Source organism: Lithobates pipiens, unplaced genomic scaffold (assembly GCF_037356315.1).
Source record: "Lithobates pipiens isolate NorthernLeopardFrog02 unplaced genomic scaffold, aLitPip1_a1.2 Scaffold_25, whole genome shotgun sequence".
NCBI classification, from domain to species: Eukaryota; Metazoa; Chordata; class Amphibia; order Anura; family Ranidae; genus Lithobates; species Lithobates pipiens.
Genome location: NW_027507787.1, coordinates 204,926,010 through 205,070,188, shown reverse-complemented (window position 1 = coordinate 205,070,188; position 144,179 = coordinate 204,926,010). Strand labels below are relative to the sequence as shown.

Genomic DNA, 144,179 nt, shown 5'->3' with positions numbered 1-144,179 from the left:
GGCCGACCCGTCCCTCGGCTCTCGGGTCCCGGCGCCGCCATTCCCTCTAAGGGAAACAGGCAGTGGAGCCTTATGGCTTCACTGCCCGTTTCCTACTGCGCATGCGCGAGTCCCGCAGCGCTTTCTGAATGGGACGCGCTGTGTTCTGGAACACACAGTTCCCAGAACACAGTGCGACCCATTACCCAGAAGACGCCGCGATGAAGAGAGAAGACAGAAGATCTCCGCAGAGGAGGAAGAGGAAGATTAGGATTATGTGCCTAGCAACAGGCAATTTTTTTAAAAAAAAAATTGTTTTCAGGGTGGCCCTCCACTTTAATATCCATACCAGACCCGAAGGGACTGGTATGGAATTTCGGGGGACCCTCACGCTTTTGTTTTTCTTAATTTTTTTTTTATTAATGCTAATGCTAACATGACCTGTGTGCAATGCAAAAAGCTTTTAAAAAATCCATAGAAGACATACAACATTAGAATCCTACTATAGCTTGTAGTCAAAATATTCGACCAGGAATGTATGATTGAAGCATCATACAGTGAGTTTCGCTGCTCCGTCAAATCTTCTTTAAACATTCGACAGACACCATAAGCCTTCAATGACAGATTCGACCTTAATTCATTTGGATTTTCAGCCGAATGCATTTTTTTTTACGAAAAACTAAATAAATAAAAACAAATTTCGGGAGCAACTAAATAAAAAAAATTTCGGACGAAAACCAAATTCCGAAACAAAATATTTCAGTCTGCACATGTCTAGTAACGGCAAATATGTTAAAGCAATGGGAGATAAAAAGGTCGTGTAGAGATTGTTACAGACAGTGGGCATTTCAGAGGGCACATGAGATCGTAGGGCAGGTTTTTGGAAGCAGAGGGATTAAAATTAAACTGAGTGGATTTGGATTGTTGTCAGAGGTTAAAGGGTGCTGGATATGGGGTTTGCAGGGCCAGGATTGGGGGAAACATCCCCAGAGATTAGGAGAAGAAAGAAGGGTGAGGTAAGTAAGGTGGGAGGTATATGAACGCACATATCTCACTGTCCTGATGTTTAGAATGTGTGGTCAGTATTTGCAGGAGGTGATGGGTGCAGTAATAGGGAGGGGGCAGGAGCGAGGGTGATATGTATAAGCTGTGGGGTAGAGCGGAGGGGTGGAGTAAGGACAATTTGAGGGCAGAGAACTCTGAGAAGTAAGAGTAGAGGGAGCATATTATAGGGAAGAGAGAGGAAATGAGATTTAATAAAAAATTAAATATCAAAAGTTGGTTTACTTGCCATCTTTCCAGAGTGGAGCAAAGTTCTTGTATCTTCATACTGCTTTAGTTAAACTGCTGTGTTGAAACTGCTACAGCATTTGTTCAAGGAATAATTGGGCAAGAAGCATAGGGTTTTATTTTACTAAAGCTAGAGAGGGCTAAATTAGTCACAATTCTGCAGAGAAGCCAATCAGCTTCTAAACTCAGCTTATTTAATTCAACTTTAGCAATAAAACCTGGAAGCGGATTGGTTTCTCTGCAGAATTGTGACAAATGTTGCCTCTCTAGCTTTAGTAAATAAACCCCATAGTGTCTGCAGTTCCACAACAGATCCCTATCTGCACCGTCTATCACCAGTAGACATGGACGCTGGTTTCTATCAATCTCTCCTCTAGGCTGCATTCACACTTTTTGTAGCTTGAAACTTGAAGCTTGAAGCTCAAAAACGCTGCAGGGGAAAAAAAAAAAAAAAAAAAAATCAATGATTCTCTAAGGAGATGGTTCATATATCCACTCCAAAATGCCTGAAGCTCAAACAAGTTCTGGAGCTTTTTTTATGCAGATTACAGGCATTTTTCTGCTTTTTAAATTTGTGACCTTTTGACCTGTACAAAATCGCGGCAAAATTGTGGTAGAATCACGTCACTTTCAACCTGAAAACGATATGCACAGGTGTAAATGCAGCCTTAGGCCCTTTTCATAATTGTGCGAATTGGGACTGCAAAGTTGCATGACAAGTCGTACTCCATGATTTTCAATGAGTACCATTCATATCTGTGCGACTTCAAAGTAGTCCCTGCACTAGTGTGATCCGACTTTGAGGTGACTTGAGGTCCCTAGACCTCAATATTATAGTTATATAGTAGGTAAGGTTGAAACAAGACACAAGTCCAACCTATGTGTGTGATTATATGTCAGTATTATATTGTATATCCCTGTATGTTGTGCTTATCTAATAGTTTTTTGAAAATATCGATGCTCTCTGCTAAAACACCGCCTGTGGAAGGGAATTCCACATCCGTGCCGCACTTACATTAAAGAACCCTCTACGCAGTCTAAGGTTAAACCTCTTTTCTTCTAATTTTAATGAGTTGCCACATGTCTTAATAAACTCCCTCCCATGGAAAAGTTTTATCCCTATTGCGGGGTCACCAGTATGGTATTTGTAAATTGAAATCATATCCCCTCTCAAGCATCTCTTCTACAGAGAGAATAAGTTCAGTACTCACAACTTTTCTTCATAACTAACATCCTCCAGACCCTTTATTAGCTTTGCCCTTCTTTGTACTCTCTCCATTTCCAGTACATCCTTCCTGAGGACTGGTGTCCAGAACTGGACAGCATACTCTAGGTGAGGCCCGACCAGTATACGGGCATTGCTTCAAGTTGCGTCAAAATCGCGTGACTTTCAGGTCACCCAAGTGTGAAAGGGGCCTTAGAGAGTCTGGGTTTCCAAGCTCATACACAGCATATAACAACTTTACAGGAAAAACTTTGTAAAATAGAGGCAGGTGAAATTACGTATTAAAAAACAATGTAAGCTCTTGCACCTCAGGAGTAGAAATATGTGTGCAAGTTACTCATTAGGAGGAAGTCCTTGTAGACCAATGATTTAGCATGCAATCCCAAGGTGCAGCAAACAAGGTAAGCAGACTAATCTTATGAATTAAAAAAAAATTAAATCAAGAGATACAACTAAAACTCTACCCCTTTCCAGAATTCTGATTTGCCCAAACCTTGAGAATACAGTCCAGCTCTGGTCACAATTCCCCTGAAAGAATGTTCTTAAACTAGAGAGAGTTCAGAGAAGAGTGACACGACTAAAAAGGGGGCTGGAGGACCTCTGCTATAAGACAAGAAAGGTTATATTTTATATATATATATATATATATATACATATACACCACACTTACTCACCCGGAGAAGAGGAGCTTAAAAAGGGGGACATGATCACAATATACAAATGATCGACCAACTTGGGTACAAAGAGATTTTAAATGCAATTATTGCTAGTGGCTGGTATCAGCAATAATCGTCTCCATTTGTGGTTGCAGGAAAAAAAATGTGCTCAGTGTATGTCCTGCTTAAGAATGGATAAAAAAAGGTTAAATCTTAATATGATTAGCGCAGTGGTCTCCAAACTGTGGCCCGGGGACCAGATGTGGCCCTTTGCTTGCCTTTATTTGGCCCTTGGAGCACTGTTCCGCTCGCTGACACTGACTATTCTTCCCGTTGATATCAACAATAGGGCACTATTTCTCCCATTAAAACCAATGATGGAGCACTGATGCCAGAGCATTTTCTACTCCCACTGGCCACAGTCTGGCCCCACTAAAGCCTAAAGAATGACAGTAAACTGGCCCTCTGCTTAGCAATTTTGGTAACCAATGGTGTAGAGCAGTGGTTGTCAACCCTGTCCTCAAGTACCTCCAACAGGCCATGTTTGCAGGTTTTTCTTTATCTTGTACAGGTGCTTTAAATCAGGGTCTATGGCTTAGTATTTTGAATAGATATTTTTTCCAAGAGAAATTCCCAAAACATGGCCTGTTGGGGATACTTGAGGATGTGGAACTCCCTTCCCTAGGTAGTGGTATCAGCTAGGAGTATAAAAAAAGGAGGAAAAAAAAACCCAAACCTTTTATATGTCTTCCTTGGGGAACACAATATACAGGAGTATTGCATGGAATAGAAAGATATTGGTGACACATACGTGCCCATAAGAAGCCCCAGTGCCAGGCTAAGGCACCATATATACTTCATCCTTGCGAAGGAGGGATTTTTGCCTAATCAAATCTCCTACATTGAGCAAGTTTATCTTGCTAAAAGCACTACTTGACCTTCTATTTAATTAAAGAGGTCACTTCTATCTGGTTAGCTGAAACCACATATAGAGCACTTTGGGTGTATTAATTCCAGTTGGTGATGGACTGTTCACTATTGATGCCATATAGAAGATAATCATCACTGAAGAATCATATGCACCAGGACTTCTAGAATTTTTTTAATTTTTTCTTGTTCACATTTATTTTGTATTTCAATATGCATATTGATCGCTTATATTGTATATTAGAGCACATTGCACTTTATTATGGATATAGAGGTAATGTTATACTGAAATATTCAGCTATTATTGCACATTTCATTGGACCTATGGTCTTCATATGAGCTCCCCCTTACACCCTATTCATTACTATATAAAGTAGACTCACCTACTTTAGTCAGGGGAGCAGCTGTTAATTTATTCACCTATTTTAGTTTTTGCCACGAGGTACAAACTTTTTCAAACATATGTGCCTATAGCATGTCTCTTTTGCAATAATTCACCTATCTACTCCCAGTTTTTCAAAACTAGATTTTACTTCAGTTTTAAATGTTTTATCTCATCCCTCTAAGTGCCACGTTTGCTGAATAGCATGGTCTGTAAAAGGAAGCTGAAAAATGATAGGCTTACTGGCAGGATCACCATGTGACAAAAAAAAAAGAAGCCTAAAAGGAAAATCAATGCAGTCACTGCCTCACCCTATACTGCAGGGGCTATCATGTTCAGAGTCTGTATGGATGATAGAAAAACCCAAGTTTGTTGCGCTGGGAGAATATAATATCTTGAATTAAAATTAGTATTAAACAGCAGCTATCACAATATGCATGGTCAAAACACAAACAAAATATATGGAAAATGGTGAAGCTCTTGAAAAAAGTCCATCATGAACCCAAAATATACAGCTGGCACAACTGGCAAAAAACATATGAATGTAATCCACTTTTAAAAAGTCCAAAGTAAGCCAAAGGGATGTATCTTGAGGTATCAGATAGGTGAAGAGACCGCCACCATCACCCAAACACACTGCCTCATACCCTTAGGTAGATGATAACAAGCATGGATATAAATCGCTGACAGCTCCTCAGTAGCACGAGGATGACTCTGTATCTCCTCCACAGTCCCATTACCCAGTTAAGAGAGAAAAAGAGACTCCTCATAGTGCAGACATCCAAATGATAGTTTATTAATAAAAGGCTAAAAAGTTTTGCACTCACATTTCAGCAGGTTAATATAAGCATTATAGGAAATGTCTAGCGTTTCCAACCCACAAAATGGCCGCCGCATCCCAACATGCAAGTTGCGTCACGCATCTCCAAAATGGCCGTCGCTTCCCAACATGCAAGTTGCGTCACACGCCTCAAACCTATGCGTTTCTTCCTCTATGACATTGTCAGGGGCATGGCTTGACGTGTTCAATATATATAGGGGACAGCATGAAAGAAGGATTTGGGACTTTATATGAGACTCATATTTACACTCATACACATGTGCCTCCATCCCTAGTGGTATGGAATGGAGGAGAGATTGGGACTTTAAATGAGGCAAATTATTGGATAATGAATAATTGTTAAACATATATTTATTTGTTCCTTCTATAATAGTGGTTTTACAAGTCTATGACAGTAAGTACATACATAATTACAAATTTTTAATAAAACGTGTTTATGACACAAATTACATGACACATAGCATAACATGATGTGGAAGAATAATCTCCATGAAAAAACTCCCTATAGGACTATATAACATGTATGGTCTAAAATATATCTCATTAAAAGCATAGTAGACCGTCAGTAGGACATGGTGCATCTGTGTAAGTCCGACGCGTTTCATGGGACAATGCCGACTCTTCAGGTGCTGATGCAAGAAAAGGTCAAGGACCACGGTGCATGAAAGTGTATGGAGTGCACCGTATGGGGGGCGGCTTATTAGTGGGCGGGCATTAACTGTGTTCCAACAATAGGAAGCAAAAAAAAAAAGAGCAGAATGTCATTGTGGTGCGACCCGCTGACAAGGGTGGAGGAATTGTGATTTTAGATAGGGCATCCTATCAGACAGAGATGCGTAGATTATTATCGGATGATGAGACTTATAGTCCAGGTTTCCAGGTAGCTTTCCCAGCTACCTGGATCGTGCATTGAGCCTATGGGATGCAGTAGAACTGCCAGGACTACATACTTATGATGAGCATGACTCCTGCTTATATCTTCTAAATGACTATGGTGGAACGGGAGACGCTTTGAGAAGGGGGTACAGGAGTTGGAGACACCAGCAGAGCCTATTAAAGGGACCAGGAGTGATTGTTCTATTTGCAAGCTTGTACGACCTCCCTAAAAAGAGATCTTGGCAGCTGGTAAGCCTCACTGAATCTGGTGGTGGATAAACCTCTTCTCTCTGGGTGCACCTGCTATATACCTGAAGGGTGTTTTATGAAGTCACTGGAGTGGACTGTAATTCGTCATCCTGTCTTTCTCCCCCTTTTTTTGGACTGTTCATGTTTTTTAAACTAACTTTATATAAATTTTTGCACTATTTTGCAGTTTTCATTAATTTTGTGTAAACAGGATATATTATGTCACATTATGCTTCTGGCACTTTATAAGTTCTAGCGCAGCTTTTTCTTTTGGATTATTGTATATTGTGCGTGTCTCACATTGGGTTGCGGCAAGAATTTATTACCGTTATTATTATCATTTAATCATTTGTCTTACTAGCACTGGATTTTTTGATTTTTTGAGTACTTTTTGGACAGCGCTGTTTTTCAACGTTTTTTTTATGCGTGCTACATAATCTGGGAGAGACGGCGTTAATTTTGAGGACATATTGGCACACAATTTAGAACCCGCTGAGTTTGTTCATGTACGTGGTCCGAGAGTTGGTTTCACAATAAGGGATCATTTGGCTGACTATTTTATGAGCCCTGCTGGTGAACTTAGTTGGCAAGGTGATATGATATAACCCTTTCCCAAATCCACAATTGAAACTAATAAGTTCTTCAATGCTAAGATACTGAGTTAAAGTGGGGTGCCCCCTAAAAAAAAAAAAAATACTTTAAAAGTCAGCAGCTACAAATACTGCAGCTGCTGACTTTTAATAATCGGACACTTACCTGTCCCAGGGTCCAGCGATGCGGGGGAATGAAGCCCCCCCTCCCCCCTCGTTCCCCGCTCCACTCACGGCGCCGGCATTCTTACTGTGGGCACCCAGCCCACTGAGCATGCACGAGCGGTACAGGGCGCCGTACGGTTATCTGGGACACGTGACAGGTCCCAGATGACTGTGGGGCACAAGGGGAAGTGATGTCACCAGCCCGGGCATTGAAGAAGGCAGACTACAAGGGACCCCCTAGCAACAGGCATTTAGAGGTGAGTAAAACATTTTTATTTCCAATTATTTTTTTTACATTTTTTTGTATGAATTTTCAGCTATTTTTTTTTGGTGGCAACACCACTTTAAGGTCTGTGGTAATATTTTGAATGAGTTGTTTTTGTTTAACGTTAGTATTAAAAAAAAAAAAAAGATAAAACTAAGACGGTCACATTGATGTGACCATGTTTATGTAATTTGTATAATATGTATTTTAGCTTCTTTTAATAAATGTTTTGTATTATTATATGGTTTGTACCTAGCATTGAACCAAGTTAGTAAACTGCGTGTCAAATTTTCTTCACATTATGTTATTTTGTGGTGACATACACAAAAAAAATCTATATATTTGTTTATTATAATGTGTCATGTAATAAACATAATCAAATATGAGTGGCATTTGCCTTTCATCTATGTAACATTAATCATTATAACATGAATACAAAATAGGAATATTGACTATAGTGGGAGTGCGATTAGGGTTAGGGATTTGGGACTAATGGGAGCAGGGTTAGGGTTGGGAATTTGGGACAAGTGGGAGCGGGATTAGGGTTATGGTTGGGGATTTGGGACTAGTGGGTGTGGGATTAGGGATTAATGGGAGCGAGATTAGGGTTATGGTTGGGGATTTGGGACTAGTGGGAGCGGGATTAGGATTAGGGATTTGGGACTAGTGGGTTTGGGATTAGGGATTTGGGACTAGTAGGCACATGGTTAGGGTTGGGGTTTTGGGACTAGTGGGAGCAGGATTATGGTTAGGGTTAGGTATTTGGGACTAGTGGGAGATTTGGATTAGGGTTAGGGATTTGGGACTAGTAGGAGTGGGGTTAGGGATTTAGGACTAGTGGGAGTGGGATTAGGGTTGGGGATTTGGGACTAGTGGGAGAGGGATTAGGGTTAGGGATTGGGGACTAATAGGAGTGGGATCAGGGTTAGGGATTTGGGACTAGTGGGAACACGATTAGGGTTAAGAATTGGGTTTTGGGACTAGTGGGAGTGGGGTTAGAGTTGAGAATTTGGGACTAGTGGGAGCGGGGTTAGGGTTGGGGATTTGGGACTAGTGGGAGCCGGGTTAGAGATTTGGTACTAGTGGGTGTTAGGAAGCCCATGCCAGCAACCAAAATGGTGATGCCAGAACTTCAGTTCCTGTCGTGAGATTGCAGAGGGTGTGCTTGCGCGCACCTTTGCATGCGTCCGTGCACGTTTTTGCACTGTAGAGCAGACAGCCCTGATTAAATTTTGGCGCCTTGACTGTCACAATGAGCGCTCGCGTGACCCTGTTTAAATAGCCATTTTGGTGCCATAACTGTCACAATGAGTGAGCGTTGATGACCCGGCCTGTATTCTGACTCCGCTCCTGCCTCTGACATGCCCACTTGTTTATGACTCGGCCTGCCTTCTCTTCAGTCTTGGAGGTGCCACCATCCCTCCTGCTGCTGTATCCACACTTCTGCCTGTGGAGTCCCGGCGCCAGCTTGTTCCAGCACCCTGCCTGCCTACAACCACTCCACAGTCTGGCCAGGAGTTCCAGTTCAGCTCCAGGTTTAGCGATCCTGCCAGGCACTCGTGTGACTCTGCATCTCGGCGCTCCCTACCAGTTCTATCAGGGGCTCCAAGTCAGAGCTGTAAGAGAGGCCATCCTCTGCGTATCAGGCTCTACCATCAGGTACGTGACAGTGGGAGGGTTATGGATTTGGGACTATTGGGAGCGGAATTAGGGTTAAGAGTTAGGGTTTTGGGACTTGTGGGAGTGGGATTAGAGTTGGGTTGTGGATTTGGGACTAGTGGGAGCAGGGTTAGGGTTAAGGTTAGAGATTTGGGACTAATGGGAGCAGAATTAGGGTTAAGAGTTGTGGGACTAGTGGTAGCAGGATTAGGGTTGGGGATTTGGGGACTAGTGGGATTAGGGTTAGGAATTTGGGACTAGTTGGAACAGGATTAGGGTTAAGAGTTTGGGTTTTGCTACTAGTGAGAGCGGGGTTAGGGTTGGCGATCTGGGACTAGTGGGAGTGGGATTAGGATTTGGGACTAGTGGGAGCAGGATTAGGGTTAATAGTTGGGGTTTTGGAACTAGTGAGAGCAGGATTAGGGTTAAGAGTTGGGGTTTTGGGACTAGTGGGAGTGGGATTAGGGTTAGGGATTTGGGACTAGTGGGAGTGATATTAGGGATTTGGAACTAGTGGGAGCAAGATTAGGGTTAAGAGTTGGGGTTTTGGGGACTAGTGGGAGTGAGATTAGGGTTAGGAATTTGGGACTTCTGATACTCACTTTTTTTCTGGCTTTCTGCTTCCTGTTGAGGTTTTCCCACCCTGAGATGTGTTTTTCAGCTATCTCGTTCCATGTAATTGTTTGTTTTCTGCAGTTGGCATAATAAGTATTCTGCAGATCCCATAATTCAGGGTAGCCCCTCATTGCTCTGGCCACATTTTTGGATCTGGCCTGCTGTTGTGGCTGCTCTCTTTCTGCTTCCATGTTGTCTCTTCTCCTATACACCTCTACAAACCGAATTTACTGATATCCCAGCATCCTACACTTCAGTGCAACCATGTGATCTTCCCAGAGATTCAGGACAGTTTTCAGGTGCATTTCCAATTCATTTCAATGGAGAGGGGTGTTTTTGAAGCGCGTTTTTGATCGCCCCAAAGATGCTCCAAAATTGCTGCTTACAGGACTTTTCCCAACACCCCACCAGTGCAACGCCTCAGTGTGAAAGCATCCATTGAGATGCATTGGGAATGTTTTTATAGCGATTTTCAGATGCTTTTTTTTAGCGCTTAAACACCTGAAAAGTGGGTCTCAGTGAACATGTGGCCAATATAAAAAAGGGGTTTCTTAAGCAGTTTATCCAAGCATTATGACCTGTGTCATAATCGAGATCCTAGTGGTACTGTTTTTATAGGTATTGACAGATTCACTAGTAACTGGAGAGGTAGTAATGTGGTGCGAGAGGTATCACATCTAGAAACGAAAGTGGATTTATCAGGTTAGGTGCTATGCCCCACATGCTATGAACATCGAGTGAGATATTTATTCATTCATTAATAATAGCTAAGTAGTTTTATTTTTTTACCCCATTCTTTCCCCTTAGACGGTTTTAATTCAAACTTTTATTAATATATTTGTAATATATGTGGAATTGTGTATAAATGTTGTAATGTTACTAATTGTTTAATTTTGTTAATATATTTTTGTACCACAAGATGGCGGTGCTTCCTGACTTGGTTGCATAAGATTCACTATAAGTATTGATGCTTCCTGTCAATGGATTGCATAAGTATTTCCTGTAGTTGGAACTCAATAAATCTTCTATTGCTTCATGTTGTTGGAATGCAGGTAATGCCCGCCCATTAATAAGCCACCCCCTTTATATATTCAGCATAACGCAGTCAAGCTATGCCCCTGACAACGTTGTAGATGACGAAACGCGTAGGAGGAGTTGAAGACGTGTGACACGACTTGCATTCTGGGACGCGGCAGTCATTTTGTGGGTTGGAAATGCTGGATGTTTCCTATAAAGCTTCTATTAACCTGCTGAAATGCTGAACCTGCTTTTAGCCTTTTATTAATAAACTATCATTTGGATGTTTGCACCATGAGTAGTTTCTTTTTCTCTCTTAACTGGCTAATGAGACTGTGGAGGAGATACAGAGTCATCCCCGAGCTACTGAGGAGCTGTCAGCGATTTATATCCATGCTTGTTATCATCTACCTAAGGGTATGAGGCAGTGTGTTTGGGCGATGGTGGCAGTCTCTTCACCTATCTGATACCTCAAGATACATCCCTTTGGCTTCCTTTAGATTTTTTTAAAGTGGATTACATATGTTTTTTGCCAGTTGAGTCTGTGCCAGCAGTATATTTTGGGTTTATGTTGGACTTTTTTTCAAGCGCTTCACCATTTTCCATATAGTCTGTATGGATGAGCTAAATGTCTTTATATTCCAAGTCCTGTCCATTCAACATCACCACGTAGGGGCGGCACAGTGGTGTAGTGGTTAGCACTCTCACCTAGCAGTAAAAAGGGTTGCTGGTTCAAATCCCAACCACGACACTACCTGCCTGGAGTTTGCATGTTCTCCCTGTGCCTGCGTGGGTTTCCTCCGGGTACTCTGGTTTCCTCCCACACTCCAAAGACATGCAGGTAGGTTAATTGGCTTCTGTCCAAAAATTGGCCCTAGTATTGGAATAGGGAAATTGGATTGTGGGCTCCTTGAGGGTAGGGACCAATGTGAGTGTGCGATGTACAGGGATAGGGACAATTGTAGACACTCACTCAGGTTGAACTGGATGGACTGCTGTCTTTATTCAACCTTACTAACTATGTAATTATGTAACCACCCTACATATTGATGAATATATACACTGAATAAGGATTTGAACTGCCTCTGACCTGTATTGTGTACATGTCGCACCAATGATTTATACTTCAAACTCAATAAATTCTATGTATTTAAAAAAAAAAAAGGAAAAATTACAAAGCTGGTTTGTAAAAATGTTTTTAAATGCAAACAGTTACCATATAAGAAAACCACACTAATATGCTAGTTACACATCAAATAGAAACTGCACATTTGGCAGGTGGTTTTTATATATTTTTTGATTTATCTTGCTAATCTATGAGATCTCTTTGCAAAATTGAGACCACAAACATTTCTGCCTTGAGCAATTTACCGCAGCGACTGATGGGAAATACCCAATCATGAAAGCAAAGCAAACTTTAAAACGGGACCCCAGTCTGATATCTCAAAACCACATCAAGGTTAGATCAAAATAGTATACCTACACTAATGTGTCATCTTTCCTTTAAGGTGCAGTGCAGAGACCAGGCATGTCCTTATTGTGTCACTGGTTAGGGGGACCTGTGCGGGTCTACAAGAAGTGCAAGGAATGGATTAAAATAAACTAAAAAAATAAAAAAAACACTGAGTTTCAGTTCAAACCTTCGGATAGTGATTACAGATAGGAAAAGAATGTGTTTACTTTTGTTATGGAAGTATTTTGAGTAGAAAATGATGATTTTGGTTAGGAGGTCTACAGCCTAAACTCTGCATATTCGTGGATGATATCCTTCTTTCTCTGTCATCCCCACAAATTTCAGGCCCTAATCTTTTGCCCATTTTAAGTAGATTTGCGTCAATCTCGGGCCTGGCCATTAATTCTAAGAAATGCCTGACTCTTGATATCTCACTAACTGATCCGAAATCGGTTCCAGCAAAAACTGCACTCCCCTTTATATGGGCAGAAACGTCTATCCTATATTTAGGAATCCACCTAACAGCTTCTTATACAGATTTACTCACAGCCAATTACCCACCCTTATTAAAACAAATAACAACATTGTTAAAACAATGGTCTCAACTCCCATTATCCTGGATCGGAAGAACAAATGCAACTAAAATGACCATTTTGCCCAAGTTTATTATACCTATTTTGAGTATTACCAATTTCTATCCCATCTTATTATCTGGAGATTGGTGCAACAAAGAGTACCAAAATTTGTCTGGGGCCCTATCAAACCACGCATACCGGTATATACATTATTTGCCCCTAGAACTAATGGAGGGCTTGGTCTCCTCAATTTTGCCAGCTATTACAAAGTTGCCCATCTGGCCAGTATCACCAAGTACCATACAAAAAAGGAAATCCCATTATGGGTACTACTAAAAGTGTTAGAATGTGATCCACTTTCAATCACTAACTTAATATGGCTTCATCCTGAAGGTCGTTCTGCACTAAGAAACCCTATAACAAAATATTTTGTATCGCTTTGGGACAGCCTGAAAACAATATAACATCTACAATCAAAACATAATCCTCTATTATCCTTTCTCAAAAATCCTGCCTTCTACCCAGCCTGGATATATCCGAAATCTTTTAAATCCTGGTCAAATGCTAATCTCTTAAAGTGGTTTTAAACCCTCCCCCACAGCTTTGTCCCATGTAAATCAGCATAAAAGCCCTAATGAACACTGCTTTTAGATATCTCCTTACTTGCTTAGTATTGTTGTAATCCTTTTTGTTCTTTAGAAAAATGTCAGTGAGATCTCCCCTGATTTACGGCACACTCTCTGTCTTATCTATCTGTTATCAGGACTTCCTATGGCACAACACTGAACTCCCAGGAGGCTGCTAATCACTCAGAGCTTCCTCCTACACACCATGTGACCATGTGACATGATATACAGTGTAAACCAGGGAATGGAACCACATTACTGCAGACTTATCAGCTGAAACGGATAGGACTCATACAGGCAAACACTAGGTAATCAGCACAAGTAAATACTATGAAATAAAACAAATCAGCTATGAACAGTTAAGCGTGGTTGCCATAGAAACATTGGATTGAGAAGGAGGCATGGTTAACAGTACAGGAAGTGCTCAACGTAAGGGCGGAAATACACTCCACTGTGGACTCCGAAAAAAATTGTTTTTTAAAGTTTCTTTAAACAGTAAGTAATATGCAATTTGGGCTGGATTACAGTGGCTATACTTTGATAATTACTTATTATAATGAACTAAATGAAAAGAAGCATCAGAGTGGGAGAGTTTACTTCCTCTTTAAAACACCATGAATTTATTACTCCTAATTCCTTCCGATCATTTCCGGAACTTAGGGAAAGCTATGGTTTACCGCAGTCTGAACTGTGCTGAAACCTACAAATCAAAAACTTTTTTGCACCTCTCACAAATACTGAACCACCCCTACCTCACCTTTCCACTTATGAATCAATGTGCAAAAATGACCCACTTGCTAAAAGGTATGATATCATCTCTTTACATACAAATTTTGACTAATCCAAAATCCAATAAAGTAACCTATGTCCAAAAATGGGAGGAAGATTTGGGGCGAAAACTGGACGATGCAGAATGGTCCAAAATATGGTTAACTACTAAATCCTCTTTGTCCAATATTACTGCAATGGAAACAAATTATAAAGTCCTAACCTTGTACCTGCCAGAGTAGCTAAATACACTCCCAATTATTCAGCCCTCTGTTTCAGGGGTTGTACAGATCCAGTTACACATTTACATATATGGTGGACATGTCCAGTAGCGAAATCTTTTTGGGGGAAAATCTTTGAACTTGCCTCCAAAATGTTCCAAATGCCACCAATACCAGACTTTCATTGCATTACTTAATCTAAAATCTGACCATATAACACTCTCCCAGTTTAAGCTTTTTGTTCAACTTTCAGGAACTGCTAAACAAACAATGGCAAAAGCATGGAAATCACTAATACTGACATTGCAGAATTCATTCTGTTCTTAGTTTCAGCCAAAGTTTCATGCCAAAATGTCTGCTATTGAAGGTAAATGAATTCCAAAATTCAAGATGGAATCCATGGATTAAAACTCATTTACCCCCAAATTTCAACGACTCAGTCCTTCAGCCATGGTAACTGATTATTTAACTGATTAAATTATTAACCACTTGCCAACCGGGCCATAGCCGAAAGACGGCTACAGCGCAGTCATGTATTTCTGGGTGGACGGTCATGGACGTCCTCCAAGAATGTTGCTCTCGCGCGCCCCCTGCAAGCATCCCCCCCCACGCCTCCCGCAAACATCCGTGATGGCCAAATGACAGAGCGATCACATGTAAACAAACCGGCGTCATGATCGGTACAGTGCGAGGGGAGAGGCTGAGAGATGGCAGCAGAGCTGTGGGCTGGATGTGTAGTGCCCACAGTGCTGCTCAGTGCCAATACTCTCCCCATACTGTGCAATACTCTGCCAATATTCGCCAATACATTTTAACAGAAACAAAGATTATTTTTGTTTTGTTTTTTACCGAATTTTCAGTCTTTTTTGATTTATAGCGCAAAAAATAAAAAACCCAGCGGTGATTAAATACCATCAAAAGAAAGCTCTATTTGTGTGAAATAAAAGACAAACATTTCATATGGGTACAGTGTTGCATGCCTGAGTAATTGTCATTCAAAGTGTGACAGCACCGAAAGCTGAAAATTGGTCTGGTTAGGAAGGGGGTTTAAGTGCCCCGTGGTCAAATGGTTAATTAACGAAACCATATAGTCACGTCTTTTCATATATGGAATAACTAAACTGAACCATGCTGTGGTACCCGGACCAACCTTGTGAACTTGCTCTCTATCTGTTCTTCCCTTTCCCCCCTTTCTCCTACCTTTCTTTTTTTTCCTTTTTTATTACTGTACAAATTTTGATCATCCATATCAGCTCTTCAGTAATACATACTAGAACTATGTATATACTAAGACTTTTAGGATAACCTTTGTTAGATGTTTATAGTTTCAACATCCCTACTAACTTGTTAAAATAACAGAGCAGTTACTTACTTACATGTATGTGATGCAGTTTATTGCAAACAACATACTTTGTTACTTATATATGTAATTAGTTATTGTTTAACAAATAACTTATGTTTACACATCTTTGTACATGTAACTACTGTACTTTAATTTTATTGTGAAATCAATAAACCTTTTTGACAAGGAAAATTATGGTATTGGTAAAAAAAAAAAAAAAAAAAAAAAGGGTACCATCTTAGCATCAGTCCAGTTAGGGGCCCGGGGTTGCAGGCATCACCAACTCCTCCATTGATGGTATTCTTCCTGAATCCATCAGTGAGCCCATCAAAACCATTGTAACTCTTCAGGAGCGTACTCTAATAACGTTCAGTAATATCAGCCACCGTAATTCTCACTTCCTGTAACTCAATACAAATGTCATCAAATGCTCTGATGACTCACTACTCATAAAGCTCGGGCCATATTTGGCCACATTCCGGAAGCTGAACATCATTCTACAGTCGACTGCCTCCATGTCCTGCTCAGCGATCTGATCTGATACAGCTGTAATTACTCAGTGCAACTTATAACATCCAAGTGAAAGATATAACACCAACATGTTAGAAAAAAACAAAACAGAATCACTGAATTGGAAAAAGGATCACCCCCTCCTAAAAATGACTTGTAAACTCAATCAGCTGTAGCTAATCACCTTCTCAAATGGCACACAAAGCCATTCAACTGATCAGCTGTGGTCATTTTGACTAACTCAGCATGGAAAGAGCATTGCATTTCTGGAGCATTTCAGTCCCTGATAGTGCAACTGAAGCAATCAACTATGGGTAGCAAGGCACTGTCACCAAGATCTCTGGGATAAAGTTGTGGATGGGCACAAGTCAAGAGATGGATGCAAAAAAATAAAAATAAATCAAAGGCTTTATCAATGCCTAGAAGCACAGTGAGGTCTAGTATTAAGAAGTGGAAGGTTTTTGGTACAACACAGACCCGCTCTGGATCAGGACATCACTACAAACTGGATGAATGAACCAGGAGGAAACTGGTCAGAGAGGCTACCAAGAGGCCTACAGCAACTCTGGTGCAGTTGAAGGAATTTATGGACATAGAGTGGTTGAGTGCATGCGACAACAATATCACAAATTCTCCACAAACGTGGCTTGTATGGAAGGGTTTCAAGAAAAAAAGCCACTCCTGAAGAAAGGCCACATGCAGTCACAACTTAGCTTTGCCAAAATACACCTTGAAGATTCTGAGACGCGTGGAAAAAAGATATTATAATCAGATAAGACTAAAATTTAATTATTTGGCCTCAATACCAAACTATATGTCTGGCGTAAGTTCAATACAGCGCACCATCCAAATAACACCATTCCTACAGTAAAGCATGGCGGTGGTAATATCCTGTGTTATGGGGTGCTTCTTTGCAGGAGGGACTGGAGCACTGGTCGGGATAGAAGGCAAAATGGATGGGGCAAATTACCATTGAATTCTTGAGGAAAATCTGCTGCCCTCTGCCAGAAAGTTATAAACAGGGCCAATGATAAATCCAAGGAAAAAAAAAACCAAGCTTACATACCGACCGGCTCACAGACAACCAAATCAACCTAACAGTATGTGTTAAAAGCAGGCGTTTAGTCTGGATTTGCAAATGCATGCATAAGCCACAGAGCCTCGCCACAGCACCCTAGTATCTGTGGTCCCAAACACTAACTTATAAAAGTGTCTGCACGGTGGAAGCACATGCATTCTGATGGATAGGTGGAGGGCAGGTGGACTGAAGGGGAGCCCACCCCTTCTTAAAAAGGTACAGGCGCAGGGTACCTAGAGCGACCCTTTATACCCATAGGCTCCGGGGAGGCTTGGGGGTCCCCAATATCTCTAAATATTACACAGCAGCCCAGATCTCTCCGTTGACTATGCTCCATGCAACCACAGATGTCCCTCTGTGGGTGCTCCTGGAGGTGCCTGGCTGTGACCCTTGTGCACTTCAGGCACTCCTCTGGCTCCCCAGGAATCTGCGCCCTCCCTCCCTAAGCCCCATGCTGCTCCATGGTCTGTGGGTGTGGGACTCAGTTCGCTTTTCCAGTAATCTGATGTCCCCCTTTCTACCCCTACTCCCCATCACTCATAACCCTCTTTTCCCCCCGGGTCTGGAGGAGCCCCAGGCATTCTCCTGGTGGTCCTCACATGGCTACCCACGAGTCCAAAATTTTCTTTCCTCACGCTTACTCCCCTCCTGGGAGAGTATCCGGGAAACACATGGGGCGCCGGCTAACGAGCATTATCACTTTATCCAATTAAAGCACTGGATTGCAAAGTTGCGCCGCATGTCCACCTACCCCTTCCAAAAAACTTTTTTTGAACATTCATGCCAGCACGCCCCAGGGTCCCCAGGTCTTATTTCGGCCATTTATGCCTCTCTGAATGGTCGCCCGCCATCAGCACCCCTCTCTTATATGACTCAATGGGAAAAGGACCTTCAGGCCCCAGTAGACCCAGAGGACTGGAGCAGGGCCTGGAAAACAGTCGCCAAATGCTCGTTCAACACAAATACCCTAGAGGCTGCATATAAAGTAATGTTCCGATGGTATTGGGTACCTGCCCGCACAGCTCGGGCTTTCCCTGGGAGTACTGACAGATGCTTCCGCAACTGTGGACAGCGAGGTGATGTTCTGCACACATGGTGGGCTTGCCCAAGGCTGGTGGGATTCTGGTCTAGGATTTTTGGTTTGCTGCAGACACTCTTCCACCTTACGATCCGAAGGGACGCTAAGCTAGCTCTTCTACATTGCCCGCTACCTGGTTTGCGAGGCCCTCACCAGAAGCTGGCTACTTATTTATTTATAGCAGCCAAGTGGACCATTGCCCAAGCCTGGAAGTCCCAACGGGTAGATGTTCAAGGGGTAAAAAAAAGGTACAGGCGCACACTGAGCACCCAGCATGTAGTTCAATGGCTACGAAGGTGTCAGTGCGTTGCCTGACCAATATATAGTGATACAAAAAAATTACATGTGCTGCCACTGTGGAGACACTTATAAGTTAGTGTTGGTACCACAAATACCACAGATACTAGGGTGCTGTGGCAAGGCTCTGTGGCTCATGTATGCATTTTCAAATCCAGACTAAACCCCTGCTTTTAACATACATTACAGGTTGATGTGGTTGTCTGTGAGTTGGTTGGTAAGTACAGGGGATGCTTGAAAAATTTGAATATCATGCAAAAGTAAATTTATTTCACTAATGCAACTTAAAAGGTGAAACTAATATATGAGATAGACTCTACATGCAAAAGCAGGATAGTTCAAACCGTGATTTGTCATAATTGTGATGATTATGGCTTACAGCTCAGGAAAACCCCAAATCCACAATCTCAGAAAATTACAATATTCTAGGCTCAAAGTGTCCCACTCTAATCAGCTAATTAAGCCATAAGACCTGCAAAGGGTTCCTGAGCCTTTAACCACTTTCAGACTGGATCATTTTGCTGGCTTAAGACCAGACCACTTTTTGCGTTTCGGCACTGCGTCGCTTTAACTGACAACTGCGCGGCCATGCGACGTGGCTCCCAAACAAAATTGACGTCCTTTTTTTCCAACAAATAGAGATTTCTTTTGGTGGTATTTGATCACCCCTGTGGTTTTTATTTTTTGCGCTATAAACAAAAATAGAGCGACAATTTTGAAAAAAAAAAAAACGTATTATTTTTTACTTTTTGTTATAATAAATTTCCCTCAGTTTAGGCCGATACGTATTCTCCTACATATTTTTGTTAAAAAAAAAAAAAAAAAAATTGCAATAAGAGATTATTGATTGGTTTGAGCAAAAGTTTTAGCATTTACAAAATAGGGGATAGTTTTATGGCATTTTTTATAAAAAAATTTTTTTACTAGTAATGGCAGCGACATTATGGCAGACACATTGGACATTTTTGGGACCATTGTCATTTGTACAGCAATCAGTGCTATACAAATGCATTGATTTGTGTGTAAATGACACTGGCAGTGAATGGGGTTAACCAGGGAGTGGCAGTGTAGAGGTTAAGTGTTCCTAGGGGTGTGTTACTAACTATGGGGGGCTGGGCTGTGTTAGTGAACACTGATCTCTGCTCCAATCACATGGAGCAGAGATTAGCATCACTTGTTGCTAGGCAGATGCTGTTAGCATCTCCCCGTTCAGCCGCCCCCTGGCGATCGAGTCTGCGGAACCCACACCCAAACTCACGGGGGTCCCGACCGACACGCGAGCGCGCTGCCGGCATGCACGCGATGGCAGGGCGGCATATAAAAATGGACGTACCTGTACGCCAATATGACTGCCCGTGCCATTCTGCCGACGTACATCAGCGTGCGCTGGTCAGGAACTGGTTAAATGGTCTCTCAGTCTGGTTCAGGAGGAATCACAATCACTGGAAAGACTGCTGACCTGACAGTTGTACAGAAAACCATCATTGACACCCTTCCATAAAGGAATGAAGCTTCAAAAGGTAATTGCAAAAGAAGTTGGATGTTCCTGAAGTGCTGTATCAAAGCACATTAATAGAAAGTTATGTGGAAGGAAAAGGTGCACAAGCAGCAGGGATGACCGCAGGCTGGAGAGGATTGTCAGAAAAAAGCCATTCAAAAGCTTGTTTTTTTTTTCCTTGGATTTATCCTTGGCCCTGTTTATACCTTATGTCGCCCTCCAATGCTGCTTACTGTGATGGGCAACTATAGATGGGGGCAGTGGTGCTTTTTGTACCTCTGCCAGAAAGTTGTCAGTGTAAAAAAGGTTTACCTTCCAACATAATAACCCAAAGCACACGCCAAAAATTAGTACACAGTAGTTGAAGAAGAAAAAGGTGAATGTCCTTGCATGGCCTAGTCAAAGCCAAGACTTAAACCCCATTGAAAATCTGTGGAATGACTTGAAGACTGCAGTCCACAAAATAGTCACCATCAAATTTAACTGAACTTTAGCAGTTCTGCAAAGAAGAGTGGGCAAATATTGCAAAGTCTAGATAAAAAAAAAGGTGGTTCAATAAAATACTGGCACAAGGGGGTGATCCTTTTTCCAACTCTTTTTCAAACAGGGTGCATTCAGGTTTCTTCAGGGGTGCCTTAGCAAAATGCCTACACATGCCAGTGGGTACCAGTGTCCTCACAAGCAATGATGTCATCAGTTGATAAGGACGATATCTGTTGCTTGGACAGCGACCCTGCCCCACTCCATCAGCACTGGACCCCAATGTGACCCACATTAGCTAAATGATGGGGAGAACCTGGAATACTAGCCAGTACCAGTGTGCAAAGGTGAAGAATAATCACCTCTAACATTGTGTGTCCCATGTGTGTAGATGTTTCAGTTATGCAAAACTATAAGAATCGTTTTTTACATTTTAGAATGGGGCACCATAAGACCATCCATGTTTATGGGTGCCTTGACTGAAAATTGCATGAATCTATCCATGGCCGCTGCTGCCACCCCCCATTCAGGCGTACGGCCCCTTTTAAGACGCCGGGCGCCTGAATTACAGTGGCAGAGATATATTTTTTTAAGCATCCATAGGCTTCAAAAAAAGGTGGACGCATTGCGCTCAGAGTCCACCCAGATGTGTTAGAAAAGCAAATTAATATTTGATTTTCCAACACTGAACCGCCTCTCCGCCAATCAGGTGGCACGGGTTTGATACCCGTCACCTAATTGGCTAAAAGGACAGGCACTGCCTTTGGCCTAGCAGGAAGACAAGGCAAACGGAGGGCACAGTGGCTGCAATTGATGGGCACAGTGAGGCTGCATTTGATGATTTTTTTTTTTCAGTATTTATCAGAATTTTTCAGTTTGTTTGCCCCCCCCCCAAAATTTGGAGCACCAGCCGCCACTGGGCTTGAATGGCATTTCTAAAACAGAAATCATTCATTCTGAATGAGCAGCAAAAACTTTAACCCCTTTTACACCTGAGGGTTTTCCTGCACAATTTCTAAAGCGCAACAACACTCAAGTGTTGTCAGTGGGCCCATTCACTTGTCACCTATAGCTTGGAAAAACTTGTGCGCTTGTTTGAGGTAGAATCACAAATTTTTCAGACCCATAGACTTTAATGGGAGCACTTAAAAAAACACGTGTTTATGCACGTCAGGCATGCACAATTCTGCTCCTTTACAATTCCCATGTACCTATGTGTGATTGGGGTGTTAAGAAGCTTTCCTGAGGTCTATAACCACTTAAGGACCGAACCTCTTTCTGAGATTTGGTGTTTACAAGTTAAACATTTTTTTTGCTAGAAAATTACTTACAAAAAAAAAAAATATTTATGTTTGGGGGTTCTAACACTCTAGAGAATAAAATGGCGGTCGTTGCAATACTATGTCACACCATATTTGCGCAGCGATCTTACAAGCACGGTAAATGGTAAAGTTGGCCCAATATTTTTTTTTATATTGTCAAAGATAATGTTACGCTGAGTAAATTGGTACCCAAAATGTCACGCTTCAAAATTGTGCCAGCTAATGGAATGGTGACAAACTTTTACCCTTAAAAATCTCCATAGGCGACGTTTAAAAAAAATTCTAGAGGTTGCATGTTTTGAGTTACAGGGGTCTAGGGCTATAATTACTGCTCTCGCTCTAACGATCATGGCGATACCTCACATGTGAGGTTTGAACATGGTTTTCATATGAGTTCGCTTCTGCACGTGAGCTTGACGGGACGGACGCATTTAAAAAAAAAAAAATTTTTTTCCCTTATTTATTTTACAGTTTATTTTTAGACTGTTCTTTAAAAAAAAAAAAAAATGTGTCACTTTTATTCCTATTACAAGGAATGTAAACATCCCTTGTAATAGAAAAAAAAGCATGACATGACCTCTTAAAAGATCTGGGGTCAAAAAGACCTCAGATCTCATATTTATATTAAAAAAAAAATAATAATAATTAAATGTCATTTAAAAAAAAAAAAAAAAAAAAAAGAAGAGGGGGCCCTTTAAGAGCTATGGGCGGAACTGACTTTTTCGTCACTTCCACCCTGCAATGATATGGACATGAGTGGGGGCCATCGCCATTCGTCTCCATACCAAGCAAGGAAGCAGCCCCGATCGCCTCCGCTGCTACTGACGGCTCCGGTAAGCGGCAGAGGGCAGCAGGCCATGGAGGGAGGTGGCCCTCTCCCACCGTGGATAAAAGTGATCTCGCAGCGAATCCACCGCAGAGACCACTTTTAGCTGAGTGGACCGCCCGCTGAAGAGGATACCGGGGGTTATGGCAGCTAGCTGCTGCCATAACGATATTCCTCTTCAAATTGGCGATGTAAAATGATGGCGGGCGGTCCGCAAGTGGTTAACCACTTCAATATACTTTTAATCTATTCAGTGGGGGGAGAACCTCTGGGGGAATCTAAGGTGGAAAAGGACCTGGGGGTTGTAATAGATGATAGGCTCAGCAATGGCATGCAATGCCAAGCTGCTGCTAACAAAGCAAACAGAATATTGGCATGCATTAAAAAGGGGATCAACTCCAGAGTTAAAACAAGAATTCTCCCGCTCTACAAGACTCTGGTCCGGCCGCACCTGGAGTATGCTGTCCAGTTCTGGGCACCAGTCCTCAGAAAGGATGTACTGGAAATGGAGCGAGTACAAAGAAGGGCAATAAAGCTGATAAAGGGTCTGGAGGATATTAGTTATGAGGAAAGGTTGTGAGCACTGAACTTATTCTCTCTGGAGAAGAGACGCTTGAGAGGGGATATGACTTCAATATACAAATACCATACTGGTGACCCCACAATAGGGATAAAACTTTTTCGCAGAAGGGAGTTTAACAAGACTCGTGGCCACTCATTAAAATTAGAAGAAAAGAGATTTAACCTTAAAATACGTAGAGGGTTCCTTACTGTAAGAGCTGCAAGTACGTGGAAGCGAGGGGCATTGATAGTTTCAAGGAACTATAAAGCCTGATTCACACCTATGCATTTTTAGTGCTTTTTGCATTTTGCACCACAGAACATGTTCCATAGAAATCCATGTTAAATGGAAGGTAGTGCAAATCTGCAAAATGCAAAAGGCACGAAAAATGCATAGGTGTGAATCAGGCCTTAGATAAGCACCTGACCGAACGCAACATACAGGGATATACAATGCAATACTGACATATAATCACACACATTAGGTGGGACTTGATGGACTTGTGTCTTTTTCAACCTCACCTACTATGCAACTACCAGACACTTATACACCTTCCTGCCCAAGCCAATTTTCAGCTTTCAGTGCTGTCGCAAATTGAATGACAATTACACGGTCATGATACACAGTACCCAATTTTTTTTTTATCATTTTGTTCCCACAAATAGAGCTTTCTTATTTGATCACCTCTGCGATTTTTATTTTTGCGCAAACAAAAATAGACCGAAAATTTTGAAAAAAAAAAAGTTTCTTTATCTCTGTTAAAAATTTTTCTAAATAAGTAAATTTTCTTCTTCAACGACGGGCACTGTTATGGCTGCACTGATAAGGAGGTACTGATGGGCACAGATGAGGTGGCACCAATGAGGTAGCGCTGATGATTGGCACTGATATGCAGCACTGATGGGTGGCATTGCTGGGCATCACTAATTTTTACTGTGCCAGAGGTGCCAGTCACTGCCCATTTGTGGGCACTGGTTGGCATATGTTGACATTGATTTTTACATGTGGATGGCCATGGGGGATGTACCTGGCCATCCACGTTAGGAGCTTCCCTGGTGGTCATGGCGGCTTCCCTGGTGGTCCAGTGTGGGCACCTGAGGGGGGGGGGGGGCTGCGCTGATAATCTGTTAGAGAATTTAGATTCTTATTTTCTAATTGTTTATGTTTATTTGCAAAAGATTGCTTAAAAGTAGTAGAATGTCAAATTAACCAATATATGTTATTTCGTAGATATAGAAAATGTTGAACTTTAGCTGACCTCTCCTGCTTCTTTCTAATACTTTTTATAGTTTACTGGGTGAACGTTCATTAGAATAGATTCAAGTTATATAGAATTGTCTCAAGTCCCTGAAATGCATATAAATCAGAGAGATAAGATACAAGCATCTTATAACAGGCGGTTGAAATAATTATGTGGAATACAGGAAAGTTATGTACAGTACGTTAATTAAGCACTTGACAACTGGGCACTTAAACCTCCCTCGTGACCAGACCAATTTTCAGCTTTGAATGAATGAATGAATGAAATACTTATATAGCGCACAATGCGAACTGAATCGCCTCTAGGCGCTGTGGCGAGCTTTGATCATCTGCTAAAAGAGGAAGGTCTTGAGTTTTTTCCTAAAAGCCAGGTGATTTTCTTCCAGGCGGATGTTGATTGGTAGAGCATTCCATAGCAGAGGCCCTTGGACAGCGAATCTCCAATCACCCTTGGATTTATACCGGGCTTTGGGCACGAGGAGGAGGTTTTTGTTGGCTGATCGAAGACTGCGGTTTGGTGTGTAATGATTTATTTTCTCCATTAGGTATTGCGGAGCTTCTCTATGCACGCATTTGTGGGTGAGGCAAAGGGTCTTGAACGTGATCCGATTTTTTACGGTTAGCCAATGTAAGCTCCTCAGTGAAGGAGAAATGGATTCCCAGGGTTTTTTTCCTGTTATCAGCCTTGCCGCCGTGTTTTGGATCAGTTGTAATCGCGCAAGTTGATATTGTGGTAATCCTATGTAAAGAGAGTTTGCGTAGTCCAGTCCTGAATTAATGATTGTTCCAACTACCACTGCTTTGTCATTCTTTGGGATAAAAGGGATGAGTCTGCGAAGCATGCGCAGTAGATGGTGAGATCGACTGACTACAGATCCTATTTGCGCATCCATTGACATTTGTGCGTCTAAAATAACCCCGAGACTCTTCGCTTTGGTCTTTGGGGAGATAGTCTGCCCAAAGACGGTTGGTGGAGACCAGGAGGTTTTGGTTGCGGGCTTATGATTTGGGTGTAAGATAAGAAGCTCTGTCTTTGATTGGTTCAGCTGGAGGGAGTTGGTGGTCATCCAGTCCTCTATTGATTTGAGGCAGTTTTCAAGTTGTTGTTGGTGATCTTTTTTTCCATTGATCCGGAAATAAAGTTGTGTGTCGTCAGCGTAAGAGTGGAAGCAGAGATCTGAGCATCTGATGATTTGAAGGAGTGGGCGAATGTAAATGTTGAAGAGAACGGGTGACAATGGAGAGCCTTGAGGCACTCCGCAGGTGACTGCCCGAGTTTCGGAGAGGAATTTTCCTAGTTTCACTGTCTGTGACCGATTTCCTAGGAAGGACGCGAACCAATGGAGATCTATGTCTTGGACTCCGGCTACTTCTGTGAGGCGGACGAGTAGAGTATTGTGATCTACTGTATCAAACGCTGCACTTAGGTCTAGCAGTACGAGGAGACACGGCTCTCCGTCATCTGCTGCTTCGAGGGCGTCATCCCAAATCTTGAGGAGAGCTGTTTCTGTTCCATGACCCGGGCGGAAGCCTGATTGCAGCGGGTCCAGGAGTTTGTGAGTATCCAGGTGAAGTTGTAGCTGATGTACTACAGCTTTCTCCATGATCTTAGAAATGGTGTTAAGGCTTGTAATCGGCCTACGGTTGTTTGGATCCTGAGGGTCCAGGTTTGGTTTCTTGAGTAGAGGTTTGACAATGCCTTGTTTGAGGATGCTGGGAACAATCCCTTCATGGAATGATCGGTTTATGAGGTGGGTTATGGTTGGAGCCACGATGTCGGAGCATTCTTTCAGTAGTTTTGTGGGGATGATGTCAATAGGTGAGGTACTGTCACGCAGTTTATTAATGATGTTTTTAGCGGTGTCTACGGTAATTGGGGATAGTGAAAATTTTGGCGGTTGCGGTATGTTGGTGCGGACCTCCTCTTTATGTTTTTGCTGGCTGAGGTTGGATGTTTTCTTCTGACAAATTGTTTCCCTGATGGTTTTGACTTTATCGATGAAAAAAACCGACAGTTTGTCACAGTAATCCTGGGATTCGCTTTCTGGGGGTTCTAGACAAACCGGATTCATTGATTGATTAACCAGTTTAAACAGTTCCCGTGGTTGGTTTGCGGCCGTTGAGATTGTATATGAGAAGTGGTCCTTTTTGGCTTTGAAGATTGCTTTCCGATAATTCTCTGTCAGACCTTTGTAGTTAAATAGGTTTTCCTCGGTGGGATTTCTTCTCCATGTTCTTTCCGCTCTTCTGCGTTCTTGCTTTAGTACGGAGAGGGAGCTATTAAACCATCCAGCATTTTTCTTCCTGATGAGAGCCCTGCGTTTTGGTGCTACCGAGTCTGCTGATTGCAGTAATGTCTTGTTCAGGGAGTTGAGTGTTTCCTCCGTAGAGTGGTTTAAGGTTATTGTAGATATTTTTTTGGACAGAGTGGTTTTGAAGGCTTCGGAGTACAGTTTTTTATGCGATCTGGTCCAGTGCGTTGTTACAGGTTTCCGTTTTGCGTTGGTGATGTTGGTAGCGATTTTGAATTTGATGGCGTGGTGATCCGTCCATGGCAGAGTTATGTTGTCGAGTATGTTGACGTCGATGTTCTGTTTGAAAATGAGGTCCAGGGTGTGTCCTGACCCATGCGTGGGAGTCTTTATCAGTTGCTGTAGACCCAGTTCTTCTAGTTGATTGATGCAGGCAGTCGCGATGGGGTCTTTAGGCTCGTTTGCCCAAAGGTTGAAATCTCCGAGTGCCAGGAAATTTTTGAATTTTAGGGTGTGCATTGCAAAGGATTCCGTGAGGGGTGAAAGAAGATTGGACTTTGGTCCCGGTGGTCTGTAGCACAGTAGAATATGAGTGGTGTCATGGGGTGTTGGTTGAAAATGTAGCGTCAGGGTTTCCATAAAAGACACTGGGTTCTGAGCTGATGGTTTAGTGAGATCAAGGTGACCTTTAAAGATCACTGCTAGGCCTCCTCCTTTTTTCCCTATCCGGTGTTCGGTTATGATCCTGTAGTTTTCCGGCACCAATTCGGTGAGGATGGTGTTGCAGTCAGAGGTTAACCAGCTTTCGGTGATGAAGAGGCAGTCTACATTGTTCTCGATGATGAAGTCGTGTACTTCCAGTCTATGTTTGACTGCAGACCTGGCGTTAATCAAGGCGCAATCTAATTGTAGTGGTCTAGTAGATGTCTTCCTGTGGTTGGGAGCTGGTTGTCGTCCGGTTTTTAATAGTTGTTCTCTTTGAAGTATTTTTTGTATGGAAGATGGCAATGTGGTGTTGATGTTCCTTAGTCTGTGCAGAACTTCAGCTGAGTATTTGAAGTAGCACATGGTTTATGGATGCTGTTGATGGTACTATGGGCCTAAGATGATGATCCTGATCAGGGTATTGATCCTGAGGTGGGGCTAGGTATCAGACTTGCCGCCGTGCTTGAGGCTATTAGCGCGCAAGTTGATCAGGGGATGCCTATATGGATGCGGAAGGAGTTGTTGTATTCGGTTGCTGGCTGTATTCAGTTGCTGGCTGTTCCAGCTGCCTTTACTTAAGGTTGAGGTCTCCGCTTAGAAAAGAAGTCTGGCTGTGATCTGGAATAGTCGTCCTAGGATAGCGTAAAAAATGGAAAGGAGGCCGGAGGTAGGGGTATGCTAACCTATGGTTGTTCCAGAGGAAGGCGAAAAACCCCCTGACAGTAGCAGCCAAATGCACCAGTGGGGCAAAAATTCCTTCCTGACCCCCGTAGGCGGTCGGACGGAGTCCCTGGAACAATCACTGGGGGGGGGGGGGGAGTGGAGGTGCGAGCTTACCTGGCTGCGGTTGTCCCCTTTAAACACTCTGGTTCCGGTGAATCTGGCTTGCTGTCAGCCTGATGTTTCTGGAAAGCTGTCTGGTTGCCCCTTGCAGTGGGATCTTTAAAATGGAGGGGAGGATGGAGGTTAGAGACTCCTGTCTTAACTCCTGTTTTCAACTCCTGGTTATTAACTCTCCACTTAGTTCAAAAAATCCACTTGTGTTCAGAAAATCCACATGCAAGCCACAATCAGGGAGCAAGCTCAAGGGGGAGTTTGTATAACTACCTTTATACACCTGTGAACAATTAACCCCTCCCCTGTTTTGGCAGGAAGAAAGAGGGGAAAAAAAAAAAAAATGCTGTTTAAAAAGTGTCAGAAAAAAAAGGTCTTTTAAAAACTACTAGCAAATGTATCAAATAAAGGAGGGGAGAAAATAAAACACCCCCAAAAACAACACTTGCAAGCAGAAGCAGTCAAGCAGAAGCAGTCAAAGCACAACTCCTGGTTATTAACTCTCCACTTAGTTCAAAAAATCCACTTGTGTTCAGAAAATCCACATGCAAGCCACAATCAGGGAGCAAGCTCAAGGGGGAGTTTGTATAACTACCTTTATACACCTGTGAACAATTAACCCCTCCCCTGTTTTGGCAGGAAGAAAGAGGGGAAAAAAAAAAAAAAATGCTGTTTAAAAAGTGTCAGAAAAAAAAGGTCTTTTAAAAACTACTAGCAAATGTATCAAATAAAGGAGGGGAGAAAATAAAACACCCCCAAAAACAACACTTGCAAGCAGAAGCAGTCAAGCAGAAGCAGTCAAAGCACAACTCCTGGTTATTAACTCTCCACTTAGTTCAAAAAATCCACTTGTGTTCAGAAAATCCACATGCAAGCCACAATCAGGGAGCAAGCTTTCAGTGCTCTCACACTCTGAAGGACAAATTACTCAGCCATGTAATACTGTACCCAAATGATTTTTTTTGTCCTTTTTTTTTTCTCATACAAATAGAGCTTTCTTTTGGTGGTATTTGATCACTTCTGGAGTTTTTTATTTTTTACGCTATAAATGAAAAAAGACCGAAAATTTTTGAAAAAAAAAAATAAGCATTTTTCCCAGTTTGTGATAAAATTTAGCAAATTATAAAATGTTTCTTCATAAATTCTGGGCACAATTTATACTGCTACATATCTTTGGTAAAAATAACCCAAATTAATGGATATTATTTGGTCTTTGTGAAAGTTAGAGAGTCTACAATCTGTGGTGCAAATCATAAAAAATTGATCACACCTAATGTACTGGTGGCCTATCTCATTTCTTGTGACTCTAACAAGCCAGGAAAATACAAATACCCCCCAAATGACCCCTTTTTTGAAAGTAGACATTCCAAGGTATTTAGTAAGAGGCATGGTGAGGTTTTTGATGTGGTCACTTTTTCCCACAGTTCTTTGCAAAATTAAGATTTTTTTTTTCCCCACAAAATTGTCATTGTAATTTGTGTTATTTCTCTCTCGTGGCATGTGTATACCACAAATGACATCCCAAAACACATTCTGCTACTCCTCCTGAGTATTACGATACCACATGTGTGGGACTTTTTCACAGCCTGGCCACATAGAGAGGCCCAACATGCAGGGAGCACCATCACATGTTCTAGGAGCATAAAATTACACATCTAACTTATTGACTACCTATTACACTTTTGAAGGCCCTGGAGCACCAAGACAATGACACACGACACCGATGACACCGATATGTGGCACTGATGACAGATGGCACTGACAGCTGCTGTAGGCACTTTATTTTCCCCTTTTTTTTTATACTCACTGATGCTGCAGCCGTTCGCGCTCCCTCCTCACATGCTGTGTGAGGAGTGAGAGCCGGCGATGAGAGATGATCTCATATGTTTACATATGAGATCATCTCCCATTGGACACTAAAATCGAGTGCTAAATGACTGCTGTGATTGGCCATTTAGCACGATCTGTGATTGGCTGTGTCCAAGGGACATGGCCAACACAGACCTTCCCCAATGCGTGCCTGCAGTGGTGCACATTGGGGAAATAAACAGGACGACGTCCAGGGACACCCTCCCGGCAATTGGAGTATGCACTGTAGCAGTCTTTCGGTTATAGTGCGGACGCCGAGTGGTTAAGTTTGACAGGGTCAAACAAAGGTCTGCTTGTGCCCTCATTAAAACTGTTAAAATTCAGTTTTCAATGTATATATTAGACAATATTGAATAAAGTAATTGGCTGTGGTTGTGATAAGTGATACAGTACTTTTACACATAGGCTTATATAGTAACACATATAACACATCTGGTGGGGTTATTGAAAGTTCATTCGCCCCAAATCGTAAATCTGTCTTATCAAGATGAAGAGGATTTGATTTAACAAAGCTGGGTGCCATACTGTCTCTACACAGGTGTTTTTAATTGGACAAAACCAGTTATAAATCACTTTAATGAACATATAGGAATTCTTGAAATGAATAAGTTTGTTTGGTTGGAGAACAGGTGTCAAATTTCTGGATAGTCACATAGATACATAGATTTTAGCAACCAATCATATCTAGGAGAGATGCTAGATAAGGCTTATAAATGCAAGGTCTACAATTGTTAGGCAGAAAAGTCAGATAGGAGCTCATAAGGCTGAACTCTATGTATGCTGCCCTATTGCACGGGTCATAGAGGTCAGAACCAGTGGGCAATTATATGTTTAAATAGGTGTCTATCAGGCTGACTGTTTGACAGGCAGTCAAAACCAATAGGCAAATATCTGTCCTTTTCTTGTAACTTGTCTCCTTGTACGAGTCAAAGAAAACTTCTGAACTTGATCCAGAGTGTGGTCTCAGGCAAATTCGCTAACAATCAGCGCAGAGCCCCGATCGGCTCTCCTCTACTCGCGCCTGCCAGACGTGAGTGAGGAAAAGCCGATCACCAGCTCTTCCTGTTTACATCGTAATCAGCTGTGATTGGACACGGCTGATCACTAGGTAAAGAGCCTCCACCGGGAATAATGGTGCTTCCCACACTGCCCGCACCTGTGACACTCCCTCCCACCCTTTCCCGCTGCCCCCACCTATGACACTCCCTCCCACCCTGTCCCGCTGCCCCCAACCTTTAACACTGCCTCCCACCTGCCCCACGCACCCCCTCACACCTGTTCTGTTGCCCCACACCTGTGACACTCCCTCCCAACCTGTCCCATCTTTCTTTCTGCCACCCACCTGCCCCGCTGTCCCCCACCTGAGGCACTGCCTCTCACCTGCCCCGCTGTCCCCCACCTGAGGCACTGCCTCTCACCTGTCCCCCACCTGAGGCACTGCCTCTCACCTGTCCCGCTGTCCCCCACCTGAGGCACTGCCTCTCACCTGTCCCGCTGTCCGCCACCTGAGGCACTGCCTCTCACCTGTCCCGCTGTCCGCCACCTGAGGCACTGCCTCTCACCTGTCCCGCTGTCCGCCACCTGAGGCACTGCCTCTCACCTGTCCCGCACCTGAGGCACTGCCTCTCACCTGCCCCCCTCCTGAGACACTGCCTCTAATCTGTGGGCTGTCCCCCGACCTTTCCTGCTGCTGCCTCCCTTCCATGACACTTCTCCCTCCTGTCCCGCTGACCTTCTCCCATGACATTTCCCCTTCCAGTTCCGCTTCCTCCCTTTCATCCAGCTGCCCCCTCCTGTCATGCTGCTCTTCTCCTGCGACAATCCCCCCTCCTAACCCACTGCCCCCCTGCTCCCTTCCTGTTCCACTTCCCACCTTCTGTGGTAGGAGGAAATGGGATGGAGGGACTGGAGCAGGACATGGAATGGAGAAGGAGGGTGGCCAGTGGGTGGATTCGGTGGGACAGCCAGTGGGAGGGCCCTGGGGAATGTTGGCAGTCAGACCCAGGCCTAAAGCTGTGTAAGGGGCCTCATAATTTCTGATGGCTGCCCTGGGCTTACCTGTAGGTACAACTGAAAGAGCGGACTGTACTACCACTTTTAAGAACCTGTCACTTTGTTTGGGAAAGTTAAACAGATCTTGATACAAGTGCTGACTGTCGGTTTAAACAAGCTGCTAGCAGGGTTCAGTATTAATTGGAGCGTGTTAAAATCCTGCTAATAGGTTATAGAATATGATTCTGCACTCCCATAAGTTCTATGTATAACAGCCCCATATTGAACACACACAACTGCTCTTAAGCTTTCAACAAAGAAAATACTTCATACAAAGCTTACTGTAGATATTGCTGTCAGTATGTACAAATGTATTAATGAATAGCACCGATAATGTCACCTAGACTGCATGGAGCAGGGGTAGGCAACCTTAAAGAGGTGGAGATCTACCTGAACAACATGGAAGAAGTCAAAGATCACCTGGGCACAGTGTTGCCGCCTCACACCCGATATAAACTTCTAATTGCCGCACTACAGTATGGCAATTGCGTGCATTGCACAGCAATCATGGGTTTAAATCAGGTGGGGAGGAGGTAACATATCGCCTCCTCACCACCTGTCAAACACACTTGGATCATTTTTTAGAGGAGCAGTGCATGAACCCTTAGTTGCATTCTACAGAAGCATCCTTAGGGCTTGTTCATAAAAAGTTGGTGTGCAGCAAAACCCTGCGGCTGATTTGCGGATTTACTGCTCCCAATCCCTACCCCCTTTAGCTGCTGAGGCAGCAGCCAAAAAGGTATACACATGCCACATAAGGAATGCTGCTTTTGGTGGGTGCTACAGACTGCCAATTGCAACACATTCAAGTAAACGGGGCCTTTCTGTAAGCACCATATAACTGCATGCTTCTACAGGGTCCAAAGGGTTAAAGCAGGTGGTGAGAAAGCAACACAAAGCTGCCCGTTTTAACCTTGTTTTCTGTACTGCGCAAGGTAGCAGGGCACTTGCAAAGTGGCATCATTCACTTGAACAGGTCATGCTTGGCAGGTGCTACACCCAACCAACCATGACAGGGCGTATTACTCTTGCTGCGCCTGTGACACGTGCACACCCCTGGCCACTACAGCTAAATAGGGTGCGGCTGAGGCAGGAGTGGTAAACACCCCTTAAAGAGGAAGTAAACCCTAATGGGTTTACTTCCTCTTTGCCTCCCTGCAAAGGTAAAGCATAATGGACTACTATGCATTGCATAGTAGTCCATTATGTGTCACTTACCTGACACAGGAGCCAGCGAAGTCACCGCTGTCCCCTGTAGTCTGGAGCATCCATCTTCTCGGTGGGTCTCGCTGCTCCGCCCCTGTCATTTGACGAAGCCGCGATGAAGTCACTCCCGCACATGCGCACGGGAGCCGCCACTTGTGGCATATCGCCATTGACAGCGGTGCCTGTGTTTTGGCAAATATCTCCTAAACCGTGTAGGTTTAGGAGATATTTCTCGGACCTACAGGTAAGCCTTAATCTAGGCTTACCTGTAGGTCAAAGTGGTTTGTAAGGGTTTACAACCACTTTAACCCTTTCATGACTAAGCCTATTTTTGGCATTTGGTGTTTAAAAGTTAAAATCCATATTTTTTGCTAGAAAATTACTTGGAACCTCCAAACATTCTATATATATATATATATATTTTTTTTTTTTAGCAGAGACTCTAGAGAATAAAACGACGATTGTTGCAATATTTTATGTCACACGGTATTTGCGCAGCAGTGTTTTAAACGCAACTTTTTGGGAAAAAAGGGACACTTTCATGAATTTAAAAAAAGCAAAACAGTAAAATTAGCCCAATTTTTTGCATAATGTGAAAGATGTTACGCCGAGTAAATAGATCCCAAACATGTCACACTTTATAATTGCACGCACTTGTGGATTGTCACACTTTATAACTGCACGCACTTGTACGGTACCTAAAAATCTCAATAGGTGACGCTTTAATTTTTTTTACGGTTACCAGGTTAGCGTTGCAGAGGAGGTCTAGTGCTAGAATTATTGCTCTCGCTCCGACGATCGCGGCGATACCTCACATGTGTGATTTGAACACCGTTTACATACGTGGGCGCAACTTCCGTATACGTTTTCTTTGCTTCGCGAGCTCGCGGGGACGGCGGACGCTTTAAAAAAAGGATTTTTTTTATTTATTTTATTTTAAAATGAGTAAATTGTTTTAAAAAAAAAATAAAAAATTTGACCACTTTTATTGCCGTCACAAGGAATGTAAACATCCCTTGTGACAGTAATAGGTGGTGACAGGTACTCTTTATGGAGGGATCGGGCTCTAAAAGACCCCCCACCCCTCCTTTACACTTCAATGTATTCAGATCGCCGAAAACTGCGATTCTGAATACCGGATATATTTTTAAAACCGGCGCCATTGGCAGCCGAGTAAACGGGAAGGGACGTCATGACGTCGCTTCCGTGTTTACTATGAGGAGACTGGAATGAATCCGATTACGGCTTCGTTCCAGTTCCTCCCCAGCAGCCGGAGGCAGCGGACATGGAATCGGTGCTCCCGATCGAGCGGGAGCACCGGTAACAGCGGCGGGAGGGGGAGCGCGACATCCCCTCCCGCATAACAGCAGAGCGGCTTTTAGCCGCATCGGTTGTTATGGCTGGATAGCCTATCGCCTGCTGAAAAAAACGGTACCGGGATGATGCCTGCAGGTGCGGGCATCATCCCGGTATACCCCTCGGAAGCCGAGTACGCACATCTGCGTACGCTCGGCGGGAAGGAGTTAACTATGGAGTTTTACTAGCCCCCAAACTAAAAATGTAAATGGACCCTTACTGTTCAAAGCCCCCTATAAGGCTGCTTTCACACAGATGTGCTGTTTACCTGCACCGTGGGTGCAGCGCATTTGCGACTTTCCTGGGTTAGCTGCGCTTTGCCATAGACTTCTATTAGATCCTGCAGGTGTGGTGCACTTTCTGAAAGTGTACCAAAATGCCTGCATTCAGAAAGTGCACCAAAGCCACAGGATATAATAGAAGTCTATGGCTAAGAGCAGCTAACCTGCAAGAAAACTGCAGGTACACTGCACCGCGCCCACGGTGTGGTTAAACCGCAGCACATCATTGCTTCAAACTGATCTGAAAGATCTCTTCTTTCCTGCTGCTGGCACCACACTGGAGACCGCTAGCTGGGTAAGGGGTGGAGTGCAGTTGGCATCTGCATGGGACACGAGCCGGCATTACACAGAAGGCAACGGCTCCCTACTACAGCTCCAACTTTACAAGTAGTCCCTCTGCACTGCACTCAGTTTGATGCTCTGGGATGGTGGGTCAGCAAGGCCAGATGGTGATCTACCAGTCAACCGTCTGATCTACTGGTTGCTGATCCCCAGCGTAGAGAAAGCAGGACCTAGTGCTGGTACAGGACGACTAGTGTGGGAAACATCTGAGCCAAACTAGGTCTGTAAACAATTGCAATCAGATTCCACATTGGCTTTGAAACCTGGAATAATGACTGAAGGCAATAGCTTAACTTTTGTTTAATTCATGTACCAGCTCATCTGGATTCCTGGAATTCTGGCACACACTTCAGACCAGCAATCACTAAACCAGGCACCAGACATGGCATGGACATCCTGTACTCCATATTTGGTCTCTTACTTCTGCTATAAAATAATTGGCCTAAAATGGGAGAATCTGGTAGCCGAGTAAAGCAAAAAATATTTCCTAACACATATCTGACTGTAAACTGACCACCATTTATGATGTCACAATTGGACTGCATTAAAACCAGATAAAACCAGCAGTATACACAATGCTGCACACAGAGAACTCTCCAGACTGTAAGAGATTGAGCCTTTATTTCATGTAAAATAATATCTTCTATGCTCTGTACAAGATTGGGCTCCTTCACAATAGAATTTTGTTATATGATAAAAACTATGATCACAGTGCCGTTCATTCATAGATGGCCGGCTCCTTTCCAAAAAGAACCAGGAAAAAACACGTCGTCTTCAAAATCTCAGAAATGCAGCATGATCAGCAACCGCCACCTGCAACAAAAGTAATTCAATAATAAAAAGACAAAAAAACAGAGACTTTAATATTTAAAAATGTATTAGACTATATTATACATATACATACATACATACAGTGCCTTGCGAAAGTATTCGGCCCCCTTGAACTTTTCAACCTTTTGCCACATTTCAGGCTTCAAACATAAAGATATAAAATTTTTATTTTTTGTGAAGAGTCACCAACAAGTGGGACACAATTGTGAAGTGGAACGAAATCTATTGGATTTTTGAAACTTTTTTAACTAATAAAAAAATGAAAAGTGGGGCGTGCAAAATTATTCGGCCCCCTTGCGTTAATACTTTGTAGAGCCACCTTTTGCTGCGATTACAGCTGCAAGTCGCTTGGGGTATGTCTCTATCAGTTTTGCACATCGAGAGACTGAAATTCTTGCCCATTCTTCCTTGCAAAACAGCTCGAGCTTAGTGAGGTTGGATGGAGAGCGTTTGTGAACAGCAGTTTTCAGCTCTTTCCACAGATTCTCGATTGGATTCAGGTCTGGACTTTGACTTGGCCATTCTAACACCTGGATACGTTTATTTGTGAACCATTCCTTTGTAGATTTTGCTGTATGTTTGGGATCATTGTCTTGTTGGAAGATAAATCTCCGTCCCAGTTTCAGGTCTTTTGCAGGTTTTCATCCAGAATGGTCCTGTATTTGGCTGCATCCACCTTCCCCTCAATTTTAACCATCTTCCCTGTCCCTGCTGAAGAAAAGCAGGCCCAAACCATGATGCTGCCACCACCATGTTTGACAGTGGGGATGGTGTGTTATATCGTTTTGCATTGTGGGTAAAAAGTTGGATTTTGGTTTCATCTGACCAGAGCACCTTCTTCCACATGTTTGGTGTGTCTCCCAGGTGGCTTGTGGCAAACTTTAGACGAGACTTTTTATGGATATCTTTGAGAAATGGCTTTCTTCTTGCCACTCTTCCATAAAGGCCTGATTTCGCAGTGTACGACTGATTGTTGTCCTATGGACAGACTCTCCCACCTCAGCTGTAGTTCTCTGCAGTTCATCCAGAGTGATCATGGGCCTCTTGGCTGCATCTCTGATCAGTCTTCTCCTTGTCTGAGCTGAAAGTTTAGAGGGACGGCCAGGTCTTGGTAGATTTGCAGTGGTCTGATACTCCCATTTCAAAATGATCGCTTGCACAGTGCTCCTTGGGATGTTTAAAGCTTGGGAAATCTTTTTGTATCCAAATCCGGCTTTAAACTTCTCCACAACAGTATTACGGACCTGCCTGGTGTGTTCCTTGGTCTTCATGATGCTCTCTGCGCCTTCAACAGAACCCTGAGACTATCACAGAGCAGGTGCATTTATATAGAGACTTGATTACACACAGGTGGATTCTATTTATCACCATCAGTCATTTAGGACAACATTGGATCATTCAGAGATCCTGGCTGAACTTCTGGAGTGAGTTTGCTGCACTGAAAGTAAAGGGGCCGAATAATTTAGCACGCACCACTTTTCAGTTTTTAATTTGCTAAAAAAAGTTTAAAATATCCAATAGATTTTGTTCCACTTCACAATTGTGTCCCACTTGTTGGTGATTCTTCACAAAAAAAATTAAAATTTTATATCTTTATGTTTGAAGCCTGAAATGTGACAAAAGGTTAAAAAGTTCAAGGGGGCCGAATACTTTCGCAAGGCATTGTACACACACACACACACACACACACACCTCTATGCCTCTTGTTTAAAACCTTGGACTGTTTTCCAAAAAGGGGTCATTTGAGGGGTATTTGTACTTTCCTGGCATTTTCGGGCCTCAAGAAATTAGATAAGCCATCGGTATTGATCGATTTTCAGATATACACCATAGTTTTTGGACTCTAACTTTCCTACAGACTAAAAAATATACATCGATTTGGGTTATTTTCACCAGAAATGTAGCAGAATACATTTTGGCCTAAATTTAAGAATAACAATTTACTTACAACATGTTATCATAGAAAAGAAAAGATGATTTTCCAAACTTTTTTTTTTCTAAATGGGGAAAAAAAAAATAAAAAAAAAAAAAAAAAAAATATGAACACAGTGGTAATTAAATACCACCCATAAAAAAAAAAAAAAAAAAAAAAAAAAAAAAAAAAGCTCTAGGTCGCGTAAAAATTTTTTTATGAAAATTTCATATGGGCAAGTTGTTGCATGACCACGCAACTGTCATTCAAAATGTGACAGCGCTAAAGATTGGCCTGGGCAGGAAGGGAGTAAAAGTGCCCGGTACTGAAGTGGTTAAAAGCAGCATTAAACCCAGAACCATCTATTATATTGCAGCTTACTAGAGCTGTACAATCCTGGATAAAATGAGAAACGCATTCTTTTTTTTGCTTAGAATAAAGATCACGATTCTCTTACGATTCTTGTGGCGCCACATCATCTTTCACATTATACAAAATAAAAAAAAATAATTGGGCTAACTTTATGATTTTAATTATTTTTTTTGTTAAATTGAAGTGTATTTTTCCCCCAAAAAAATGCGTTTGAAAGACTGCTGTGCAAATACAGTATATCAGAAAATATTGCAAAGACCGCCATGTTATTCTCTAGGGTCTCTACTAAAAAAAAACAAAAAATAAATAAATAAAAATCTATGTTTGGGAGTTCCACGTAGTTTTCTAGCAAAAATATTGTCTTTAAGTGGTTAAACTGACATTTACATAACGAAGTTCATCCATTAATCTAAAGAGAACTAAAAAAAGATAGTTAGAGGGAGATTTACTAACTGGAGCACTCAGAATCTGATGTGGCAGTACATGGTAGCCAATCAGCTTTTGGCTTCAGCTTGTTCAATTAAAGCTTTGACAAAAACTGGAAGCCGATTTGGTTTCCACGCAGACTTGCAGCAAACTTTGCACCCTCCAGATTTAGTAAATAACCCCCATGTCTGTTCTCTTCTCGACCTCTCAGCGCTGAGGAATGTTAAACATTGGTCGGCTTTTTTTCTTTGACAGCTTGGCTCTGTTCATATAGAATAGTGGAAATGGCCGATTAGCATTGTGGGGGGGGGGTGGTTGAATCGAGATCATGATTTTGTTAAAGATTAATCGTGCAGCTCTACATCTTACCAATTCTTATGTGTAATGTCCTGAAAAGGAAAAAAAAAAAAAAACTGTTTGCTGCAACTGATTAAGTAATGTGTGAGCTGGAGTTTGGCTTCAAGGTGTTGATGTATTTATATTTGCTAATATAGGGATGCACCGAATGGGTTTTTTGGTGCCGAAACCGATACCGAAAATGAAAAATACACTAGGCCGAAAACCGAAACCGCACCGATACCGAAAATGACTGTTTTCAAAAAATATTTTTATACAGGAGGTGGTCAGAGGCTGGCGACGCGGTACAGGAGGTGGTCAGAGGCTGGCGACGCGGTACAGGAGGTGGTCAGAGGCTGGCGACGCGGTACAGGAGGTGGCCAGAGGCTGGCGACGCGGTACAGGAGGTGGCCAGAGGCTGGCGACGCGGTACAGGAGGTGGCCAGAGGCTGGCGACCTGATAAGAGATAAGTGCAGCCAGTGTTGCCCCCTGTGATGCAGCCAGTGTGTGTTGCCCCCTGTGATGCAGCCAGTGTGTGTTGCCCCCTGTGATGCAGCCAGTGTGTGTTGCCCCCTGTGATGCAGCCAGTGTGTGTTGCCCCCTGTGATGCAGACAGCAAAGCCCCTCCAAAGGGGGGAGGGGCTGTGTGTGACAGCGCGCGACGGAGAACACACAGCTATTGAAATTAAAGCTGTGATGTTCCCGGCGCTCTATTCAACCAGACGGCTCTCTTCACTGCAGAGGGGCATCGCTGGCTGCATCAGTCCTGCGCTATTCACCCCCATCATGGGAGGCACCAGGGGCGGGCGGGGCGGAGTTCCGCCCAGGCCACGCCCCATTTTCAGCTCAATTATCAGCTGTTTTTTCCTTTCGGCAAATTGCCGAAAAGGGCATTTTCGGCCGATATGTTTCGGCTGCCGAAATTTCGGTGCATCCCTACATTTAACACTTCCCTTCCCCCAGACTTAAAATGTTGCTGTCTGCTGTTGTCCATCATCCAGAGTGTGGGCACGAATATAGGAGATGTTTTACTGGCCAGATCACCAGGAGAAAATTAGAAGGGAAGAAAGCCAAAGAAAAAAATAAATAAAAATAAAGATGCAGCTTTATTATACCCGAGGAGGTACATGTAAAGTCCCAAATAATTATGTAGCCTTATATTCATAAATCATTGAAAGTAAAGAAAATCCCAAATTTTGGGTCGTCTCTCCAGAAAAGTAAGAGGGTAAAACTTCCAACGGTTTTCCCTTAATTTGCAAGGATTGCCTCTGACTTCCTGCTTGGCTAAGCAAGAGGAAGTGAAGGGAAATCTCCACAATGGGACACAGATTGCATTAAAAAAAATAAAAAATAAAAAAAAAAAGAAGAGTGGGGGGAGTGGGGTTTGGGGACAAGACGGACAGGTTATAACCCTTACCCAAAACGAAAGAAAAAAAAATAAAATAAAAATTTTAATATAAAGAAGAAGTTTTGCCTAAAGTTATACTGTAGATTAAAATATGACTGTTGTAGCAATTGTATATGCTAGGCAAGGCTTTCTCTACCTTTTAACCCTAGGAGGAACCCCATAAATAATTTTCATGTCTCAAGGAACCCTTATAAAACCAAATCAGCAGGGCTCAATAGGAACAATGCTCCTTATATCGGTGGTGAATAGGAAGAATGTCCCCCTTAAAGTGGTGTTTAGAATGCCACCCTTAAAGACAGCTGAAAAGATATTTGGTGTTATGCTGCTGGCTTTGCCAAGTGCTGCTAAACCTTGAACTCTGCAGACATCATCAAATAGGTGGTTCACCAGCCGCAGCTCAAGGAACCCCTAGCAACCTCTGGAGGAACCCCAGGGTTCCACGGAAACCTGGTTGAGAATGGCTGTGCTAGGCTATTGTTTTAATTTGTCTAACTGATGGTCAGCAAGTTTAACACTTCCACACTGGAAGCCCTACCACTGCGCCCTTTGGAAAGTTTTGAGATGTGATTAAAGCTGGCACTATAAATAAATCAAAAAAAAGGAGGACTGTATTTTACCCTCTACCTAAAAATGTAAAAGTAAATAGTGGCGCTGATATTGAAATGTGACCAATCAATACTGCAACATAAACCAACCTAAATGAAATAACACCCTGAGACAAGTGAAAGTCACTATGAACATCAGTGACACACATTAAAGTAAATAAATGAAATCAAAATTTTGACTCGCAATCATCCTGTTATCAAGTGGTGGCAGACTGTGGTCACAGCATACCCAGCGGTGTAGGATCTGCATCTCATGCTAACCGACTCGGACTGTGTGGTAACAGCAGGATTGTTTTCATCATTACTTTATCTGGATTTATGCGAGTGCATTAGTTGGAGATTTGCTTTTATTCATTAAATTGTTTTAAACGTCATCACACTATTGGAGCACTTATTTTATTTTCATGCGGACAGATTTTTCCATATGCACGATTGGATATCGGTGGGGTGACTTAACCCTTTGAGGGTGAAAATGACCAGTTACACTTACCGGTAACGTCTTTTCTAGGAAATCTTCCAGGACGGCACACCTGAGATGACTGGTCCACCTGACAGGAAACACAATCAACAACAAATTTAAAAGTCCCCACCCCTCCCTCAGACCCTCAGTTATGGTAAAGAAAATCCCACACCAGTGTCAGAGGGAACATTCTGTGAAGAATTAATATATCACACCAATAAAACAAGGGTAGGGAGTAGGCCTGCCGTCCTGGAAGATTTCCTAGAAAAGACGTTACCGGTAAGTGTAACTGGTCATTTTCTCCAGTCATCTTCCAGGACGGCACACCTGAGAGGATAAGCAAGAAGTTCAGGCCTACCTTTAGGGCGGGACAACCGCTTGTAGGACCTTCCTGCCAAATGCCAAATCCTGAGGGGACAACAGCTCCACTCTGTAGTGCCTCAGAAATGTTCTATGGCTCGTCCATGTTGCTGCTTTGCAGATCTGGTCGATTGAGGCGCCTGCCCTCTCTGCCCAGGAGGTCGCTAGGGATCTGGCTGAATGCGCCTTAAGGCGGGTTGGTACTGGTTTACCTGCCTGTCTATAAGCGATGGATATGGTTTGTCTAACCCATCTAGCTATCGTAGACTTAGATGCTTGAAGACCCTTTTTCTTCCCTGAAAAAGTGACCAATAGATGACTGGATCTCCTAAAGTCTTTCACCCTTTCTAAATAGACTAGGAGACAACGCCTGACATCTAAGAAATGAAATCTTTCCTCTTCCTTATTCTTAGGATTCTGGCAAAAGGACGGGAGAATAATCTCCTGTGTTCTGTGAAATAATGAAGCTACCTTTGGCAAATAAAGAGGATCCTGAGTGAGGATTACCCTATCCTCTAGGATGCGCAAAAACGGCTCTTTAATCGACAGAGCCTGTATATCACTCACCCTCCTGGCCGTAGTGATAGCCAGGAGGAAGGCCAACTTAAATGACAAGAGTTTAACCGAAATTTGAGCCACCGGCTCAAAAGGCCCCCTTGTTAGGGCATCTAAAACCAGGGACAGATCCCATGGAGGGCAACTGACCGACCTAACTGGAACTACCCTTTCCCTGGCTGACAAAAATCTTTTTATTAGCGGCTCCTGTCCTAGCTTCCTATCAAAAAACACGGACAGGGCTGCCACCTGGACCTTTAGGGTGCTAACTGCCAAACCCTGGTCCACCCCCTCCTGAAGGAAGTCTAGGATGGTAGGTATCATCTGGAGAGCCCCCTCCTTAGACTGTAGCCAGTGGGAGAAGACTTTCCAGACCTTTGCATAAATTTTTCTGGTGACGCCTTTCCTACTGAGGAGAAGAGTATCTATCACTTTTTCCGAACAGCCCCTGTCTCGGAGTATTTCCCTCTCAATAGCCATGCTGTCAGAGAGAGACGACCCGGGTCGGGGTGAAGGATTGGACCCTGACTGAGTAGGTCTCGTTGCACCGGCAGACGCAGTGGGGGAGCTATCGCGAGACTCTGAATGGTGGGAAACCAAACTCTCTTGGGCCACCAGGGTGCTATCAGTATCAGGTCTGACCCTGAGTAGGTTCATTTCTGTAGGACTCTGGGAAGGAGCACCAATGGGGGAAAGGCATAAGCCAGCCTGAAATCCCACACTTGTACAAGAGCGTCTATCCCTTCTGCTTCTTGATCCTTGTAAAGGGAGAAAAACCTGAGAACCTTCGCATTCTCCCGGGAAGCGAACAAATCTATTTCTGGTTTGCCAAAATTTCTGCACACCAGGAAGAAGATTTCTTTGTTCAATCCCCATTCCCCTTGAAGGATGGGCTGTCTGCTTAGAAAATCTGCTTGCAGATTGAGTGAGCCCTTTATATGAATCGCTGATAGTGAAAGTACCCTCTTTTCTGCTTTCACAAGGATCTGTTGTGCTAACCGTCTTAGCTTGTCCGACCTTGTCCCCCCTTGGTGGTTTAGGTATGCCACCGTAACCAGGTTGTCCGAGAGGACCTGAACCTCCTTGTCCTGCAGTTCCTCTCGGAAATAGTCTAGGGCTTTGCCTACTGCCAGAAGCTCCCTGAAATTGGAAGACTCCCTGGCTTGGTTGTGGTTCCAGGGCCCCTGGGTATATCGGTCTCCCAGATGAGCCCCCCAACCCCAAGCGCTGGCATCCGTGGTTAAGACCAAAGGGTTTACCTGAGACCAGGGGCGACCAGTCAACAAATTCTGTGGGTCGAGCCACCACCGCAGAGAACGAGATACCTCCTCTGTGATGGGTACTCTGTTCTCTAATGTTTCTCTTTTTCCTCCCCATGAGGAAAGCAGAAAAGCCTGAAGCTCTCGAGAATGGAGTTGTGCCCAAGTTACTGCCGGAATGCAGGCCGTCATGAGACCCAGCAGTCTCATTATACATCTCAGAGAGGCTTCTCCTCTTTCGAGAAGGGTAACAACCGCATTCTGGACCTTCGTTACCTTCTCTGTTGGTAAGAATACCTTCTGTGCCTGCGAGTCTAATAGGTAACCTAGGTATAGTTTGGACTGAGATGGAGTCAGTGAGGACTTCTCCCGACTGACCATCCAGCCTAAGGTCTCCAGAGTTTCTAACACGATGTCTCTGTCTATTACTGCTTGCCTCTGATCCACACTGTAGATCAGCAAGTCGTCCAGATAGGGTATTAACCCTATCCCCTGCAGGTGTAGGTATGCTACTACTTCGGCTAACACCTTTGTGAATATCCTTGGACTTGCCGCCAGCCCAAAGGGAAGAGCCCTGAACTGCCAGTGTTGTATCCTCTGCTGTATGCAAACTGCGAAGCGTAGGTACTTCTGGTGTTCGGGAGCAATGGGTACGTGTAGATAAGCGTCTTTTAGGTCCAGAGTGACCATAAAGACTCCTCTCTGCAGATGTTTTCTTACTGAGTAAATAATCTCCATCCTGAACTTTTTGTGAAGCAGGTAACGGTTGAGTCTTCTCAAATTTATTATCAACCGAAATTTTCCTGAGGGTTTTGGAACCACAAATACGTGTGAGTAAAAACCCTGGGTAAGCTGATTGGTTGGTACTGGAGTAATAACCCTTTGCTCTGCTAGCTCCTTTAGATTTTTCAGTAACCCTTCTGCCTTGGTTGGGTCCCTGGGAGGAAAAGTAACCAGAAATTCCTGTGGGGGATGAGTCTGAAATTCCAGTCTGTACCCCACTTCTAAAAGGTTTAAAATGTATGGACTCTGCGTAATCCTTTCCCACTGTGGAAGGAAATCGCTGAGTCTTGCGCCTACCTTTACGGTGGTGTCATTTGCCTTCTTTCTGAGAGGCTCCGGAGCTGGAGAAAAGAATTGCACTTTTTTCTTTTCCTTTTCCCAAGTTCCATTTCCTCCTTTGTTCAGCTTTCCCCTTATGATGGGTCTTTGAATAGGGGCCTCGAAAAAATTTCTTACCCCTTTCCTTCTTGGGCCTTACAGGAAATTTCTTGCCCTTCTCCGTAGATCGGGACAAAACTTGATCTAGGCCTGAACCAAACAGCAAGGAACCTTCAAAGGGGATGCCGCATAGGCGAGACTTGGAAGTAAAATCCCCATCCCAGGTCTTGACCCATAGAGCTCTCCTGGCAGAGTTCAAAAGTGCTGCTGCTGTGGTCCTAACAGTCTCCACTGCTGCATCTGCCACATATGCCACTGCTCGACTGATTACCTCCAGCGAGTCTACGATCTCTTTAGCCTCCCTACTGCGGGAAACATGATCCATTAATTTGCCAAGCCAGGTGTCAGCATTTCTGGCTACACAGGCGGAAGCTAGGGCAGGCGCCATTGCTGCCGCATTCGCCTCCCAGGCTCTTTTGAGTAAAGTTTCCGACTTTCTATCCATCTGATCCTGAATATTTCCAGAATCTTCAAAGGATAAATCGGACCTCTTAGATACCTGCGCTAAGGCTGCATCCAAGCGAGGAGCTTTAAAAAATTTCTCCTCCTCCTCATCTTTAAAAAGGGACACCTCCTTTTCCAAGCTTTCAGTTTGAGAAGCTTGCGTTCAGGTTCCTTCCATTCTCTGAGGATTATCTCCTTCAGAGACTGGTGGATGGGAAAGGTTCTGGTCTGTAACCTTCCTAAACCTCTATATACTCTATCCTGAGCTGAGACTTGAGCAGAGGGAACCTGAATATCTTCTGAGGTGTAAATGGCTCTTAATAAACCTTCCATGTCCTCACTCGAGAACAAAAATCCCCCAAGCTTAGCCTCCCCCTGGCTATCTTGGTCTGAATCTTCCTCTCCAGAACTACAATCTGGGACCTGGCCTTCCTCCACCTCAGATAATAGGGAGACTTGGCCCTGGGAACTTTCCGCATAAGATGTGGAAAAGTTTTCCTGTAACTGAGGAGTCTCTCTCTCTGACGGTACTTCCTCCAAACCCTTCACAAAGGTGGACTGAAAAGATTGAAGGGTAGCCAACATTTCTGCTTGTAAGGCCCTACATTCCTTCACGACCTGAGCGGTCTCCTTGCCTGCGAGCTTGATGATACATCGATCGCAGAAAGGTTTGGAGTGGTCTTGTGCTAACTTAGTTACAGTAACCACAACGCCTGGACTTTGAAGTAGCCTTCCCCTTAGACCTAGCAGCTGACCCCTGGGCAGAATTTTCGGTCCCTGGGAATAGTCAAAAAATAGACAATTTAGCTACACAAGTCCTAAAAGGGGCACAGGAGCTCTTCCCAGAGAACCCTGCCCCTAAATAAAGTTGGATCACTCACCCCCAGTGGCGACCTCAACGGCTGTCTGCTCAGACGGACCTTCCTCTTCCATGGCGCTTTGCTGCCCTGCAGGATCGCTGGATCAGGTCTCGAGCGTCCCCTTGTTGTCTTTTTCCAAGTGCCGGGAAAGCGTTTTGCCGGGCGAGGAGACTGGGTGTATCACAGCACACCCGTTCTGTTTGAAAAACGCGCCGATCGGCGCCATCTTAAGGAGGTCCGTCGTCCGGAAATGACGTACGGCCTCTTCCGGTCCTGCGCACTGAGGCTGGAACGCACGCCGGTGCGTCCAGCCGTCCCACTTCCGGAACTCGATACCCGGAAGTGACGCCCTTGGACTTCCGGACATGCGCTGTGGCGTTGGAACGCACGCCAACCGCGTTCCGCATAGGAAAAGGCCTCACCTCACCACTCCACCAACGAATGTGCAGGTAAGCGCCTTTCCTACTGAGGACAAACACCAAGACAACAGGGGAATAGCCTACTGGGACAACTCCCCTGTCCCACGAGGCTCATACAAGGCTCCCTAAGGAGACCTTGAGTGAGGGATACCCCCCCAAGATTTCTCCTGGGGGTATACAAGGGAGCACCACAGACCCTGTCTGTTTAGTCCCAGGAAGAAAGAACCTCACGAGAAAAACACGGGGTCCCAGACCCCATAAGAAAAATTTTTAGAAAGAAACTTGGTTTCGCTGCCATCCTGTGGGAAACACACACTCAAGAACTGAGGGTCTGAGGGAGGGGTGGGGACTTTTAAATTTGTTGTTGATTGTGTTTCCTGTCAGGTGAACCAGTCATCTCAGGTGTGCCGTCCTGGAAGATGACTGGAGAAAAATAAATAAATAAAGTGTATACACCGAGCATGAGAGAGCCGGTGGATGCGTTTAAGGGGAACGGAGGCACTTTCACATGCGGTGTGGTGGAAGATCTGGAAGACTACAACTGCTATAGAAAGATATTTTTGAAGTCAGAGTCAAAATGTAGATTATTTTATGTACTTTAATTTGTGTCACTTCGGTCACTAATGTTCATAGTGACTTTCACTTGTCACAGGGTGTTGTTTCATTTAAGTTTATGTTACAGTATCGATTGTCATATTTCAATATCAGTGCCACCACTTATTGTTTTAATTTGCTATAATTAATTGCACAAATGTGTAGTTGCCATTTAAGGGATATTTTAGTAAAATATCAAAAACCACCACGACTGCCAAAAGATCTTTATCTATAGCATACGTCAGGGAACATACCAGTGTGCATAAAGAAATATTTTGTCAGCATACCAAAAAAAATAAAAAAAATACATGCATAATTTCAGGAGGTCGGTATTGTCAGAAGTGCACTACAATAAAGGAAACCACAATAAAGAAATGACTTGTGTTACTGCACCTTAATGTAAAAGCTGATCAGGCTGAACATTTATTGACTTGTAAATTTGCTTCAGAAATAGAAGGGCTGTGTCTTCAGACTCCCTAGAAAAAGACAAAAATGGTTATCTATTCTCATGCTTAGAATCTGTAAAATTATGATATAGGGCAAGGTGTTAAAAGGAAAAAAGATCATTAAATTCCAAGAAAGCACACACACGGGGGCCGCAACATAGCACAGCCTTAGTCATAGTCTTAGTTATAGGTCATAGTGAAATTCTTGTGGGGTCCAACTACACAAGACAGCAATTGTAGAAAACGTATTTAAAAAGTAACTCTATTATGTTAAGAGCAGAGTGTAAAAATATTAGAGAAGATGAAATCTTGACTATGTTGGGAATGATGAGAGAACATTAAGACCTGAGTATGGAGAATGAATTCTCTATCATGAAGGGATAGGTGAGGAGACTGTAAAGTACGAGATGTAAGCATTTTCAGGGTATGTTTGGACTGATGAGGCAACACTGGAGTAAGAAACGTATGGAGAAAGAAATCAGATGTGTCGGGACTATTGAAAAGGGAACATTAGAGTACAAAGGATAAGATGGAATTTTTGTACTGCTCATAAAATCTGATATTTAAAGTTCTGAGTAAAAGTCAGTGGTGGAAGTTAATGGGTTAATTGCTTGATTAGCCCAGTGACAATCACCCCCAGGCTGCTGGCACCTAGATTGGGTCCCGTAAGCTGGAAAATCTTTGTGCCAGGTGAAGCCGAGCGTGGCAATGTTACACAAGTGACAGCGCAGTGCGAGATTGGCCGGTCCTTTGTAATGAGCTAGTGAGAAGGGCAGGGATCTGATACCCGCATTTGTCACAAAGTTAGGCCTCCCATGCTTTCAATATCAGCTCTACGCCGATGACACCCAAATCTGTCTGTCCTTGCTTTGTGCACTGGTCCCAATCATTTGGTGGGGGGGGGGGGGGGTTGTTTTTCATGGGTTGGGCTTGGCTTGGCACCTTACTTAAAAAGGGAAGGGAGCTCTTAAAGCGGGGTTCCACCCTAAAGTGGAACTTCCGCTGATCGGAACCCTCCCCCCCTCCGGTGTCACAATTGGCACCTTTCAGGGGGGGGGAGGGTGGTGGAGATACCTGTCAAAGACAGGTATTTACACCCACTTCCGGGCATAGACTCCCGTGGGAGTCTATGCCTCTTCCTGTCCTGCCGCGCTGTCTGCTGGGACACACACGGGTCCCAGAGACAGCACGGACAATTCCTATTGCGCTGCGCGACTCGCGCATGCGCAGTAGGGAACCGGGAAGTGAAGCCGATTCGCTTCACTTCCTGATTCCCTCACCTAGAATGGTGGCGGCAGCAGCCGAGAGCCGAGCGATCGATCGGCCTCAGAATCACTGGAACCCAGGACAGGTGAGTGTCCATTTAGTAAAAGTCAGCAGCTGTAGTATTTATAGCTGCCGGCTTTTAATATTTTTTTTGTAGGTGGAATCCCTCTTTAAGGTATACCAAGACATCTTGGACAATTTCATGCTCCCAACTTTGTGCAAACAGTTTGGGGATGACCCCTTCTTGTTCCAACATGACTGTGCACCAGTGCACAAAGCAAGGTCCATACTGGAACTAAGGGGCCAAGCCCAACCCCTGAAATCCAACCCCACACCATAATCCCTCCTCCACCAAATGATTTGGACCAGTGTACAAAGCAAGGTCCATAAAGTCATTGATGAGCAAGTTTGGGGTGGAGGAACTTGACTAGCCTGCACAAAGTCCCGACCTTAACCCGATAGAACACCTTTGGGATGAATTAGAGTGGAGACTGCAAGTCAGGCCTTCTCGTACAAAATCAATGCCTGACCTCACAAATGCTCTTCTGGAAGAATGGTCAAACATTCGCATAGACACCGTGCTAAACCTTTTAAACAGCCTTCCTAAAAGAGTTTAAGCGGGTAACAGCTGCAAATAGTGGGCCAACTCAATACAGAACCCTACTGACTAAGACTGGGATGCCATTAAAGTAAGTGTGTGTGCGCGTATGTATATGTATATAAAGGCAGGCATCCCAATACTTTTATTAATAGTCTATATTGTACATTCATACAATTCAAGGATAAAAGGACGCTACCAGAAGTGACGCAATCGAGCTCGAGGCTCGTTTATACCCCACACATGAGATTTATATGTTTGAGTATTTTAACCATTTATCTGAATAAACTTCAATATTGTTCAAAATTATACACTATGGGGCTCCCTTCCTCCTTATCTGTTTAACCCCTTACATAACACCCAACTGCCGAGGTACCCCCCCCCCCATGCTGAGTACTGCTGAGCGACCATTTAAAGAGAGCAACACGGCGCAATAGGCAGGAGACGTCAGGATTTGGGGACACAGAAACAAGACCTCGAGGGATAAAGATTACCAGGAATCCTGAGGATACACATGTTACATGCGGTTACCTTACAGCTGTAAGGTAAGGGGACACCCATATCTCGAGTACACAGCACCACGTGGGATATATTCACCATCACCACTACCACCACCGATTACATCGCTACTTCATAGTGCACATAAATCTAAACACCAGCACCGTATGCGATTTCCTTGTCATATGCGATTTTCGATATAATCGCTACCGGTTGTCGCACAAGTTTGAATGGGCACATTTTGATATATGTCATTGTGCAATCTATATAATTTTTTATATTTGTTTATATAGTTTTCAATTATTGTGCACAACCTTTTTTGGATTATTTCTAGAGATTTTATATTTTTTTCTCCTTTCTCTAACACTAATATTGTTTATGCGTTTATTATTTATCTTCTGCCAATTTTGCACGATTGTATTTGCTTCACCGTACTTATATTATTTATTATATGGTAGAAAGACACCCACACGTATTTATTTTATAACCTCTTCCTAGCACTGGCACCTTATGCGATTTTTGTCAGTCACAATCAACCACTCTCTGCACATAATTGATTAATTGAGTTAGTGACTGTTTTATGTATATGGTTTTTATGGTGTAGTAGATATTTCCACAGACCTATTTACTGTCTAGCACTGGCACTTTTTATGCGATTTTGTTAATCTTAACAAATCGCATCAATTATCACTATATATTTTGTTGATTGCTTTATGTATATTATTTAATTCACGTTATGATGTAGGAGACATTTACACGGACCCACTCATTGTTCAGCACTATCATTTTATACGATTATGCCAATTCTAAAAAATCTCATTGAGAATCACTAGGTTTAACTATTAGATCTTTTCTTGTTTATGCCCTTATATTCACTTGATGCTTATTCCAAACACTATTATGTTATAGTAGTGAGGGTCTCTTACCATTCCCTCACAAAACACGCACATTGGTCCCTTATACACCACCCTTCCAGTTTGGGCGGTAGTACACTTATCACCTAATAACCTTGGTGCCTATAGAATCTATTAGCCTTTCAGGCTAAATTTCCCAATTTAGTACTGCGCATTACTACTTCTTGCCTTTTTTAAGACTCACCAGACAGTTCAAGGATAAAGTTGTGGAGAAGTTTGAAGTAGGGTTAGGTTATAAAAAAATAAAAATAAAAAAATAAAAATAAATAATAATATCCCAAGCTTTGAACATCTCACAGAGCACTGTTCAATCATCTGAAAATGGAAAGAGTATGGCACAAATGCAAATCTACGAAGACATGGCCGTCCACCTAAACTGACAGGCTGGGCAAGGAGAGCATTAACCACTTGCTTACTGGGCACTTAAACCCCCCTCAGTCCCAGACCAATTTTCAGCTTTCAGCGCTGATGCACTTTGAGTGACAATTACGCGGTCATACAACACTGTACCCAAATGAAATTTTTATCATTTTTTTCCCACAAATAGAGCTTTCTTTTGGTGGTATTTAGTTACAGCTCGGAGTTTTATTTTTTGCTAAACAAACAAAAAAAGATGCAAAAAAAAAAAAAAATCATGTTTTAATAGTTTGTTATAAAATTTTGCAAACGGGTCATTTTTCTCCTTCATTGAAGTGCGCTGATTAGGCGGCACTGATGGCTGCATTGGTGGGCACTGATGGGCTGCATTGGTGGGCACTGATGGGCTGCACTGGTGGGCACTGATGGGCTGCACTGGTGGGCACTGATAGGCATAGTTAAGGCGGCACTAATAGGCACAGATAAGGCGGCACCGATGGGCACAGATAAGATGGCACGGATGGGTGGCACGGATGGGTACTGATAGGTACCACAGATAGATGGGACTGATGGGCACTGATAGGTGGCACTGATAGGTGGCACTGATAGGTGGCTCTGATAGGTGGCACTGCTGGGCACTGATGGGCGGCACTGCTGGGCACTGATGGGCGGCACTGGGGTGCAGCACCTTTGAGGCAGATTGGGTGGCACTGTGGGGTGGCACTGTGGGCACTGACGGGGGGCACTGACGGGGGGCACTTACTTTTGCTTTTATTTTACTTCAGGATGGCACTGCGGGAGGCAGGTGGGCACAGGCAGGTGGCAGGTGGTCCCTTGTATTGATGGCCGTGATCGGGACTAATGTCCCGATCACGGCCGCCGGTGATCGGCTTTTTTTTTCTCTCCTTGCGCTGTCAGCGCGAGGAGGAATAATAGCCGATTACCGGCTCCGTTCTATCACATGATCAGCTGTCATTGGCTGACAGCTGATCACGTGATAAGGGGTCGGGATCGACCCCTTACACGGATCGGTGATCAGGCGAGTCTCACGGACTCGCCGATCACAGAGCGCGCCGCGTGCGCCCCTCAGGGGGCGCGCAGGCCGCTCGTAACCGGGACGACGTCAATAGACGTAGTCCCGGAAATGTAGGTCCGCGCTATTGCCGTCATTTGGAAATAGCGCGGATCTGAAGTGGTTAATCAGAGAAGCAGCCAAGACTCCCATGGTAACTCTGGAGGAGCTGCAGAGATCCACAGCTCAGGTGGGAGAATCTGTCCACAGGACAACTATTAGTCGTGCACTCCACAAATCTGACCTTTATGGAAGAGTGACAAGAAAGACATTGTTGAAAGAAAGCCATAAGAATTCCCATTTGCAAGATCCCATGGGGGGACAAAGCAAACATGTGGAAGAAGGTGCTCTGGTCACATGAGACCAAAATTTCACTTTTTGGCCTTAAAAGCAAAACGCTGTGTGTGGTGGAAAACTAACACTGCACATCACCCTGAACATACCATCCCCACCATGAGACATGGTGGTGGCATCATCATGTTGTGGGGATGCTTTTCTTCAGCAGGGACAGGGAAGCTGATCAGAAATGATGGGAAAGAGGATGGAGCCAAATACAGGGAAATCTTAGAGGAAAACCTGCAAATCCTCATACACATGATTGGACTTCCATCAGACTGTTCCGTGGATTTTGGTCCAACTTCTGCTATTGTTGGCTGACGTTTAGCATTGGTTCTGAGCATGTCTGTTTGTACTCTGGACTTTAGTCTGATGGACTTGCATACACACGATCGGATTATCCTCCATCGGACATTTGTTGTTGAAAAGTTTGAGAACATGTACAGCGAATATTTGTCCATTGAAAAAGCAACAATTGTCCGATGGCGCATACAGACGGTTGGATTGTCCAATAAAACAGGTCCGTCAGACCATTGTCGAAAAGTCAGATTGTGTGTATGGGCCTTTACAGTGAAAAAAAGACAAGACTGGAGCGGAGGTTCACCTTACAGCAGGACAACGACCACTAACATACAGCCAGAGCTACAATGGAATTGTTTATATCATTAGAATGGCTCAAAGTCCAGACCTAAAGTCAATTGAGAATCTGTGCCAAGACTTGAAAATTGCTGTTCACAAACGCTCTCCATCCAATCTGACAGAGCTGGAGCTATTTTACAAAGAAGAATGGGCAAAAATGTCACTCTAGATGTGCAAAGCTGGTAGAGACATCCCCAAAAAGACTTGCAGCTGTAATTGCAGAGAAAAGATGGTTCTACAAAGTATTGACTCGGGGGGCTGAATACAAATGTACCCCCACACTTTTCACATATTTGTAAAAAAATTTGAAGACCATTCATCGTTTTCCTTCCACTTCACAATTATGTGCCACTTGTGTTGGTCCATCACATAAAAACCCAATAAAACACATTTACGTTTTTGGTTGCATAATGACAAAAAACGTGGAAAATTTCACAGGGTATGAATACTTTAAGGCAATGTATCATTTTGAAACAGACAATAAAACCTCCTCCGCTGTAAAGTGGTTCTAAAGCATTAAGGCAATTTCACCTTAATGCATTTTGTGCATTAAGAATAAAAACCTTCTGTGCTGCAGCATCCACCCCACCACCAATCCATCGATGTACAAGAGAGCTGCTGTCTCCCTCCTCCCTAGGCAGCTCCATAGCATGAGGAGCAGTCAATCAAAAGCTTTGCCAAGTGAGCAGGGCTGAGCCTCCTACTCCATTTCAATTGAAAACAGACAGGGTGGCTCAGGAGCGAGCACACACCATGGATTTTCATGGGGGGGGGGGGGGGCACGTGCCAAAGAGGAGAAGCGCTGACGGGAGCCCCCCAGAAGAGTAGGATTGGGGCTGCTCTGTGCAAAACCATTATACACAGCCAGGTAAAATAACAAACATGTTCTACAAAAAAAAAAAAAAAAAAAAGGGAAGCTTTAGTGTGGTACTCTGGTGCTACAAGCACTTTATTCCTTGCTCTAATTTTGACTCAAAACAAAACAAAACAAAAAAAAAAAAAACACAAAAAGGGAAATGCCACACTTTGCTGCCTTCTTAAGACTGGGTAGTCTGGACAAGCTGCAACCATAAACAGAGGGTAGGCACACACCAAGATTCCTGTATATCCTATCAACATATCACAAGGAGAAGTACAAGTCTATAGAAGGTTAAAGTGTTTCAAAGGATAGGTCATCTGCCTCAAAACCCCTGAGGAAGGGGGGGGGTCCCCTCAAAATGTGTTAACATCCTAGACTTGTACTACTCCTCCTTGTGGCGTGTTGAGAGGATATACAGGAATCTTGGTGGTGCACCTGGACTTGTTCTGATGCACTTGCACATAAGTTGGTGTATAAGTGGATAATGCATCCTTTGATTTTATCAATAAAGGAAAATGCACTAGGCTGATGGGACCTCTGTTTATGGTTGCATTTATAGGAGTCCCTGTCCCCAAGAAGCTTACAATCTAAGGTCTCTATCCCACATACACACAAGTGTATGTATGTATGTATGTATGTATGTATGTATGTATGTATGTATGTATGTATGTATATATATATATATATATATATATATATATATATATATATATATATATATATATATATATATATATATATATATATATATATATATATATATATATATATATATATATATATATATATATATATATATATATATATATATATATATATATATATATATATATATATATATATATAGAGAGAGAGAGAGAGAGAGAGAATAGACTAATAATATTGTACAGGGGATGGTGGAAATGTGATTTGCATTCAAAGGTAGAGTGGGAGGAGCCGCAGTGCAGAGGGCTGGACAGGTGGAGTTCTGATACGAGCCGAGAGCCAGGGGAACATACTTCGACGTGGAATCCATTCTCGGCACAACACCAGCCCGCCTCTTGCTTCTCTCGAGTCCTGACGTCAGCGGGGAATTCTCAGCCCCGCCGACTATCATTATCATATCAGAAGAGAGGCGGGCGGGGCTAAGAATTCCCTGCTGGCGTCAGGATTTGAGAGACATGAGAGGAGAGAGGCGGGCCAGGCTCGGCACATTATCGTGATGTATTTACTATGAATTTCGGGAATCAAGAGACATACATACATACATACACACACACACACACACACACATACATATATATATATATACACACACACACACACACACACACACACACACACACACACACACACACACACACACACACACACACACACACACACACACACACACACACACACCTGGTGCTAGAAAGCAGCAGTGAACGTCAAAGCTACTATTTTGCCCTGCCCAATTTCTTAGAGACAAATGAGGGACACAGGAATTCAGAGCATGTCAGGGTTTACTGCCACTGCCTACAGGAGGATAAGACACACAAATAAATAAATAATGAATTGTGGAAAAGACCATCAGGACATTGAAAAGCAGTCCAACTGAAGAATGGGCAACAGCAACACCTCAAAAGGCTCACAAAAAAGCAAAATAACTGAGGAATACCTGCTGCTCAGAGAGCTGGCTGAAATATCTTTCATCTGAAGATGGCATCAGAAGAGGTCTGAACACCCACCTGGCTACACAGGCTTGACAAGGGGGAGGCAGTGCCCATTAAATTCATAGCAGCTTGCCCACCCCAACATCATAGATCCAATTTGATAGCTGGCTTCTCACATCTTGCGACGGTAGAGGCTGCCAGCTGGCCCGCCAGATCTGGCTACACTTGGTGCCATTTGTACATGAACTTCTGCATGTCCTGATCATCTAGACAGATTTTAATATGCAAGTGTACCATGATTAAGATTTTACTAAAATATTGTAAAGGATTATTTTTCAAAAGTACCAGCGCCCTGCTCCATCATGGCATCCAGGACTCCTCCCCAGTCAGACAGGCTGTTATCCATCACAAGGGTTTTCCAAGAGATCATATGAAATATTTCCCTGTCCAAGACCTGGGACTGCCTTGTCCCACAATGACAGGATGTTGTACTGTAGGGGTCTGGAATGGAAATGGGTAAATGGGACAGCCACAAAAAAAGGGGCTACCATCAGCACTGAATTTACATGCAGAAGTGTTGGGCAGCTCCTGGACTGAAGAATCTGGGTGCAGAGAGATTGGAGTGCTTCCCAAATTTAGATTTGAGCTGTAAGATTAGATCCAGATTTTGAGTTCATTCCAGGGCTGAACTTCTGAAGATTCAGAACCAACCAAGCCTGTTCAAGGTCTGGACCAGGGATCTCCAAATTACAGCCCTCCAGTGGAACTACACATCCCAAGAGGCATTGTAAACTCTGACATTCAGATATGACTAGGCATGATTGGAATTGTAGTCCCTGAATAACTGGGAGGGCCATAGTTTGGAGAATCCTGGTCTGGACAGTCAGGTGTACATCATCAACGTGTGCCAACTGTTTCCTCAAGAAGAGGTAATCTACGCAACCTACCATGGGCATGTCCTGTGAGAACAACATGGCTAGCACAGGAGACAGCACATTGCAATACTCAAGGTGCAGAAATAAGAACTGTGACCAGGTTGGATTAATACCCCTGGAACCACAGGGACGTAGGCAATGACACTCTGCTACAGAAGGCTCACTAGGGTCACAGAGATCTGCTAATCTGTGCGGTGACACATTTTGGAAGAAGGTCTGTTCAAATGTCTGCTAAGCATACCAGATCTCCCCTACGTTGAAATGTGGGGTGCTGTCACATGATTTTCTAAGAGTCTGAGGGACTGGGATGTGGATTTGGTTTTGGGTTTGACTTTGGAAAACATGCACAAGAATTAACATACAAGTAAAATATGGCTATAGCCCTGTACAAAACATAAAAGTGCAAGACCAGGGCATTAATTGAATGGTTCTAAACATCTACAGTGAATAGACTACCACATCAACAAGAAAGGAAGTCATGTAAAGGCTGAAAACTGTGGTCTAGGACGGAGAACATCAAATGTGCACAAGAACCACACATGCCCTGCAAAGCTCTCAGTGTTGAAAACATTAACTGGTTTGCACTACTCCGCAAAATAAATGTTGCCGTGCCATATAAGACATTACCGAAATGTCTAAAACTTCTGCAAAAACAGACGACCCCCAACATATAGAAAGAAGTTAAAGTGGCACTTCAACCAAAAAGGGAAAGTCCTGCTTTAAGCCGTCCGACCATTCCTCTTTAACATTTAGCAGGTCATTTTATTTTTAAAATTTTTGGGGGGAGGGAGGGTACCAATTATGCTCTGATCGCCTAGGCCAGGGATATGCAATTAGCGGACCTCCAGCTGTTGCAAAACTACAAGTCCCATCATGCCTCTCCCTCTGGTTGTCATGCTTGTGGCTGTCAGAGTCTTGCTATGCCTCATGGGACCTGTAGTTCTGCAACAGCTGGAGGTCCGCTAATTGCATATCACTGGCCTAGGCGATCCAAGCCGAAGTTCTCCTCTCCCCCTCCCTCCCCAGAAGACTGCGGGACCATTTACAAAGCACAGAGCACCTCACACAAGTACAGTGGGCAGCTGGCTGTGAAGCCGCAAGCAGCACAGCCGGCAGCCCGCAGTGAAAATGCCAGTGCCAGTAACCCAAAGGCTAGTGAAACACTACCCGGGGTGAGGAGGGCACTGGATCCCTGGACAATAAGTGTCCGGTTATTAAAAGCCAGCAGCCACAGGATTAATTTTTTTTCAGTGAAGTATATATTTTTTTACCACTGTAGTATAGGACAGGCAACATTAGAAGTACATTAGTACCATGCATGTCCTACAAAGTACTTAAGTATAACTGGCTTTAACACTAGAACAAAAACAAGTGCTGCCATGCACTACAAGACATATAAAAAGTTTAACACCTCTGCAAAAACAGACTAACTCAACACATAGACAGGAAGTCATGAAAGAGGTTAATTGGGTTGTAAACGATCGTGTTTTTTCACCTTAATGCATCCTACGCATTAAGGTGAAAAAAAAAAAAAAAAAAAAAAAAAAAACATCTCAGTGCGCTCTTCCTTTGCCCGTGGTTCTATTGATTGATAGCAGCACAGTCATTGGCTCCCACTGCTGTCAATCAAATCCAATGACGCGGGCACCAGGGTCGAGTACAGCATTTGTGTCAAATGCTGGACTCAGGAGCGCAAGTTACACCCCCCCCCCCCCCCCGGGAGAGCGCTTCTCCAAGGGGATTATACGATGCAGGGAGCTGCCGGGGGACCTCAGAAGACAAGGTTCGGGGCCACTCGGTGCAAAACGAACTGCACAGTGGAGGCAAGTATGACATGATTGCGTTTTGTTTTTTAAAGAATGTCAACCTTTACAATTGAGGGGTCCTCAAACTTTTTAAACAGGTGGCCAGTTGACTGTCCCTCAGACTGTTGGGGGACCGAATCAGCACAGCCTGATCAGTGCCCATCAGCACGCTGGCATTAGAGAGAGGAGCACCAGGGAACTTACTGTTGTGAACAGGCATACAGAAAACAGCCGCGAGGAGGGCTAAGAGTCGGGATCCTTGAGTAGCCTTCCCACACTGGAGCAGGCTCGCCGTCTTAACACCCACCCTGGACAATGGGCCAGTTTCCACAGGGGGGGGTTTCCACAGGGATCTCCGTGAGGAAGACCACTCGTTGTGGGGGCTCCAGTGCCCGAATCCCACAGCTGGGTAAATGATCTTGGCAGGCCGTAGTTTGAGGAGCCCTGCAGCAGAGATAGCTTCTAGCAATAGAGGAAATGCATCATCCTCAAATAGACATAGTAACAAAATTGCAGCGCTAACAATAAATCAAATAATCCATACAAGTCCATATAAAGTGCAGTGCTGCAAAAATCAAATTGGTTAAAAACAAATAGTTAAAAAAAGTCCATAAAAGTGCAGTGCTCCTTTAAAATTTTTTGCAAAAATAGAAGAAAAAATGGCCACTCACCAGAGAAAGATGCTTTCTCATTTAAGAGAGCAGCGTGCACACTTTATGTAACACAATGCAGATGTACTTGTACTTCTTCATATAAGTTCACTTTCAGTTATGTGGTCACTTCATCCAGATCATATGCAATCAAATCCAGCCATTATAAAACAGAAAACAATCTTCGTGTCGGTTCACACAAGGGTGACCTGTCAGGCGATAAGTCGCGCTCCATGCATTGCAATAGAACCGTTCTAATAGGAGTGACAACTCGCTCAGACTTAGAAAAAGGTTTCTGTACTACTTTTGGGGCAAGACCCCCTGCAGGAAAAAAGCCCCCCCCCCCGGAGCGAGCCCATATACTGCTGAAGGTTGCTGGCTGCAGCGTCTCTCACATAGAGCACAGTGTGTGCTCATAGGTCTCCCCTCCGCACAGACAGGAGAGCAGAGAGAACTGGTCAGCCTCCTGTGTTGTGACTCCAGGTGCACTTAGAGCCTCTAGATCTGTCGGATTACATTCTGCATGTCCTGGAGGGAGTCAAAGTAACATACCAGCTCCTCTTCACCATCTCCTTACAAACATCACAAATCTGCTTTCACTTTGTTTCTCCTATCTTCTGTTATCTGAAATAGGGAGGACTGTCTGATAATGAACCCTCTGTGTCCTTGGTGCTAGGGGAGGCCTGTGCTTTTCTTCTCTGCATCAATGGACCCATGTACACTGATGCTTACATATCTGGTTAACTCTTTACAGCTCAATATCTGCAGGCTGGTGCTTCTGGAATCAATGGCATCCAACACCTTAGGCCACTTTCACACAGAGGCACTTTACAGGTGCTATAGCACTAAAAATAGTGCCTGTAAAGCGCCTCTCCTCGCACTCCAAAGTGAAAGCCGAGTACTCTCACACTGGAGTGGTGAAATGGCAGGACTCTCAATAAAGTCCTGCAAGCAGCTCATTTGAGGTGCTTTTAACCCTTTTTCGGCCGCTAGCGGAGGTCATTCTGGATTTTATTACCCATCCTGCTGACTACATTAAGCCCAGGTTCTGACTGATGTGGGTTAGAAATCTCGTGGGTTCAGCTGAACTCGCACGATTTCAAACTGACAATGCAGTCTGACATCGGGAGGCAATTTGACATCTGTCGGGGTTCATGCACAGATGTCTATACAAATCGCACCCAAAGTAGTACAGGAAGTACTTTTGGGAATCATTTCAGCACCGCAAAGTTGGCGTCGCACCAATTCGGACGATGCCATTGCTGCCAAATTTGCCCAATGCGAACAGGTGCTTAAAGAGGAACTGCAGTCTTCTCACATAATTTGGTATGATTACAATGCAATTGGAGACCCTTATTGGGCACTGATCGAGGCTGCACTTGGTACCTACTTTTAAATGTACAGAGAGGAATCAGTGGGCTCTAAGAGGAAAAGGTAGAGCCTAAATAGGAAGGGGTGTGGTTTAGATGACAGGGTGGGTCTTAAACAGGAAGGGGTGTGACATTGACCTGGAGGAGTGGGTCATATTTAAATTAGGGGGGTGCACAATTTTAGTCAGGCCTAGGGCACCACAAAACCCAAATACACCACTGCACGGCGGCATTTGTATGCGAGTTACAAGCATGACTTTGTTCATATATAGCGGTTTATCTGGCTGGTATTGTGTTTTTAAGCTGCTTTAATAAAACCAAAACACTACTTAACTGCGATACCTTATTTCCTTTTCTTGTTGGTATCATTTGGTGGTGTGAGGTGCTGAGTGTCCCCTAAAAGTTAATGGATTGAGAGTCCTGGACTTGGAGGATATCGGAGGCACTGTCTGGATCCATTCATCCAGATCTGTTGACCATAAGAGGGCTGCATACTGCATGGTTATATACTCCCTCTGGTGAGTTTGCAATCTATGTGAGGAAGGCAGAGTGGCACACAGATTCATCAGTTTGTTATTATCAGGGGTGATTTATTTCACTGTGCCACCAAATATTTACCAAATACTACACTATAAGATTTTTCTGTTTATAATGTGTGGATTGCATAGCATATGATCTTGAGGAAGTGACCACATTTGACACCAGACGGGAACTTGTACAAAGTACAACTGAATTGTAATACATAAAGCGTGTGGGCTGCTCTCTTGATTGAGACAGCATCTTCGTCTGATGACTGGCCATTTCTTCTATTTTTTTTTTTTTTTTTAATGTGCAAAAAGGAAGAAAGAGCACTGGACTGTTATAGACCATTTGATCTTTTTACCAATAATTTGATTTTGGAGCACTGCACTTTATATGGATATGCAATCGTGTTTCTACAAATATGTAATGAGGACACAAGGTCCACCAGAGCCCTTTGCAAACTGCAAAGCATCACAGCGCCATGTCTAGGAACAACGGTGCAAGCAATAACAATGAGTGACCCAACTCCTTCAGCCTAGGATGGATGGGTCATTTAAACATGGCCTTATGAAGCTTAAAATTAAGAGTAAGGATAATTTTAAAGGTGTGCATTGTTAAGCAAATTGTGCAATACATCAATAAGTTTGTCACTATTACTGAAGACAAAATAATACAGAGGTCATCTAGATTCTTCAATTTCAACTCCCCTGTAAGGGAGAAAATGGCAAACCCCAATTCTTAAGGATAAGTTCACGTACACATTGCCAAGTCACCGCAGTACTATGTGCGGGTTCCATGCAAATCTTTGCCACAGAGCCCTCCGCATTTATAAAAGCTTTGGGATAAGGGCGTTTCTACTGGCGGCCAGTGCCATGTGCTGGAGAAAAAGCTCAGATCACATGCGATACTCACCAGTAACATAGGTGGCTCTGCAGGGCAAACAAATACTCATTGAAGCTTTCAATTGGCTTCTCTTGTAAAACATAGTCAATTCTGTTGCCACCATTCAACATGCCAATCTTAATGGACAGGTCCTCTTCTCTGCAGATCTCTGCATTTTCAAATTTCTCTGCTGAAGATGGAAAAACAAAAAACAAAACAAAAAAAAAAAAACACGAAGAGCTTGGTCAATATTAGCAACTGTCACGCAGAGATAGCCCAGCACTGCAAAGGGAATGGGGAGAAAATCTCTGAAAGTGCAGCCTGCAGGGCTTGGTGTCACTAACAGCCGGCATATTTAAAGAGCAGACATTGGATCCTGATAAACAGACATGGACCAGCTGTCAAGACGGACAGCTGAGCACTGCAGGTTACACCGGAGCCCACATTATACTTAAAGTGATTGTAAAGTCTTGTTTTTTTAAATAACAAACATGTTCTACTTACCTGCTCTGTTGCAGTGGATTTGCACAGAACAGCCCAGATCTTCCTCTTCTCGGGTCCCTCTTCTGTGCTCCTGGCCCCTCCCGTCGAGTGCCCCCACAGCAAGCAGCTTGCTATAGAGCTGTAGCTGGGCTCGGGTGCCCACATGTATCCATTTAGACACAGAGCTGCCATTTGGCCCTCTCCTTATTGGCCAAATGACTTTGACAGCAGCGGGGGCAAACAGTGCCGCTGCTGTGTCTCAGGCAATCAGGAGAGTCCCGGATGGTTGAGGTAAGTATTAGGTGGGGCTGCTACACAGAAGGATTATTTTAATGCATATGGTATATTATACAGCCGTGGCCAACGGTTTTGAGAATGACACAAATATTAAAATTAATTCTCAAAAGTCTGCTGCTTCAGTGTTTTTAGAACCTTTTGTCAGATGTTTCAGTGGAAATTATTTTTTTTTTTGGGACAAAGTACATTTTTAGTACAAAGAGGGATGAATTACCATTCATCTGATCACTCTTCACAAGATTCTTGAGTACATGCAAGTTGCCATCACAAACACTGAAGCAGCAAAGATTTTGTTAAAAGGAGTAGGTACGCAATCCAATCTGCCTGAGCCCATGAACATATATTATAAATGGAGTCCATAAAAATCTCTGGAAATAGTCCATAATTTCCTGTTGTATAGAAGTTGAACAGTTTCTAACAAACAGGAATGTTGTATAACTTGTCAAATCAGCAGCTGCAGCCCTTAATCAGTGTATTCTGACAGCTGAGAGACCCACTGTCAGAATACAATTTCATGACGGACAGGATTCCTCCATCCACCTTCCTTGGGCGGTTGGTGGACCCCCCCTTTAATGCAGACAATCATCTATGGCCAGCTTAATGCTCAACAAAATTCTGCATAGGTCACCTTCCACCTGCTTCTCCTCTTCTTCCTTAATTTGATCAGCAACTTTCTCTAGTTCTTCCTGCAGCTGAGTAGAAGACGTGTGAAATCGGGCAAATTCATTCAGTGTCTGCCAGGCTGAGCGCAAGGAGCTGAGGAATCCATGTTTCAGATCGGACCCCATACGGGTCAGACTTTCCTTCAACTCTAAAAGACAAAAAAAACAGGTCAGACGGGATGTTGCATTTCTCTGATAACCAATAAGGACTGAACACAGACCTAAATACTCACCAAGATGAAGCCTCTTCCGCCCCTTGTGATGTGGAATAAGAACAGGTTTCAGATCCAGATCGGATAGAATCATTGGTTCCAACCGGTAGGCAACGGGGTCCAACTGACAGAGAAATGCACATCATATAAACACTTGTACTTGTAATGTACACATATCTCCTCCCTACAGAGAACATATGTACTATTGTAGAGTTCATACACTCAGCATGGTTAGAATTTCTGACATTAGAGAGATACTCAGCAACATACAAACATGGATCAACAGCAGCCACATTTACAACATAGAATATCCTACTACAGGAGGTCCCCTAGTTACAAACAAACATCGGACTTCCAGACGACTCCTACTTACAAACGGAGGGAGGCAACAGGAAATCTACCCCTAGGAAGGGAAATTCACTTCTGTAAGAGTTATTATGGGGAAAATGTGTCTCCACTAATGCTTTATTACCAGGCCATCTTTCCCTAACCACCCAAAATTTTCTAAATCCAATTGTCACAGGGACAAAAAAGTGAGGTGAAATCTTCTGAACAGAGGCACATACAGCAAAACAAATGTTACAGAGGTGTTACCCCTTCCCTATGATATCCAAAAGGCTTAAAAATAGATTTTTTTGGCTGGAGCTACAGTGCCTCCGATATCCGTTCCGACTTACAAATTTAACTTAAGAACAAACCTACAGTCCCTATCTCGTTTGTAACCCGGGGACTGCCCGTACTGCCTTGTATGTCTATCAACCACAATGTGTTAGATGCTCTAGAACATGGTGCCACCTGCTGGCAAAACCATTACTGCAATGGTTTAGATTAATTTTGCTCATTCCCACTTAGCTATTGTGCTGCAGTGAAGAGATTGTCTTCCACAAGTTATATATAAAAAAAAAATAATAATAATATTCTTCAGCTTGAAAATTTAAAAATGACATACTGACCTTGTGCCCCCTGCTGTCTCCAAGATGAACTTACCGGGTGATAAATATTGAAGAAGCCCTTGCAGGTAGGTAGTCTGTAGTTCTCATCAATCTTATCCAGTCCCCGGACAGTCAAAAACATTCCAATAGGAGAGCCAAGAGCAAAGAAATTTACCAGCTCAAAATCCAGCAGATTATACCTCACCGATACCTGAAAGGAGAACAGATTCACTTACTGCATAGATCAGTGTAACCTGAAGGCCAGGACCCAAAAGCAGAGAGACCCCCAAAGGCCTGTATACAAATCAGATAGAGCGCAAAGGCCCACATACAAGTCAAAGACTCCAAAAGCCCGCATACAGATCAGAGCTATCCTAGAAGGCCCACGTACAGATTTAAAAAAAAGAGGACCCTTAACTGCCTCATGCAAATGAGACCCTGAAGGCTGTGCACAGATAAGGACAGCGGTGTACCAACAGAGGGTGGTGTCAGGCCGTGCCGCTTAGGGGCCGCTAGGCAGGCCCAGACTGCCCATAGGGCAAGGGTTTCAGGGCCGCTACAGGCTCCCGGTCTGGTATCTGCAGGTGGAGCAGCGGTTGCCCTTAAAAAATATGTCTGTCGCCAACACTGGAACTGCAGGCTGGGCTTGGGCAGGCTTAACAAGGGCATGGACGCCATGGAGCGCCAGGACTCAGGAGTCACAGTGTGAACTGCTCTACCATCGAGATAACCGACCTTCCTAGTCACTGGAGGCTGTATGAATGATACAGTAGGAGTGTTCAGCAGCCTTGCCCTGTCACACTGACCTTGAAAACCAACATCTGTGACACAGACTGGGTTGGGGACAGGAAAATAACACAACATGTATATGTTGAAACGAGTTGAAACCCAATAATCAAGCGTAAGATTAGATTAGAGTGATCCGTTTTGAGAGGCAGTCTGGAACAGCAACCTGACCATCTCTTCATTCTCCCAACCAGCTCGTGCATCATGCCCCCAGTCTCCCAACCAGCTCGTGCATCATGCCCCCAGTCTGCCAACCAGCTCGTGCATCATGCCCCCAGTCTGCCAACCAGCTCGTGCATCATGCCCCCAGTCTCCCAACCAGCTCGTGCATCATGCCCCCAGTCTCCCAACCAGCTCGTGCATCATGCCCCCAGTCTCCCAACCAGCTCGTGCATCATGCCCCCAGTCTCCCAACCAGCTCGTGCATCATGCCCCCAGTCTCCCAACCAGCTCGTGCATCATGCCCCCAGTCTCCCAACCAGCTCGTGCATCATGCCCCCAGTCTCCCAACCAGCTCGTGCATCATGCCCCCAGTCTCCCAACCAGCTCGTGCATCATGCCCCCAGTCTCCCAACCAGCTCGTGCATCATGCCCCCAGTCTGCCAACCAGCTCGTGCATCATGCCCCCAGTCTGCCAACCAGCTCGTGCATCATGCCCCCAGTCTGCCAACCAGCTCGTGCATCATGCCCCCAGTCTGCCAACCAGCTCGTGCATCATGCCCCCAGTCTGCCAACCAGCTCGTGCATCATGCCCCCAGTCTGCCAACCAGCTCGTGCATCATGCCCCCAGTCTCCCAACCAGCTCGTGCATCATGCCCCCAGTCTCCCAACCAGCTCGTGCATCATGCCCCCAGTCTCCCAACCAGCTCGTGCATCATGCCCCCAGTCTCCCAACCAGCTCGTGCATCATGCCCCCAGTCTCCCAACCAGCTCGTGCATCATGCCCCCAGTCTCCCAACCAGCTCGTGCATCATGCCCCCAGTCTCCCAACCAGCTCGTGCATCATGCCCCCAGTCTCCCAACCAGCTCGTGCATCATGCCCCCAGTCTCCCAACCAGCTCGTGCATCATGCCCCCAGTCTCCCAACCAGCTCGTGCATCATGCCCCCAGTCTCCCAACCAGCTCGTGCATCATGCCCCCAGTCTCCCAACCAGCTCGTGCATCATGCCCCCAGTCTCCCAACCAGCTCGTGCATCATGCCCCCAGTCTCCCAACCAGCTCGTGCATCATGCCCCCAGTCTCCCAACCAGCTCGTGCATCATGCCCCCAGTCTCCCAACCAGCTCGTGAATTATGCCCCCAGTCTCCCAACCAGCTCGTGCATCATGCCCCCAGTCTCCCAACCAGCTCGTGCATCATGCCCCCAGTCTCCCAACCAGCTCATGCATCATGCCCCCAGTCTCCCAACCAGCTCGTGCATCATGTCCGTTCCAAGGTCCAACTATTTCCTGTTTGTCTGCAATCTTTTACTTAAAAACACAATGCTAATAGAATTAGCCACCTGTTTATGCCAAAAAGGTAGGACTGTGCAGGGAAGGCAGAGAGTAAAAAGGGGCACCGTGATTAGAGAGACAGGGGGTGGGGGCAGACTGCAAGGGGCATTGTGAAGGGGGATTTGAAAATTGTGCAATAAATATTCTTGAAAACATTACATTACATTTTTTGGGGTTGTTTTTACAGTTTAAAGTTGGGGAGCGTGGAGGTGCCAAATGCTCTAGGTGTGCCCCTGCGCTTTGGGGCCCCGGGTACTGATAACAATGACCCAAAGGATTACCTATAGATTTCAGTGACCCAAAGGATCATGCACAAGTCAGAGTGACCCAGGAGGACCGGGTACAAAATCAGAGCGCCCCCAGATTACACCACACAGATCAGAGTGACCCTGAGAATATTACTACCCAGATCTGTATATAGGTGGCTATGCAATTGTCCCTCATATTGTGCAATTTCCTTTACATCCACCAATGACTGAAGTGTGAAGTCTACATTTTTCCTTTTAAATTTACATCCAGTAAAGCAGGCTTTTGCACTACATGGTTTTGGTTAAAATTATATTAAAGTCTTCTTAAAAAACAAACAAAACAAACATGTTATACTTGCCTCCTGTGTAGATTAGCACAGAGCAGTCCGGATCATCTCCTGCGCTCCTGGCCCCTCCCTGCTGCCGAGTTTCCACACAGTAAGCAGCTTGCTATGGGAGCACCTGAACCTAGCCGCTACTCTGAGTGTTCATTCGGACATGAAGCCACGGCTTGGCCCCACCCCACTCTCTCTCTCGCATTGGCTCACTAACTTTAATTGAGAGCAGCAGGAGCCAATAGCGCCTGCTGCTGTCTCACCCCACTGGACAGCCAAGTCTCTCATGCAACATCGCTGGATTGAGATGGAGCTCAGTTAAGCATTAGGAGGGCTGCTACACAGTTTTTTTTTCTTAATGCATAGAATGTATTAGGAAAAAAATAAAATAAAAAATAAAGTATTAATATAAAATATATTTATATTGTGTGTAAATTACTAAAATATATTATATTATATATATATATATATATATATATATATATATATATATATATATATATATATATATATATAAAAAATGCACAATTCTACTTCCCAACCATTTTAAAAGAAGATTGTACAATTTGACTGCAATTGTATGGCAAAAGGAGCAGAGCAACACCCCCATCAGTGTAAGAAAAAAGAAATGGGGAGGAAGACAATATTTACCTGACCAGTTCCAGTGTCAAAATGTTCATAATTGACATGGATGGAAGACACTGAAGCTCCCACTGGCAGTTTTCTTTTTGCTGGCTCTAGATTGCTGTTGGTAGTGAAGCCATCACTTTTTTCTGGTTGGGCCTGAAATGTTTTCTTCTCTGCTATCGCTTTCCTCTCGACCTGAAAAAGGATTTTCAACATTATTTTCAATGATGCCCATTCACATCAATGCAATTCAGTGTGGCGCAATTTTGGAAAAGGTTCCTGCACTACTTTGGTGCAATTTACAGTAAAATTTGGCCCAACAGAAAATGCAAACCACATCCAAAAGGCAACCAGTCACATTACATAAATCGCACTACAAATCGCATTAAAATCACATCACAGTGGTGTGGACAGAGGCTTAAATTGTTACCAAACCCACAACAGTAAAATCAGTATGTATATGTAGTAAAGCATATACTGGAGAGAGGGAAAAAAAAAAAAAAGGGGATTTAGCAGTTTATATTTACTACATTTACTATTTAAATAACTACATTTCCACGTTCTGTGTACTGTGGGAGACCAGATATAGTGAATGCAGGCTCCTGGATTTAGTAACACTTTAATACTTATGCCTACACATGCTGGTGTATAATTTAGTTAACATGTAAAGTTTAAAATAAAAGGCAATTTATTCTTAAATATCTATAAAAATAAATAAATAAATAAAATAAAAAAATAAACATACAACTATATGGTTAGGGAGCAAAATCTCTAATCCACTCTGAGGACAGACAGAAGAGATATACTGTATATACTATTAGAGGTTGAATCTGTCAAATATCATCTGACTAATTTTTTTATTAAAAAAAAAAAAAAAAAAGACGGTTTTGCAGATTTTCAGATAGAACTGTAATACATTATGTATGACAGACTCCCTTGTCATAGGCAGGTGGCTTGATAAAAAGCTCCCTGTGCTTGCTGTCACTTATGCTGGCCATACAAAATCCATGTCTTCCTTCCAAAAAAAAAAAAAAATTATTATATAATAATAATATTATTATTATTATTATTATTATTAATAATGCTCTGAAGAAGGGGGGGGGGGGGGGACACCCCTCGAAAAACACGGCAGCTTATTTTGGATCCTACATCCCCCTACATCCCACAACTGTTACTGACAAGTGGATCCTGCTGGATGGAACAAATGTGAATTTATACAACTTTCTTGATTTTAATCACTTGTTTGTAAGTTTTTAAATTCTTGCAATATTAAAGTGTCGCAAAAGGTAATGCACTAGGCTGGTGTGCCCTCTGTTCTTTTTTTCTTTTAGAGTTCCTTACCTGTCCCAGGGTACAGCGATGCGGGGGAACAAAGCACCGCTCATCTCCCCCTCCTCTCTGCAGCACCAGCACTGTGGGCACCTGGCTGTGGCTTTACAGCTGGGCATGCACAAGCCGCAACTGGCCAGGCGATCATCTGTGACCCAGATTGCTGAGGGGGGGGGGGGGAAGAGGAATTGGGAGCTGGAACCCTCTAAAAAGAGGCATGTCAGGGGGTCACCTTCCCTTAAAGCGGAAGTTGCATTTTTGGGTGGAACTCTCCTTTAAGAGCAGGAGCAATTTCTATTATAGTATAGTGTGCCCCTATAGAAATGTTTAAAAAATAAAATAATAATAAAAAAACCCTGCTTTTGGAACCACTCACTTCCTGCCCAGGACTACATGTCCCACGAGGCATTGCTCCTCACACATTCACAAGTTCTCAGGCCCTTACTGACATATGTGTGCTGCACTGTATTTCCCGATATGTAAAATAATGCATTCTGAATGCAGGCCAACTAATCGGCTGACCGATTAATCGATTATGAATATAGTTGTCAACTATTTTTTATAATCGATTAACTGTTTCGGCCCTAGCATAGACATTACAGACAGCCTAGCTTAGGCCCTAGCTGTACAGTAGAAGTGGTGTCAGCGGACTGAGCATCTTTTACCTTACTGGCAGCCACCTCTTCCATATATTTTGCAATCTTTTTTCTGGGTCCCAGCGGAATCCCCATCTCTTTCAAGTCATCAACCGTACACATGAGCTGAAAAGAAGAGGGCAAGAAATAACATAATTATACGCATTATTTAAGGACAGAGATCAGCCTGTTTTCAGCCAGTTTAGTCAATGTGCAGTGTGAATGAATAGAGATTGCTGGTATTCACATCATAAAGTCCAGCAAGCCCGAATACATGCCAGCTTCTAATGCAATCTGCCTGTAGTACTGCTGTACACACAATGAATGGGGGGCATAATGCTCCACCATTACCAAGTGTCTGTCGTACATCCTGCCTGCTGCATTTGTATTAAAAACCCATAACATTTTATTGCCTGAAAAAGATTAAAACAAACATTTATATACCTTAGCAAACCAGCCACTGTTATCTTGAATTAAAAATGTAGAACATAATGACTCTTATACACAATGCCCTAACATGTGCGCCAATAAAAATATGAAAAAAAAAAAAAAAAAAAGGTAGACAGACGCGCTCAGCATACAGAAAGTTGGGAGGGGGTGGCCCCGAGCTACCCAACAATAAATTCTTACCAAGGGGTCTTTATACTACAGTCACACTAGCCTCCTGCGTTTGGTTTATTGCATTTTAATGCAGGAGAAATTATCAGGAGGGTGTATAAACAAACTATGGGCTTGATTTACTAAAGGCAAATAGACTTTGTACTTTGCAAGAGCAGTTGCTCCAGAGCTTAGTAAATGAGGTGAAGCTTCGCTTTGGAAAGAGCATCCGATCACGTGCAAGTAAAATAAAACAAAAATGCATTTTTGCTTGCACATGATTGGATGATGGAAGTCAGCAGAGCTTCTGCTCATTTACTAAGCTCTGGAGCAACTGCACTTTCCAAAGTGCCCAGTCTATTTGCCTTTAGTGAAGCAACCCCAAAAATGTCTCCCAAATTGATTTATCCCGCGTTTACAAGCATTTATTGACATTCAGAGGACCACATTTTCCCCTGGAAATGCAAATTTCCATGGTTTCTGAACCCAGGTAAACTGAAAGCACCTGGATGCATCTAAATGCATGGATATATACCGTATATACTCGAGTATAGGCCGACCCGAATATAAGCCGAGGCCCCCAATTTACCCCCAAAAAAACTGGCAAACTTATTGACTCGTGTATAAGCCGAGGGTGAGACATGCCTGTCCATCCCTGTGTGTGTGTCCGTCCATCCCTGTGTGTCCGTCCATCCCTGTGTGTCCGTCCATCCCTGTGTGTCCGTCCATCCATCCCTGTGTGTGTCTCCATCCATCCATCCATCCATCCCTGTGTGTGTGTGTGTGTCTCCATCCATCCATCCATCCCTGTGTGTGTGTGTGTGTCTCCATCCATCCATCCCTGTGTGTGTGTGTGTGTCTCCATCCATCCATCCATCCATCCCTGTGTGTGTGTCTCCATCCATCCATCCATCCCTGTGTGTGTGTGTGTGTGTGTGTGTGTGTGTGTGTGTGTGTGTGTGTGTGTGTGTGTGTGTGTGTGTGTGTGTGTGTGTGTGTGTGTGTGTGTGTCCAGCCTACCTTTGTCCCGAGCCTCCGTCCCGTGCCTTGCCTCCTTGCCTCCGTCCCGTGCCGTGACTTGCCTCCTTGCATCCGTCCCGTGTCGTGCCTTGCCTTGCCGCCGCCGTCCCGTCCCGTCCCGTCCCGTGCCTTCCCTTGCCTCCGTCCCGTGCCGTGCCCTCTTCGTCGGCGGCCATTGTAAAGTTCAAAAGCTGCGCCGCCGCCTTCGCCTGTGATAGGCGGAACACTGAATTTCCCAGCAGCCTGTGTTCCGCCTATCAGAGACGTCGTATCATCCTCGTCCGTAGTACGAGGATGATACGATGTCCGTGATAGGCGGAACACAGGCTGCTGGGAAATTCAGTGTTCCGCCTATCACAGGCGAAGGCGGAGCCGGAGGCGCGGCTTTTGAATAGAATGGCCGCTGTCTGTCTGCTCGACACGCTGATCGAGCGGGCAGACAGCGATGACTCGAGTATAAGCCGAGGGGGGCACTTTCAGCCTCAAAAAAGAGGCTGAAAATCTCGGCTTATACTCGAGTATATACGGTAATAAAACCAATATAGGCATTTATTTGCAACTTACAGCAACCGGCTTCCCCCTTTGCTCCCACACAACATATGTACAGCCAACACCTTGCATACAGTTCCCCGCTACTCCACACTTCCCGTCCTATCGGATCCCCTGCTGTGGATGGTGTGTGCGTTTCTGGCAGGCACAGCGTGCTCTTCTTCCTGCGTTGTGCCTTGTGGCAGACAAAGCTTGCTCCCCTTTAGAATGCCTGAGGTGGCAATGCAAAAACAGGGCAGAGCCGATTGCCCAGGGAACTCGATGCTCAGCATCGCGGCTGCCTGGGCTACTGGATGGTGCCCTGACTCGGGTGTATCCCTTCCTGTCTGCCCTCACCTCAGACATCTGCTGTACGTTTCCAGAGTTTGTGGACTGCCCGGCCTGTCCTCACATTAGAAGACTGCCGTGTACCCAGAGTCCATGGCGGTGTACCAGTGTAAATTGAGGTCTTGTCTCAGAATTCACTAAGGCCTGATGCCTGAGTGAAGAAACACTGGTGGGGGTGGCACAGATGGGCGTTAGCAATCCCATGTACTGCATGGTGGTGGTGGTGCGAGTATTACAAAATCTCCACTGAAAGTGGAGCTCCAGCAGAAAAAATAAAAATAAAAATAAAAAGTCAGCAGTTACCAACACTGCAGCTACTGACTTTTAATATTAGGACACCTAACTGTCCAGGAATCCAGCGGCGTTTGCACCCGAGCCGATTTTTAAATCAGCCATTGGGTGCTGCTACCGCCATCTCCACTAAGAGAAACCACAGCAGTTTCCCTACTGCGTTCTGTGAATAGGCCAGCTGCAGGGAAAGGAGGAACTTGAGGTGCCCAATTGAGAGATGGACAGAGAAATTTGGTTTTTCAGCAGGTAGATCAATGCATGGGCAGGCTGGTTGTACAGAAGTCGAATGTTATGTACAGCTGGTTGAATTTTTCCCAATCAGCGCCGCTGGCTATGGCCGGCAGCGCTAATCAGTGTATTCTGACATCGAGGCTCCTCACTGTCAGAATACCGTAACTCAGCGGGAAGGAGTAGACATCGGGGGTGAATGGGGAAATCAGGTCTTTTTTTTGGGTTCAACCTATTGGAAGAAAAAAAAAAAAAACAAACAAACACTGATCTATGGGCTGTCGAATACAATCACAGCTCTCCAACGCCAATCCATCCCAAGCAAGATTACCAAAGACTCCATGTCAATTTTCTCTTTGTCAAACACGGTGAAGTAATCTGATAAGCTGAGGGATTCCAGTGCCTCCCGTAAGTCAGGAAGCCCTTCTTGCACCACCTCTGATTCACTGGACTCACATGGATCTGGAAAACTGCCCTGAAACAGGAGAAACCAGGACAAAATGAAAACCCTCAGGAAAAATAAAATAAAAGGGAGCTTCAAACAAAAAAAAAAAAAAAAAAAAAAAAAAAGGAAGTATACAGTATTTTCAATATGTTCTAGGAAAATGCATAAAAAGATAAAATTTGCCTGCAAGTTTTAAACCCCACCGGTTTGCGTTTGAGGGGTGTTTTCGGGCAGAAAAAAAATATATATAAAAAGCTAAAAAAAAAAAAAAAAAAAACTTTCCTAAACACCTCTACAAAAACACTCAATATGAGCATTTTTTTCTGCCAAAAGAGCTGGTATTTTTTAAGCCCAGTATGCATGGACTGTTACAGTTTTACTCTACTGTTCCTCCTCACAAGAAATTATCTGAGAATGCAAACAACCTGCAAACAATTCATGCAATAAAACCTGGAAGCCAATTGGTTTCTTTGCAGAGCTGCACCAGATTTTCCATTCTCCAATGTTAGGAAATAACTGACCGTGCATGATGGAATTTTTCAGTAGAGCAATAATTATTATTTTTTTTATTATATTAGTCTAGATCAGCACACTAAATGCATGGAATGCACCTATTCTTTTTCACGTTTCACTGTGTCAGTTCTGTCCCTGACCTTCTTGTGTGTTGTGAGGGGGCAGAGGACTTTACAAGAAGCAGACGCGAGTTCTGTTCAAACCCGGAGTGTGGATATCCCGAGCGGTTATTGCTGATGAAGCAGCAGCTGCAAAGTAATAGTCAATAGTTATAGTCACAAGTCACATTGGACCTTTGTTATCATATGGGGGGACCACTTCTCATATATACACAGGATATACATGTATACGCATCTTTCCAGGGTGTAAGATGGCCACATTTTAAGTTATTCTTTACACCACGGATTTAGTTACCATTTATAGATATTGCACATATTACTAATTTTAGCATTTATTTACCATTTTAATATTCCTGGGGCTTCATTTTGGTGCAATAATCACCGGTCATTCTGAATACACTTGCTGGCCAAGTTTAGACAACATAATACTCTTTTGCCATCTGCTTATACTGTGGGAGTTGTGTGCTGGTTTATTAGGTTACCTGGGGGATATCACTTTTAAGCCCCATACACACTATCAGTTTTTCTGCTGATTTTTTCCTTCAGATTTACCAAAACCATATATTATGAGGTCAAACCTTAGGAGTTTCAATTTGTATGCAACCAGACAGGCCCTTGCACTACATGGTTTTGGTAAATCTGAAGACAAAAATCAGCAGAAAATCTGATAGTGTGTATGGGGCTTTAGGGGATTTATTTATTTTTTTTTTACCTTAAATTTTTGTTTTATTTACAAAGTTTCTGATCATCTAGCTACAGTTTTTAATTTATTTTACCGAGGTGTTTCAACAGTGGTACAGTGCTTCTCTTATAATAATTGAAATAATTGTGTATAGATGAATATATTTCATAGTCCACAAGTCACAACTGGAAAACAGGCCAATTTAAAGAACATTGTAAAAGAACAATTCAGACTTACCCAATTGTCTCTAGCGCCTTCATGCTTCAGTTCAGTGTTCACATTAGGGGGTGGGGCTTGTGCTGGGGGTGTAGCTGTTAAATCTTGCTGGTTGGACAGTATATCGAACAGAATCAGAGAGCCTATGAAATATGGAGAAGGACTAGGCTATACAGTGTTTATAGAAAAGAATCATCCCCCCCTCCCCCCTTAAAATAATTACATTTTGGTGCTTTGCAGCCTGAAATGAAGACAGACACTGTTCTTTTTTAATCCAGCTGCAGTTACTCAGTACAGTTTATAACATCCAAGTGAAAGATCTAACACCAACATGTCAAAAAATAAATCAATAAAAAGTCAAAAACAAACAAACAATCACAGAGTTGGAAAAAAGGACCACCCCTCCTAAAAAAGGACTTGTAAACTATCAGGTGTAGCCAATTACCTTCTCAATGGCACACAGACATTTCACTTTCAACTATAATCAGTTTGATTAGCTCAGCATGAAAAGAGCTTTCCTGGAACATTTTAGTCCCTGGTAGTGCAACTGAAGCAAACATCTATGGGTGGCAAGGCAGTGTCACCGGAATCTCAGGGATAAAGCTGTGGACAAGTACAAGTCAGGAGGTAGGAGGAGGTCAAAGGCTTTATTTTATCAATTCCTAAAAGCACAGTGAAGTCTATTATTAAAAAGGAGGAGTCCAGCCTGAGCTCGATTGGCTGTACTTCTCCTGTGGATGACAAGAGTGCAATTAGTTTTGCAGTCCTGTGACCAGTTTTCAGCAGAGCACGGTCTGAAGTCAGCTCTCTTCTGGCATTACTGGAATCATCACGACAAAGTCTGGGTTCGCCAGGTGCCTGGACTGATGCATGTCTCAGCCCCTCAGCAAGCTGGTCTTACCAATTTTCCTCCCAGCCATTCAGGAAGCGGGTCCTGAGACCCGATTGGCCAGGGAGTTTTAGGAGTGTGGTGCGAGGGAGGTCTGTTTGCTGCCACCCTAAAATAATGAGAACCAACTACCACTGGGATAGAGGAGACTAAAAGGTAATTATTTAGCCTCAACAACAAACAATATGTCGGGCAGAAATCCAATACAGCTCACCATCCAAATAACACCATTCCTAGAGTAAAGGATGGAGGTGGTAATAACCTGTTATAGGGGTGTTTCTCTATTCTCATAACAGAAGCAAAATGGATGGAACAAAAAAACATCAAAATGATTGAGGAAAATCTGCTGCCCCCTGCCAGAAAGTTGCCAATAGGAAAAAGGTTTACCTTCCAACATAACAATTACCCAAAGCACACAGTAACAATGACCACACAGGGATGGAAGGAGAAAAAAGGTGAAGGTTCTTGCATGACCTAGTCAGAGCCAAGACTAAGGCTCCGCTCACAACAACAGGGGTCCGGTGTGTGAGAGTTCACCATTTGAGGTCCGATTTCAGCCCCAATTTTGGGCTGAATTCAGACCTGAAACGGACCAAAATATGCACAGCATTTTTGTGTAAAACGCACCGGACCCGCTACGGAGATATGTGAACCGGCTACATAGAGAGCTGGTCAAAATCTGCTGCTATTGCAAATTGGAAGCGGAGATCTCGCATCCAATTCACAATGGTTTGAACCCAGCCTTAAACACCATTGAAAATCTGTGGAATGACTTGAAGACTGAAGTCTACAAAACGGTTATCCTCAAATTTAACTGAACTTGAGCAGTTCTGCAAAGAAGAGTGGGCAAATATTGCAACGTCTAGATGTGTAAAGTTAGTAGCAGGGCCGATCCTGGGCGGGTGCACGGAGTGCAATGCCCCCAGCGCTGTAATTTGCCTGCAATAAAGGGGCGCCAAAGCTGACTGCACTGGTTGTTCACTTCACTTGCTAGAAAATCGTCAGCCGCCGCTATCAACCAGTGATGTCAGTCAGAGAGGCTGTGCCGCGGCCGCCCCAGCCTTCAGAGCACACTGCGGCCATCCCAGCATTCTTTGCGAGCCGCCTTCGTGGCTAGTAAACAAGCTCCACCCACCTCTGCCATCTTCAAATAGCGTGGCTCAGAGGGGGCAGAGCCGGAGCGTGTCTCGTGCTGGTCTGAAATTCTCCTCCTGAAGAGAGAGAGAGCAGAGCTGCTCAGCTGCGGCTGCGGCTGCTGCCTGCCTTGCTGTGAGTCAGTGAGTGACTCCCTGTACCAGCACCCAAGCCGGGCAAGGAACTTGGAAGCAAGTTGTTGTGCCCATCAAAAGCTGCCACTGTGCCCTAAAGCAAAGTGGTGGGGCTTACAGATGGAGTTGTTGCCATAAAAACATTAGTAAAGGGGCGGAGTTAGTAAGATGACCACGCCCATGTGGGGGGGATCCTTTTTCCAACTCAGCGATGTTGTTTTTGAACATTTTTTTCCCTGACATGTTACGGTTATACATCTCTTTCACTTGGATGTTATCAGTTGCATAAGTTGTTATAAGTTGAGTAAATAAAAAAATAAAAAATAAAACACACACACCACAGCGTCAGTCTTCATTTAAGGCTGCAAAACAACAAAATGCGATTAGTTTAAAAGGGGGGAAATTGTATACCCATTGTACTTCACATCAGGGGTGATTGCGCATATAACATTCACTTATACACAGTTCTTTCTTTCAGCACTACTGAATATACTGCTGCAATATGATGATCAGGATCCACTATGACTGTTTATTAGCCTACCTCCTATGATAGGATATGTACTCCAATGTCTATTTTAATACCAACCTCCTGGGGTAGGGGGCTGGGGCTACTATATCCTTTGTGTTCGTTTAGCAGCCTGCCTCCCAAGATAGAAAATGTACCCCAATGTCAGTTTAGTATCTACCTCTTGGTGGGGATGGAGGTCTTGCCTATTTAGTAGCTTACCTCTTAGGATAGGACATGCTTCTTTAGTACCTACTTCCTAGGGGTGGTGGGAAAATATATTCCCAGTGTGTTTAGTAGCCAGTCTTATAGTATAGGATCGGTACCTCAATGTCTGTTTAATATATACCTTGCTTCCTGGGATAGGACCTGTACCCAAATTTCAGTTTAGTAAACAACTTGTCATGGGGCGGGCAGCACTATACCCACTTGTCCTATCTTAAGAGGTAAGCTGCTAAATAGACAAAGTACCTTTGGGGGGGGGGGGGGGGATTTACTGAGACTGGAGCACTCAGAATCAGCTTCTAACTGCAGCTTGTTTAATTATGCATGAACAATAAAACCTGGAAGCCGATTGGCTTCTGTGCCTAGCTGCACCTGATTCTGCATACTCAAGGTTTAGTAAATCCTCCCCATTAGTGTCCATTTAGCACTCTGCCCCTAAGCAGGTTTTATACCCCAGGGCCTTTTTAGAACACTGCATAACCCAAAATCTGTTCAGTACTCTGCCCCCTAGAGGAGGTTTTATACCTCTGTCTGCTAGTAATCGAGACATAAGCCATCATGATCGTATGTGTGAGATTTCATTGGAATAAAAAATACCGGCAGACTCGCAGTCAACAATCTAGGCTCCCCATTAATACAAAAACACTCATTACAGTTGGAATACAGAAGGGAGGACCACCTACCTAAACTGTGACCAGCCACAGACACCCCTCCTGTAAAATCTGGGTTTCGACTCATGAAGAGTTCATACAGCCGGTTCATCTCCAAGCTGACTTTGTCTACGATGGTCTGGCAGTAGGTGGGACTGTTGTAGAACAGAATGTCCAGGAGGGTCTCATTGGTGAAATGTCGAAGACGTGCAGTACTTGGCAGTGTAATTTTCTTGATCCTCCTACAAAGACAAAAACAGTGCAGCCTTTTACTAAACCCATGCAAAAACACTACATAAGCTTTAATGAATTAAAGGGCTTGTAAAGGCAGGTGTTTTTTTTTTATCTTAATGCATTCTATATATTAAGATAAAAAGCCTTCTGTGTGCAGCAGCTGCTCCCCCAGCACCCCCTAATACTTACCGGAGCCCCACCTCTGGCCACCGATGAGCACATGTCCCTCGGCCATCCAAGACTCCCTCCTGATTGGCTGAGACACAGCAGTGGCGCCATTGGCTGTCAAAGTCAGTTAGCCAAACAGGAGAGAGGGGGGAAGAGAGGCTGTACGCTCCAAGCCTGAATGGACACACGGAGCTGCAACTTAGCTTGGGGTGCCCCCCACAGCAAGCCGCTTTCTGTGGGGGCACTGGACAGGAGGGAGGGGCCAGGAGCACAGAAGAGGGATCCAAGATGTTCTGTGAAAAAACACTGCACAGAGGAGGCAAGTATAACATAACATTTTTATTGTTATTAAAAAACAAACAAACAAGACTTTAACCACTTCAGCTCTGGAAGATTTACCCCCCTTTATGACCAGGCCATTAGGCCATTTTTTGCGATAGACTAACGCAGTGCCCTGGCAATTGTGCAGTCATGCAATGCTGTACCCAAATAAAATTTGTGCCCTTGTTTTCCAACAAATAGATTTATTTTTTCCCAAAATTCTGGAAAAAAAAAAAAAAAAAAAAAAAATAAAAACACAAACACACACACTTTCTGCTATGAATAAAATTATTTTTTTTTTTTAAACTGGACAAGTTAAAAATCTAATGTCTTCATCAATTTAGGCCAAATGTATTCTGCTACATATTTTGGGTAAAAAAAATAAAAAACAAAAAAACAATCCCAATAAGTGTATATTGAGTGGTTTGCACAAAACTTATATAGCAGCTACAAAACTATGGGATATTTTTATTTAATATTACTAGTAATGGCGGTGATCAGCGCCTTATAGTGGGACTGATATTGCGGCGGACAAATGGGACAGACACCTATTTGGGAACCAGTGCCAATAATATGTGCAGTCATTGTACTAATGACACTGGCTGGGAATGGGTTAACTTCAGCGGCAATCAAAATGAGCAGTAGGGAACTGTCTGAAGCCAAAAGACTTCACAGCCGGTTCCCCTTAGTGGAGATGGCGGCGGTAGCACTCAACAGCCAATCCAAAGATCAGCTGGGGTGCCGACATCACAGGTTCCCTGGACAGAAAAGTGTCCATATTCTAAAAGTCAGCAGCTACAGTATTTTTAGCTGCTGACTTATTTTTTTTTTCCCCCAGGCTGTACCAGGCCACATGCCCTCAACATTGGGAGGGTGTTTTGGGCTGTGCCTCATCCCCACAACCCTTGCCCGGTGGTTGTGGGGGGGGGGCTTATAAGAATCTGGAAGCCCCCTTTAATAAGGGGACCCCCAGATCAAGCCACACCCCCCCCCCCCCGTGTGAATTGGTAATGGGGTACAAATGTACCCCTACCATTTCACAAAAAAAAAAAAAAGGAAGAAAAAATAAAAGAAAAGACGACTTCTTTATTAATTTCTTCTTTCTGGTCTTCCTTCGGTGTTCTTCTTGTTCCTCCAACTTCTTCAGCATCTTCCTCCAGTTTCTTCTCCGCTCCGTCTCCACGTTCCGACTCAGATGGAGTCTTCAGTCGTGTGACAGTTCAATTCTTTTGACACTTCTTAAATAACGGAGGGCAGGGCCACCCAGTGACACCCGTAAACTCATGTTCGACTTGAACATAAAGCTCATCCCTGGTCCTCAAGTACCCCCAACAGGCCATGTTTTGGGAATTTCTCTTAGATAAAATAGCTGTCCAAAAATACTAAGCCATTGACTCCGATTTAAAGCACCTGTGGAAGATAAAGGAAAATCTGCAAACATGGCCTGTTGGGGGTACTTGAGCACAGGGTTGAGAACCACTGATCTAAACCATACCAGAGAGAGACAGTGGGAGGTCAAAGAAGAAAAATGATTGGCTGAGAGGAAGGTACAGGGAGGAAAGAGCTGTAATCCAGGAAAACTTGCTGTCTGCTATGTGCTCTGCAGTTGGGCCTAACTTTATGTTAAAATATATCTTCACCCAAAGAAAAAATAAATAAAAAATAAATAATGTAAAAGGGTCATACTGATTTTTTTTTTTTTTTACATTTTAAAGACTGGAAAAAGAAGTCACGAAAGAACCTTATCTTTATTGCATAACCTTCTAATCCCATCAATCTCCCATGTAAGAGTTGAACTGAGGTTGAAGTCCAGCGTGTGTGCCAACAAAGATTACTGCAAAAACCGACTGTTACTTAGCAATAACGGCGTTTCTACTAAACCTTCCAGGACGGCAACACATGAGAGATGATAGGCTCCTCCCTACAGGAAACACAATCAAATCATACCTGTTTATAAGGTCCACCTTACCCCTTGTCCCTCAGTAGCTGTAAAGGAATACTCCCAACCGATTCAGAAGGGTTATTCCAACATTTAGGCACTTGCCACCTAGTGTGTACATACTACTCCACCCATAACAGAGCAGGAAGCAGGCCTGTCATCCTGGAAGGCTTCGTAGAAACAGTTATCGGTGGGTAACCATCTGTTTTCTCACCTCACGCAAACTATAGTAAATGGGTTGCCTTATCCACCTAGAGACTGAAGATTTTGAGGCTTGGAGTTACTTTCTAGGTCCAGGGAAGAGGATTAAAAGACGATTAGATCTCCTAAATTATTTTACCCTCTGTAGATAAGTAAGGAGACATCTCCCCACATCTAAACAATGAAATTTAATCCCCCCCCCTTCATTTTCAGGGTTCTCGCAAAAGGATGATTCGCAAAATGACAACTTGACGCTTTGCAACTGCACTGTAAACGCCATAGGCACGTTTCAATAGAAGTGAAAAGAGGCAGTTGTAAAGCATCAAAATGCCTGCCATACTCTGCAGGCAGAATTATTTATGCCACAAAGCTACGGCATCGCTGCAGTGTGAACTCCTCCATCCACTCCCTATTGTAACAATTCTGTGTAGCATTGATAGGCGTTCGGGAAGAGTTAAAAACGTGACCCAACTGCCTATTTTCAGTGCATGTGTGAAGATCCCTAATTGAGATATACTGAGAAAGTATGTGTTGGGGAGAGTACCCCAACCAAAGATGGCATTTTTCCTTCTGATGTGAAGCCTCATTTTACCCACAATGGAGAAACACATCATGCACGCTCAATGCTAACTTACCTGTCCACACCAGTGGCATCACCATGGAGGGCACTGTGCCAATGGACTGGCAGGAACTCCACACGGCGCACCTTGCCCTCTTCTACTGACTTTCTGAAATGACTTTGCAGCAGCTTCAGGGAGATAGCTCTGAAGTCATCCACTGTGTAAAGAATGAGAAAATTACTGGGAGGAAAGGGAGTAGTTATAAAATTATCCTTCCCTGCCCCAACACTGTAAGACCGAGGAAAATTACTTCTAATGCTCCTAACCCCATCAGTAAACCTGCCTCTGGCTAGTGATTCTAAGTTTTTGAAACCAGAGGATCAGAACGTCAGACAGGTAAATCATTTTCTGGGGCCCATCTGGAATGGCAAAAAAAAAAAAAAAAAAAAAAAAAAGAAGAGAAGAGAGATTGCCAACAATGGCTTACTATAGAGCATCTGGTCGGCTGTCCCTCACGTTCCCTGAAGCAGCCAATCACAGGACCGGAGCACTCCGTGAATAGGCAAGTATAAGCACTTCCTTTTGCAGGGTAGTTAAAATAGGATTTAGAAGGGGGGGGGCAGATTTAAGCTTTAGTTGGCAATAACCTGAACTTCTACTTTAACACCACCTTGTTACAATGAAAGGCCAGAAACAGCCTTAGAAAGATAAGGCCTCCAGTACAGACACTCTCCTCACTATTTAAAAAAATACGTGAAAAACTGTTTTTAGTTCCTTTTAATTGGAAACAGGCGATTTACAATACTTGTGTCATTTGCAGTTTCCAGAGCTTCTCAACCTTGTCTCTGCAACTACATAGTCACCCTTCCTCATGTGCGAGTGAACTTTTCACTCTCCTCTGTTCCTCTTCTCTTCTCCAGGACCATGCTTCTGTATTCCCCTTCTCTGCATCTCCCCCCACCTCCCCATATACCTTGTCTATCTCCTCTCCTCGGACCCCCATAAACCTCCTTTGTACTCCCCTCCTCTACCCCTCTTGATAAACGTCTGTTGTACTCCACTCCTCTGCACCCCTCCCAGTACACTTCTGAAAAACTTACTCTAATGGGACCTCCCCCCTATAAAACCTCCTCTGTATCCCCCCCCCCACCCCCCACCTCTAGCAGACTTCCTCCAATCCCATAAAACTCCTCTTTATTCCCCCTTCGCTAAACCTACCCCCATACCTCCCGTATAGTTCACTTCTCTAGCCATCCCTCGAAAAACTGCTTTTGCCGACCCCATATTTTTCTGCTTACCCCCAATCAAAAAGGTTAAAAACAGCCTAATGAAGGTCACTCACCACATTCCACCATACTTCTGAAGCGCAGATCACACACCGGCCCAATCCCATGCACCATGAACACTAGATGATCGGCTTGAGGAACCTCACCTGTGAGAGAACACAATCTGAGAACCACAACCCCAAAAATCATGTCTCCTACTGGTTATCACCATCAATGCCACACGGCATCTCCCATCCTATATAAGACTTTTGTGTAATGCCTCACTGAGTGGTCAGAAAACTCAAAATCTGTAAGGATTAAACCCAATATTACCCATTCATGTGCCTACACCACAAAACACAAGTCAGGTGAAAGGGTACTGAGTAAGCAGGTGCAGGCAGCAGCAGGGACAGGTGCTATGAGGACTTTGCTCTGAGGACTTTGCACCTGGGGCAAAATCCTCCTAGCACTGCCAACAGACCACAGCTAAATTCCATATGACACAGGCTCTGCTCACCAGGAAAGACTAAGGCCGCGTACACACGGGCGGACTGTCCGCCCAACTAGGTTCGTCAAACAGTTTGACAAACAGTCCGTTCAAAATTAGCATGAACGGACTTGACCACACACGACGAACGAACAGTCCGCTGAAAACTTGCGCGATGACGTGAACGGCACATACGACGGGACGAGAAATTTGGCGTCCGATACACTGCAATGCAACCTTCGCCGTGTAAATTCTGAGCATGCGCGAGACCTAGTTTGCCGAACAAGCCTACACACGAGCGGACTGTCCGCTCAAACCAAGTTTCAGCGGACAGTCTTACGGAAATTCCGAAAAACTTTGTTCGTCAGACTGTCCGCTGAAACTGTCCGCTGAAGCCCACACACGAGCGGACTGTCCGCTGAAACACTGTTCAGCGGACAAAGTTGGACGAACAGTCCGCCCGTGTGTACGCGGCCTAAGGTCCTCTGTCTCCCACCACTCATATTGACAGATAGCAAGCCTTCCTGAGGAAACTACCAGCCACATCTCACACCAAAGACAATTTTACCGGCATCTCCTTTTATCTCCACATAACCCAAGGTGTGGCCAGCTTCTCCATTTTGGTCCCAAATGCTATTCAGTTGGAACTTTCAGGAAGCGGCTAAAATAGTTAGCTCGTGAAATTTGCATTTAAACTTTATTTTACCAATTTAAAAAGGAGTTAGCATGGCTGTATTCTGGAACAAGTACCACCAACCCTGCTCCATTACTACATCAGGCTTTGCACGGTTACAATGAAAACTTTCATCAGGAAGGTGGCCAAGGAGTCTTCAATATATATATATATATATATATATATATATATATATATATATATATATATATATATATATATAAAAAAAAAAACACCCCACACACCATATCTGAAATAAAGTATCTACTAAAACCAAACTTTTTTGGGTGGGGCTATAGTTGCACAGAGTTAAAAATCCAATTAGGTTTTCAATGGTGTACGTGTATCCATTTTTTTTTTTGTAGAGCCACCTTATTTGTTATCATTGTCAATTAAAAACCCAGAGCTCTCACCACAACAGGAAGAGTGTAAATCGGAATTCTCTTCCAATGGGGACCCCCTGTTCCAGTGACAATTGTCCAAGAGGGGAAATGCCAAAGTTTTGGAGAGATTTCCTCTCCAAAGTGTGGGAAATTGTGCTCCATCTAAAGTGGAGAACGTGAGGAGAATGTCCTTATTGGGACACAGATGGCACAAACAGCAAAACAAAAAAAACCAAACCAAAAAAAAAAAATAATAAAATAAGGGGGGGGGGCTGGGGAAGAAGGAGGAAGTACAAAAAAAGTTCAGTCTGTCCATCAATATAGTATACAAAGCCTTTGCAGTAAGGGGGCTGGTGCACTGTACTCTTGGAGCTCCTTTCCTTACCAAACATTCAGTACAGCTATAGCCCAACATGTATCCACTGTGTGCTTGTCATAGAAGCTTAGCACTGGCATTATAGGATTGGTGTATACACGTGGATGTTATTTACTGTCTGCAAGGAAGTCCTGGGCTGCCTGGCCCCAAATTAAGGCATGAACTGGCACTCCATCACATAGCTCATTCTCTATGACTGTACAAACAACCCCTAGAGACAGTCCCTGCATGCAACGTACCATCTGGAACTTCATCGTGGTCATCTATGCCCCTCTTCACCACACGTGGCCTGGACTGCCCATCCTGTGGGGTCCCCCATTCATCGGGTATCGCCGACTGCTGAAACTGGACAATCACCTGTAAAAGATGGACACCAGGTCTGAGATCAAGAAAGAGCAGACCTATAAGCCCTTTATAAGGCATCCTGCACAAACGTGAATAAACTGCACCCACCTTAGGGTTGTGCATTATAATGGTTTCACCACCTGGGAACTCCAGCCTTCGATGCCACTGATTGGTGGTCACTGCCTTCTTATACTCTGCCTGAAATGGAAGCACCACATGACATTATACATACATTTCCCTTTTAGGATCTCCAATAGGCCAAAAGACACAAGATCTATTTACCTCCAGCCTTTCACTAAAATCCTCAGTGTATGGCACAAACCGGCTGTCAGAGTCTCCTTTGTAGAACCAGGAACAGCGTCTGACCTCCAAATCCTCCTCCTCCCAGTAGACCGCTTTCATCTCCCGATCATACAGGCAGACATCATACCGCCCACCGGCTGTATTCACCACCACACTCTCAGGGTCTGGCTGAACTAAATAGAAAACAGAATGGAATGCCAAAGTAAATGGAGACAAATTCCTGCTGAAGTGTGAACATAGACTACTTGTTTATCAAGATGAAAGGTAACCTCTGTGGAACCAATTACTACCAATATGGTTCTGTGGGTCCAACATGGATTATAGCAGGGGTCTTCAAACTTTCTCAACAAAGAGCCAGTTTATTGTCCTTCAGACTTTAGTGGGATCAGACTGTGGGCAGCAGGAGTGCAAATTTTCCTGGCTTCAGCAGGAGTAAACATCCTCACATTTGGTATAAGGGGGGAGGAGTAGTACCCCATTGTTGGTGTCAGTTGGCAGAAGAGCGTTTCGTATCAGTGGGAGGAATAGTGCACCAAGGGCCAAAAAAAGGCAAGCAGAGGACCGCATCCAGCTCCCGGGAAACAGTTTGGAGACCACTGGCCTATAGGAAAGACCGTGTGCATCCGTGCTCAATACAAGTGTGAGTTATATTAATTCAGAGAGAAATCAGGAATCACTCACCGGAGTTGTACACCTTCTCCAGATTTGCAGAGTCGTACATGCTGAACGGCGACCAGACTTCGCGTTCCTCCACCAATTTACAGAAGAACCAGTGAGGCTGGACAGGCTCATACAGGTTGGGCACAAAATGAGCCACTGCCGGCACTGTGGAAGCAGCAGGCCTGGCACTCGGGTATGGTTGTGTGGCTGATGCCGTCATGAATGGGGGTGCCATTGGTGGCTGAAGACAAAAAGGAAACTAAATTAAATATACACACACAATTTTTCAATTAAAAAGAGAATAAAACAGAAAAAATTTCAAGTGGTAGTAAACTCTGTACTACCACTTGTACCTACAGGTAAGCTTATAATAAGGCTTACCTGTAGGCACTATGAAGAACTCCTAAACTTGCAGCGTTTAGGAGATATTCAGAGTGCACGCAGCCAATGATAACATTGGTGCATGTGCGCTGAAGGTCCAGCTTATAGTGCCGGACCTTCAGAGCCTGTGCCGGAAATAAGGGTTTCCCGCGCACATGCACAGGAGCGACGTCATCGTGCTACCGACCCGTCGTGTAGCCAGAGGCCACAAACCCAGGAAGGAAGAACAAGGCAAGATGTCAGATATTCATCTGACATTGTCAGGCTTCATTCTAAAGTAAGTGTCTTATAATTTGCTAGTATGTTATGCATATTACGACATTGCCTTGAAGGAATTTTTTATTTTTTTCCCTGACCACCAGCGGTTTACTACTGCTTTAATAAAATAATATACATCAACACTGGTTACCCAACAAACTGTCCATACTGGTATACAAGAAAACCTTTTTGCCAGTGTTGCATGCAGAAAAGTCATCCTCAAGAGATAAAAGTTGCGGAAGTAAGGCAGTGAGAACACCAACTGTGCAACAGGAACTATATAGCCAATTTGGAACTCTTCTGGGGGAGACCACGATGACCAGGAAGATGTCACTGGAAACACTTTTAAAGTGGAACTTTAGTCAAAAAATGACGTTGAATGTGGAACGAACGATCCTTGCTAAAGAACATTTTTTAATCAAGTTCAAGCTTTAAAGGATAAGCTCACCTTCTAGAACGTTATAGCTGTATTCGGGTGTAACATGTTACTGGTTTAGCAGCACCCACATCCCTCAGTTCCTGTTGTGGCACTCGGTCACATCATTCATTCAGAGTTCTGTGAATGGGGGAACTACAACTACCATTAGCAGTCATTGCGGAATAACAGTTTATAGTTCTCAAAGACCTACCCAGGGAGCTGAGGAGCACTCTAGGTAGTTCATTAAATCTTCCCATCATGAACTGCCTGTCTGTACGAGATACGGGCAGACAGCTACACTAACAGTCTGCAGGAGCCCGAGATTGCACCTGCAATACGCTGATCATGGGTGCAAGGCTTTAAGGCTCAGAATGAAAAAATAAAATAAATGCACATTTTTTTACCTCCAAAAATGTGTGCATGTATTCATTTTTACAGGAGGCGAACTTATCTTTTAAAGGATAAGGATAAAGGATGTTCTTATAACCATAGTCATGAGACTACTACATACCTATGGCATCTCTAGGGGGCACAGTTAGGTTAGAAAACCCACAGATATGCTGGGAACACTTTGCCAAGCTCAGACATAAATGTCTTTGTAGTAAGCCAAGCTGGCCACAAATATTCATTCAGCAGGAGTGCGAGGTGAAGTTCCTGGAACGTTTGCAACTTTGGTTTGAAGTTTCTTAAAGGATATGTAAAGCTTTCTTTTTGTTAAAAAAAAATAAAACAACAAACATGTTATACTTACCTCCTCTGTGCAGTTGGTTTTGGACAGAGTGGCCCTGATCCTCCTTTTCTGGGGTCCCTCAGCAGCGCTCCTGGCTCCGCCTCTTCTCAAGTGCCCAGTTGGAGAGCCGCTCTCCCTCGGGGCACTCTCCCATGTCCTGCTGCTGCATCCAATGAGACAGACAGCAGGACTCAGCCCCACCCCCACACCTCATTGGATTTGACTGACAGCAGTGTGAGCCAATGGCTGCACTGCTATCAATCCATCCAATCAGGACCCGAGACACTGGCTGGAGCGCTTATCCCAGTCACTGGAAAGACAGGGTTTACGCAAGTAAAAAGGGGGGCTGCTGCATCACAGAGCAGCCCAGTTTCTCTACTTGTTGGATCCCTAGCCGGCGCTCCTGGCCCTTCCCTCCTGCCCCCATAGCTGCTTGCTATGGAGGCACCCAAGCCGAACCGTTACTTTGTGCATCCATCCAGACACAGAGCCACGCCTCGGCCCCGCCCCCTTTCTCTCTCTCTCCTCATTGGCTCACTGACAGCAGTTGGAGCCAATAGCTCACACTGCAGTGTCAGCCAATAAGGAGAAAGAGCCCCTCGGGCTTCATGGCTTTCGTGCAACAATCGCTGCATCATGATGGGGCTCAGGTATTAGAGGGGGCTGAGGCACACAGAAGGTTTTTTTTATTGTAAGGCATAGAATGAATTCAGATAAAAAAAACCTTCTGCCCTTGGAACCCCTAAAACTAGCACAATGTTGTCAGATATATGGCTCTTTGAAAAGAACACTGACCTGAAGATAAACAAGTGTGATATGCATGTGAAGATGGAACTCCTCAACTGGGCTTTCTCAAAGTTATTTCATTATTACTGGATAGCAAGACTTATGGACACCTGTCACTGTAGCTATACAGCAACTTTCCCCTAGGGGGCAGAACAGTTTGACTCCTATACAGTTCTCAACCCCTGAGCTATTCAAATATGAGCATGTGCACTCAACTTCTTTGGTTGACCATGGTGAGGCCTGTTCTGAGTGGAACCTGTCCCATTAAACCTCTGTATGGTCTTAGGCACGGTGTTGCAGCTCAGTTTCAGGGTCTTGGCAATCTTCTTATAGCCTAGGCCATCTTTATATAGAGCAACAATTCATTTTTTTCAGATCCTCAGATAGTTTTTACCATGAAGTGCCATATTGAACTTCCAGTGACCAGTATGAAAGACACCAAATTTAAATACACCTGCTCCCCATTCACACCTGAGACTTGTTAGTGTTACAAGCTCTCATGACACCGGGGAGGGAAAATGGTTATTTGGGCCCAATTTGGACATTTTCACTTAGGGCTGTACTCACTTTTGTTGCCAGCGGTTTACACATTAATGGCTGTGTGTTGAGTTATTTTGAGGGGACAGCAAATTTACACTGTTATACAAGCTGTACACTCACTACTTTACGTTGTAGCAAAGAGTAATTTATTCAGTGTTGTCACATGAAAAGATATAATAAAATATTTACAAAAATGTGAGGGGTGTACTCACTTTTGTGAGATACTAGAGAGATAGATAGATATTTTGGGAGTTTGAAGTAATTTTCTAGCAAATAAATAAGGATTTTAACTTGAAACCAACAAGTGTCAGATAAAGAATTATTGTTTAAGTAGTTAAACTTCCCTCATTTACACAAAAAGTTCATTCCTTTGAACTAAAGGACAAAACATTGTGGCTGAGGAATGTTGTGATACTTTTGTTTTTGTTTTTTGACAGCTGTCATCTTCAGCGGAGAATTCTCTGCATAGAAAGAATCAGGAAAATGCTTTGTGAAGATTGTGAGGGGAGAAAAGATCGCTATTCTCAAAGATTAATCGTGCAGCTCTACTATAAACACGGTCCTCCTGTGTGAGTACAAAGATCTTACCGGTGGCAGGGAGCCAGCTGAGTAAACATTTGGTGGAGCCAAAGGTGGCGTCTGGCTAGTTATCCCCATGGCAAGGTCCTGCTGGAGCTGAGGAGGGGTCAGGTAAGGATTAGCCCGGCTGCTCAGGGTATTGTGACGGTAGGGATTATAGCTAATCTGGGAGGGGCCAGTGGGAGGGGCAGAGAAGGTGCTCGGGGGAGGGCAGAAGGGGGCTCCACCCACTTCGCTAGGAGGTGGAGGAGTGTTGGAAGGGTATGGAGACATGGTCCTTGGAGGGGTAGTGTTCTGTCCATTGTGAATTGTGGAGGGTAGCGGCGCTGATGCTGGAGATCTGGAGAAAGCAGCAGGACTCGATGTTGAAGGTGCTGCGGACACGTGTGCCTGTCCAATACTGGCGAATGGATCATTCGAGGTGGTCAGACTCGTCGTCTGTGAAAAATAACTGAAGGTCTGTGGTGCACTGTGCAAACTGGATGTCTGTCCCAAGAAACTGTCCTCTTCCCCCACCTCTACCGACTCATCTGCAACAGAGAGACGAAGGTCAGAACAGCACAAGCAGCATGGACAACACTGTATATACCATGGTATGGCGCCCAGCGAATGCTCTATGCCAGTGATGGCCAACCTTGGCTCCCCCTGATGTTTTGGAACTACATTTCCTCATGATTCTCATGCACTCTGCAGTGTAGTTGAGCATCATGGTGCCAAGGTTCACCATCACTGGTCTATGGGGTTGATTTACTAACTGAAGTGTGAAAAATCTGGTGCAGCTGTGCATGGTAGCCAATCAGCTTCTAACTCCAGATTTTCTGAATTGAGATTTGACAAAAAACTTGGAAGCCGATTGGTTTCTTTGCAGAGCTGCGACAGATTTTTCACGCTCCAGTTTCAGTAAATCAACCCCTATATGTTATTATGCAATGTATATTCACCCATAGAGAAACCCAACCCACAATGTTACCAAGTGCCCGAGGAGCGTGTTCCCCACAGCATGCCGTACAATTACAGGGGACAGTGTGGTCTACAGATGTATAGTACACATTACAATTTGTATGAAGAATACAGTGTAATATAGATTGGGGGGGGGGGGGCAGTATACAAGAATAGTAAATATGTACAACTGTCTTCAATTATCAATCTATTTTTAAAAATAACAAACATGTTATACTTGGCTGCTCTGTGCAATGGTCTTGCACAGAGCAGCCTCGATCCTCCTTTTTTTGCACCCCCCCCCCACCACCTCTACTGACTCCTCCCCCCCAGCAGAGTGCTCGCTATGGGGCCACTCCAGCGGGCTTGATGCCAAGTATCTGCGTTTTTTTGTTTTTTTTGGCCCCGCCACCATTCCAGCCTAGGGCAGTGTGCCGGGGGGCCAGCAGCCTCCTGGGATACTTCCATCACATCTCCCAGGATCTGGCAGGCTTGGCATACAAAGCTGTCATTAGGTGGCCCTGGGACATCATCTGGAGCTGGTTGGTTTTAACACCAATAATAAGTGTTTTAGTATATCTGTTCAATAATGTGCAAAAACGTTCTATTGATCCTGCCAGAAATCCTGTGAGATGATAACTTCCTGTACTCACAGCCTGTGCTGCCCTCTTATCGATACCTGCCCAGATCACTCTCTGTAAACTGTAGAACACATCACCCCGTCCCCCCATTAAAATCAAGGGGGGGGGGGTGTTCCTTGGTGCCAACACACTATCAGTCCTACAGTGACAACACTGTCTCCATAGATACCGTGCAGCGAGTGTTGCCACCATAGGCCAGCACCCAATTCCTGGGGGGGGGGGGGGGGGGGGAAAGGCATAGATGATGGTGTGTACAGTGGTGTGAAAAAGTGTTTGCCCCCTTCCTCATTTCCTGTTCCTTTGCATGTTTGTCACACTTAAGTGTTTCGGAACATCAAACCAATTTAAACAATAGTCAAGGACAACACAAGTAAACACAAAATGCAATTTGTAAATTAAGGTGTTTATTATTAAAGGTGAAAAAAAATCCAAACCATCATGGCCCTGTGTGAAAAAGTGATTGCCCCCCTTGTTAAAACATACTATAACTGTGGTTGTCCACACCTGAGTTCAATTTCTATAGCCACACCCAGGCCTGATTATTGCCACACCTGTTCACAATCAAGGCATCACTTAAATAGGAGCTGCTTGACACAGTAAGGTCCACCAGAAGATCCTTAAAAGCTACACATCATGCCGAGACCCAAAGAAATTCAGGAACAATTGAGAAAGAAAGTAATTGAGATCTATCAGTCTGGAAAGGGTTATAAAGCCATTTCCAAAGCTTTGGGAATCCAGCGAACCACAGTGAGAGCCATTATCCACAAATGGCGAAGACATGGAACACTGGTGAACCTTCCCAGGAGTGGCCGGCCGCCCAAAATTACCCCAAGAGCGCAGCGATGACTCATCCAAGAGGTCACAAAAGACCCCACAACAACGTCCAAGGAACTGCAGGCCTCACTTGCCTCAGTTAAGGTCAGCGTTCATGCCTCCACCATCAGGAAAAGACTGGGCAAAAATGGCCTGCATGGCAGAGTTCCAAGGAGAAAACCACTGCTGAGCAAAAAGAACATCAAAGCTCGTCTCAATTTCTCCACAACACATCTTGATGATCCCCAAGACTTTTGGGACAACATCCTGTGGACCGATGAGACAAAAGTGGAACTCTTTGGAAGGTGTGTGTCCAAGTATATCTGGCGTAGAAGGAACACTGCATTTCATAAAAAGAACATTATACCAACAGTAAAATATGGTGGTGGTAGTGTGATGGTCTGGGGCTGTTTTGCTGCTTCAGGACCTGGGAGACTTGCCGTGATAAAAGGAACTATGAATTCTGCTGTCTACCAAGAGATCCTGAAGGAGAATGTCCGACCATCTGTTTGTGTACTCAAGCTGAAACGAACTTGGGTTCTGCAGCAGGACAATGATCCTAAACACACCAGCAAGTCCACCACCGAATGGCTGAAGAAAAACAAAATGAAGACTTTGGAGTGGCCTAGGCAAAGTCCTGACCTGAATCCTATTGAGATGTTGTGGTATGACCTTAAAAAGGCCGTTCATGCTCGAAAACCCTCTAATGTAACTGAATTAGGACAATTCTGCAAAGATGAGTGGGCCAAAATCCCTCCAGGACGCTGTAAAAGCCTCATTGCACGTTATCGCAAACGCTTGGTTGCAGTTGTTGCTGCTAAGGGTGGCCCAACCAGTTATTAGGTTTAGGGGGCAATCACTTTTTCACACAGGGCCATGATGGTTTGGATTTTTTTTCACCTTTAATAATAAACACCTTCATTTACAAATTGCATTTTGTGTTTACTTGTGTTGTCCTTGACTATTGTTTAAATTGGTTTGATGTTCCGAAACACTTAAGTGTGACAAACATGCAAAGGAACAGGAAATGAGGAAGGGGGCAAACACTTTTTCACACCACTGTATATATATTATATAGTGTGCACACGGGGGAGGGGGGGGCTGTATACATAGTGATATATATGGTTTACACAGGGAAACATTGGTTTATATCAGGGCTCGACAAAACCCGGGCGCCAGGTCGCATTTGCGACTAGAAATAGCGACCTCGCGCCTGGGGCAGCACAGCTGGGGGTATCCTGTCTCTGTGGACCCCCCCAGCGTGATCGCGTCGGGCCGTTCCGCCGGCGGCCGAAAATTTAGGCCGCGGCTTTGAGGCCTTCTGCGGTCCTATGATTCCTTCTGGAATCTAGCGCCCTCTTGTGGTCGCCATTGGTATGACAAACCAGCAATGCTAATAAAGCTTCCTCTGCCTGTTTTATATTACCTGCCTCTTCTTCCCTTTATTTAGAACCCCCTAAACATTATATATTTTTTATTCTAACACCCTAGAGAATAAAATGGTGGTTGTTGCAATACTGTCTGTCACACCGTATTTGTGCAGCGGACTTACAAACGCACTTTTGTTGGGAAAAATAATTTAGTTAATAAAAAAATAAGACAACAGTAAAGTTAGCCCAATTATTTTTTATATATATATTGTGAAAGATAATGTTACGCCGAATAAATTGATACCCAACATGTCACGCTTCAAAATTGCACCCGCTCATGGAATGGTGACAAACCTTTACCCTTTAAAATCTCCATAGGTGACGTTTAAAAAAATTCTACAGGTTGCAAGTTTTGAGTTACAGAGGAGGTCTGGGGCTAGAATTATTGCTCTCGCTCTACCGATCACGGCGCTACCTCCTATGTGTGGTTCGAACACCGATTTTTTATGCGGGCAGGACAGGGCGCGTTTAAAAATTATTATTTTTTTCTTCTTATTTTAACTTTTTTTTTTTTCCCACTGTTCTATTAAAAAAAATGTTGTGTCACTTTTATTCTTATTACAAGGAATGTAAAAATCCCTTGTAATAGAAAAAGCATGACAGGTCCTCTTAAATATGAGATCTGGGGTCAGAGAGACCTCGGATCTCATATTTACACTAAAATGCAATTGAAAAAAAAATTGTCATTTGAAAAAAATAAATAAATAAAATGTCCCTCTAAGAGCTATGGGCAATGACTTGGAGACGGGGGGGGGGGGGGCGGCGGCGCTGCTATCCTCCCCTCACTCGTCTCCATGTCAGGCCAGGGACAGGTCCGGATCGCCGTCACAGACCCGGCTCCTAACTTTTTAAGCTGGCTCCTAGATTCCAAGCAAATTTGTCAACCCCTGGTTTATATTATATAATAATATACACCATAATATGTATATTATATAAAAGGGGTGTACAGGGTGCTACAGGATTAAATAGGGTGTATACGGGGGGGGGGATATATTATATAGGGGTGTATACAGAGGGGTGGCGTATACAGAGAGGGGGGTTATATATTATATAGGGTTGTATACAGAGAGGGGGGTTATATATTATATAGGGTTGTATACAGAGAGGGGGGTTATATATTATATAGGGTTGTATACAGAGAAGGGGTTATATATTATATAGGGTTGTATACAGAGAGGGGGTTATATATTATATAGGGGTGTATACAGAGGAGGGGTGTATACAGAGGGGGTTGATGTATATATTATAGAGGGGTGCATACAGGGGGGTGTATACAGAGGGGAGGGTGGTGTATATATTATATAGGGGTGTATACAGTGGTGGAGGGGTGTAGTATATATTATATAGGGGTACAGTGTATATTATATAGGGGTGTATACAGTGGGGGAGGGGTGTAGTGTATTATATAGGGGTGTATACAGAGGGGGAGGGGTGTAGTGTATATTACATAGGTGTGTATACAGTGGGGGAGGGGTGTAGTGTATATTACACAGGGGTGTATACGGAGGGGTGTAGTATATATTATATAGGGATGTATACAGTGGGGGAGGGGTGGTGTATATATTATATAGGGGTGTATACAGAGGGGGAGGGGTGTAGTATATTTTATATAGGGGTGTATACAGAGGGGGAGGGGTGTAGTATATTTTATATAGGGGTGTATACAGTGGGGGGGAGGGGTGGTGTATATATTACATAGGGGTGTATACAGTGGGGGGAGGGGTGTGGTATATTATATAGGAGTGTATACAGTGGGGGGGAGGGGTGTGGTATATTTTATATAGGGGTGCATACAGAGGGGGAAGGTGGTGTGTATATATTATATAGGGGTGTATGCAGAGGGGGAGGGTGTAGTATATATTATATAAGGGTGTATACAGAGGGGGGAGGGGTAGTATATATGATATAGGGGTGTATACAGAGGGGGAGGGTGTAGTGTATATTATATAGGGGTGTATACAGTGGGGGGGGGGTGTAGTATATATTATATAGGGGTGTATACAGAGGGGGGAAGGGTGGTGTATATATTATATAGGGGTGTATACAGAGGGGGAGGGGTGTAGTATATAGAATATAGGGGTGTATACAGTGGGGGGGGGTGTAGTATATATTATATAGGGGTGTATACAGTGGGGGAGGGGTGGTGTATACATTATATAGGGGTGTATACAGTCGGGGGAGGGGTGGTGTATTATATAGGGGTGTATATATTATATAGGGGTGTATACAGTGGGGGGTGTAGTATATATAATATAGGGGTGTATACAGTGGGGGGGTTGAATATATTATATAGGGGTGTATACAGCGGGGGAGGGGTGTAGTATATATTATATAGGGGTGTATACAGAAGAAGATATACAGATTACATACCGGTGGGTACAGGTCCAGTGACAGGGAGGAAGGGGACGGTAAAGTTGAGCTCCCCGGTAGTGAAGAGAAGGTTATTATTCCCTCCTGTTGTGGCCCCCGGGGGTCCCCGGCTCCCTCTCTTATCCGCCATGTTGCTCTAACACAGAGACTCCACGTCTCCAGCCGGATCCGGCAAACTGACAGCACCTCGTCCAATCAGCACAAGTCTCAAAGTCTTTTTCCCCGCCCACTTACCCTTTTCAAGCCAATCGATGCAGTGGTATCGTCAGCTCAATCACCTGCTGTGCATGTGATTCCGTGGCGGATACGGTAGCCAACCGGAGGATGGCTGATCTGTCATGTGATTTTTTTCCTCTGCCATTCACAACATGGCTTCTGACGGACGGCTTCCGCCATGCAGCCTTTGCTCCGCCTTAGTTTTGATGACGACATTTTCCCGCCACTGGCTGAGTAGTGGGTTGTTGTGAGGAGGATGCTGCTGTCCGGAGGAGTCACGTGCGCGTCCGGTACCGGAGAATGGATTACAGAGCCGCTCCGCTGTGTTCAGCGACTGTACGGTGAGCAGGACCGAGACCGTCCTCTGTGACCGGGGCTCTTATTGTACCGTCTGTTCCCCGGCCTACTAAACCGGAGAGGATATCATAGTACATGTGCCGATCATTTCCGGTTGTATTCCGTGCCTCTGTCCGGTATATAAAGATCAGGGGGCGGAGGGGCGATTACAATACAAGTGGCAAATCGGGGCTGTGTACAGTGATGGAAACCCCTCCCCCTGTCACCCATTGTATAGTCCATAATGTATAGGGGGTTCAGGGGGTATCCATTGCCTCCTCCCTGCTACAACCCAGAGAAGGTCCTCGCCACCCCCCGACTCCAACCCGGAGAAGGTCCTCGCCACCCCCCGACTCCAACCCGGAGAAGGTCCTCGCCACCCCCCGACTCCAACCCGGAGAAGGTCCTCGCCACCCCCCCGACTCCAACCCGGAGAAGGTCCTCGCCACCCCCCCCGACTCCAACCCGGAGAAGGTCCTCGCCACCCCCCCCGACTCCAACCCGGAGAAGGTCCTCGCCACCCCCCCGACTCCAACCCGGAGAAGGTCCTCGCCACCCCCCCGACTCCAACCCGGAGAAGGTCCTCGCCACCCCCCGACTCCAACCCGGAGAAGGTCCTCGCCACCCCCCGACTCCAACCCTGAGAAGGTCCTCGCCACCCCCCCGACTCCAACCCGGAGAAGGTCCTCGCCACCCCCCCGACTCCAACCCGGAGAAGGTCCTCGCCACCCCCCCGACTCCAACCCGGAGAAGGTCCTCGCCACCCCCCCGACTCCACCGAGAAGGTCCTCGCCCCCCGACTCCAACCCGGAGAAGGTCCTCGCCACCCCCCCGACTCCAACCCGGAGAAGGTCCTCGCCACCCCCCCGACTCCAACCCGGAGAAGGTCCTCGCCACCCCCCCGACTCCAACCCGGAGAAGGTCCTCGCCACCCCCCCGACTCCAACCCGGAGAAGGTCCTCGCCACCCCCCCCGACTCCAACCCGGAGAAGGTCCTCGCCACCCCCCCCGACTCCAACCCGGAGAAGGTCCTCGCCACCCCCCCCGACTCCAACCCGGAGAAGGTCCTCGCCACCCCCCCCGACTCCAACCCGGAGAAGGTCCTCGCCACCCCCCCCCGACTCCAACCCGGAGAAGGTCCTCGCCACCCCCCCCGACTCCAACCCGGAGAAGGTCCTCGCCACCCCCCCCGACTCCAACCCGGAGAAGGTCCTCGCCACCCCCCCCGACTCCAACCCGGAGAAGGTCCTCGCCACCCCCCCCGACTCCAACCCGGAGAAGGTCCTCGCCACCCCCCCCCGACTCCAACCCGGAGAAGGTCCTCGCCACCCCCCCGACTCCAACCCGGAGAAGGTCCTCGCCACCCCCCCCCGACTCCAACCCGGAGAAGGTCCTCGCCACCCCCCCCGACTCCAACCCGGAGAAGGTCCTCGCCACCCCCCCGACTCCAACCCGGAGAAGGTCCTCGCCACCCCCCCCCCCGACTCCAACCCGGAGAAGGTCCTCGCCACCCCCCCCCCCCGACTCCAACCCGGAGAAGGTCCTCGCCACCCCCCCCCCGACTCCAACCCGGAGAAGGTCCTCGCCACCCCCCCCCCCCGACTCCAACCCGGAGAAGGTCCTCGCCACCCCCCCCCCCCGACTCCAACCCGGAGAAGGTCCTCGCCACCCCCCCCCCCCGACTCCAACCCGGAGAAGGTCCTCGCCACCCCCCCCCCCCCCGACTCCAACCCGGAGAAGGTCCTCGCCACCCCCCCCCCCCCCGACTCCAACCCGGAGAAGGTCCTCGCCACCCCCCCCCCCCGACTCCAACCCGGAGAAGGTCCTCGCCACCCCCCCCCCCCGACTCCAACCCGGAGAAGGTCCTCGCCACCCCCCCCCCCCGACTCCAACCCGGAGAAGGTCCTCGCCACCCCCCCCCCCCCGACTCCAACCCGGAGAAGGTCCTCCGCTACCCCCCCCCCCCCCCCCCGACTCCAACCCGGAGAAGGTCCTCGCCACCCCCCCCCCCCCCCGACTCCAACCCGGAGAAGGTCCTCGCCACCCCCCCCCCCCGACTCCAACCCGGAGAAGGTCCTCGCCACCCCCCCCCCCGACTCCAACCCGGAGAAGGTCCTCGCCACCCCCCCCCCCCCCCGACTGCAACCCGGAGAAGGTCCTCGCCACCCCCCCCCCCGACTCCAACCCGGAGAAGGTCCTCGCCACCCCCTAACCACAACCCGGAGAAGACCACAACCCATAGAAGGCCCCTGACTACAACCCTGAGAAGACTGACCCTCCACCCCTTCCCTGAGAAGACCCACCCCCCAGCTACAACCCTGAGAAGCCCCCCTCCATCCATGAGAAGCCCCGAACTACAACACTGAGAAGACCACCCTCACCCCCAATTACATCCCTGAGGAGCCTACCACAACCTTTAAGACCCCAACCCATAGAAGGCCCCTCAACTACAACCCTTAGATGACTGAGCCCCCTCCCAACTACAACCCAGAGAAGACCCCCCAACTAAATCACTGAGAAGCCCCCACCACAACCCTGAGAAGACCAAAACCCATAGAAGGGCCCCCCATCCCTGAGAAGCCCCCTCACTACAACCCTGAGAATACCAACTCCCAGCTATAACTATGAGAAGATCTACCCCATCCCTGAAAAGCCCCCCATCCCTGAGAAGCTTCCACCCCAACTACAACCCAGAGAAGCCCCCAAATACAACCATGAGAAGACCCCCGCTACAACCCATAGAAGGCCCCCTATTTGCCCCCAATTACAACCCTGGGAAGCCCCCCATCTCTGAGAAGACCCCCCAACCCAGAGTGTCCCCTAACTACAGCCCTGAGAAGCTCACCACCACTCCACGTGGTTGCGGAACAGCACCATTTACATGAATTGGCCACATTCTGGGTGGCACTGCCTGCTGAACAGGACAGGAGGTATATTTACTGCGGCAGGTGTGCAACCCGCTCCGACTGCTCTGATTAGTCAAGGGGGTGGTCAAAGCATGGCTTATCTGTTTTTTTTTACTGCTGCTAAACCCCCCCCCCCCCCCAAAAAATGACAGGAAAGATAACTAAGACACATTTTAAGCACTTAAGGACCAGGCCTCTTTTTCAGACTTGGTGCTTACATGTTTAAAACAGTTCTTTTTTGCTAGAAAATTACTTAGAACCCCCAAACATTTTATATTGTTTTTTTTCTAACACCCTAGAGAATAAAATGGCGGTCATTGAAATACTTTTTTTCACACCGTATTTGCGCAGCGGTCTTACAAGCGCACTTTTTTTTTTGGAAAAAATTCACTTTTTTGAATAAAAAAATAAGACAACAGTAAAATTAGCCCAATTTTTTTTTATATTGTGAAAGATAATGGTACGCCAAGTAAATTGATACCCAAGATGTTACGCTTCAAAATTGCGCCCGCTCATGGAATGGCGTCAAACTTTTAGCCTCAAAAATCTCCAGGTTGCATTTTTTGCGTTTCAGAGGAGGTCTAGGGCTAGAATTATTGCTCTCGCTCTACCGATCGTGGCGATACCTCACATGTGTGGTTTAACCACCGTTTTCATATGCGGGCGCTACTCACGTATGCGCTCGCTTCTGTGCGCAAGCTCGTCGTGACGGGGTGTTTTTAAAAAAACTTTTTTTTTTCTTATTTATTTTATTTATTTTTACACTGTTTAAAAAAAAATAAAAAAATAAAATGGATCACTTTTATTCGTATTACAAGGAATGTAAACATCCCTTGTAATAGAAAAAAGCATGACAGGTCCTCTTAAATATGAAATCTGGGGTCAAAAAGTCCTCAGAGCTCGTATTTTGGCTAAAATGCAACAAAGAAAAAAAAGAAGAAATTACATTTTAAAAAAATATACCTTTTATATGGGCGGAAGTGACGTTTTGACGTCGCTTCCGCCCTCCTATGGTATAGAGACGAGTGGGGGCCATCTTAGCCTCACTTGTCTCCATACCCAGCTAGGAAGAGGACCCGATCGCCTCCGCCGCTACCGACGGCTCCGGTAAGCGGCGGGAGGGGGGGTGGCACCTCTCCCGCCGCCAATAGCGGTGATCTCGCGGCGAATCCGCTGCGGAGACCACCGTTATCGTACAGCCGACCGCCCCCTGAAGAGATGGATATCTCGGTTGTGGCAGCAGCTGCTGCCGTTACCGAGATATCCCTCTTGAAAAATAGGACATACATCGGCGTGCGGGGGTCGGCAAGTGGTTAAATAAAATAAAAAAAACAAAACAATGGGTAACTTGCACCTGCATTGGTGTCTCAAAAACTCAGAACTATGCATAGAGTGGAATTGGGCCCCAAAATAGAACGATAGACAATTATTTTTTTCCCCATTTTGGATAAAGTAAGGGAGGGTCATGACCACTGTCAGATTTTAAATTTTTTTGCAATCTCTGTCCCATTTTGGAGATTTCACTTCCTGTCCCATAGCCAAACACAGGAAGTGAGACGGAATCCCGTGGGAACCCAAGTCACCAGAATTAGTGTCCCCATTGGAAGATTTCACCTTTATTGGGGTTTATGGGACAACCCCAAATTTTAGATTTTCTTTTAATTTCACTTTCATTTGTAATGGTAAACAGGACAAATAGCAATAAAGACAGCAATAAAAGCTGACAGATGTGCTAACCCATCTGCACTACACAAAAAAAAAAAAGTTTTACCTTTTGGATATAATTCAATCGCTTTTTAAATTTTCTCTTTTTTGTTTTCCTTTCTTTTCTTAACCCCCCCCCCCCCCCTCCTTTTTATTTCTCTGTGACAACTGGGTCCGAAAGCTCGGTGCATGCACAGCATGGTTTGATTCCTAAGGCTGCTTTCACACTGAATAAAAATCAGCCGTTAGCACTAAAGCGCCGCTCATCTTAGTGGCGCTCTTTAAGTGGTGCTATTGCGCCGCTTTTTGGGCGATAGCGGGGCGCTTTTTACGCCAAAAAAAAGAGTAAAAAGTCTATTAATTTCAATGGGTAGGGCATTTTGCAGGGGCTAAATACAACGCTCCCAACCCACCCCAAAGATGCTGTTTGCAGGACTTTTCGGAACGTCCCGCAAGCACACCGCCCAGATGTGAAAAGTGACACTGGAATGAGTGGGAGGCGGTTTTCAGGCGCTTAGCAAAGGCTAAAACCGGTTCCCGACCTGTATGTCCCCTTTAAATTTGCCGCCGTGCCATTGCTTGCGTGCCAGCCGGCTGGGACCTCTGAGTCCAGTTGCGGGTCCAGTGGACTTGATCACCGTGGGGATACCCGCGGTCGCCTGATCAGGAGCAGAGATCACTGATGTGACACCCCCCCACAGTTAGAAACATTCCGCAAGACATAACCCTTACATTGCCCCCTAGTGGTTAACCCCTTCACCGCTAGTGTCATTTACACAGGAATCGGTGCATTTTTATAGCACTGATTGCTGTATAAATGACAATGGTCCCAAAAATGTCTGTGTCCTCCGTAATGTCGCAATCACGATAAAAATCGCTGATCGCCTCCATTACTAGTAAAAAAAAAAAAAAAAAAAATATTCATAAAAATGCCATAAAACAATCCCTTATTTTGTAAACGCTATAACTTTTGTGCAATCCAATCAATACACGCTTATTGCGATGTGTTTTGAAATCTACCCCAGTGTGAAGCTGGTCTTGGTTGTGATTCCCACTAGTGTGCTTCATTTTGGCCGCAGCTTGGGTGTATGTGCAGTTTTTGGCCGCAGTCCCAATGAATTCTATTAGGTTGTGTGTTTTAGCCATTGTGGCAGACTGCCTTGCACCCCGCCCAGGTGCCTCCACCAAGATACAGCTTCCTCCTCTCTGGAGCCAGGAACAAGCTATTCTAGCTGAAAATTGCACCCAAGAACTAAACACAAGCTTGGGTGCAAACAGGAACTACTTTATTGCAAATTCATACAGCATTTATACCGCACAAAATCAGATAAGAGCTTAATCACCTTATCCTAAACAATGCAAACTTTAACCACTTGTGGACCGCCAACTGTACATTTACTGCGGCAGGGCAGCCGCTCTGCGCCATATCACATACCTAGTACGTGATCTGACACGTCTGGGGTGCGTGCCGCCGGTGACCCGCTTCTGCTGTGGTTCTCCACAGCGGGAGCCCAGCAGTGGGTCCCGCTGATTACACAGGTAAAATGACAATCTGCCTATGTAAACAAGGCAGATTGTTCTGTCAGTATTGATCCTGTTTTCTTTTAACCACTTGCTTACTGGGCACTTAAACCCCCCTCCTATCCAGACCAGCTTTCAGCGCTGATGCACTTTGAATGACAATTGCGTGGTCATACAAAACTACACAAATGATTTTTTTCTCATTATTTCCTCCCAAATAGAGCTTTCTTTTGGTGGTATTTGATCACCTGTGCGACTTTTTTTTTTTTTTTTGTAAATAGACCGAATAAAAAAAAAATTGTTCCATTTTAAAATGGGTAATTTTTGTCTGTCATTGATGGGCACTGATGAGTGGCAGTGATGGGCAGCACTTCTAGGTGGCATTGATAGGTGGCACTTGTAGGCACTTTCAGATGAGCCGGTGATCGGTTTTTTGTTTCTCCTCCACTGTCAGCGTGAGAAGAAAAAAAACTATCACCGAGCTTTTGTTTTGATCATGTGATCAGCTGTCATTGGCAGATGGCTAATCACATGGTAAGGGGCCGGGACCAGCCCCTTACTCGGATTGGTGATCACCCGAGTCCGTGACCCATGATCATGGCACTGTCATTTGGCCATAGCGCGCATGTCAAGTGGTTAAGCAGAAACGCAGATCTTTGCCTTCTCCTAGCAAAAGCATCCCCCACACAGTGAGTAAGCACAACCTAGGGCAGTGATGGCGAACCTTGGCACCTCAGATCTTTTGACTACATTTCCCATGATGCTCGGCTATACTGCATAGTGTATGACCATCATGGGAAATGTAGTTCCAAAACATCTGGGTTGCCAAGGTTCGCATTCACTGACCTAGGCACACAGTTAACCCTTTGATCCCCTCTGATGTTACCCCTTCCCTGCCAGTGTCATTAGTACAGTGACTGTGCATATTTTTTTTTAGCACTGATCTCTGTATTAGTGTCACTGGTCCCCAAAAGTGTCAGGTGTCCATTTTTGTCCGCTGCAATATCGCAGTCCTGCTGTAAGCCGCTGATTGGTGCCATTACTAGTAAAACAAATAACGTTTGTAGACACAATAACGTTTGCGCAAACCAATCAATATACGCTTATTAGCATTTTTTATTTTCACCAAAATTATGTAGTAGAATACATACCTAAACGCAGTGAAGAAATTAGATTTTTTTTTTTTTTTTACAATTTTATTATTGGATATGTTTTATAGCAGCAAGTAAAATAAATTGTTCTTTTTTTTTTTTTTTTTTTTTTTACGCTATTAACAAAAAAAAATAACTAAAAACTGCATAGGTGATCAACTACCACCAAAAGAAAGTTCTATTTGTGGGAATTTTTTATTTTATTTGGGTACAGCATCGCACGACCGCACAATTGCCAGTTAAAGTAACATGGCTGTATTGCAAAAATGGCCTGGCCATGGGGGGGGGGGGGGTAAACTTTCCGGAGGTCAAGGTGTTAAACAGTGATCTAATTTTACCAGTAAGAGAATCGGCAGCCAGGCACCTGAACAAGCCTTGATTAATCGTGGAGTGCAGCCCAGACAGCCTGGCACACAAGCTACATTACATTACACATCCTGTCTTTTGGCTTTCGCTTGTGTAATCTGTCCACCGGAAGAGGCAAAGCTCATACAATGTTCCAGCAGTCTGCGGAATGAATTCATCTTTATAGGTTTCTGGAGGGATCTTGTTGATGATTTTTGTCCCAAGACAAAAGAAGCCTCTCTAACCCAGTCTGCAGGAGGGCCACCGTATTTCCTCTGACCATAAACCTGTACAAGATTAATATTGCTCCTTCCCATCCACTCCAGAAGGGAAGCTTTTGTCTTTATTCAGAGAATGAATCCAAGCGTCGCTCTGTTGTCATTAGAGAATGATCTGCTCTCTCCTTGGAATCGGAGGCTGAACTGAGCTCTTTACAATGGTCCAATCGGGAGAAGTCAAAATCGCCAGTCTCCTCAATAATCAGCGAGTAGAAGGCTAGTCCCCTAGAAAAGCCCCTGTCCTGATTGGGTCTGTCACAGCCAATTGTTTTCTGAAACCGGGCAAAAGATGCCGGATTTTTGGTGTACTTTCAGAAAATGGGGCAAAAACTCACAACCTAATAGAAGTCCATGGGACAGGAGCTAAAAAAAATAAAATAAACCACAGCTACACCAGAGCTGGGGTCAGAACACGACACACCAGTGTGATCCTGTCCATAACCCTTATGCTATCGCCGAAGACGAGCTATAAAATCGCCTTTTGTTTTCTATATGTGGATTGCGTAATCTTCTTTCAGAGGCCGTTGGCAGTTATTTTTTTTGAAATGACGTACAGCTTTGCTTAGTTAAAGCGGAACTGAACCCTTCTATCCTTTTCAGCCAAGGAAGCTGCAATCTTAGTCTGTTTGATCTGCAACTGCCATGGTGATCAGTTATGACACCAGACATTTGAAGCTTTGACAGTTTGGTTGAGCACACAAGGAAATGTGACAGTTATCATTCCAGGAATGTAACGTGTTTTGTTTTTTTTCCTCACCACTTCCCGCCTAATGATGTTGACTGAGTGGGGATATCTGATTCCTGCAGCAATAGGCATCATTTAGATATCATCTTTTAGAGCTGGCGATTCCCGGCACTGTAAGAAATTTTAGAGGCTGTTCAGCCGCTTGATCGTTATTACAGGCAGTGGGAGGGGACGTACCTCCCGCCACCCTCCGGTGCTTCTCCCGACTTGCCCGTATGATCGGTGAGAAGGAATCAGTCCATGCCGGAAGTTTATCATAGAGAATTTGGTGGGCCAGGTGGCCTCCCGGGATCTCTGTGATCGTTCAGAGGCCAGGCGCAGTCTTATGATGTCACGCCTGGCCTCGGTAAAGAGGACCTGTCCCACACGATTCCTATTACAAGGGATGTTTACATTCCTTGTAATCAGGGCTTTTTTTTCAGCAGGAACTAGGGGGAACTCAGTTCCACCACCTCTGGCTCAGGTCTTCTGCTCCCTGCTCAACACTATCACTGGGTAACACTGAAGTCCAGCATCTGCGTTTACAAGTGATAGCTTATCTCCCAGTAGCTCCCACAGGTTAGCTCTCCTTTGCAGATCCCACTGAGTGCTGGACAGGGACAAGGGAGACACAGAACAGGTGCCCAGGGTTCAGTGCAGTCATGGGCAGGAGAGGGTGCATGGTAGGCTGCACCCTCTGTGGTCCCCATTTTTTCCCTGGTGACCAGTTGTTGATGCTCCTACTGCATAATCTCCCTTGCAAGTGACTGTAGTATAGTATTCTGGGAGCTACTACAGCCGGATAGGTGTTTCAGCTTAATACTGCAACAAAGGTAAGATATATGACAGATGGAGCTTTTAAGAAGGGAGAAGGGGGCAGTGGAGGAAGGGGGTTGTATGCAAAGGAAAGAGCTACTATTAGATGCCATTTGGCAGGTATGTGTGTGGCGGACATGGTTGAGTTCCTGCGCCTATTCTCTGAGAAAAAAAGCCCTGCTTGTAATAAGAATAAAAGTGATAAAAAAAAGTAAAAAGTGTCTATCGGGATGGGTTTGATTTAAATAGCTAGTAAAAAGGCTTGATTTAAATCAACTGGATTTAAAGCGGAGTTCCGGTGGGAAAATAAATTAAGTCAGCAGCTATAAAAGGTCTAGCTGCTGACTTAATAATCGGACCCTCACCTGTCCCACAATCCAGCGATGCAGGCATACGAAGCCTCACTCCTCTACCCCCCTCAAGGCACCAGCATTCTTACTGTGGGTGCCTGGTGCGACTTCATCTTCCTTCCAGTGCCGTGGGAGCTGTATGTCTCTAAAAAGAGGGTATCCGCTCCCCCCCCAAAAAAAAGTGCCAAATGTGGCATGTCAGGGGGTCACCTTCACTTAAAGCGGAAAGTTCCATTTTTGGGTGGAACTATGCTTTAAATCATAATTTTAAAGAGCAACTGTCACCTCTGTCCTGCAGCAGCTCCACTGACACGCTTTTCCAGAAAGCATTCGTGCACATATACTCATCTGCCTGCATCACGGCGCTCCAGCCACGACAGCGCTGTCTCAGGATCCTCAAAAAAGTGGGCCCGATTTGTTCCTTCCACACGCAGGCGAGCAGGAAATAGCATGGCATACTTTGTTTTTGATGCGCAGGCGTCTTTTCACTTCCATAAAACTTTTGCGTTTTTTCTGGACTTCAGAGGAAAAATCGGGGAAGACTGCTACGGTTTTGTTTTCAAAAGGGATATTCCCCTTTTCCCTGCTGAGACGAAAAATGGTGTCTCTATCCCTGAAATTTAGGAACTTGGCAATAAGTGCGGGGAGGCGCCCCCGGTGGGGGAGGCTTACCCGACAGCCTATGTGCGCGTTCCACCGCAAACATGGGGGAGAATGAGTCCCTTCCATATGTGTCCCAAGTAACTTTTCCAAATAAGTCGGGGGCGTCTCTGCCCTTCACCCCTTCAGACAGGCCTATGAAGCGCAGGTTACATCTGCGAATCCTGTTCTCAATATCATCCTGCTTCTGAAGGATTTGATTCACTTGGTGCTGCATGGCCTCCGAGGAGATCTGCAGGGGGGGGAGGGAGTCCTCAACATTACTCAGGTGGGTTTCAACTTCAGTAACCCTATCTCTTAGTTTCTGAAAGTCTTGCCTAACCAGCGATATATCTACCTTTACCTCTTCAATCCTGGCTGTAAGGTTGGTCTGGCAGTTCGTAACCGCTTCCTGGCAAGCTGTAATAGCATCGAGGAGCCTAGTTGTGTCTGCGCTCCGCGCGTCCTCCTCCCCCTGCATGGCGGCGCCATCTTGGTCTGCGGGGCCTGCTTCATCATGTCGGAATTGTGACAGTCTGGCGGCTGCTGCGTTGTTCCGTTTCATTGGCGACATGCTCTGTGGTTGCCCGGAGCGGAGCGGTCACAACGGAGTCCTATCTCATGCCGCTCCAGGCCACGCCCCCCACATATTGAAGGCTGAATTAAAGAAATATATAGACATGTGGAGGCAGCTTTAGGCAGACCTGATTGGACCATCCATCACCCTCTATGGAGTGGCGGGTGTCAATGGACATGTGTGTTGCAGGGTAGAGTTGATTTAAATCATGATTAAGTGGCAGTTCACACCAGACTCAGTTCCGTTCAGTTCTGTGCGTTTTTGTATTGTATGTATTCCAATGGCTCTAGTTCACTCCATGTAGTCAGTTTCCGGTGCAGAAAAAACTGAACTGCATCTGGTGTGAACTGGCCCATAAATCACTAGTAAAAGGCTTGATTTAAATCAACTCGACTTAAATCATAATTTTTAAAGCGACTGTCATCTCTGTCCCGCGGCGGCTCCTCCTCTAACCTGCTGTTGACTCACCGACAGTTCCATTCACTTTAATGGGAAGGCTGGTGATGCAGCAATGACGCAACAAGGTGAGGGATGTGGCGGCAGCAGGTGAGTGGATGCCCGCTAACAGGAGCTGCCATGATGGATCAGAAATGACAGGTTTAAATGTAAGAAGTTATTCTTGCTGGTTGTTAGAATCTTTATTTGCCAACAAAATGAAGGTTTCCTGTTTAGAATAATAAGCTGTCAGGTTAGTTAAATAGTGATATTAGAACTTATTTAATCATACAGTTTGAAATGTACATAGATTTGCAAAACTATCGGATAAAGGGATGTTCCTGAACGTTGTATTATCTCATGGTTACTGTGAAATTGTGTGAATGCGTCAATGCAGTGCATGTTATCTCAGCTTGCAGAGCTTGGATTCATTGAATGAGTTTACCAAAAGAAGTATGCAGAATATACAGCCTCACGCTACATAACTAAGCTCAGTTTCATGCTGAATAAATGCACTTAATGAACGTGTCTTAAATAGAAAACAATCTTTTAGATAAAATGTTTTTGGAGTAAAAAAAACTTAAAATAAATTTGATTTAAAAAAAATCTGATTTAAATCAAAAAAATCTGTTTTGGATTTTTTTTTTTTATCATTAATTTATATCCACTCTGGCTGGTGCCAAGTTTACACCCCCCAGGATCACTGCAGGTGTAGAGAAAAACTGTGTAAGAGAATATGGAGGAGAGATGAGATCTGGGAATCAGGCTAAAGATCAGGGCAAGCAACAGATGAGCGAATCCAAGAGAACCATTGTCTATCATGGCCTAGGATTTTGCTGGTTTAGAAAAACAGATGTGAGGAATTGCCGTGAACGTTGCAATGACCACCATTTTATTCCCTGGGGATGTGTGTATATATATATATATATATATATATATATATATATATATATATATATATTAATTTGTTTCCAGACACCCTAGAGAATAATATGGCAGTCGTTGCAATACTTTGTGTCACACCGTATTTGCACAGCAGTCTTACAAAACGCAAAGAAAGATGATTTTTACATGTAGGAGCGAAGTGTCAGAATTGGCCGGGGTAGCAAGTGTTAAGCTAATAAATTGATGGGTTTAGTTCCACTTTTGACAGTTTTCTGCCAGGAAGCTTAGTTATTTCCCGCATTGTGTGGGACTTTTCTAAGCTGGCAACATTTTATAGAAAATGTGTAAGGGGAGCAATGCTGTTCCATGCTGGAGACTTTCTATAGCTGTATGGGATGGGGCTGTTCCAGTTTGGAGGCACTATATATGCAGAGGAACAATGATTTTCATACATTGTGTATTTCAGAGGAGAGTGGGGCTCTTCCAGGCTGGGAACAGAAGGTGACAAATTATTTCCAAGAGAAGATACAGGAGAACCAGTCATGCTGGGTAAGTTATGGCACATGTATGTTGTGTTAGTAATGTGTGCTGAGCATAAGAACACCATCTGCTAGACTGATAGTCCTGGTGGGCATTATACTGACTACAATTCTCCATGGTATATGTTTGAAAAGCACACCAAGGCATAGACTGGCATTAGTGTGTAATAGAGAACCACCATACGGGGTAGTCGGTCTCCTGGGTCATGTAGGGTTCCTGGCACTCTTGTTGGCTGCTCAACTTTCTTAGAAACTGCTGCCTCGGAGGGGAAGGCAGGACTGAGCGCCACTGAAATAGACAGAGCCAAGTGTACTATGTGCTCGGCTCCACTTAGTCATGCCCAGTCCCGCCTCCTAGCATTTACCTCCCCCATAGGAGCCGGGCCAAGGGGCGGGACTGCGAGAGGAGCCGAGTACAGAGGACATCCGTCTCTGTCTATCTCGGCGGCACTCGTTCCCTCCTAAATTACCAGTAACAATTTAAAACCGATCATGCTGCAATTTTGGGCAAGGCTGCAGATGGACACTGCTGGGCAAGGCTGCAATGATGGGCAAGGCTGCAGATGGAGGCTGATAAAGCTGCATTGATGGGCCTTTTTAAAATGTAAGTTTTTTTTTTTTTCCCTTAAACTTCCCTCCTTGGGGCGCGTGTTATACGCTGATAAATACTATAATTAAAAAATAATTAAAAATTACAAGAGCAAGGTTTTCCACTGTTAGGCAGTGGAAGGCATGGTCAGCATATTTTTGATACAGTAAAAAAGAAAAATGATTTATCAGTCTGGTGTCTGTTTTAGGCAGGACAAAATAAAATGTGCACTATTGTTTCTGGGCTGTACTTGGAGGTACAAACAACTAACATACATATAAGTGGCATATCTGCAATCGTCAGTGAAGGGGGTTTTAAAGGTACTCCAGGTACATGACAGACCAGCAAATGGTTAATACTGCAGACTACCGAAAGCCCCCTATACCGAGCGACACCTTAAAATCAACACGATGCACAAAGCAAGATCAAAGAAAATGCCTACTTTATTGGGTGTGTACACAGCTTATATTTATTTGGTTCAGCTTTACCAATCACAATGGGGGGGGAGTGGTTAGTAAAGGGATATAGTAATCGTGAATATAATTAAACAAGTCCAGCGATATGGTTTATACAAGTCGGTGACCCTCTAAGATACCTCATCGTGAGTTAAAACAGGTCAACAGGCCATCTGGTTATGAATCATAAGTCTTGCATCTTGTCTCAGGCAGACAAACCCACAATGATTGAGAAAATATATATTTACATTTAAAGAGGGATTCCACCAAACAAAAAAATATTAAAAGCCAGCAGCTATAAATACTACAGCTGCTGACTTTTAATAAATGGACACTCACCTGTCCCGGGTTCCAGCGAGGCCGATCGATCGCTCGGCTCTCGGCTGCTGCCGCCACCATTCTAGGTGAGGGAATCGGGAAGTGAAGCGAATCGGCTTCAGTTCCCGGTTCCCTACTGCGCATGCGCGAGCTGCGCCGCGCAATAGGAAATCTCCGCGCTGTCACTGGGACCCGTGTGTGTCCCAGCAGACAGCGCGGCAGGACAGGAAATGGCGTAGACTCCCACGGGAGTCTATGCCCGGAAGTGGGTGAAAATACCTGTCTTTGACAGGTATCTCCACCCCCCTCCCCCCTGAAAGGTGTCAATTGTGACACCGGAGGGGGGGGGTTCCGATCAGCGGAGGTTCCACTTTAGGGTGGAATCCCGCTTTAAGCCATACTTGTATACTGTTTTGGGCATATTACTACAGTCAGGAGAAGAATTTATTTTTGGTTCTTTGGTGGTAAATTATGATGCTAGCAAGAAATATACAACTAAATGAAGAAAAGTTGTGTTTTATTTATTAATTTTTTTATAATTTTGATAATTATCCTTTGATAATAAAAACAAAAAAATAAATCAGGAGCTATCCTTTACTACCAGCAGAAAGCCCAGTTTGTCCTGACAAAAACAAGGTATAATACACCTGTATGCCCAAAGTAGTTGTGGTGATATGTACAGTTTTACCAACGTGTCAAAGTTGCAAAATTGTGCTTGGCCGTTACGATTTGTTTTTACACTTAGGCACGAAGGGGTAAGGAGTATGTTAATTTCTGGGGTGACACTGAAGGTATTCTCCTGCCACAAATAACCAGGTGCAGTCAAAGCTGCGTTGGCTGTGCAGGCTGAAGCCACTTTGTGATTTGATGTCTTTTCTTGTAGGTCCCCAGTCTGAACGATGTCCCCCTGCACTACCTGAAACCCAACAGCCTGGTGCGATTCCGCTGTATGGTGCAGGATATGTTCGATCCGGAGTATTACATGGGAGTCTATGAGACGGTGGACCGCAGCAACAATACAAGGGTGAGTTATAGCCACATGGAAGAGGTGGTTTAACTACTTAAGGACCAGACCTATTTTTTATTTTTATTTTTTTGTTAAAATCATTTTTTATTTTGCTTGGAACACCCAAACATGCTCATGCATTTGCAGTGTAGATGAACATCATTAGAAATGTAGTTCCAAAACATCTGGGGTGCCAAGGTTTGCCATCTCTGGCCTAGAGAATAAAATAGCGGTTGTTACAATACTGTCACACCGTATTTGCGCAGGAGTCTTACAAGAGCATTTTTTTTTTTTTTAAATGCACCTTTTTTGAATCAAATAAGACAGCAGTAAGGCCCCTTTCACACTTGTGCGAATTTAAAGGTGCGCAATTTTGCCACGATTTCCGGGAATGCTTGTGTAACTTGCATCAAAGTCGGACCAAAGTAGTGCAGGGACTACTTTGAAGTCAGCACTAATATGAATGGTTGTCATTGGAAATCATGGGAAACGACTTGTCATGCGACTTTGCAGTCTCGAGTAGCAGGAAAAATTGTACAAGTGTGAAAGGGGCCTAAAGTTAGCCTATTTTTTTTTTCTATATTGTGAGAGATAATGTTACGCCAAGTAAATTGAAGCACAACATGTCATGCTTCAAAATTGCACCCACTAGTGGAATGGCGACAAACTTGATCCTTAAAAATCTCCATAGCTGACTATTGAAAAATGTTTCCCCTTTAAGACCATTGGGAGGAAGTGCCATTATGGTAGCTGAGTGGGGGCCATCATTCCCTCACTTAATCCATGTCTCGCAGGGTAAAGGACTCGATCTTCTCCGCTGCTCTAGCAAGCCGTGGAAACCGTCTGGGAGTGGCAGGGGGGCCCTCTCCTGCCACAGATCACAAGTGCTCTCGTGGCAAATCCGGCAGAGACCACTTTTATCTGAAAGTGAACCGCCTGCTTTTTAAAAAGATACCGGGGTTATGGCAGCTATCTGAGCCATAACAACGGTATTCAACGTCAAACAGCTGACGTATTATGATGGCGGGCAATCCGTAAGTGGTCAGAGCGGAGCTCCACCCAAAAGGGGAAGCTCCACCTGTTCCCCCTCCCTTGCCCCCCCCCTTTTTTTGGGGGGGGGCGGCGGCCAGGTACCTGCTCCCACTTTCGGGTAAGATTGCCTCTATCTGCATTTCCTGCCCCTCCTCCTTCCCCCGTTGCCTTCTGAGACACACACAGGTCCCAGAAGACGGCAGGACAATTCAGGAAGCAAAACACTACCCGCGCATGCGCAGTAGTAACCCGGCTGTGAAGCCTGTAGGCTTCACTACCAATTTCCCTTACAATGCTGCCACCCGTGCCCACAGCCGACTGACGAATTGGCTTGGGTTGCCGACATCGCGGCATCCTTGGACAGGTAGAGTATCCTTTTATATTAAAAGTCAGCAGCAGACTGAAGCTCCTCTTTATTTTAAAACACCTTTCTAAGACATAAATTTTGTATGTGAAGGAACCAGGAATAAAACATTCCACCCTATAAATTAGTTTGGTCACTCTACATCTGCAGTGTTTCATTCTACATCTTTTCTGACCAGAGTGTGTTCATCAGGAATAAGGATGAGCTCCGGCGTGTTCGCAGGGCCCACCAGAAAGTCTGCGCTGCGCTAATCACAGGCAGTGAGACATTTCCCGGGGTCTGCAGCCGTGCATCGGGAAATGTCTCGCTGCCTGTGATTAGCGCAGTGCTGACTTCCTGGCGGGCTCTACATGTGAACTGTGCGAACACGCCTGAGCCCGTCCCTAACCAGGAAATGTCTATGATGGGGAAAGTTTTTAGATTGTCTCTCGTTGACCTTATTTGCTGCAATATCTCACAATACAGCTGTATGACCTTCCTAACTAGCACCATCTTTATTTCCAGGCTCTGCACCTTGGCAAATACCGGGATGTGGCAGATTGTAAGGTGAGTTTGGGAGAGGAGAATGGTGAACCAAAGAATTGTATATAAGAAATGGCAGTGCATCTAGGTGAGCCTGTTAATTGTATGAGAGGACTGGCAGTACATCTAAGTAACCATGGGATTTGTATCAAGAGACTTGGGCAAGAACGAGGGTGCACCAGCCTAGCACATTACCTTTTTAACCACTTGAGGACTGCCTCACGCTGATGTACGTTGGCAGAATGGCACGGCTGGGCACAAGCACGTACCTGTACGTTGCTTTTTAAGTGCCCAGACGGCGGCACGCTCCCGGGCCTGTGCTCCATGACGGTGGCCTCGTGACCAGTGGACCAGATCGTCGCTGGTGTCCCGTGATCGGGTCACAGAGCTGAAGAACGAGGAGAGGTCTGTGTAAACAAACCTCTCCCATGCTTCCCTGTGTGGCTGTCACTGATCGTCTGTTCCCTTTTTATAGGGAAGGACGATCAGTGACGTCACATGCCAGGCCACGCCCCCCTACAATAAAAAAAACACCTACACTACTACCTCCTAGTGGTTAACTCCTTCACTGCCAATGTCATTTACACAGGAATCAGAGCATTTAAATAGCACTGATTGCTGTATAAATGACTGGTTCCAAAAATGTCTGATGTGTCCGCCATAATGTCGTAGTCACAATAAAAATCGCTGATCGCCACCATTACTAGTAAAAAAAATTATATATATATATATATATATATATATATATATATATATATATATATATATATATATATATATATATATATATATATATATATATATATATATATATATATATATATATATATAATATATATGCGCACTATAAAACTATCCCCTATAACTTTTGCGCAAACCAATAATCGCTGATTGCAATTTTTTTTTTTTACCAAAAATATGTAGAAGAATATGTATCGGCCTAAACTGAGGAAAAAAAATTATATATTTTTGGGGGATATTTATTATAGCAAAAAGTAAAAAATATTGCACTTTTTTCAAAATTGTCGCTCTATTTTTGTTTGTAGCGCAAAAAATAAAAACCGCAGAGGTGGTCAAATACCACCAAAAGAGAGCTCTATTTGTGGGAAAAAGACGTAAATTTTGTTTGGGAGCCATGTCGCACGACCGCGCAATTGTCAGTTAAAGCGACGCAGTGCCAAATCGCAAAAAGGCGCTTGGTCCGGGGCTTAAGTGGTTAAACTATTAATAAAAAGCAAAGTCGATGTATACGCGCACAGGTTTTTTTAAGCTTATCACAGGCAACCAAAGATTAGGTCATCCGATTGACTGTACACTCTCCTTGCTTCGAGCAGATAGCATCTTTGGCCAACAGGCTTACATGTTTGTCCAAAAGTGACCCCAGGAATTGTGTGTGGACAGGCAGTACATCTAGGTGACCCTAGATAATATATATGTGTATGTGTGTGTGTGTATATATATATATATATATATATATATATATATATATATATATATATATATATATATATATATATATATATATATATATATATATATATAATTTTTTTTTTTTTTGGAGTTCTTTGTCCATTATTTGCTCTTGTCATTGTGTTGCAGCCACATCAGGAGGTGGATATAAACTCCTCTAGGACAGTCACTTCAGAGCGGCAGACCTTCTACTGTGTGCCAGTTCCAGGAGAGTCCACCTGGGTAAAAGAGATATCCTTTGTAAGTCCCCAATTGCCCTCAGTCCATCAGAGATGCCAACTATTCCCTCTGAAGCTTATGCCTCATGTCAGTGGTCATTGTGCATACCCAGAAGTGTATAACACAAGGAATTGATCCTATGTCTGCATTATTGGTGATCTTTGGCTGAATTATACACACCTTTTATTAGATGATGAATGACGCCGGTGAGGTGTCTGCCTAGAGGTTACACATGCGTTTAACTTTCCTTATCAAGTTCACATCTACAGCAGCTCCAGCCAGGCCAAAGTTACCCCCTCCACCTCCTACACCCCTAACCGCCAAAAACGTAGCTACGATGATGATGAACACTCTGCTACCCCCGGAGAACAGCACACAGGTAATGTCCTCCATTGTCACTACTACAGCAATCTCCTTCTGACCAACACCAACCTTCCTTTGACTTGAGTTCCCCCAACTAGACTTTACATATGCCATTTGACTATATGCATTGTGTGTGTGTGGCTGCTCCTGACTTCTCTCCTTTTTCTTTTCATGTGTTTGATGGTTGGTCATTGATTTATAAGGATCTGTTATGTAATACTCTGGAGAATGAGGTTGAATTTTCCATCCTGATCTGGCCTTGTGTGCATTTCACTTTAGATGTGAGTGAGACAAATATTCCGAAAAGGCATGAGATGGAGTCACAGAAGAAGCAGAAGGAAGCCCCAGCCAACAGCGCTCCTCTGGACCTCAATTTTCCCCTCCCTGAGGAGAAGGGACCAGCATGTCTAGTTAAGGTAAACATGACAGACACTAGGGGCGGCGACATGTCCTCCAAGACCCATTGAGTGAGGGGGAAGGGGTTGGTCAGGCTCCTTTCCATTGGCTCCTGCAGCAAATCTGTATTGGTGTGATGGGCATATTGCCTGTATCTACTGCTGCTGAATCACCATCATGTGGAACAAACAATGAGATCTAAATTACATCCCAGCAATTTATAGCTGAGTGATAAATTGGGTATTATTTTTCCACCAGTAGGGTCCACATTGGGCAAGCCCTCAGGAGGTCACAGTGGTGGTAGACCAGACAATGGCTGTCTCTGGTGAAGCAGAACAGATTGGCGATCTTCCAAATTTCTGGGTCTGGGATCAGTAGATGCTATACTGATCTGTTGCATCATCAGTGCAGGAAGACTTTGTCTTAAAATACATCACAATATTTTTTCTCCTTACAGGTGTATGAGAACTGGGACAATTTCAAAGTGAATGATGTTCTAGAGGTGTATGGGATGTTGTTGGTGGAGCCATCCCTAAGTTTCATAAACGAGGAAAGGTAAGAACAGGACTGACCTCCTGTCATGTGAGTTATTTCCCAGTGGCACATAAAGGAGTTATCATTCAAGTTATGTTAGATTGCTACAAAGTTAGGTTAGAAAAGGACTATCTAGTTCAAACAACAAATGTCTATTCAAAAAATGTATTGAAAACCTGCATATGAAGAACCCTTGACCCAAAACTGATCAAGAGGATGCCTGAAAAAAAGCCCATGATAGCGTGTGGTCCATTTTACTCTAACGGGGGAAAAATATTTCTTCTTGATCCCCTAAGGCAGTGATGGCGAACCTTGGCACCCCAGATGTTTTGGAACTACATTTCCCATGATGCTCAACTATACTGCAGAGTGCATGAGCATCATGGGAAATGTAGTTCCAAAACATCTGGGGTGCCAAGGTTCGCCATCACTGCCCTAAGGCAAACGGTTCAAAGATCTCCGATGTTATTCATTTTCGATATTAATAGGCATTTATCACTTAAGCTGGCTAGAACTAGCTCGCTGGCTTTTTTTTTTTTTTTTAATCGGTGAGTACCGATACCTTGCAGTGCAATTTGCGCCAGTACAAAAAAATAGTTGCAAATTGCACTGCAAAGTATCTCATGCAATTTCCCCCCACTGCTCATGTGTGTATAGAAAGGGAAAAGCCGCCATCTAGTGGGCAGTTTTATTAAAAATATTAGAACTCACAGTACATATCTGGGCAAATGCAAATGTACATGGGTGTCCCAGTCCTGCTGATGATGGCAAATCACTGGTGAAGTTCCAGAACCCTGTGGTATAGGGTGGAAGTGATGTCAGCTTGGGGGCAGACCCGCCTCTAAATCTCCTCCCAGCCCTGTGAGCACCTAGAGCAACTGAGATTTTCTATCAGAGGGACCAGGACACCTATACAGATGTTGTACTTTGCCAAATATGTACTGAGCATTCTAACATTTTTAATAAACTGCACACTAGATGGCGCTTTTCACTTTCTATACACACACGAGCAGTGGGAAGAAATTGCATGCAATTCGGACAGGAATCTCACCATATTGCTGTTCGAATTGCATGCGATTTTCACCCATTCATTTTGTATTGACCCAGAGTATCGGTTTTGGTATCTGGAGCACTTGCGCAAATGCTTGTTATTGGTGCATCCCTAATTTTAATCTTGTGCCCGGGTTTTACCATGGGCTGATGTGAAGTCTAGTATTGTATTGTCAGCCCATACTTGGGTTGTCAAGGATTGCCTGCTCAGGCCTGGGTTAGTTTGCCCTGACTTGTCAAATGGGCTTAGATGTTCTACTGTTAATGTCAGTTCGTTCCTGAATTGTCCAATGGAATGAGCAGGTCTAGCAGTGTAATGTTGGCCTGGTTCCCTGAGTTGTCCCATGGCTTAGGAGGTCTAATGTTTTACTGTGAGCTCACCTCTGAGCCAGACTGGCAGGCAATGAATTGTGACTACATTATATTGGCAGGGATTCTCTTGCTGCGTGTTTGGACCCTGCGGACATTATGGACACTTTGGAGGAACAGAGAGTACACAGTCCACCAACTTCTCTTGTGCCGCGGATCCATGCCATCATTGTGCAGAAGCTGCATCACATTAACCCTCTAATACCAAGCTCTGTCTGCGAGACTGATGAAAGTAAACAATGTGAGTCTTCCTTCTGTTGTGGGATCACTTGATTCGTGTCACTCCACCGTCCTTCATTGTCATCTCTGTCCCTCACAGGTCTGGCCAGCTTCATGGCAGAGTTGTCCTCTGTGCGATCAGAGCTTTTAGGCTTTTTGACGCATGCTCTGCTGGGGGACGGCCTGGCTGCTGAGTATCTCATCTTCCACCTCATCTCCACCGTGTGAGTATTTTATGTGTATGTGTATGTCCATGTTGGAGAGATGTCACCAGCCCACCAAGATCTCCCCCAAAATGGGCCCACAGATTTATTCAGCGATCACGTCCGTGCAGCATATATCAATGTTTTCAAGCCAACAAGACCCTTTCATCAGGCACATGACCATATGTGGCTCCAAAACGTTGCAATTTGCTGTAACGATGCGATCGCTGAATAAAGCTTTGGACCCATTTTGGAGATCTTGGTGTGCTGGTTGCAGCTCGCTCTCTCGCTCTCGCTCATTCTCGTTCTCTCTCGCTCGTTCTCTCTCGCTCGTTCTCTCTCGCTCGTTCTCTCTCGCTCGTTCTCTCTCGCTCGTTCTCTCTCGCTCGTTCTCTCTCGCTCGTTCTCTCTCGCTCGTTCTCTCTCGCTCGTGAGTCCCTTTGGTAGTCCCTTTTTTTTTTTCCCTTTCCTTTCCTTGCCCTCTGTGCTCACCATGTTGGCATATCCTTTTTTTTTTTTTTTTTATACCATTAGTTGACTTGCTTCATGCACACTCCTGACATCACACCCAGGACATCTGACCTTGCGTTGGCATCATTGCTGGCATTATCCAGTGTTGGAGACACCTAATCGTACTGTAATTCCTTTGTCAGGTACGCTCGAAGGGATGTGCTGCCACTTGGGAAATTCAGTCTGAATCTTAGTGGCTGCCCACGGAATGGCATCTTCACACAACATTTATATCGCGTGGTGCAGCAGCTGGTACCCACAGTAAGATGGTGGTTTTCTATTTTAGATACACATATGTGATAAAGTGATGTCAGCTGCCTACAGAAATGCTTGGTTTCATTAACCACCTCCTTATTTATTTATTTTTTCCCCCTCGCAGTCCTATTACCTCCGGATGACCATTGAAAACATGAACCGCTTACGCTTTATTCCCCAGAAAGATTACAATGCCAACCGTCTGCTAAGTGGCATCCTGCAGTTGTCATCTCGCACATCGCTATTGGTGGATGAAACCTTGCTGGAGCAGGGTCAGCTGGACACCACAGGTCCGTGTAGTGTGGGACTAATGAAATGGAATTGGTCAATATATCCTCTCAATATTGCCACATTCAAATAATTGTTAGAAACAAAATAAATACCCTTTAATGTGGACACTTTAAGGCACTTATATAGCTTTTCCATACTCTAAATATACAAGTGCCTTAAAAATCCACCTTAGGGGTATTTATTTTGTTTTTAAAGAATAATTATAACTAAAGGCAAAACTTAATTTTTTTCGTTTTAGAGTCGAGAGGGGTTAGAACACATGTTGGCTTTTATAGCTGTCTGTGCACCCATTAGGGAGATTCACCCTCTCTATTTTGTCTTCTTTACCATTAACATTTGAAAGTAAAAAAAAAAGCATTTTGGGTTGTCCCCAAAAAAGTAATAGTGGGTGGGAGATTCTAGTTCTGGTGACCTGGGGGTCCCCAAGAGATCCCCTTTTCAGGGTTTTTCTCTCACTTCCTATTTTTGCTATGGGACAGGAAGTTAATGGAGCTCTCCCTATTGGGAGGATGGGCAAGAGGGATGAGAGGCGACAAAAATAAAAATACCAGGGGTAATAATCTTGCCTTACTCTATCCAAAATTTAAAAAATAGTTTTGCCTATAAGTTCTACTTTTAATGTAGCCATAGATCCCCCTCATTGCCATTACTTGCATCTACCTTATATCTGTGTCATCCCAGCATTGTTTTTGTGACCTATGCAGACAGGAGGCAAAATGGCAATCATAAATTTTTTGCGCAAAGAATGCCATGGCTTTATTTTTATTTTTTTTATTATACCTCACAGGACACACACATTCTTGATAACTTGGTGGTTGTAAGCCACTCAATGACATTGCTACAATCTCCTCTGCTTTATTAAATGTCCCCAGTGTGTGGGTTTTTTTTTTTATTTTATATTTTTTTTAAACCACTGTGTACCTGATTTCATAGTGCCGATCAGTGCTCACGTGACTGGCTGCCTCTCCTCTCTTGATCTGACAGCAAAGCGGGACCGACGAACCCCTGCTGACATCAGCCAGGAGGAGGAGAGAGGTGGCCGGTCAGGCAGGTATTTTAGATTATACAGGGGGGCCAAATTACACAGCGCAAGCACTATGCAGTATAACCTGCTTTAAGAGAAGAGGGTCACTTTTGGCTTACAAACGCTTTTAAGGTGAATCTGCACTTGCCAAATAAGGCTGGCACTCTACCAGGGCAGTTGATGCTTCTTGGGCAGTGAGTCAGGCCTCCATGGTTCAGATCTGTAAGGCCGCAACTTGGTCTTCCGTGCATACATTCACAAAATATTATCAGGTGGATGTAAGGAGGTATGAGGATATAGCCTTTGGGCGCAGTGTGCTGCAGGTAGCAGTACAAGTCCTGAAGTCTGGGGGTACCCTGTGGGTTGTCTCCTTCCCCTCAAGTAGCATTGCTATGGGACATCCCATTAAGTAATTAAAGTGGATGTTAGCCCAATGTCATCCTTTCTAAACTACTGCCTTAGGGGTTATCTATAAGGATATACATGTCTCCTGCATGTATCTTTACCTGTCAAATGTCTCCCCTCTGTCTGTTATGAGACCCGAAAAACTGCAGATCTTGTGGGTGGGTTTGTTTTCCAGGGCTCAGTGGGTGGAGTCATGATGTCAGTAGATTCCCCACCCACCTCTACACTCCCCTTGCTGATATGCATTGTCTTCTGTGTATTTCTTACACTGAAGTTCTGCTATGATCTCTAACATCCAGTGAAAAGACAGGAAAGTAACCACATGACTTCAGCATGCCCAATTATTCTGAGGTGTGGAACATCCAATCCTGGCAGAGCAGCAGAAGAAAGGAGTGGGAGGGAAAAAAATAATAATGCATGTCTCTTAGACTAGTGCAGGAGATATGTAAATCACCCATCATTTACAGCAAGGGGGAGGATTTGACAGTTTTTTTTGTTTGTCAAGATTTCTCAGAGCTGGATTAACTCTTTGTGGCAAGACTGGGCTCAAATGATAAAATATCTTATAGTCTACATTATAACATCAAAAAAATAAATAAAAAATTTCGGGTTTACATCCACTTGAAGGCTCTGTCCCATAATGTATGGATTTTTCTTACAGCTTGCCTGTAAATTCCTTTTTCTTGGAGTAAGTCATGAGACAGAGGTCCCAACCCTCTTTTCTGGAGTATATGTATACATATATTGCTTTGCTAGAACAACTGAGTTAATCCTGGTAGGAGGAGGGACTATATAGGGAGGCAACTTCCTGTTTAGGGTGTGCCAGTGTCCATCACCTGAAAGTGGCCCCCTAACCCATTAAGTAATTGCCTAAGGCTCTGTGTTTTAATTAAAAAAGACAACAGCAAAGTTATCCCTATTCTTAATATTGTGAAAGATGTTATGCATAGTAAATTGATACCCGTCATGTCATGCTTCAAAACTGGTCCCGCTCGTGGAATGGTGACAAGCTTTTATCCTTAATCTCCATATGCGACGTTTAAACAAAATTGTACAGGTTTCATGTTTTGAGTTACAGGAGGTCTAGGGCTAGAATTATTGCTCTCGCTCTACCGATCATGGTGATACCTCACGTGTGGTTTGAACACCATCTTCATATGCTGGCACTATTCACATATACGTTTGCTTCTGCACGCAAGCTCGGCGGGATGGGGCGCTTACATTTTTTATTTCACTGTTCTTTTAAAAACTTTTATTCCCATTACAAGGAATGTAAAAATCCCTTGTAATAGATAAGTGATCTTGCGGCGAAACCGGCACGGAGACCCCTTTTATCTTGAAGTGGACTGCCCACTGAAGTGCATACCGGGGTTATGGCAGCTGCTGCCATAACTGTATTCCACTTCATAGTGCAGCAGCATAATGACAGCGGGTGGCCCGTAAGTGGTTAATGGGGATTAAGCAGAGGAAACTTTTTTTTTGTATATATATATTTTTTTTTTTCCCCCATTTATTCAGGAAAAGTCAGCTTCCATGTCAACATTGCAAAACATATATTAATTGGTATATCCTAAAACCGTGTACAAAGAACGTCAACATAAGTAGGAATCAACTGAACCCCAAAGCACCCTTCCCATGTTGAGGGCAAGTGGCCTGGTATTGTTTGGGGGGGGGGGGATACACGTCTTATGAGGCAGTACCCAGGTCCCCAAACACTTTTTATGGTAATAACTTGCATATAAGCCTTTAAAATGAACACTTTTGATTTTTCACGTTCGTGTCCCATAGACTTTAGCGGTGTTCATGTCAATTTTTTGTCCGCATGTTCTGGTTTGCATGTTCGAACTGTGGGGGGTGGTTCGGGTCATCCCTACCTATCACATTTTTGAAGGCCCTGGAGCACCAGGACAGTGGAATTACCCACAAAAGGACCCCATTATGGAAGGCAAACACCCCAATGTATATTCTATGAGGCATTATGAGTCTTTTGAACATGTGTTGTGGGGGGGGGGGGATTATGCAAAATGTGGAAAGAAAATGAAACTTTGTGTATAAAAAAAAAAGGAAGTTGTCATTCTAAGATATTTTTAAAACATAGCATGTACATAGCAAAAATTACACCCAAAAATACATTCTGCTACTCCTAAAATGGTGTTGCACACAAAATAAATAAAATCATTAAAATTCCAAAAAATAAAAAATAAACATTTGGAATTTTTTTTTTTCTCGAATGCTTGTTGCTAGGGGGTCCCTCGTAGTCTGCCTCCTTCAGTGCCTGGGCTAGTGACATCACTTTCTCCCCGGCGCAGGAAGGGCTCGGCTCTGCTCCCTCCCTCCTGTCGGTCATCTGGGACATGTGACAGGTCCCAGATGACTGCACGGCCAATCACGGCACCGCATGCGCAGTGGGTGTCCACAGTTACAATGCCGGTGCTGCCGAACGGGGGGGGGGGGGGGGGGTGGATGAGCCGGGCTTTGATCCCACGCATCGCTGCAGTATTTGGAGCTGTTGACTTTTTTTTTATTTTTTATGGAAACTCCTCTTCAGTATGGTGACACCACATGTGAGACTTTTTTACACAGCTTGGTCACATAGAGAGGCTCAACATTCAAGTAGCACCGCCAGACGTTCTAAAGGCAAAAATTACACATTTCATGCTCTGAGTCTGATGAAGAGTTCCCCGCTAGTCTTGTCCAACATACTCTGGACTATATGGAAAGCCTCCTTTCTGCTTAATAATTTTTTTGGCCATATGGACAGATGTGTCGTGTGACTTATGTTGATCACTGGGGAAGATCATTTTACTGGGACAGAGGTTTGACACGTGTGTTTCACTGTGTGGGGACACTGAACAGGACACTGTTTTGGGGACAGTAACTGGGTGATGGGTGTGTAAAAAGCTGTAAAAAAAGAGCCAGTGGTTCCCAACATCAGTCCTCAAGTACCCCCAACAGGCCATGTTTGCAGGTTTCCCTTTATTTGCACAGGTGTTTTAAATTGGAGTCATTGGCTTGATTTTTTGGACAGCTATTTTGTCTAAGAAATTCCCAAAACATGGCCTGTTGGGGGGGGGGGGGGGGGGGGGGGTTCTTGAGGACTGAGGCTGAGAACCACTACTGTAAACTACAGAGCATCTCCTAAAACTTCCCTTTTTTGGTCTGTTTTACCCTTGAAAGTGTTTAACCAAGAAAGTGGCGGCAGTTCATTGATGTCAGGTCTTTAATGTAGCTTTATTAAAAATGAGCATTGCACACTGCGGCTCTGCCTATTCATCGCCTGACACATCTTCCCCCTCCAATGGGATTCGTTGAACTTTTATTTCCCTTTATTTCTTTCAGACTAATTGTGGTTTTTAAGGCTTTTTTTTTCATTTAATTTCCAAAGTGTCTGACACCGTTGGTGACTGTGGCTTGTGTAGGAGGGGGGTGTTTTTGTCATCTTTCATTTTATACATGGATGCAGTGTGCTTTTTAATGTTTATTTTTCTGGATGTCCTCATCTTGTAGTGTATGTACTGCGCTTTTGCATTCTGTTTTTGTCCTTGAATGTTGTCCTCCTAGTATTACTTTTCTCTTTTTCTTTTTTTTGTCTCGGTTGTTTTGGATTTCCCTATTTTTTTTTTTTACTGTCTGGTTTGTCTTTCAGTTGCTGACATTTTTTTTCATCTCATTTGTTCTGTCTGTTCATTGCAGGTGTCCGCAATGTCACTGCGCTGGGTAATGTGATCACCTGGCAGAAAGTGGACTACGATTTTAGTTACCACCAGATGGAATTCCCCTGTAATATTAATGTGCTCGTCGCCTCGGAGGGCCGATCGCTGCTTCCAGTAAGTCTCATCTAATTTTATTTCCCTCTTCAGCCACGGACGTAGAGTAGGTAACATGGCAGCTACCTCTTCACTAGGCAGCATGGTTAAGGATGCAGCTTCTATTGATATTCAGCCTACTGACCTCTTTGAATAGTTGCTTCATCCAATCGGAAAGGATCTGGAACTGTCTGATAGACACCTACTAATAGAGCTTTTTCTCTATTTGCTATATACAGCAGTTTGTCAGCATATAATGAAATACAATTCCTGTGCCATATTGCTAACTCTAATTAGGAGACCGAGGGGGCTTATTTATGATGGAGTGAATATTGCTGAAAAAAAACAATGAAATTGACATTACATGTGCCTGAACACAATCTGTATGTGTTCGAGAAAAAATATGTGAAAAACAAAAGTGTGCTTAACACAATGGGTGCATAAGTCCAATAGTAGATAGAAACTCCAAATCAAACAACACAGGAATAAGTCCACAGAGCTGTGAAGGGGAAAAAAAAAACTTCCTGTTGAAGTGACACCGAACCAATGGGAAAGGAAAACAGGTTGTCTGTGGTCACTCTAAGCAACACTTCAATGATAAGTAAATGGATACTCTTACCAGCTGGGATGGACACGCAGGTCTTATGACAGTTGGTCAGAGGCTCGGGATCATACAAGGTCCAGATCAAGCGCTGTACATGGGAGATGGTCAAGTAGATCAGGAGCAGGGTCCCCGACTCTCAGTCCTGAGGTTCTACAGGCACTGTAAGATCAAGGTGGATGTTGCCCCGAACAACTCCTCATACACTCCAGAAAAGCATGTGGAAAAGGAGGGAGGGCTCCAGATAGTGTCGGTCAAACAAATAGGTTTATTGAAATTTGTCATGTATCAACAATGACAAGATATGTGATCACAAGATATAAAAAAAATGTATAAAAAGCAATGTGGGTGCAGTAAATGCTAACCCGACGCGTTTCGACACTAAAGGTTTTCAACTTCCTTTTTTTTGCTCCAGTTGAAAACCTTTAGTGTTGAAATGCGTCGGCCATGCATTTACTGCACCGCACTTTGCTTTTTATACTTTTTTTATTTTTTTTTAGATCTTGTGATCACTTTTATCTTGTCCTTGTTGATATATGACAGTGCAGGTCAAACCGATAGGTTTATTGAAATATCTGGAGCCCTCCCTCCTTTTCCACTTGCTTTTCTGGAGTGTATGAGGAGTTGTTAAGGATGACATCCACCTTGATCTTACAGCGCCTGTGGAGCCTCGGGACTGAGAGTCGGGGACCCTGCACCTGAGTTACTTGACCATCTCCTGTGTACAGCACTTGATCTGGACCTTGCATGATCCTGAGCCTTTCTGACTCACTGTCGTAAGACGTGTGTCCACCCCAGCTGGTAAGGGTATCCATTTACTTATCTTTGAAGTGTTGCTTAGAGTGACTACAGACAACTTGTTTTTCTTTCCAGTTGGTTCGGTGTCACTTCAAGAGGAAGAGGTGTTTTTTTTATTTATTTTTTTTTCAGATCTCTGTGCACTTTGTCCTGTGTTTGATTTGGCATTTCTATCTACTATTGGACTTATGCACCCATTGCGTTTAAGCACACTTATTGTTTTTCACATAATTTTTCTCTAACACATACAGATTGTGTTCAGGTACATGTACTGTCAGTTTTATTTATATTAGCGCTACACTGTTTTACCACTCATGTTAGACTTTGAGTGTTAGCAGCTTTTCCTTTTTTTGATTTATTTATGTTTTAGCGCAGTTTTTTTTTTTTCCCCCACACTCTCCAATATCGCTGTATACATTATTATACTTTGCAGCACTACTGCATACAGCAGCCCACTCACACTGCAAGCTGTGGCATGTAGCAGCAGAGAACTTTGAATGGTGAGAGCCTCTTCCATTCTCAATCTTTTTTTTTTTTTTCTTTTTTTTTTACGCCAATTTTGTTTTTCTCAAGCCAGTGGAGCCCATTGTACATGTGTAAAGCACATTGCTGGGCTCCATGAATATGGCAAGATATTTTTTTCATAGGTATTTAAATTTGCAAATGAAAAGTCGCTTTGCTATTTAAGCCAAAAGCCAAGTTTTATCCTGAAAATCAAACTATGTAATTTATTTTTTATCAAGATTCTTTTATAAGAGGTTCAGCTGGCCTCTAATATGCAGTTGTCTAGATTGGCAGTTTCCCAGGAATAGCTTTGTACCTAGACCCTGCTAGACTGGAGGAGTGCAGTCATAGTCTGGAATAAAACCTTTGGGGATTGGGCTCTGCAGTGTGATTTACCAGTCGGCGTGCACTGTAAGTGCCCTTTCACGCTGACAGCATGGGGGCGTCAGCGGTTTAGTGCCGCTAGTTTTAGCGGCGCTCTACCGTTTTATTTTTCGGCCGCTAGAGGGGCACTTTTAACAAAGGGTAAGGTTAAAAGTGCCCACAAAGTGCCACTGCCCATTGATTTCAATGAGCTGGGGTGCTTTAGGAGCGGTGTATACTCCACTCCTAAAGCGCCTCAAAGATGCTGCTTGCAGGATTTTTATTTTTTATCATTTTTTTTATGTCCTGCCAGCACAGCTCTTCATCTGCAATGCCAGAGTGCTTTCACACTGGGATTGCAGATGAGGCATTTTTCAGGCGCTATTTTTAGCGCTAAAACACCTGAAAAACGCCTCCAGTGTGAAAGGGGTCTTGACAACAGGGTGCTTTCCAAAAACTGTGACACAGCCCCGGGTGTTACCCTGTCTCTGAAGGCTTACTTTGTGATGAGGTCACATGGGCTGACCATAAGGAGCTTTTTGTTAATGGAGCCATTGGATGCCATTTACTACCCTAGAAGTGCCCATATTCTCCTGTAGGATACAAAATAACTCAATCTAAAAGATCGTGTCACTCAGGCTGCAAGAAATAGATTTTACAGTAAGTACAAAGATCCAGTTATATTTCTGCTTACCCTGTGCAATCTGTGCTAAGCTACTGTCCCTTGTGGGAAATGTTCATTACCTTGTACAGTCTGTGCTCAGACATTGTGCAGTGAAGTCTAATCAGAGCACACCCTTCATCTTGTATTAGCGCTAATCTAAGCCCAGATTGTTTTCTCGGTTTATGAAGCCCATTCATGACTCCTAATTCTTGTATGTAGCAGTTTTGTTCAGTATGCTTTTTTTTTTTTCTTTCTCAGTCAGACTGTCAGATTCACTTGAGGCCACAGCTGGTGCCCCCCAATATGGAGCAGTATATGGGGGATTTGCTGTCTGCTGTCCAGCCATCCTTGTTCAACAAGTTCCGCATCTACCTAAGTCTTCTACAGCTGATGGACTACAGTATTTCTGAGGATGTTACAAAGGTACGAGAGAGCGTGGCAGGGATACAGGCAATTAACGTGGTTCTAAAACCTTAAAGTGGTAGTAAACTGTTACACCACTTGTACCTACAGGTAAGCCTATAATACGACTTGCCTGTAGGTACTGAGAATATCTCCTAAACTTTTAGGAGCACAGTTTAGTTGATATTCAGAGTGCATGCAGCCGATGACATTGGCGCATGCGCTCTGAAGGTCAGGCTTACATTGCCGAACCTTCAGAGCCCGTGCCAGAAATGGCGGCTCCCACGCATGGGAGTGACATCTGGCCCCCACCCACTCATGTGGGGGGGGGGGGGGGGGGCAACAAGCCAGAAGCAAAGCCGAGGCAAGATTTTGGCTGTCTCAGCGGTCACTTAGGGGCGCTGGTGGGAGGGCTTCATTTTAAGGATATTTATTATAATGTGCTAGTATGCAATGCATACTAGCACATTATGACATTGCCTTGCAGAGTTTTTTTAATCACTTGCAGTTTACTACGGCTTTAAGTTTTTTTTGCCTTAGTGCATTCAATGCATTAAGGTGAAATTCTTTCTGTGCTGCAGCTCTCCCTCAGACCTCCCCTTACCTGAGCCTGATCCAGCAATGTTCACGAGCACAGCACCTCCCGCTGCTGTCTCTCTCCTCATTGGACAGATTGGCGCCTGCTGCTGTCAATCAAATCTAGTGACACAGGAGCAGGGCTCTGGAGCGAGCCCCCCCCATCGGTGCCCCCCAGGGAAACTGGCTTCCCCTGGGGCCACCCGAAGAAGAGGGGCTTCCAGTGATGGAGGGGGACCCCAGAAGAAGATTGTGGCTGCTCTTTGCAAAACATTTGCACAGAGCAGTAAAAGTATAACATGTTTGTTATTTTTAATGCAACAAAAAAAACAATGGTTTACAAACACTTTTAAGATGGAGGGTGGAGCTGTTCTCAAACTTACAGGGGCTAGACATGATGGGTACACTGGAAAGATGTAGACGTGCCATGGTTGTCATCCTGCTTCAGGATTCACTACCCAGGGTATCATGGGTACCTCAAAGATAGTGTGTAGGAGTTTAGATTTCGCTGGCTGCATGCTTGTTGCAGGTAAGTTACTCCAGGAGCCACAAGAAAAGGAACGCTCAAACAAGCAGAGGCAGCATCCATAGTTGTATGCTGGGAGACTCTCTTGAAATGTGTGTACAAAGTGTCACATCAGACACGCAAGCGTGACATTGATGTGATTGTGGAAATATTACAATACAAGCAATAGTCAGATAATGGTCTGTTTTTAATATACACCCCCCCCCCCCCCCAATAAGGCCAGATGACAGAAATCCGATTTGTGTCCCACATGCTAAAAGCAAAAAACAAAAGAAATGGCAGTTTTCATTCCATAGGATGTGTTATTATTGGAGCTGTTTGGGCCCCGGGTATGTTCAGCCCTGACAGTTGATGTAATAACTTTCTGTATCTGTTCCCCTCTGATGGAAATTATTTTTATTTTTTCATTAAGTCTGTCGAAGATGATTTTGTGGACATGAGGAAAGACGATCCACAAAGTATGAGTGCCGACGACCTGCACAGGCTGCTTCTTGTTGCTCGGTAAGTGTTCTTCATCTTCCAAAATGTTGTGATCTTATAAAATGTCACATCTGGTCAACCTCCGTTATGCAAGAAGATAAGATGTTTGATGCTGGAAATTAATATATGAAATCACTTTTAGAATCGTTCTATAAAAATCTTCATTGTTTTATGTGATTTATACCCCATTCTGCATCCAGAGATGTAGGGGGTGGGATGGGATCCATCACACAGCACCTGCTGGAAGCCTGCAATGTCTGCTATTTAAGTGCAAAATCTTTTCATTCTTCTATTCTCAAGTACCTGATCGCTGTGATAGTCTGCCAATTGGACACTTTGTAGCCTGCCCCTGTTTGGGTTTCTCCTCTTGAATGGAGAAAGATGCATTGTGACTCTTTCTCCTTGCTAGCAGATAACGTGGAAAATAACAAATAACGGTAAAATGGGTAAAAGCTCAAGATATTTTAGGTCAGATTACATTTTTATAAAATTTTGTGTTGGTGTGTTTCTAGGTAGGATAAAAAAGGCAAAATGTGCATTATTGTGCTTGAGGCCTTACTACAGGTACAGACAACACAATATACAGTATCTCACAGAAGTTAGTACACCCATTAAATTTTTGAAAATATTTTAGTATATCTTTTTTCATGTGACAACACTGAAGAAATGACACTGCTACAATGTAAAGTGGTGCTCTACATACAGATGGCCTAGGCTATAAAAAGATTGTCAAGACCCTGAAACTGAGCTGCAGCACGGTGGTCAAAACCATATATCGGTTTAACAGGACAGGTTCCACTCAGAACAGGCCTCGCCATGGTCGACCAAAGAAGTTGAGTGCATGTGCTCAGCATCATATCCAGAGGTTGTCTTTGGGAAATAGACATATGAGTGCTGCCAGCATTGCTGCAGAGGTTGAAGGGGTGGGGGCTCAGCCTGTCAGGGCTCAGACCATACACCACACACTGCATCAAATTGGTCTGCATGGCTGTCATCCCAGAAGAAAGCCTCTTCTAAAGATGATGCACAAAAAAGCCTGCAACAGTTTGCTGAAGACAAGCAGACTAAGGACAAGGATTACTAGAACCATGTCCTGTGGTCTGATGAGACCAAAATATACGTATTTGGTACAGATGGTGTCAAGCGTGTGTGGCGGCAACCAGGTGAGGAGTACAAAGACAAGTGTGTCTTGCTTACAGTTGATCATGGTGGTGGGAGTGTCATGGTCTGGGGCTGCATTTGTGCTGCTGACACTGGGGAGCTACAATTCATTGAGGGAACCATGAATGCCAACATCTACTGTGACATACTGAAGCAGAGCATGATCCCCTCCCTTCGTAGACTGGACTGCAGCAAGATAACCCAAACGCACCTTCAAGACGACCACTGGCTTACTAAAGAAGCTTGGGGTAAAGGTGAAAGACTGGCCAAGCATGTCTCTAGACCTAAACCCTATTGAGCATCTGTGGGATATCCTCCAATGGAAGGTGGAGCGCAATGTCTCTAACATCCACCAACTCCGTGATGTCATCATGGAGGAGGACTCAAGTGGTAACCTGTGAAGCTCTGGTGAACTCCATGCCTGGGAAATACTGGTGGCCACACAAAATATTTACACTTTGGACCCAATTTGGACATTTTCCCTTTGGGGTGTACTCACTTTTGTTGCCAGCGGTTTAGACATTATGGGCTGTGTGAGTTATTTAGAGGGGACAGCAAATGTGTCATACAAGCTGTACACTCACTACTTTACATTGTAGCAAAGTGTCATTTCTTCAGTGTTGTCACATGAAAAGATATTAAAAAATATTTTCAAAAATGTAATACATGTGATGCTGCTGTACTATTTTTACATTAGTTTTCCTTTCCTGATGAGAGAGAAATTCATTCCCATTTACCAAATGAAAGCCCAATTCCTCCGTAAAAAAACAAATTCTCCTAGATACACAAAGTAGTTGCGGTGACCGGTTTGGTTTTACTAACATGTCAGTTGTAAAGCTGTGTTGGGCATTAGTGATACTAAAGGATCGTTTTTTTTTTTTTTTTTTTAAATAACAAACATGTCATACTTGCCTCCACTGTGCAGCTCATTTTGCACAGAGTGGCCCCGAGCATCCATTTCTGGGGTCCTTTGGCTCTTCCGTCTCCTCCCTGCAATAGATGACCCCCTTGGAGAAGCGCTCTGCCGAGGGGTTACCGTGCGTGCTCCTGGATCCAGCATTCTGCGTCCATAGAGGCCGAATGCAGGACTCTGCCCCCGACACCCGCATCACTGGATTTGACAGCAACGGAGCCAATGGCTGCGCTGCTATCGATCTAATCAAGAGCCCGTGGAGAGAGAGGGACGGCGGGGACTCGCCAACGGAAATTCTGGGCTCAGGTAAGTAAAACGGGGGCTGGGGGGGGGGGGGGGTGGTGACTGTAAGGTGTTTTCACCTTAATGCATAGCATATGCAATAAGGTGAAAAAACACATTTTTCATTATGAAGGGGTTAAAGAGGAAGTAAACCCTGATGAGTTGCCTTCCACTTTGTCTCCCTGCAAAGGTAAAGCATAATGGACTACTATGCATCGCATAGTAGTCCCTTATGTGTCACTTACCTGACACAGGAGCCAGTGATGTCACCGCTGTCCCCTGTAGTCCGGCGCATCCATCTTCTCGTGGGTCTCGCTGCTCCGCCGCTGTCATTCTGCGAAGCCGCAATGACGTCACTCCCACGCATGCTCACAGGAGCCGCCACTCGTGGCACATCGCCGTAGACAGCGGTGCCTGTCTTTCGGCAAATATCTCCTAAACCGTGTAGGTTTAGGAGATATTTCTTGGACCTACGGGTAAGCCTTAATCTAGGCTTACCTGTAGGTCAAAGTGTGTTTGTAAGGGTTTACAACCACTATAAATCCTAAAATGGTTCTACAGTGCATCACAGCGTTTCACTTTTTCCATATTTTATCAGCCTTATTCCAAAATTGATTAAATTCGTTATTTTCCTCAAAATTCCACAACTGCCCCATAATGACAACATAAAAGAAGTTTATTTGAAATCTTTGCAAATTTATTAAAAATAAAAAAAAATCCCATGTACACAAGTATATCAGCCGCAATGCTCAATACTTCGTTGAAGCACCTTTGGCACCAATTACAGCCTCAAGTCTTTTTGAGTAGGATGCTAGAAACTTGGCACAATAGTAACCTGTAAAAAAAAAAAAAAAAAAATGTTTTAATGTTGCCTATGGAGATTAAATGTCCAAGTTTGTTGCCATTCCATGAGTGGGCGCAATTTTGAAGCATGATATGTTGGGCATCAACTCGGTGTAATGTTATCTTTTATAATATGAAAAAAAAAATTGGATCAACTTTACTGTTTTTATTTTTTTTTTCCAAAAAGTGTTTTGTAAGACTGCTGCACAAATACAGTGTGACATATTGACTGGCATTTTATTCTCTAGGGTTTCTGAAAAAAATTGTGTGCGTGCATGTGTATGTATTACACACACACACACACACACACACACACACACACACACACACACACGTGTGTATTCGGGGGTTACAAGTAATTTCCAAGCAAAAGAAAAAATTATTTTAACATAATACTTATAGTAATAGTCCGGATTGAACATATCCTGCACCATACAATTTGTGTATATATATATATATTATAATGTGTGTGTGTGTGTGTATATGCGTGTGTGTGTGTATATATATTATATTATATTGTTAGAAAATTACTTAGAACCCCCAAACACACCCATACAAAAAAACTGATTTTAACTTTTAGACCAAGTGTGTGTGTGGGGAAAAAAAAAAAAAATGCCTGGTCCTTAAGTGATTAAAGAAAAATATATAATCTGTGCCTTTTACAATCACTTTGGAAATCTTTTACAAAACACATTTATTACACACCTCTGGCATTAATAACTCATGACTTTAAAACTTGTTTCTACCTTATGGATATTGGCCCTCACTTTTTTGAACATTATGAAGAATAAAAAGTGCAGTTTTGTGTTATGAATGGGATTTTCTTGTCGTCTCTTCAGGTTGCTTTCACTCAGTTCTGGACACAGATCTCTTTCCCGGGAGAGGTGGCACAAAGCCAAACAGCTGGAGTCGCAAAGGAAAAGTCGTCTCCAAGACCAGAAACATTTTGGTGGCAATGAACTTTAATTTCCATTTTATTACTATGCTACATTTCAAGAAGGGTGGGCCTGGACCTGTCCTCCACCAGGAGGCGCCCCGGTCTCCATAAACTTTTACAGAAGTGTCCTTGTCAGCTTGCTTTTTCATAGATGATATTTTTTGATATTAAAAGTTCTAAAATGTTTGTCTTTTCTTCAGAACTCCTATTTGGCTATACCAGCAGGACTTTCCTGGCACTCTGGGCAAAATAAAAAAAAGTTAAAAAATATGATTTGTCAGTAGCATTACCACAGCCAGTTAATTTGTGAGGCCCCCCTGAAACGGTTTTACTGCCAGTATATCCTGCCAGAAAGTCTCCGTTTAGTGTACATTGGGGGAGAAGGGAAATCACATGACTGTTGGGTTATACTGCCACCTAAAGGAGGGTTTAGACAATGATTAACAATGGCATTCTGATATGGTCCATCCTCCCAGCATGCCGTTGTTTGTTTTTTTTTTTTTTTTTTTTTTACTAGTGTCCTAGGAGAATTAACATCTTTTGAATCTTAAGAAAAATCTTTATTTTTGATAGCTTCTCAGTTTTTTTTTTTTTAATCAACATTTTTCTATGTGCTGTTTGAGTTAGTTTCTGCTCAGGGATTGGTCTATCCTCAACTGTAGCTTTTGAAGCTCCTAAACAGACCAATCGAGAGGGGTTTATCTGGGGGCTTACCTGGAATGTCCTTTGGTCACTGGGCTCTGTATTGTGGTACCGCTGGTGGTTTTTGAATCCAGAGGTGTGGTGCAACGTACGGTATGACCCTGCCTCTGAGGACTCGCTTTGTGAGTAGGCCAAGCACCCAGAGCCTATCTTTATTCCTTAGGACTGTTGAGCGCCATGTCCTTAGCTGTACTGTAGAAAGACTTAATGCTGAGCACTGACGTCAACTGCTAGGTTGTGGTGGTGGTGTGTGATCCTTGCTCTGTCCTGCCAGTCAACGTTGAGGAAGCACTTTACTGTTACTGCTTCTTATTGCAAGTGGTGTGTGGATTATCTGTAATTGGTCTCCTGCTTGAGCTGATCACCTCCAACCATTTTAACTTCTACCATCAGCTGGTTTGGTGCCTGCAGCTAAGATGTCCCCACTCTGCTGTGCGACATGTCTGATTCCGAGGCAGGGTCTCATGATCACAAGGCCTTTCCGACGTACCTACTGTTTACAGCTGTCTATTTTTATGGTGACTGGTGGACTCCTGATAATCTCCCTGTGGATTATGCAGCTGTGTTTTAAAGTGGAACTTCCACTCATTATCTTTGGCATGTATCCTGTTCCCACTTCTGGGAGTCTGTGCTGTGGCCTGTGACATCACTGTGGGGCTCCCTCCTCACCTCCCTGTCGACAGGCCAGTAGGAGAGAATAGCGGGGCCTTGTGCATGCACAGTAGTGTTCCCGGCATGAAACCATAAGGCTACATTTCTGGGTAACCTTACCTGCAATGGTGGCGGCAGTACCCAACAGCTGATGGGATCATCCGCTGTGGTGCCGATATCGCTTGACTCCAGGACAGGTTAGTGTCATGTTATTAAAAGCCAGAAGCTGCAGTAGGTGTAGCTGCTGGCTTTTTTTGGCTTTTTTTTTTTTTTTGGGATGAACACTGCTTTAAGGATTCCATTGAAAATGATTGGCGATTCTGTCTAAAACGCTCTCTGGCCTTAGCTGTAAAGCCTCTTTCACACGGGGCGGATCAGTAAAGATCCGCCCCGTGATGATCCGCTCGCTCAGCGGGGATCGCTCCGTTGTCCCCGCTGAGCTGGCTGAGGACAGGGCGGTCTCCGCACACTGTGCGGGGACCGCCCTGTCAGCTCTCCATTCTCCTCTATGGGGATCGGACGAGCACGGACCGTGTGTCCGTGTTCATCCGATCCGCTCTGCAGACGGACAGAAAAATAGGATTTTCCTCCGTCTGCAGAATCGGACAGTTGCGGAGGCGGACAATAGCGGGTGTCTGCGGATGCTCATCCGCAGACACCCGCTATCCCATAGGGATGAATGTATGGCCCGTATTTCATCCGCCAACGGATGGATGAAATACGGACATACCATCCGCATGTGTGAAAGGGGCCTTATGCTAGTTTTCTTTTCAATTATTTATGGAGTTTCAACATGAACATTAAAGCAAAGAATACAATAGTAGCTGACATAGTACAATATTCAGATTTGATATAACACGGTTGTAAAATGGTTACATACCAGCACTATTTTGTTTTCTTTATTAGTTGCAGGGGCTGCGCTTCCTAGTCCACAATGTGGATGCCATGGCTCCCTGTATAGGTAGGGTGCTGGAGTGTTTTATATTATCAGAAATAGAATGAACGGTATGTAATACTGTCCCTAGTAGGTCTGCCAATTTTGTTGGTAACTGCAGACAGATTAAGGTGTAGAGCGGGGGTGGCCAACCAGTGGCCCGTGGAGCCCTTTGATGTGGCCCGCGAACCTCCTGCTCTGGAATGGCAAGTTAGCAAGCCCAGATCACAGGTGGCCCTTCATACCACATCATCGGTGTTGTGAATGAAGCTGGTGGTAGAGGAAGAAAACGGCTGCAGAGCCGAGCCCATAAGCCGATGCTTCCTGTACAGCGCCGGCTTTTGCCATAAGCAGAGTCTATGGCAAAGTTCAGTTAACCCACAGGATAGACACAGGTGCACTACGCTGTACCCGCAGTGTGGGTAATCATCAGTGTGAAAGCAGTTTAGGCCATTTTTCACACGATCGGCCCTACCCAATCAAACCCTCAATTCACCTCTACAGAGCAGCAGATGTAAGCAGACTTTTGTCCGTTTACTCCCGCCTGCCTCCAGTCCGGTCCTAAAAATCTGATAAAAAAAAAAAATAGAAGGCAGTTCGCCCCCCTTACATCTAGGTGGATTGGATTGGAAGGCCTATAGAGTAGCCGTGACCTGTCATCTGCCCATTGTGGCTCGTGACTGGTTACCAAGTTGCTTAAGTGGCCCTCGCTCTTAAAAAGGTTGGGCACCCCTGGTGTACAGTATAGAAAATGGACTAAAACCTTGTAAAGGGAATTCATTGTTTACAAAGTAATCACCTGCTTAACCGGTTCCCGACCAGCGCACGACGATGTACGTCAACAGAATTGCACGGGCAGGCATATTGGCGTACAGGTACGTCCAATATTCAATGCCGCCCTGCCATCGGGAGCATGGCGCGCTCCCGCGCTGGTCGGGACCCCCGTGAGTCCAGTCGCGGGACCCGCGGACTCGATCGCCGCGGGCATCCCCGCGATCGTCTAACGGGACGGCTGAATGGAGGAAATGCCGTGTAAACAGCATTTCTCCATTCTGCCTAGCAACTAGTGACGCTGATCTCTGCTCCATGTGTTTGGAGCAGAGATCAGTGTTCACTAAATGAAAGCCCAACCCCCCCACAGTTAGTAACACACCCCTAGGAACACTTAACCCCTACACTGCCACCCACTGGTTAACCCCTTCACTGCCAGTGTCATTTACACAGGAATCACTGCATTTATATAGCAGTGATTACTGTATAAATGACAATGGTCCCAAAAATGTCCGATGGGTCCCCCACAATGTCGCAGTTACAATAAAAATCGCTGATTGCCGCCTACTAGTAAAAAAAAAATTATTAATAAAAATGCTATAAAACTATCCCTATTTTGTAAACACTATAACTTTAGCGCAAACCAATCAAACGCTTATTGTGATTTTTTTTTTTTTTACCAAAAATATGTAGAAGAATACGTATCGGCCTAAACTGAGGGAAAAAATTTTTTTTATATATATTTTTGGGGGATATTTATTATAACAAAAAGTAAAAAATAATGCTTTTTTTTCAAAATTGTCGCTCTATTTTTGTTTATAGCGCAAAAAATAAAAACCGCAGGGGTGATCAAATACCACCAAAAGAAAGCTCTATTTGTGGGAAAAAAAGGATGTCAATTTTGTTTGGGAGCCACGTCGCACGACCGCGCAATTGTCAGTTAAAGCGACGCAGTGCCAATCGCAAAAAGTGGTCTGGTCTTTGACCAGCAAAATGGTCCGGTCTGTAAGTGGTTAAAGAACAGTTACAGGTAATGCCTGCAGTCCTGAGTTACTTTGTCAACAGGTATGCTGGATTTCTTGAGTCTCCTGACATTGAAATTATCTTATCTTTGTTGATATTAACAATGTAATGTCAATAGGATTATGCCAATTCTGTGATCACTTGTAGACTTGGAGCGTCACTCCAAGCTGGAGGATAACTGGGGGTAGGCGTCAGGCAATATTTCAGAAGCGTGGGGGTAAGACGCAGGTCAAAGCGGACCCAGTGCTTCAGATGTTATGGCTGCTCTGGGTACGTCCCCTGACATGTTTCGCCTTGTAGATCTGGTAAAACATGTCAGAGGATTGAGCGGAGCAGTGCTGACTGAAGTCATACATAGACCTATCCACATTTTTAACACATTGGCTTGGTTTTGAGCTCTCTCATCCTACATATGTGAATTCTAGTTACATTCCTGAGCACAAAATACATATTTATACAAACTGATCATTTGTATATGTAGAAAAGGCAGTGGATGTTCTTTGTTTCCCAAGCACAGAAATAGGATAAAAGAGTGGGAGGGAATACATTTGAAGGGGTAAGTAGAGAAAAATATGGGGGGGAAGAGATTGGAAAAGTGAAGTCGAGATAAAGTTAGGGAAACGGGATTCTTTTGGACATACAAGAGTGATGTCAGAACAACCTGACTTCAGTCTGGTCCTAGCGGTTTGCCTGGAAAATATTCTAGTAAAGCAAGGTTTTAAAATAGTTTCATGCTTGTTTTGTGAGGAGAAGATAAAGGCTGCCTCATCTACGTATAGTATCGATATAGAGTGGTGCTTGAGGTCTATTCACCAAACTGCAATACAAGCTTTAGTGGCATTAGTGATAACATGTTTTACAAACACTTTTACATCTGTGCTATACAATGGTTTTTACTCAGAGCAGCCCCAACCCTCCCCTGGACCCCATGCAGCAAACTACCAGGGGGCACTTGTGTGCTTGCTCCTGAGCTGTGCTTCATGTGCCCATTGATGCAGATAATGCCTTGGCCCTGCCCAATCTTCACTGACTGATTACAGCTGTAGGTGGCCAGATTTTTTATTTTATTTTTTTTAAAGAGGGATCAGCATTTACAGCCTTTTTCTCTGCAAGTTTTAAAGAAAAAGTCAAAATAGATACTGTAAAAGAAACCCCAAAGTCTCACCAATCTGAAAAAGTAGCAGGAAACTTATTGTGAGGTTTGGTTTTCACAAGTAGCTTAGGCAGCTTCCTTCCTTTTAGGATGTATTTTGGGACAGTTCTTGATCTGCCACCTCAGCTTGAAAGAAGAACCACTGCTCTAGTTATTTACACCACTGAAATGTCTTAAGATTCTTGACTGCAGAAGTGTATATGCCCTGCACCAGAAAGGTGGACACTAGGCAAAAAAAGGAAGGCAAAGATACTGTGGTCTATACATGTCAAATTGGCCCCATGTGAATGAAGGCTTAAAGAGGAAGTAAACGCTGATGGTTTTATTTCCTCTGTCTCCCTGCAAAGCTAAAGCATAATGTGCTACTATGCATCACATAGTAGCCCATTATTTATCACTTACCTGGCACAGGAGCCAGCGATGTCACTGCTGTCCCCTGTAGTGCCCATCTTCTTCTGGGTATCGCTGCTCTGATGTCACTCCTGTGCATGCGCACGGGAGCCACCACTAACGGCATATCGCCGTTAGCAGCGGCATGCTGCTAAGCGATAGTGCGCCTGCATGTGCCGTAGACAGCTGTCTCGCTGTCTTTTTAGCAAATATCTCCTAAACCGTGTAGGTTTAGGAGACATTTCTTGGACCTACAGGTAAGCCTTAATCTAGGCTTACCTGTAGGTCAAAGTGGTTTGGTAGGGTTTACAACCACTTTAAACTTGCAGCAACTTTAAAGTCGTTCATGCATTACTTTGGTCTGACCTTCATGCAACTTGAGGGCCATAGACTTCAAAGTTAACCCTCAGAAGTTAATTGAATAAAGATGTGATGCGCTAATTACAAAACATTCAAATAGCCACAACAAAACTAAAATTGTGCAATTATAGAGCTATATAAAGTGCAACCATGCATAAATCAATCAGAGAATATCCCTATACATATATATCAATGAATTAAAAGACCATGCCGGTGATTAACTAGTGCAAAAAAAATTCTAAAAAACATAAATTTTAATGTATAAAATAAGATATATGCACGTGTTCAACGTGTAAAAAATGAAACTGAAAATATATATGTGCAAAGAAAAATAGATGAATATTAAATCCAAATAACAATAGTGATTTGTGTAGAATGTCCCATATACAATCAAATCAAAAACGTGCAATTCGGTAAGCACACTCAATTAAACGTGCAATGTGCTGGGTAATAAGTCCATTCGTGGTGATCCGTGCAGGTGGTGTAAATGCTATACAATTACCTCACTGCTGTGGGTAACACAGCAAAATTAATAATGGACACAAATTCAAAACGTGCAATTCGGTAGACACACTGAATTAAGCGTGCAACGTGCTGGGTGATAAATCCATCCGTGATGATCCGTGCAGATAATGTTAATACTATGCAATTACCTCACTGCTGTGGGTAACACAGCAAAAGATAGTAATGGGCACCAAGGTGATTGCAGGGATGGCTGTATAAACAAATTTTCTTTGGGAGACTTCTTTTGGCTTCCTCATGAATGGTAGGTAGACTCAGGGGAATGAATCAGAGAAAACCGCCATAGTGTAGTTGTTTTTTAAAATATAGCAATTTATTTAAATAGTTTAAAACTACTCACAAGTGAAGCAAGAAAGATAGGCACATATGACAGACAGCAAGCAAAACCGGATACGAACGTCACTTCCGGGTGGTAACGCGTAGGACACCCGGAAGTGACGTTCGTATCCGGTTTTGCTTGCTGTCTGTCATATGTGCCTATCTTTCTTGCTTCACTTGTGAGTAGTTTTAAACTATTTAAATAAATTGCTATATTTTAAAAAACAACTACACTATGGCGGTTTTCTCTGATTCATTCCCCTGAGTCTACCTACCATTCATGAGGAAGCCAAAAGAAGTCTCCCAAAGAAAATTTGTTTATACAGCCATCCCTGCAATCACCTTGGTGCCCATTACTATCTTTTGCTGTGTTACCCACAGCAGTGAGGTAATTGCATAGTATTAACATTATCTGCACGGATCATCACGGATGGATTTATCACCCAGCACGTTGCACGCTTAATTCAGTGTGTCTACCGAATTGCACGTTTTGAATTTGTGTCCATTATTAATTTTGCTGTGTTACCCACAGCAGTGAGGTAATTGTATAGCATTTACACCACCTGCACGGATCACCACGAATGGACTTATTACCCAGCACATTGCACGTTTAATTGAGTGTGCTTACCGAATTGCACGTTTTTGATTTGATTGTATATGGGACATTCTACACAAATCACTATTGTTATTTGGATTTAATATTCATCTATTTTTCTTTGCACATATATATTTTTAGTTTCATTTTTTACACGTTGAACACGTGCATATATCTTATTTTATACGTTAAAATTTATGTTTTTTAGAATTTTTTTTGCACTAGTTAATCACCGGCATGGTCTTTTAATTCATTGATATATATGTATAGGGATATTCTCTGATTGATTTATGCATGGTTGCACTTTATATAGCTCTATAATTGCACAATTTTAGTTTTGTTGTGGCTATTTGAATGTTTTGTAATTAGCGCATCACATCTTTATTCAATTACCTTTACCAGTGAGAGACAACTCATTTAGTGATTGCTACTTTTTTTCATTTGCTATTCTCGCCCTCTCCTATCTTTTCCCATAGAGCGCGGAAGTCTCTATATATACTCACTAACCCTCAGAAGTTGCCTGAATTTTATACAGTGCAACAGTTGTCCATTACCACTGGTCAAAGTTTTATATCCACGTTGCACCTTAATGTCGATGCAACTTTGAAATCGTACAAGTGAAGCTCAATTTATTTAGTAAAATAGCCCTTTTGCATTTGAAATCAGCTCAGATGTCATGCTCTCCTTTTGGCTGGAGGACTGTGGTGTGGGGATGACTTCATCATGACCGTGCCCCTTCCTTTCAGGGCTTGTACTGGCTGCTTGATCCCTCAAACTCTTTCGTAGCTGCTTTTCGAAGGCTCACATTATACACTTCCATATCACTGCTCATTCCACACGCGACAAGTATGCTTTAGAGCAGGATTTCGCAACCCTTTTTCAGTCAAGGCCCCCTTTAAAAAAATAAATAAATAACCTATGCACATTCTCGACACACCCCATTCTAAAATGTAAAAACTTTTCTAATCCTTATGCAGAAACATCCACACCAGTACAGGGGCGGATCCAGAGTCTAATCTCGGGAGGGGCACTGCTATAAAATATGTTTTTTGGGGGGCAATTTATATGGGAAATGGCTGGTATTGGCGCTTCAATCATTACGGCACCATGGTTGTTATGGTGTCAGGATGATTGAAGCGCATTATTTCTATTAATACATTGTAATATAAAATTAAATGGTTCAACTCACCATATTGCAGAATCAGTGGGAGCCCTGAGGATGTCACTTGCCATGTCGCCTGCCACCAAATGTGGATTGTCACTTGTCACCAAATGCGGATTGTTACTTGCCACGTCACCTGCCACACATTGCGGATTGTCACTTGCCACGTAGCCTGCCACACATTGCGGATTGTCACTTGCCACGTCACCTGCCACACATTGCGGATTGTCACTTGCCACGTTGCCTGCCACACATTGCGGATTGCCACTTGCCACGTAGCCTGCCACACATTGCGGATTGTCACTTGCCACGTCACCTGCCACACATTGCGGATTGCCACTTGCCACGTAATCTGCCACACATTGCGGATTGTCACTTGCCACGTCACCTGCCACACATTGCGGATTGTCACTTGCCACGTCACCTGCCACACATTGCGGATTGTCACTTGCCACGTAGCCTGCCACACATTGCGGATTGCCACTTGCCATGTAGTCTGCCACACATTGTGGATTGTCACTTGCCACGTAGCCTGCCACACATTGCGGATTGCCACTTGCCATGTAGTCTGCCACACATTGCGGATAGCCACTTGCCACGTAGTCTGCCACACATTGCGGATTGCCACTTGCCACGTAGTCTGCCACACATTGCGGATTGCCACTTGCCACGTAGCCTGCCACACACTGCGGATTGCCACTTGCCACGTAGCCTGCCACACACTGCGGATTGTCACCTACTGGTGGTCTTTTGTTGGGTCCCAGAGTGAAGATAGGCAGCAGAGAGATGATGCAATCTCTCTGCTGCACACAGCTTCCTACACCGTGAGGGTGGAACTGGAGGGATGCAGGGCAGTGAGAGATGATGTCATCTCCCTGCTCCCCTGCCTGCTGGCTTCCTGATTGGCCAGCAGCCCTCCTAAGCCGCCCAGCTGCCCCCCCCCTCACCCGTCCACTCAGCGCGGGTACCCGCGGAACCGACCGCGATTG

The 144,179-nt window shown here is 44.3% G+C and overlaps 2 protein-coding genes across 3 annotated transcripts; one reads left to right on the top strand and one right to left on the bottom strand.

Annotated features, from left to right (window-relative positions):
- Positions 1-36,131: 36,131 nt before the first annotated feature.
- On the bottom strand, positions 36,132-96,922 carry SEC23IP (SEC23 interacting protein). Of its 2 annotated transcripts, none has more exons than XM_077455466.1 (19): positions 96,738-96,922; positions 90,554-91,074; positions 86,874-87,093; positions 86,172-86,365; positions 85,998-86,087; positions 85,784-85,901; positions 83,703-83,792; positions 82,436-82,577; positions 78,971-79,179; positions 75,422-75,543; positions 73,757-73,900; positions 70,444-70,539; positions 68,474-68,644; positions 65,017-65,172; positions 64,051-64,153; positions 63,784-63,966; positions 62,406-62,565; positions 47,986-48,068; positions 36,132-36,342 (listed from the first exon to the last, which is right to left on the bottom strand). In XM_077455466.1, the coding sequence occupies exons 1-18, from the start codon at positions 96,865-96,867 to the stop codon at positions 47,987-47,989; spliced, it is 2,931 nt and encodes a 976-aa protein (XP_077311592.1). In that variant the 5' UTR covers positions 96,868-96,922; the 3' UTR covers positions 36,132-36,342; position 47,986. The 2 variants fall into 2 exon arrangements, with proteins under 2 accessions (XP_077311592.1, XP_077311593.1); XM_077455467.1 differs by having other exon boundaries at positions 62,406-62,562.
- A 183-nt stretch (positions 96,923-97,105) lies between these two features.
- Positions 97,106-134,795, top strand: MCMBP (minichromosome maintenance complex binding protein). The gene is made up of 16 exons (XM_077455468.1): positions 97,106-97,294; positions 110,087-110,169; positions 112,405-112,545; positions 114,428-114,469; positions 116,045-116,148; positions 116,398-116,513; positions 116,777-116,913; positions 117,351-117,448; positions 118,909-119,087; positions 119,166-119,289; positions 119,922-120,039; positions 120,158-120,323; positions 125,447-125,580; positions 128,748-128,912; positions 130,406-130,494; positions 134,512-134,795. Exons 1-16 carry the CDS (start codon positions 97,210-97,212, stop codon positions 134,636-134,638), a joined length of 1,908 nt encoding a protein of 635 aa, XP_077311594.1. The 5' UTR covers positions 97,106-97,209; the 3' UTR covers positions 134,639-134,795.
- The last annotated feature ends 9,384 nt before the right edge of the window (positions 134,796-144,179 follow it).

What these genes read in the sequence shown, in the direction of transcription:
- SEC23IP (XM_077455466.1), bottom strand. Translation starts at nt 96,867, where the DNA reads ATGGCGGATAAGAGAGGGAGCCGGGGACCCCCGGGGGCCACAACAGGA. An exon ending in TGTGGCTGGTCACAGTTTAG is followed by an intron (nt 75,544 to 78,970) that starts GTAGGTGGTCCT and finishes CATATTTCATAG; the next exon opens with GCTCTCTGATTCTGTTCGAT. An exon ending in AAGAGGTGGCTGCCAGTAAG is followed by an intron (nt 68,645 to 70,443) that starts GTAAAAGATGCT and finishes ATCCTTTTTCAG; the next exon opens with GTCGAGAGGAAAGCGATAGC.
- MCMBP (XM_077455468.1), top strand. Translation starts at nt 97,210, where the DNA reads ATGCTGCTGTCCGGAGGAGTCACGTGCGCGTCCGGTACCGGAGAATGG. An exon ending in GGGATGTGGCAGATTGTAAG is followed by an intron (nt 114,470 to 116,044) that starts GTGAGTTTGGGA and finishes ATTGTGTTGCAG; the next exon opens with CCACATCAGGAGGTGGATAT. An exon ending in GACTGATGAAAGTAAACAAT is followed by an intron (nt 119,088 to 119,165) that starts GTGAGTCTTCCT and finishes TGTCCCTCACAG; the next exon opens with GTCTGGCCAGCTTCATGGCA.